This window comes from Lissotriton vulgaris, chromosome 7 (assembly GCF_964263255.1).
Source record: "Lissotriton vulgaris chromosome 7, aLisVul1.2, whole genome shotgun sequence".
Taxonomy (NCBI): Eukaryota; Metazoa; Chordata; class Amphibia; order Caudata; family Salamandridae; genus Lissotriton; species Lissotriton vulgaris.
The window spans coordinates 625,486,195-625,630,373 of record NC_141695.1 but is presented as its reverse complement, the minus strand read 5'-3'; positions in this window follow the sequence as shown (position 1 = coordinate 625,630,373).

Genomic DNA, 144,179 nt, shown 5'->3' with positions numbered 1-144,179 from the left:
GCTATGCTGGGGTCCTCAAACGTAATTACTATGCAGTCTCCCCGGATGGATTTTTTCTTATAGCCTACCCACGGGGTCCGGCAGACTGATGCTATTTTGCTTTTCCAGGGTGGCGGGACGGGGCGGTTTGTATTCAACCAATACTGAACTTTGTTCTTTAATGACCAGTTGGGTTCCGTCCCCTCGCCTGTAAGTTCGGGGACCCCCGTCATAACCACCACGTATGGAGAAGCCTCAGGTGGCAAATTAAAGGTAGGTGTTTGTTCAATTGTCCCTATCGGGGCACCTTTTGTTTTTGGTGGGTTTGTGTTTGTTTTGAGAGGAGTTTTAGGAACAGGTGTTTTTGTGGTTGGAGTATTTACTGTTGGTGTTGGTTGGGAACTGGCTTGCGGGGGAATAACCAGGGATTTGGGAGTTGGCTTTTGTGCAATGGGAGGGTTTGTTGGGAGTGTTACTGTGATTTGTTTTTTGGGCTGCGGGGGAGGTAAGATTGCAGGTTTCTTAAGTACTGGGAGAGTAGTAGATGGGTTTGCAGGTGGTTTGATATGGGGTTGTGAGGATATAGATTTGAGAGAGACAGTAATTTTTGTTAGCTGACTCTCTATGTTACTGAGTCTGGATTCTAACGGACAAATGTAGGAATTTAAGAGGGAGGCTATCTCTTTAATTAGCCTTGCTGATTCTCTTTATCTTCCTGTGTGTTGTGGGCTTGGGGGGTCTGGGATTAAAGATTCTTGAAGGTTGTGTGGTAAGTGATGTATTGTTACCACATTATTAGTTGGGGGAACAGAATGGTTGGGTAGCGCTGGCGAATTTGTGTCGCTTACCAGAATTGGGTGCTCGGTTGCTATGGAATTTGCAATGTGATCTGGGTTTTTCTTTGCATTCCATTTCTTTATGGCTCCCTCCCGCCTCCCTCTCATTTGCCTTGTTTCTTCAGGTGTAGGATCAGGAAAGATATCAGGGGTTTTTTCAAGGTCACTTTCTGTGAAGGTTACAGATAATTGGGATGCTAAAAGGTCAACATTATTTGGCAGGCTAAGTCTGTTTGTAGTCACCGCCGTTTGAGTTGGGGCTGGCTGTACTTCAGGAGTTTTTGCGGTTGCAAGTAATCCCATTGAGGATCGACGAGCAATTGCAAGTTCGGTAGAAACTCTACCCTCGATTAAACTTATACTCTGATCAATAAATGTATTTGCTTTGGCCAAGAAGTCATCCATTGGACCTAGTAATTTTTCTCCTATTCCGTTCTTTTTTGATTTTTTCTGCTTGGTGGATCTCGTGTTCATTTTGCAATGAATATCTACGTTGAGAGGATACTATATTACCTGTCCGGTTATGGAAGAGGTCAAGAAGATGATGAATACCTGTATTGGGTTGACCAGGGTGTAGTTCTTAGGGGGGTGGGCCGGACCGGACTCTCCCGTTCTCGAACGGCCTCAAACGGCCCGCTCTTTGCCCGGTCTTCGCCCCGGACTTCGACCCGCACGCGTCCCGCGATGCGCGGTCCAGGTAGCGCTTTTAAGGAGTGCTAGGTTGTAGGGGCGGGGCACTGTGAGGGGGCGCAGCTCTCACGGGAAGAGGACCAGCTGGAGATGGTGTATGCTGGTCCTCGCAGTCCCGGGGCCGGCGCCTCTCCCTCCTCTGCGGCCTCGCGGTGGTCAGCGTCTCCCAGCAGCGCTAGGACGGTATCCAAAAGCTACTCCTGTAGCAGGGACAGCAGGTACTGGGCTGGAGATTGTCTTTGGCAGAAAGTTAGCTCCACGAGTGGCACCCGCGAAGCGGGTGCCGCGAGAAGTTGTAGCTCTTCGCTGGGGGCGGGGCACTGTGAGGGGGCGCGGCTCTCACGGGAAGAGGACCAGCTGGAGATGGTGTATGCTGGTCCTCGCAGTCCCGGGGCCGGCGCCTCTCCCTCCTCTGCGGCCTCGCGGTGGTCAGCGTCTCCCAGCAGCGCTAGGACGGTATCCAAAAGCTACTCCTGTAGCAGGGACAGCAGGTACTGGGCTGGAGATTGTCTTTGGCAGAAAGTTAGCTCCACGAGTGGCACCCGCAAAGCGGGTGCCGCGAGAAGCTGTAGCTCTTCGCTGGGGGCGGGGCACTGTGAGGGGGCGCGGCTCTCATGGGAAGAGGACCAGCTGGAGATGGTGTATGCTGGTCCTCGCAGTCCCGGGGCCGGCGCCTCTCCCTCCTCTGCGGCCTCGCGGTGGTCAGCGTCTCCCAGCAGCGCTAGGACGGTATCCAAAAGCTACTCCTGTAGCAGGGACAGCAGGTACTGGGCTGGAGATTGTCTTTGGCAGAAAGTTAGCTCCACGAGTGGCACCCGCGAAGCGGGTGCCGCGAGAAGTTGTAGCTCTTCGCTGGGGGCGGGGCACTGTGAGGGGGCGCGGCTCTCACGGGAAGAGGACCAGCTGGAGATGGTGTATGCTGGTCCTCGCAGTCCCGGGGCCGGCGCCTCTCCCTCCTCTGCGGCCTCGCGGTGGTCAGCGTCTCCCAGCAGCGCTAGGACGGTATCCAAAAGCTACTCCTGTAGCAGGGACAGCAGGTACTGGGCTGGAGATTGTCTTTGGCAGAAAGTTAGCTCCACGAGTGGCCGCAGGTATGTTTACTGGGTCTGCTGACAACAATTCAACATAGCTTTTGCAAATTGGTTGCCATTGCATTATTACTGGTCAAGAGGCTAGTGGCCAAACACGGGGGGAACAGTGCTGACAGTGAAGGCGTTGTGTAAGGATCTTGTGTATTGCAAAGACCAGTTAGATATTTATGCTGAGGAGCTGCCGACTGCATCCAGACCAAAAAATATTTGGAGCCCTGTAACAATTTTTGGGTAACCCAGATGTATTCTAACAAGTTAAGGACTGTGTTTGAAGTTCTCATCTGTGGTGGGGGGGGGAGGGGTGGGATGGGGGGGTGTAGACCTGTGAATGTAGAAAAGTTTACCGGCCTCCTGGGGATAGCTGTGGGATGCACAATGTATTGATTTTATTGAAGGACATGAACAGATATACACTGCAAGTTGTTAATCAAGTTGTATTGTTGTGGGATGGGATTGCTTTGAATGTGCATGTATGAATTTAAGCTGCTGTGACAAAATGGATAAATAATATTACAACAAAAGAAAAAACACGTGGAACTCCCTCCCCCATGATCTGCGAGCAGCACCATCGGAGAAACTTTTCAGAAGTAAACTAAAAACCTGGAGGCATATTAGCAAGGGCCATATCGCCGCTTTAGCTGCACTTTTTGCCGCTAAAGCGGCAATATTTTTATCGCCCTATCAGCAAGCTGTCACTAACAGCAGTTAGTGACAGTTTTTAGGCGATAGCGACCGGTTTGGGTCCCGCTTTGCATGTCAGCGATATTTATCGGTAATGACATGCAAAGTGGGCGTACCCAAACTGTTAGCGACTGAAAGCAGTCGCTAACACAGCTATCGCCTATTAGCAAGGCAGGCATAGCAATAAAAAACATTGCGCTAAGCATGATTATCGCTATAATCTAACGCCTGCTAAAACATGACTTACCTGTTTATCCAATGGGAGGTGGATTGTCAGGTTAAGTCCCCATTGGCGTTAATGCGTGAATGTCGCTGGATTTCCAGCGATATTCACGCATTTCGCCGCTATCGCTGGATATTTTAGCACAATGGAGGAAAATGTTGCTAATAGCATGTTTTCTCCGCTAACATATTTAGCGATAGGCAGCGGTATAAAAAAATGCGCTAAGCGCATTTTGCGATAAATATCGTTATTCCTTGCAAATATGCCCCTCGGTTCTATTGCTCCTCTTGATGACAAAACTGATATCTTCTGGTTTGATTCATCTCGATCTCTTCCTTCTATCTGTCGTGATCTCTTCTTTCTGTCTGTCGGTCTGGACCAAGCACGGGGACATACGATCCGGTGTAACCAGGTGCTTTACAAATCGCAAAAAAGAACTTTTCAGTTCAAATCTGAATCGCCTTGGACTGCAGAGCCACAGCAACACAAAATAGCGCTCCTTTGCATCCAGGAGGCATCACATAGGTGGACTTTCCAAGGCACCCATCGATGGAGTTAGATGCTAATCGCTATCTACTAACTTTGGTAGAAAGGCTTTTGCATAAAAAAAATTATACCTCCTTAAGCCAGGTGAAATGTTGAAGAAAAGATTTATTTTCTCCAAACCTTTCCAACTTTGCACGTGTGCTGCAATGTACCTACCACACACATGCAAAGTGGTAAAGTGTTAGACTTGTTCAAAGCATAGCATTTTGTGCCGTAAAGGCACCCTTGCATTAAAAAGCCTATGTCTGTCATCGCACACACACCCTGGAACTATGGCACAAGGACGTGTGCGGATGCACAAGGCAGCCTCAAGTGTGCAAGCTCCAGAAGAGAGAGCAACAGCACTAATCCTAGTAGGTAAGTGCTTTCTCCTTTTCACACAAGTCAGCATAACAATTTGAATGACCGCTGTGCGTGAAAACTTAGTAAGTCTGGCTCTTCTTTTCGCTAGAACAGGCTCCCTTCACCTATAATCCCTGCCAGTGATGATGATGAGACTCCTACACCTTGTAAGTGACTTTTCGTGTGCATTCATTCACACACTTGAATGGGTCACTGTCTCTCTATAACATGCTTGTGTAAAGCGCTCCAACACTCTACATTGGGATGAGTAACGCTATAAAGTAAATAAATGTGAGAGAGGGGACAAGGACAGACGAGGGACAGGTTTGGAGAGTGTACAGAGAAAATCAGTGAAGAAAGAGGTGGGTAGGGGAACAAGGACTGTCGCACCACACTGGTAACTGCAGTCGTGTTACAAAGCAATGCCTTCCTTTGATGTCCAGAGCACTGCAGCACAAAACAAGAACATCTGGCCGAAACCATGCAATCATCTGACAGTCCTACTTCTCACACTGGATGAGACAGTTTACTAACCACCTTGAAACACTTGCTTTCATGACAGTGCATCTTAAAGAGGACTCTTCCTTTCCTCATTGATGTTGCTATTCTTGCCTGCTCGGTCATCCGACCACACCTGCCTGTAATTGGAAGACGGAAAGGAATCGAATACTGTTTATGTTGTGAATAGATTCCTCCCACAGTTTGCCATCATTGATAGCTAATTGGTTTGAATCAACAGTCAGTTAGTTCCTTAATTGACTAAGTCTTAAAAAAAAAACTAGGGTTATTCCATGGATCGAATAATCCTGAACGTATGTTTAAAGGCATTCCATTTGGATGAGCTGTCAATAATGTACGCCATAATAATTTGCATACACGGATGTAGTGTAAAGGAAACTGCAATTGACACGGTTTACTTTAAAGATTATTAAGGGAGAGACTCACCCAGGATTTAAAAAAAAAATGTGATATGGAAAGAAACCAGACATGGCCTGTTGATTCACACGGCCCAGTTAACATACTATACACATGTCTCTGGTGGAATGTATTCAGCCTTATGATTGTAGATAGCAGATGGCTTCAAACCTTTTTTTTACCAGATTCAAAATATTTGGTGTGAATGATCTACACTTAAAGACAAGAAACAGCAGTTCGAATATACAAATAAAGAACAGTAAGGTATGTTTCATCAACCAAGTTCTCGTGGTCCGCTGGACACCAGGAACCACAGAAATCCTACAGATCATCAAAATCTCTAGTCTCCAACGATTGAAGGGTGGCTCGGGTTCTCTTTTACCACATTAGTAGGGAGGGGTAGGTAAGGCCACCGTACACCCTCCATTATCAAAACAATGTACCACAACAAAGTATGGAAGCTCAAACAGGAAGAAGACAGACTATTTACCTATTTTGGAATATAAATCCTGCCCCAGTTTGGACGCACAGGAATACTGTCGGGAAAGCATGGGAAGACCAATCTTATGGACGAAGAAGCCTCACACACAGTTCGTAGCATGCTTCATCATTGGCAACCCCTCTCCCCCCCCCCCCCCCGCCACCCTCCCCCTCTCCCCAGGACAATGCCACCAGAGTGGACTCGATGGCCCGGTGGACACAAACGAAGAAGGGAACACTTAGATAAAGATCTACTGGACAGATGGCGGAATCCAAATAAACTAAAAATACCTTGAAGTTCCCGGTCTATCACCTCAAATGGTGGGGTACTCAGGTATGTCTAAAAACAAGAATGGGATGGCATTTTGAAAACAAAGGCTCAAACCATCTCCATCAGCCAACATGTTTCTACCCTGATGTTTAGCCTATATAGGTTTTGGGCATTCTTCATGGCTAAGGATCCCTAATGAAAGAGGCCTAATCACCAGATATAAAGTAAGTAAAAATCAGGAGACCAAGGTGACTCCTACCTGAGCATAGATATATTACACCCTAATTAAGAAAATACTGGCTCCCTGGTCTGGGAGGGAATGCATACCAGCAGTTGGGAGACGGTGCGTTTTTTGTGTAGGTTCCTTCACAACATGCCTTCTCGATGAAAGTGTGACTTTAGAAGACATTGTTACCTCCCAGATCAGGGATCTGATATTCCCTTAATTAGGGTGTTATATATCTACGCTCAGGTAGGATTTACCTGCGTTGTTCGTTTTCTCTTCACACCAGGGCTATGTGAGATATGCTAATGCAAACTGGTTAAATCAAAGGTGCTAAAAAATCTTGCACCACGAAAGGCCAGGAGTACTACTTTCCATTCACAAAATACTGGCTGCAATTTGCAACCAGCCTATTTGTGACCTTTAAATAATTTTTCAGTCCGACCTGTGCATAACGGTGAAGAAATTTCATATTTGAGTCAGTCACAATCCAACCTACCCTAATTAAGGTCCATATTTACAAACTCGTTTTTTGGAGGTTACAAACAGCCCAATTCACGGAATCTGACAGTTTCCGACTGAAAAAAGCATTTGTAAATAAACAAAAGCCACATTGTGATACAATAACTTGTTACTGAATCACAATGTGGATTTTCGATTTTGTATTTGGAAGGGACATGTTTAGTGCGTCCCTTCAAAATACCAAATTGCAGTGGTATGTATTAATGTTTTGCAACCAAATTACAGTTTCAAAAAAGTATTTTTTTACCAACTACTAAAAGGTAGTGGTAACCATTTTCAAATGCGAATGAGAATGTTTAACAAAATATTTCAATATTTCATTTCTTATTCTTGAAAAGCATCCCTCTTTCCTTTAAATAAATATGTTTTACTTCAAAGCAATCACAGATATGGTGGTCTATTGATCCCAGCAAGCCACCATCCCTGTGATATCTATGTTATGTTATGGTATGTTATGTAATGTTATGTTATGTTACATGATAGGGAATTTGTTGAGCGCACGTACACCAAGTTGAGCGCTGAGTTGGAAGCCACCCCAAAAGTAGAGTCTAGCAACAGGCCTGAGTGAAAAGCCATGTTTTCGGCATTTTTCTGTAGAACATGTAATCCATTGTATGCCTCATCTCAATTGGTAAGGAGTTCCAGAATTGGTCGCCTAGCATAGAAAACCGTGAGCCACCCGTTTTTTTGCACTTAAATCTTGGGATCGTCAGCAGGTTCGTTTGTGCTGATCTGACGTTCTGATTAGAGAGGTACAGATGGATCTTCATTAAGATAAATTTGGGGCCCATGTCATGAATTGCTTTGAAGATCATGCAGCCTGTCTTAAACATGGACCGCTGGGCCACGGGAAGCCAATGAACCTGCTTCATCAATGGCTTAGCATGGCAGTGTCTCGGTTGTTAGTAAACAACTCTGGCAGATTGATTCTGTATCAGCTGAAGCTTGTAGATTAGATTAGCGGGGAGGCCTAGTTAGATAGCATTGGCATAGTCTAACCTAGACAAAATCATAGCCATCATAATTACCATGGTTGCTCCCCTCGTAAAAAATCTTCTAATCTTTTTGAAGTTCCTCAGTTGATAAATGCAAGGTGACGTGACCATGTTAATCTGCAATGGCATAGATAGATTAGCGTCAATTTGAATGCCAAGGTTCTTTACAGAATTCTTAGGGATAGGTGGAGTTCCTAATGTATCCGGACAGTGTTGGAGTCCAGTGGTGTAGTCTGCTCTTGTAAATGACTATCTCTGTTTTATCAGAGTTCAATTTGAGATTGTTGTGATTCATCCAGTCTTTGATGAATAACATGGTGTTTTGAAAAAATGCCTAGAAGTCCTCCGTCTTGTCAATTGGAAAAATCAATTGCATATCATCGGCATAGTTGTAGATCTTAACCTTCCAATGTTGGAGGGATTGGATCAATGGGCAAATATTGAGGTTGAACAGTTTGGGGGACAGGGAAGAGCCCTATGGTACCCGCAGGTGGTAGTGACACTGGCTGAGTTATAGGGTGCTAGTCTGACTAGCTGTGTGAGATCCCACAGAAAGGATTTCATCCAATCTAAAGACTTTCCTCTCAAACATGCCACTGCCATTCCATCCGTTATTATCATATGATCCACAATATCAAATGCCGCCAACAGGTCGAGCAGGACCAGTGCCTGCATGCACCCCATGTCTGCCCCTTCCTTCAGGTCGTCCAACATGCTTAGGATGACTGAGTCAGTCAAATGAGACAGTTGAAACCCTGCTTGATGGGAGTCTAAAAATGTAGGGGCATACTACCAAGGGCTGGCGATATAATTATAGTAGCTTAAGCGTCCGTTTTCGGGCGATAAGCAGTGATAATTATATCGCAATATCATCAAGGACACGCTAGCGCGTGTTTCCTTGATGTAGAGCCTGTTTTTTCACAGACTCGCCTCGCATCGCTAATGAAATGTAAAGAATGCGTGGCTGTGAAAACAATACATGAAAATATTGCGAAGGCAGCTTCACGATATTAACAAGGAGGTGCAGCGATAAAAAAAATTGCGCTATCTCGGCCTTAACACTGGAATTTAACGCCTGTTAAAATCTAGACTAAGGCATACTAATAATGGTAGGTGGATTATGCTGATACAACCACAAGGTCGTATCAGCAATGTTATCGCTGTTTTCCATGGAACATCGCACGATGTGATGTTCCATGGTAAACACCGCTATCGCTGAAATATTATAGCCATAGCGCTATGCATTGTAAATATAACATTATTATGGCCATAATTTTCAACGATAACCGGCGAAAATATTTCTATAGCTATGTGGTGCCAGCGATAATTATCGCTGGCCCTTGTTAATATGCCCTGTAGTCTCTTCAATAAAGGCACATAGAAGTTTAGCAACATGTGCCTCAAGGATTTTTGCTAGATACGGGAGAAGCGAGATGGGTCTGTAGTTGCTCAAAAGTCGGGGATCTACACTGGCTTTCTTTTGAAGCAGGATTAGGACTGGGTCTTTGAAAGCCAGCAGAACCACACCTTGCTCAAGTGACAGGTAGAGCAGAGAAAGGGTAGTATCTGGGAAGCTGGTGAGAATATCTTTTTATACAGGGGGGCAAGGGTCTTTAGGTGAGCCAAACTTTACTTTATTAGTTAATTCTGTGAGACGATCTAAATGTATGTTCTGGAAGGTAGAGAGTATTACTGGATTGATGTGTTGCTGGTGTAATTTCCAGTCCTGTAAACTAGGGTTAATGAAGTCTTGTATTATCTTAATTTTGTTCACAAAAAAATCATTCAAGTCATTGCATAAAGCCTGAGAGGGGATGATGGCAGGTGATATATGGTCTGGGTCTATCATTTCTAATGGTTTGCAAAAAGTGACCTACCTCATTATTATACATGGGGTAGGTCAATTTGCAACCCACTAGGAATTACTAACTAAGAATTCTAAGGTTTTTACATTAGGAATGGATTTCCTAATTGCGATTCAGTAAGACTCCAGTAGTGGTCTGTGACCCTCAAAAGTGGAGGGTCATCGCGCCAGTGCCACGTACTGTGATACATCACAATGCCTTTAGGCTCACATTCCAAAGCTCTCAACCATGGCTCGTTAACAGATTTTAAAACGGGCCATGACTGGGTGCTCTGGAATTAAGGCTGAAGGAAAATGCGAGTTTCTCTCAGTGCCTGTCAGTGGGCAAAAAATGTAACAATATCAAGTAAAACAAACTTACCTACGCTTCCTTGGCAGTTAGCTCAAATCCTCCGGGAGCCTCAGACAGCCCTCTCCAAATCCCTGCACTGCGCACATGCTTCATATGAGCAGCACCATGATTGGCTATATCCGGTTGCCTTGGTGCTCCAGCCGGAACAGGGGGCCTATGCCTGCCCTCCACCCAGCTGTCTGAGACAGCTAGGTGGTGATGTTTACATTGTGCATGCCATCGCAACACAGTGGGACGAAGAGACATGTGCAGTGTAAACTGGTGAATTGAGCACAACTCCCCTGCTGCCTGTCAGCAGCAGCCCAGCCTCCAAACACTGCTAGGGCTGAAAAAATAAAATTGCAATTGATTTTATTACCATTTTATTTTTCACTTGTGCTGCACTTGCAGTAGGAGGGTGAAGCTCCCCTGCCCTAATGGGGGAGGCCTCCATTCACAGCAAAACTCCCAATTTGGAAAACACAATTTCTAATTTTGATACATCTGGGCCATAAATTCATGATGTATGTCACAAACTGTGACCCACTCCAATTGGAGGTCATCAAAGGGATGGTGACCTGCTGGGGTCAACAGACCACCATGTCTATGATTTCATGTCAATAAACAAAACTTTGTTTTCTACTGAAGTCCGGGACTGTGTTTCAAAAGAAAGGTTTCTTTAAAAAAAAAAGTTTATTTAACTTTCTTTTCTTTTAAAGAGAGGCAATACAGATAATAACTTATCTGTATTGCCTCTCTCAGAGGACCAGGGCCATGATTGCCCCCCTTGCACCCGACAGGAAATTAAGGCGGCACTCAGACGTCTGACGGTGGGGAAAGCACCGGGCCTGGATAGGATTCCTGGTGACCTCTATTTGAGTGAACAGAAGGTGTGGGTCCCTTATATTTGGGTATACTTCAATGCCATCCTCCAGGGTATGGAAATCCCCCCAAACTGGTTGGGTGTGGAAATCATACCTATCCATAAAAAGGCTTCCCCTCTTGTCTCGGCCAACTACCGCCCCATTAGTTTGATAGACGTCCTCCAGAAATTATTTGCCCGCATCTTACTAACAAGGTTGCAGAGTTGGATGGACAACCATCACATCCTAACCTCCCTTCAAGTGGGCTTTCGCGCAAAGGTCTCCACCATCAACCAACTGTTTAGATTACAGTTGGTCTATTAGAATACTGTCACCCTGGGGGCAGGGAGTCTATATTTGATTTTTGTGGACCTATGGTCCGCATTTGAACTGGTCCAGAGGGATAAGCTCTGGGCTGTACTCTTAGAGATGGGCGCCCTGCCCTATCTGTGCCATTTATTTAAACAAATGCACCAAGGCACTTAAGCAAGGGTGAGGTATGGAAGGAATGGGGAGTTGTCGGCTCCGTTCCTGGTGGAAAAGGGAGTAAGGCAGGGGTGCGTTCTGGCCTCCACGCTCTTCTCGCTATTCATCAACGGGTTGATAGAACATTTACAGGGAGCCAGAGACCTTGATTCTCCAAGCCTAGCAGGGCGTAAGATATCTGCCCTAATGTTCGCGGATGATACCCTTTTATTATCTAAATCGTCAATGAGCATCCAGCGGACATTAGAGGCATTTTGTTCCTTCTGCAGAGCAAGGAACGTGGAGATTAATCTTTCCAAAACCAAGTACATGGTTTTTAATACCAAAGTCCCGAACTGCCCCCACCCCCACCCCCATTTAGATGGAATAGTGCTGGACCGAGTGTCTACCTTTGACTATTTGGGGGTTACACTCAATGATAGAATGGACTGGGGATCCCACTTGGCAAAGGCCAACCTGAAGTTGGCCCAATCATCTGGCGGTATCTTAAAGGTGTTTAATGAATCCTCACTAAAATTGTTGGGCCCGCCTATGGAAATCTATAAAGCGCAGGCGAGAGGGGATGCGCTTTATGGTGCAGATCTTTGGGGCCATGCTGCCACTGCCCCGCTTTTACTCACTGAGAACAGTTTCATTAGGCGCCTCCTGAGACTTCCCTCAAGTACTCCTCTGACCCCTTTACGGTTGGATCTAGGTGTGGTACCGATACAGGCCATTGTGTCAAACCACCCCCTTCTGTACTGGAGACGTCTATGGTCCACCTCTGAGCTTATAAGCTATAGGAAAGACTTGGGGGATCTCCTGTCGAGAAGGGGTGTGGAGAAGATCCCCTGGCTAAACCACATTAAGCTCCTTTTTTCAGGCGCTGGGACTGGGGGACATGTGGTTTTCGCGGGAGGAGACCTGTGTTCTGACTAGGCATGGGCGGAAAATCCGTTCCGCTCGCGGATTTTGCGGATTTTCGGGAAATCCGCAATCCGCGAGATTTGCGAATTTCCTGCAAAATCCGCAAATCCGCGAGCAGCGGATTTTGCTCGCACTGCTCGCACTGTTCGCGTGAGTTCGCGCCCCGCGAATAAGTGCGAAATTGCAGAAATACGTTCTAAGCAAAACTGAAAGTAACTACTTACCAGGTTCAAAAGTTCAGGCACATCATTAGTAGCCATTTCCTGTAGTGCTTCCTGAGGGGCCCCTCCAGAGTTCAGTTGCCAGTTGAAACTATTATGTGACCCTGCTCTGAACCTCAGAATAGTTACACATATGCCACAAAGGTCATGAATTACAGCTAAGGGAGACAAGCAGGAGCCAGGCTGGAAGTTAAAATCCATTAATCAGCCCCTAATTCATTATTGTCAGTTGGGGCAGGGCAGGTGTTGTAACTAATTTTGCAACAATGAAAGCACTTAGCAAGTGCAAAAGATCACTAATCAGGGCGCACTAAGGAAGCAGGTGCCAGCTAAAAAAATATTCTGTGACACATTAATCAGCCCCAAATTAATTCAGGTCACTTGAGGCAGGGAAGGTGTGCTTGCTTTGCCACAATAATGTACACTGACTGGACAACCAGAGGGTGCTGTGATGAAACAGAGGGTGGCATGGGTGGGCCAGAGGGTGGCATGAGTAGTCAGAGAGTGGCAGTGGTGACAGAGAGTGGCAGTGATGAAGAAGAGTGTCCCAAACAGGTTGGACACGTAGAAACAACAAGTTCGCAAAACTTGCGACCCGACAGGTAAGTTCGCAAATTGCGAAATTGTAAAAACCCTCGCGAACTGGCAGAAACACGGGCGAACACAAAAAAAAAAAAAATCCGCAAATTCGCGGGAATTCGCGGATTTTGCGGATTGCGAGTTCGCAAATCCGCAAATTCGCGGATTGCCAATCCGCAAAATCCGCTCATGCTTAGTTCTGACATCCAAGAAATCGCTGAGCTTGACACTCAAGCAATACCGAACTGGTCTCATATTATCTAACTCCTCTTTGGGCAGGCTGACTAACACCTTTTTGGATGTTATTGCCCACCCTCACTTTGAGAAATTCCTGGATGATGTCCTTCCCGCTCTGGCCCAAAAACTCTATACCCAGTTTAGACATGGCGCATTACCACTTAGGGCTGTAACTCATAAGTGGTTCAAAGTCCCAGGAGTAGAGAGTTCTTGCCCAGGGTGTGAGGACAGTAGTGAGACAGATCTGCACGTTCTGCTCTTCTGCCCATCTTACTCTAAGGCAAGAGCCAAATGGATTATCTTACTTCGTAAATCTAGGGGTTTGAGGGACTATAGGGAGATATTTAGAATTCTTAAATACGATACCTCCCCTTTGACAGTGTTTGCAACGGCCAGATTTCCCCTGTCAATGTGGCACACAAAGTGTGCAAAATTGAAAATTGCAAGCCCATAATCTATTGATACTTTAGTATTCTAATTATCGTATCACGAGGTTCTCCACTAAATGCCTTGGGATTTTCCAAAGTGACTGTTATTCTAATTCATGCAGCTCTTTTGTATGTTTGCACTTTCTTAACCCTTTTAAAAAAAAATGTATCTGGATATTACGCTTTAGGACTCTCATGTTATATGTCTTAAATTATTTATGTATCATATTTGTAAAATTGTACATACGTCTTTTTATGGTTTTTAACTGATAATAAAAGCTTTTGACTGACTGACTGACTTTCTTTTAACATTTACAAAGGGGAATTAGTTCCAGCAGACCCCTTCCCTTATGCGAATGGATTATCACTACAACTTGTAGGTCAGTAAGTTTTCATTGGTTCACAACCATTATTTCAGTCCTAAACCAGAGACATATATGAATTAGGCTATTTGGAAGGGTGACTACAATACGTTCTTTCCAAATAGCACTTCCTTATCCATTTCTAAACCTAGTTTAGAAGTCGAATGAAGTTACTGACAGCTAAAACGGGTTTAGTAAGCTGAAAAAAGTATTTGTACCGTCACAAATTCAGAATCAGAGTATTTGCAACCATAACAATGCTTTGTACATCTAGCCTTAGCTTGTCAACAAGCTTATAAGCCCAGGAAATCCAATAGGCATCTGGTTAGGTGACCTCAGTTGGGATTATGATAGTTTATGCAAAAACGCATTGTAATTAAGAATTAAAACCAGTGGTAATAAACTTTGGGTCTTCTAAAAATCTTTGAGGACCAGCATCTTGCCACAACTGCTTTGCTGCAGTAAAGATTCTCCTCTCATACCCCATAACTGGGGATCTTCACTGCAAGACTATTTCCCAGTCTCAACGCTGTGTATGCAGACCAGTGAGAACTCGTTTGAGAATTGCCTCAGTCTGCAACCCACTCTCATGTTGTTTCATTTGTGTTAAATGTGGAGCGAAATTAACTCCATTTAATGAGCCATCCTTTGGACCGTAAGGTCTGGGAGGGGCTCACTGCCCTTCTTGTCTTTTTCCCAGCTACTAGAATTGTAACCATAACGACAAAACGCTATACATCCTGTGCATTTTACTGCCTGTTTCCAGGATTATTAAGTAAGTGACTTTTCTCATCTCAATCATAAAACACATGACAAACTGTCTTCATAATGAGTACCCAAAGTCCTCCTTGGTATGGCATCAGCATGCTTTTCTGGTCACAACATTCTTTTAGTAGCTCTGGCTCGCCTTTTGTGCCATCTTGCACCTGAGGCTTAGAACGTAGTCCACCATACCATGCATGGGTGACGTGGGCTCTCCTTCCTAACCCTTCTTCACTAAAGCATGCAGGCCATGGCACTGTTTCATGTGCTGAAGCTCAAATGTACTCAGGCTGACACCCTTTTATTGAACTTTCAGACACTAGAAAAGTAAGTAAGATGTCCTATTTCCTCCTCAATGGTTGCTCCAAGTCTTCTAGAACTTCCAAAATAATATATTTGTTAGTGGATGGAATGAAGTAACATACATATATCTTTCAGTAAGTTATCCCACATAGTCTTCATGCAGGTAGGCATGAAGTTCATGCCAAGTTCAGAAATACAGTTTGTGAAAATAGTGAGCCTTGGCCTCCACAAGAACAGCTGTACTCCTCAGTGGAACTGCTTCAGGGCATCTTGCCACCTTGTCCATGACCAGTAGGATGTACTTATGTCCAGAAGTAGCAGGGGGGTGTAGGTCACTCTACATTTGTCAGCTGGTTGCCTGCCTTTATATTTTCAGCAGCTATTTGATGCTGACATTGCTAATGCAGAAAATATTTGAAATGTGGTTTTATTGCACTTAGTTGTAATTCCCAATTCAGCTGGTAGCAGAAGTTACCAGCCTCATCTAGAATTATGCCCCACTTGTAATGAGGGTTTTGACCTTTTTTACACTGAGATGCCCAGATCAGGGACCTTTTGAATAATTTGAATCAATAAGTTCCTGCGAGTCAGGAGAATTAGTGGCCTATTCATGGTTCCTGATTCTGAATGCGAAAGCTCTCTGTTGGGTTGCCCATCTTCCTAAACCACTGTGCTTGTGCCAGGGCATTATGATGCAAGTCTGCCAGAGGATTACATTCTGACAGAGATTTGGCAAATTAATCTTTGACAGGACCTCCAACTTCAAGCATCTCCTAAAATCCTCGCAGGTTTCCCAGGTCTCTTACATGATTCAGGCTGTTTGGCTCTTGATTTTAAAAGATACATTAAAGAAAAGAGAACATAATACAGGCATTGTGAAATGTATAATACACACTGGTCAAATGTATGCACATTACGTAGTGCAACAAGGAGAAAGAGGTTTGTAGTAGGCTTTGTCATACAGCCTCATGCCACTACCTGAGCTAAAAGGTATGACTGGCGATGGCTGAAACAATTTAGAAGAGGCAAAGAATCTGCCCATGAGAGAAGCCTTACCTGCATAAAAGAAGTTTCATCTTTTTAGTAAGTGAATTTTGTTTTCATTGGTCTGATATTCCATATTTTGAGAATGTAATGCTATTTCTCACTTTTTGTGGAATCTTGGTGGCTTTCTACCCATGCGAACTAACACAAAACACCATGAATCGGAAAAGATTCACACAAGTGGAACAAGCATTGGCATAGCCAATAGGCCTCGCTTTTGGGACCTTATAAGTATTTAGTTATGCAGCACAATATCCTTGGTGCAACAATATCAACCGTTTCATGGCTAAACACTTATAAGGTCCCGAAGGTGAGACCAATTGGCTTTGCCAATGCTTGTTTTTGTGTGCAGATTTTGTAAAGTGTGAACTCGATCTGAAGGTATTGGAACGCTTTACATGAGCACCGGTTACGTTACACATTCAGGCACGGGGAGATTAAGTGATTTGCCCAGAATCACAGGATATGGACAAGACCCTGAGGCTCGAGCTCTGGTTTCCAGCACCAAAGTCAGCCGTCTAGCCGACGGACCACATTCTCTCCCTTAATCCTTTTAGAGCCTGACTCTGCCCTCCACCCCCTCCCCCACAGTTATAACCGAAACACGTCCTAACCTTTTCTAGTAGTGCTGTTTAGGGCAGGTGCACAGGCTTCCCTGAGCCCCACCCCTCCAGCCCCCTTGTGAAAGTGTGCAGTGAGTGAAATCTAGTGTGCAACAGTTTGGAAAGGGAAGCAGCCAGCAGGGGGGAGGGGTGTACCAATAGATGTCTGTATCCCGTGTATTGTATTGCTCCTGTCTAGGTGCTTTAGAAACTGATGATGGAGGAGTGACCCCCTAGGAGCTGACAGTCTGGTGTGTGTAGGCAGATGTTGGGTGCTTGGTTGTGGTGTTCGAGGGCTCAGTCTGTGCTCCCGTGTGGGGATGTTGTGCTCCCAGGTGTGCATCTGGAGGTCAGAAAAGTGAGTCATAGGGTTCCTATGGAGTGTTGTGGAACTTCTGGTGTTTTCAGAGGACTGAGGATTGGTTCTTATGAGTGATTCGGTTGTATGGCATTTTGTTTTGTTTTTAACATATGGACATAAATGGTTGTCATGTACCTCGATGTAACAAAATGGCAGGGTTGGTTGAAGGGACACTGTAGACCAAATTACCTCTATAACATCACATCACGTCACTTCAAGGAAGTGATATCTTAAGAAGTTGACCTAGACGAGAGCACGTAGTTGACATAATTAAATATGGGTAGGATCCCAATAAAACATGCATGATTACGATAACACAACTGAAAAAAGTCAAAAATAAGAGCACCCAAAACATATTCAGCACTCAAAGAAATGTTTTCAACTTGCAAAGCATTGGAATGACAAAACCCGTAAAATCAAACTAGGCTTCTGTTACTCCCTTACTCCTAAAGTGGTCTGAATGTAAATCTAAAACATGCTTACTGGAATTCTTCACCAACCCCCTTCCCTACCAGTTATTGGAAGCACTTGAATAATGAAATGCCACTCTTGAACCGGATCACTGACATAATATCGAGGGACATAATATCAACTATCAAAAATATCGTTGACAAAATATCGACAGAATATCGAGTTTGTATCTACAAACAGGTAAGTACAAAAATATTGAGTAGAAAATATCGTTTAATAAAATATAGTTTATAAAAATATCGACTTTATTAAAAACAATGTTAAATTAAATTAATATTAAAAATGTATTTCTAAAATATACTTAAAAATACTTAAATTAACTTACAATAATTAAATATTTAATGAAAGTTATAAAAAAAAAATCATATTTGTTAAAACATATATATATAGTAACATAATATAATTAAATAATATCTAATATTATTACCGTACAATAGCGGAAGTGTAAAAATTACTATTCCAACTCCAAAGAGTGCAATCGTAGGGAAAACCTTGGATAGCGTAGGGGTTAAAATTACTATTCCCACTCCAGTGGGTACAAGAGTAGGGAAAGTGTTGGATAGCGTAGGGGTAAAAATTACTATTCCCACTCCAGTGGTTGCAACAGTAGGGAAAGCGTTGGATAGCGTAGGGGTAAAAATTACTATTCCAACTCCATGGAGTGCAACAGTAGGGAAAGCGTTGGATGGCGTTGGGGTAAAAATTACTATTTCCACTCCCAATAGTGCAACAGTAGGGAAAGCGTTGGATAGCATAGGGGTTAAAATTACTATTCCCCCTCCAAAGAGTGCAACAGTAGGGAAAGCGTTGGATAGCGTAGGGGTAAAAATTACTATTCCCACTCCAGTGGGTGCAACAGTAGGGAAAGCGTTGGATAGCGTGGGGGTAAAAATTACTATTCCCACTCCAAAGAGTGCAACAGTAGGGAAAGCGTTGGATAGCGTTGGGGTTAAAATTACTATTTCCACTCCAGTGGGTGCAACAGTAGGGAAAGTGTTGGATAGCGTAGAGGTAAAATTTACTATTCCCACTTCAGTGGGTGCAACAGTAGGGAAAGCGTTGGATAGTGTAAGGGTCAAAATTACTATTCCCACTCCAAAGAGTGCAACAGTAGGGAAAGCGTTGGATAGCGTAGTGGTTAAAATTACTATTCCCACTCCAGTGGGTGCAACAGTAGGGAAAACGGAGGATAGCGTAGAGGTAAAATTTACTATTCCCACTCCAGTGGGTTCAACAGTAGGGAAAGCGCTGGATAGCGTAGAGGTAAAATTTACTATTCCCACTCCAAAGAGTGCAACAGTAGGGAAAGCGTTGGATAGCGTAGGGGTTAAAATTACTATTCCCACTCCAGTGGGTGCAACAGTAGGGAAAATGGAGGATAGCGTAGAGGTAAAATTTACTATTCCCACTCCAGTGTGTTCAACAGTAGAGAAAGCGTTGGATAGCGTAGAGGTAAAATTTACTATTCCCACTCCAGTGAGTGCAACAGTAGGGAAAGCGTTGGATAGCGTAGGGGTAAAAATTACTATTCCCACTCCAAAGAGTGCAACAGTAGGGAAAGCGTTGGATAGCGTAGAGGTAAAAATTACTATTCCCACTCCAAAGAGTGCAACAGTAGATCAAGCGTTGGATAGCGTAGGGGTCAAAATTACTATTCCCACTCCAAAGAGTGCAACAGTAGGGAAAGCATTGGATAGCGTAGGGGTCAAAATTACTATTCCCACTCCAAAGAGTGCAACAGTAGGGAAAGCATTGGATAGTGTAAGGATTAAAATTACTATACCCACTCCAGAGAACACAACATTAGGGAAAGTAAATACTTCATATATTATTTAAAAAAATATAAATTAATATCTATAAAAAATTATTTAAAAGTAATTACCAATTTAATATAATATAATAATTAATCTATTAGAATTACTCATTAACATTGATTATTACAATTAGTTACCTATTAATACAAATTAATTACAAATTAACAATTAATTATTTAATAATTAAAATTAATTAACAATTATTTCGAATTAAATACAATTAAATAAATGTAATTATTTAATTAATTATAAATAAATTACTTCCCACTCTATTCCCCTATAAACCCACAACCCACTACAAAATAAATTAGTAAAATTAACATAATTAGCAATTAATCAATTAAATTAAATTAATTGGCATTAGAATTTTATTAATTACCCATAAAAACTTAATTAACAATGAATTCTAGATAAATACCAATAGATAATATTACATATTTAATTAATTATAATTAAATTACTTCCCACCCAATTCCCCTATAAACCAACAACCCGCTACAGAAAATAAATTAGTAAAATTAACATAATTAGCAATTAATCAATTAATGAAAATTAATTACCAATTAAAATGTAATTAATTACCAAATATAAATTAATTAACAATTAATTAAAAATTAATGCCAATAAATACATTTACATATTTAATTAATTATAATTAAATTACTTCCCACCCGATTCCCCTATAAACCCACACCCACTACAGAAAATAAATTAGTAAAATTAACATAATTAGCAATTATTCAATTAATTAAAATTAATTACCTATTAAAATTTACTTAATTACTAATTATAAAGTAATTAACAATTAATTAAAAATTAATACCAATAAATAAATTTACCTATTTAATTAATTATAAATAAATTACATCCCACCCTATTCCCCTATAAACCCACAACCCGCTACAGAATTAAATTATGCAAAAATTATAAAAACAAAATTCATTAATTAAAATTAATTATAACATAAATACACACTTTTCACACATATAATAACATAAAAAACACTATAAAAAATTCGATGTTATTAAAAAATCGATAATTTTAATAACCTATATTATATAGTTCGATATTTTAACTTTCTATATTTTTAACATTCAATATTACATTACTTACCTTAAAAACTATATTTTTGATGTCTATATTCTGTCCATTCGATATTTTATCCATTCTATATTTAAAACTCGATATTATGTCCATTCGATATTTTGGACTCGATATTTTGACTGTTCACCTCTTGAACCATCTAGATGCGTAGGCGACTTCTTAACCCATACCTGATGTAGAATTTCCAAAACGTAGGCCAGTGTTCGCCGCGGTCGAGGTGCTTGGGAGGGAAATGGGGACTGAAGCCTAAAAAAAAAAAGATTTTGTTCCCCTACCTTTCCTTTCCAAAATTGTGTCCCAGGACTGCAGAAATAGCAAAGGCATTCAGATAAGGCTCTGCTTGCTTTCGTGGACGTTCGGGGATGGGCAGAAAAGGATCAGGACTCTGTCTCTTCCTAATTGCCCAGTGAAGACACGGACAATGTCCTCTTCTTTTCTGTGTTGCCAGCTGCCCCCCACTCTTCCTATTATTCCCTTTCTTTCTGTCTTGCTCCTCACTTACTGAAAACCGTGACTTGAAGAAAAGTTCACAACCTCTCTTTTCGTCTTTCATTTAGTTGCTTCCCGGTGAAATAGAACCAAAAAAGACAAGCGCGCACCTCGCGCTGACAAGGAGAGAAGGAGAAAGCAGGGCGAGGGAAAGAGTGGAGGGGGCCTGCGGGAGCGAGCAGGAACAATATGTCAAAGCTCGCTCCCGCAAGGGAATCGCCAAACGTGGATAAGTTGCCATTAAAGGCAATGCAATGTGTGCACATTTTTGGCAGCCAAACTGAATCGATGGCTAAAGGTATTTTTCCTAAGTAGTGCATGCACGCTGCGTAGGGGAGACCTAAAAAGCAGTTCACACTGTTCTACTTAACATCTCTTCTAAATGCTCTCATCTTCCTTCAAGTCCGATTGGATGGCGGGGGCGTGGCTTGAAGCTCTGCAAAATGGCCGCACGGTAGTGCAGCTTTGCAAGCCACCGATAATCATCCTTCAGCTATCCAGCGCCAGCTCGGCGTGATCAGAGATTGGAAGGTAGAATTGGGATCCTGAGCACGAGAGCTATCTGCCGATACCCAGGGAAGCCTGCGCGGGGTCAGATATCGGGCCTCTGACGTCTGTGTTGCCGCAGTATCGCACCCTGTAATGGCGGCCCGCCACCAACGGTCCCCCTGCTAAGCCACGAGTCACATCACTGCAGGACGGCGGACGAGGCGATTTATCACCTCCCGGAGGCCCACGTGAACAGATCTCCCCCCTGCTGGGCTACAACGACGCAACCGGCACAGACGGTGAGCTGGGGGCGGAGGCTGCGCTGGCTGACTGCTGGTGGCGGGAGGAGGGAACTACGACAGTGCCCGGCGCCTAGGGCGGAAAAAAGGCCGCGGGCGGAAAAGTGAGGTTGCTCGACCGCTTGGTCCTGCGTCCCCCCGCCTCTACTGCCCTGCTAAGGACTCTGGTGACTGCGGCTTTGGGCGCTGACCCCGCAGGCACAGGCGAGGTACTGCGGATGCCGCAGGGGGGAGCTTCACCACAGGCCTGCGGCGCACTGCTGGCATAGGCCTCCAGCGTCCTGGAACACCATCTGCGGGGCCTGCCTCTGCCGCCCAGGCCAGCTGAATACACCGCCGGCGGACTACCTCGTGAATTAAAGGGGCACTGCCATACACCCCCAGTTGCTGGAGGCATTTCTGTGACCGGAAAGCCAGGTGCCATTCTGCTCCGCCTGTAAGCCGGGAGACTCCAGCCCCCGCGTCGAGGGGGCTGGAGAAACTGTGAAACCTGGTGAGCCGCCCGGGGAGGGACCTGACACACGCCGGGACAGATAGCTATGGTGTTGAGTACACCGAGGCTGCGCAGCAAGGTAGTTCGCTCGCCAGGGACTTAACCCATCATCATGTCGCCACCCATCTCAACCCTGCCCACACGAAAGGCAGCATTTGCATGAGCCATACCTGGGGATCAGAGAAGCACCTTCACAGTCTTGCTCCCGAGGCACTGGGCGCGGGCTGCTGAGATGCCAACTGCGACCCGGGTGCTGAACTCGCGCTACTGGTCACTAAGCAGACACGGCGGGCTCTGACCGCTGGTAGGCACAACGCAGCACATTCACCCTCCGCAGCAATGCCGCACTGCCCTTTCAGCGGCCTACACGCCATTTCACTCGCACAGATGCGCCTAACTCTAGGTACACCTGCCAAAGTGTTGGGAACCCACGTGCGACCAGTGAACTGTCGCGGCAACAACGCAGAGGAACACGCACTGCGGCCGGCACTCATCCCTTAAGACTATGGGCAAGCCTGAGAAGAACCAGCCCCGGCTGACATTCGAGCTGCGTAAAGGATCCAAGCCTGGCAACACCTTGACCTCGGACTCAGAACAGGACGCGCCAGCACAATCCCCTACGGCGCTTGAGAAGTCGCTCGCAGCCATCCAGGCGAGTCTACTGGCCATAGACGGCAAGATTGAAGCACTAAATGGAAGGATGGATCAATTCTCCACTAAACTCGACAAACAAGCAACGCGAATCGGGGAGGCCGAACAAAGAATCTCTGATGCGGAGGATGGACTGCAGCAGGTGGCAGAGAAGACCACAGACATCACCAAATTGCTGGCAGTCATACAAGCCAAAAACGAGGACATTGAAGCGTGCTCGCGCCGAAATAACGTACGCATCTTAGGCCTGCCAGAATCGACAAATGTAGGGCGTCTGGAGGAATACGTCGAAGGGATGTTACAGGAAATCTGCGGAAAGGATGAGCTCTCTCCTCTGTTTGCCCTAGAAAGGGCGCACCGATCACTTGCAGCTCGCCCGCCGCCAGGAACACCTCCGAGACCAATCATCGCTCGCCTACTGAACTTTAGAGATAGGGACACAGTTCTCCGACTAACCAGGCTCAAAGGATCAATCACCTATCAGGGCAATGCACTATCCTTTTAACCGGACTTTACGGCGAGCGTGCAAGCAGCGCGCAAGGAATTTCAGGCTGTCAATAAGCTGCTGCAAAAGGAACAGGTCCCTTATGCGATGTTGTTCCCAGCGCGTCTGCGAGTTGGCACCATGGACAATGGAAAGGTCTTCAACAACCCTAAACACGCAATGGATTATGCGCGGACACTACTGCGCCAAAAGCAGAAATCTCCAGCCTCTCAGACATTGATGAGTGAACAGTAAGAGGGGCATGTTGAGGCCCATCAGAGGGCATGTGACACTGATGTCAAAGGCAGGCGGACGGGTGACAATGATTGAAATGTGATACACCTGACTCCTAAACTTCAGTGCTGCTCAGGGATATAAATGTCTCATATCCATGCCACTCTGATGCGTGGACTGGCGGGAAAAGTTGTACAATCGGTGGCACTCCTCCCTCTGTTCATCTGGGAGAGGTTGTAGCCGCCACGACAACCGATGGGTGATCCCCAATGGGAATCGAATTTATTACTGTTGGGGCCTTTGTGGGAGTTAATTGAGGGTCATGTCTTTAGCAAGTTGGGTGTGCTAAAGTGGGAGGGGGGGCAAGTTTCTGTTGCTCAAATGCCAAGGTCGCTCACTGTTCAGACTACTACACTGTACTGTACTCACCGGCGGGGACACCACCCTGCTGCAAAACCAAATGACGATACACAACCCAAGGGCACTACACATGACTGGGACTACCTATAACTGCATAACTTGGAATGTCTGGGGCTTAAAAACACCGCCAAAAATCAGGCAAGTGCTGGCGCAGCTCGATAGACACCAGGCACACATCGCACTACTGCAGGAAACGCACTTAACCGGGGCATCTGAGGACAGAATTGTCAAACGCTGGGCATCATACCGTCGAGCATCGTCATATTCCACTTACGCTAGAGGAGTCCTTAAACTGGTGAAAAAGGGGGTGGCCTTTACAGCGCTCCACACTAACACCGAATCCGAGGGCCAATGGGCGATGGTGATGGGGAAACTGGGCAATGTACTAGTAACGATAGTGAATATTTATGGTCCGGTAGTTGATGACACTTCGACATACCTAAACATGTTCAGAGCGCTGCATGAATGGCCGGACACGGACATAATACTTGGGGGTGACATTAACACATACCTTGATCCCCGGACCGACAAATCCAACCTACTAGCACTAGAATGATAAAGGTTGCTGACTGTGTGAAAGATGGCATGCTAGAGTTTGGATTGGCAGACGCATGGCGCCATAGAAATGCCGGAGTGTTGGCAGGGACACATATCACTCCCGCGACTAGGGGCTGGTCCCGACTGGATTATTGTTTGCTAAATTACGGGGCGCGTAGCTGGGTCACAGACGTGCGTAACCTTCCCAGAACGCTGTTGGACCATAATCCGGTGTTCCTATCACTACACATCCTGCATAACCCACGTAAACCATTTACCTGGCGATTCTGGGCGGAAGCACTCCTTGATCCTATAATCGCTGAAACCATTAAATCGGCCATAGCGCAATATTTCGAGTTAAATTTGGGGTCCGTGGACAGCCAGGAAACACTATGGGAGGCCTTTAATGTCACAATATGGGGCACTTGCATAAGCACATCCACGGGGATACTGAGGGGCATTAGGGGACAGCTCACTGCAGTAGAGAAGAAATTGCAAGAGCTGGAAACACAATATGATGCTGCACCCTCAACGGCCATCCTTGTTGACATACACAAGCACATAGACGAATACAACGCGCTTGCTGACACAGAGGTGAAGTATCTCTCCAAACGCCATGTAGCTCGGCGATACGGAGAGGGGGGACGGCCGGGCAGAATACTGGCGAGCCGACTACAGAGCAGGGCCTATCAACCTCCCATAGACCACATCGTGGACGCGAATGGGGAATCTCACTATACACCAGCTGCCATAGTGGAACAATTCCGTCAATTTTATGCCACGTTATACATGTCCACGGGCGGGATGGGCGAGTCAGCCATGGATGAATACCTACAAGACAACGCATGCGCATGGCTGTCGGATGGTCACCGCAAGTATCTGAGTCTTCTGATAGACACGGAGGACGTGATAGATGCCATCAAGACACTTCCGAACGGAAAAGCCTCTGGTCCCGACGGGCTGACTGCAGAGTTCTATAAGGCCCACACTGATATTCTGGCGCCCCACCTTTTAGGAATGTACTCTGAAGCGCACGAGGCTGGCCGATTACCCCCTTCACTGCGCCAAACGATGATCATTACCCTATTAAAGAAGGATAAACCCCGAGTGCTGTGAATCGTACCACACCCTATCCCGTATTAATTTAGATGCCAAAATCCTAGCTAAAATACTGGCCACCAAGTTACAACCCCTCATGCCACTGCTTGTACTGCCTGACCAGGCTGGGTTTATTCCTGACCGTTCTACCTCTTTAAATCTACATACTAACTTTGCCATGCTTCATGTCCTGAATTCCGACCTGCCCGCTGTTGCGGTCCTCTTGGATGCCGCAAAAGCATTCGAATCTATAGAGTGGAGGTACATGATGCACATACTGCGCAGAATGGGCTTCCCATCGGTATTCCTCCAATGGATTCAGATACTATATACTGAGCCGTCTGCAAGAGTCCGAGTTGGGGGAGACACGTCTGAACAAATCGAGGTGGGTAGAGGCACCCGTCAGGGATGCCCCCTCTCTTGGCTCATATTTGCCATAGTGCTAGAGCCGCTAGCTTGTAAAATCAGGCAGATTACATAGAGACGCGGACAACATGATCCTATACGTCAGAGAACCGCATAAACACCTGTCCCCAGTACTGCGCGAATACGTCAAATTTGGCTTATTCTCGGGCCTACATTTCAACTGGGATAAGTCTGTCATCATCCCTCTGATGGAGATGACTACCCCTCCACCAGTTGAATACCCATTGGTCTGGTCTGCAGACCCTGTCAAATATCTAGGGGTGTGGATACATAGGGACCGAAAGAAAAAGGACACTTGTAACAGTTCTAAACCATTGGTTAGAAGAGTAAATGAAACACCCTCAAAAACTCAATGTTTTTCGGAAAAGCAGTATATATGTTTTATCCGCCCCACATTGATGTTCTGGCAGTTATCATTAGATGTTCCAATACGTGCTCAGTGCCAGCCTCATCCAGAGGCACCTCTGGTTTAGAATGCAGTGTCCAGAGATTGAGGGTTACCCCCACAAAAAGTGAAAAACAAAACAAAAGTTTTTGGTGGAAAGGAAAATGTTAAAAAAGAGAAAGTCACCCTGATGCTTTAATGTCAGGTGAGGTTCTGCTGTCATAAAATGTAATGGAACTACAGGAAGATCGAGTTACTGGATCTTTTAGTATTATAATGGGCTTGTCGACATGTTTCAGCTCCTTTTGGCCCTATGGGGTCTGTGGAGCTTTCGTCAGGACTAACATACATAAATTCTTCTACTCACACGACTTGTGTAGTATACTTAAATGTTCGCTTTCTGGCACTCAGTTATGAGAACTTGCTCTCCACAATCTGTAATAAAAGAGAGAGAGACATACAACAGTACACAAATTAATTTGACTGTCTTATTGATTGGAGGGGGGACAAAAAAGGAGGAGCGTTAGTATCATCCTACTAGTGTCAGCGTTTATTTATCGCTGAAGAGTTGGTTTTGAAGGGATTTTTTGGGCAGTGGATTAAAATTCTCGAGCTAGATATGATCATGCGAGTTTCATCATGATCTTGAAATAAATGGTGGAATGGCAGTGTTATCGGTTGTATCTCATTCAGTCAGACTCCAAATTTTATGAAAAGATCACTGTAGACCCAACAGAGAGACTCCTAAACACCATAGCAATAATGGTTTATGAAGCAGAGACAAATATGTGGATTTCAAAAAAAGAAGCTGATTACTAACTAGCAAAAGAACCGAAGACCCCTTACTTTTACTCGCTTCCAAAAACCCACAAAAACAGGTCCCCCCCTCCAGGATGGCCAATAGTTTCCGGTATTGGATCGATTTTAGAACCTCTGTCTAAGTTTGCAGATTAGTACCTCAAGCCTCTGGTCCAGAAAACACTAACGTATCTGAAGGATACCCAGGATCTATTAATACAGATCTCAGAGAAAACCTTTGACCCTGACACTATGCTCCTTGCCGGTCTAGACGTGGAATCACTGTATACCAGCTTACCTCAAGATGAAACCATCCAGATGCTGAAGGACGTTCTATTCATGGAAGACTGGCAGCACAATACTCCTAGACACTTTGTCCTTGAATGCTGCAAATTAGCACTAAAAGAAAATTTCTTTGAATATAAAGGAGAGCTGTACCTACAAATCCATGGTACTTCCATGGGCAGTGCATTCGCGCCCTCGGTGGCGGGACTGTACGTAAGCCAATTCGAAAGTCAACATGTCCTAAATGAATCAAACCCTTTCTCTTCCAGTATCCTATACTGGAAGAGATACATTGACGATATCCTTTTAATTTGGGATATTGGACAGGACCTAATACTTTTCATAGACTGGCTTAATAGACTGGATCCCTGGCTAAAATGTACTTACACAGCTAATAATACACAACTAGATTTCCTGGACCTTACAATTTTCACAGAAAACAACACCTTGCAAACCAGAACTTACACCGAGTCAACGGCTAAAAATAGCCTATTATCTTATAAGAGCTACCATCCAAAGCCACTCAGAGACAATCTCCCATATAGCCAATTTTTACGGCTCAAAAGAAACTGCAGCAAAGATGAAGACTACAAGATGCAGGCCCAAGAACTTAGTGAGAAATTAAAAAACAGAGACTACACCAAGAAAACCATTTCTAAATGTAGAAAAAGAGCGAATAACCAGCCGAGAGACTGTCTCCTGCAAATCCATCAAAAAGAAGAAGTACCAAATGTAACCACCTGTGTAACAACTTTCTGCCCCTCCACCTATGAAGTACAGAAACTGGTAAATAAAAATTGGCACATATTGAATACCGGGAGATTTGATTGGCCCAAACCAAGATTTGCTAATAGAAGAACAAAAAATCTGAAGGACGTATTGGTACACACACGACCTACAAAAAAGAAATCACTATCCCAAACAAGAGATGTCTCAATGACACCCATAACAGGACACTATCCTTGTGGCACATGTGTGGCATGCAAAACAACCACAGCATCAAAAACATTGCAACTATCAGAGACCCTACTATGGACGCAAAGACAGCATACAAATTGCAATTCAACCCATGTTATCTACATGGTAAGCTGTCCATGTAAGAAGAAATACATAGGGATGACCTGTCGAAAAGTCAAAACAAGAATTGGGGAACATAGAAGCAACATTAGATTGAAAAAGAACACCACAAAATTATGTTCGCACTTCGTAGAATTGAACCACTCTTGTGACGATCTGCATTGGACTGTGATAGAAATGTTACCAGAAAAGTCACAGAATTCAGAGAGAATACTCTACGAAAAGGAACAGAGTTGGGTGAACCGTCTTAAAACCTACCAACAGGGTCTTAATGACAATGTACCATGGCACTAATTCCCCAAATAACAATATTTGCTAACTATATGTGCCTAATAGAGTCAAGAAAAGTCCCATATGACACCCAGTCTGAAAAGAGAATAACATTTCAACCTACATTGTAGCAAAACTAGTGAATTATAGGCTTTGCCCAGGTGATCTGAAATTGCAACCATCTTTCTCGCTGTTCGGAGTCACAATTCCGCATTCAAGTCGTAAAAACGACACATAAAGTTATCCCAAGCAAAAAATACCCTCCTTCCAAATACAGCGCATGGCCCTTTAAATATGAGACCGACACGCAGGCCTGACGTCTGGGGGCAGAGTCAGCACAAGCCACAGAAGCACACACCACGTGGGTAATGGCGGCTCTGCTTCAACTCCTGGCGAACGGGTAAGACGCAAAAGCGGCGTTTCTAACGATCTACCTCCTTGTCCCCAGCTCTGCGCTTAAAGAAGCGGCATCCCCCCAGATGGAGAATCCGACTCTTTACAGACAGGTAGGAACGACCATGAGAGTGTTCTTAATTGTGAACGACATCATTCGGCACTACCTCCGCTCCGCAAACCCCTTTTTCTAATGTAGGAGAATACTGTTCATTAAAGATACGTAGGTTCGATCAATTTCGGGAAACAACCTACGAAAACACAATAGCACCAGCAAGTTAGAGAACCAATCTATAGAAACGCAATGGCACCGACTAGTTAACGAGAAGACTGACTTGTACTGAAGATATCGTCATAGAGTACACTAGAAATTACTCAGCAACTATTCCCATGATAATAGGCATTCAACATATCAGCCGTTTAATGCCTTTTTCAGATGTAGGGTGAATGAGACACAACCAATAACACTGCCATTCCACCATTTATTTCAAGATAATGATGAAACTCGCACGATCATATCTAGCTCGAGAATTTTAATCCACTGCCCAAAAAATCCCTTCAAAACCAACTCTTCAGCGATAAATAAACGCTGACACTAGTAGGATGATACTAACGCTCCTCCTTTTTTGTCCCCCCCCCCAATCAATAAGACAGTCAAATGAATTTGTGTACTGTTGTATGTCTCTCTCTCTTTTATTACAGATTGTGGAGAGCAAGTTCTCATACCTGAGTGCCAGAAAGCGAACACTTAAGTATACTACACAAGTCGTGTGAGTAGAAGAATTTATGTATGTTAGTCCTGATGAAAGCTCCACAGACCCCGTAGGGCCAAAAGGAGCTGAAACATGTCGACAAGCCCATTATAATACTAAAAGATCCAGTAACTCGATCTTCCTGTAGTACCATTACATTTTATGACAGCAGTACCTCTCCTGACATTAAAGCATCAGGGTGACTTTCTCTTCTTTAACATTTTCCTTTCCACCAAAAACTTTTGTTTTGTTTTTCACTTTTTGTGGGGGTAACCCTCAATCTCTGGACACTGCATTCTAAACCAGAGGTGCCTCTGGATGAGGCTGGCACTGAGCACTGTATACAATGTTTAGCACGCATTTTTTACCACGCACTACCATTACAACGCAGGCATTACCACGCATACCATTACAACGCATTGCGCTGGGGGGCGCTCTAGGATAGGGAATAAGTTTAATTTTATATCCAACACCTTCCCTAGTGTCCACGGGGACTGGAGTTGGAATATAAAATTATACTTACCACTATCCAGCACCTCAAAGCGCAATGCGTTGTAACGGTATTCGTTGTAAATACCACGTTGTAAAGGTATGCGTGGTAATAGTATGCGTGCTAACGTCATACATCCACTGAGCACGTATTGGAACATCTAATGATAACTGCCAGAACATCAATGTGGGGCGGATAAAACATATATACCGCTTTTCCGAAAAACATTGAGTTTTTGAGGGTGTTTCATTTACTCTTCTAACCAATGGTTTAGAACTGTTACAAGTGTCCTTTTTCTTTTGATTAATTTCATACTCACCATGGGGAAATAAACGGACACAATTTGTTCCTCCTCCCTACCAGTTGATTAATTACGATACATAGGGACCCCCAGGTGGTCATAACAGAAAATTACGGTGCTGCATATCGGGCCTTAGTTGCACAAATAGACAGATGGCAGTACCTCCCCATGTCCTTGGTTGACCGCATCTCCATCATAAAAATGGTGGTACTGCCTAAATTTTTATACCTATTTTGCAATATACCAATACCGCTCACTCAGCACTTTTTTAAAACATTACGGTCTCAGCTGTTGAGGCTGGTCTGGGGCACTAAACAGGTGAGGGTAAGCTGGAAGACATTGACACTAACGTACGACAGAGGGGGATTTAACACGCCGGATTTTTATGTATATTACCTGTGCTGTCAGGCACACTATGCATACTATTGGTACAAGCCCCACTACTTCCTACCTCACGTAGAGGTTGAGGAGGGAGACGCGCACCCTATCCCCCTACGCGGTATCATCTCACACACCCACCGACATACCCCGAGAGCGGAGATCAACACCATCGATACCACAGTGGCAGCATGGCAGGCGATTGGCCGACGAAAGCAGAAGCTCCCATTATATGCGCCCGCTATGCCAATAGATGAACACGCAGCATTATCAGTTGCTAGCGATAAGGGGGCTGTTAAAGCGCTCAGGGAAGCGGGTATTACACTGATGAGTGATATATTCCCAGAGGGCACCTACATTACTGGAGACAACCTAGCCTACATACACAACCCTACACTATTGTTTCAGTTCACATGCTACAGACTGCGGAGCGCCATAAAAGACCATTACGCGAGTTTCCCAGAGGAACCCGAGACTCTCTCTGCACTACAACTGATACTTATCACGCCCACGAAACGCAAACTGGTCACTAAATTATACAGAGCAGTGCAGAAAGACACACCGCACAGCGCTATATCATGCCTGGCAAGATGGAATGCTGAAGTTGCCCCCCCCATCACAGAGGAGGAATGGCTGACGGTCTGCTCGATAACGGGATGCTTAACGTCCAACAGTAATTTACGCATAATACACCTCAAATTTCTGCATCAAACGTACCATACTCCTCTAGGGCTGTGGAGGATAGGGCTGAGGGCAACTGCTAACTGTAAGAGGTGTAGAATGGGGGATGCCGGTTTTATACACATACTAAACATACAAGGGTGGCTGGGCCCAATGGGAGAGAGGGTAGGCAGGGCGACAATACAGTGAAAAAAGGAATTTTTGCCTATGCCTCCAAATTTTGAGTTAAACACTGATTAGTTGAGGATAAACAACACTTTATTAGTTTACCCTGACAATGATTTATGTCTTTGAATCGTTACTCAGTTTACAAAAAATTGTCTTCATTCAACATTAACAGACATAAGATCGCCATCAACTTCATATCTGGCCATATACAGTTCAAAAAACAGTTTGTGCATATATACAATGCAAAAAAATCCAAAATGAACGTTTAAAGAAAAACTTTTAGTCATCAGTGCATGATCGTGACATGGACAAATAAGTCATGAACATAGTGAACAAAATCAACATTTCACAATAAAAAAGATCACAATCGTGGGGAGAGAGAGAGAAAAAGTTTTTTTCAAAAATCAACTCCCAACTCCTGAAACAGATTCAATCGTTATTGTTCAGGAAAATTGCCCATTTATGCATCAGTAACGTTGACCCTTAATGTCAGAAAAAAGTTCTGACGCGTTTCAAATCCTGTTACATTATTTGCAGGATTCTCATCAGGGCGGTGTGATTCTAGTCCATGGGAACTGTTTGTGAAAAGAAAAAGGGGGATTTTGTTTAGCAAACGGGGTCCTCTAGCCAATTGTGCTAAATAAAAAAGAGCGCATCTGAGTGCGGCATACCTTATATTGTTTTGCCCAAAGTTGCTCCTGTTTGAATGAAGGATCGTCTATGCCAAGGGGTTTGGACTGCAACAGAGCGAGGTTTAAATTAGTACTGCATTGGAGTTGGTTTTGCTCACCTAGAACGGAGTGCATGAATCGAAGATTACCTTCAGCGTTCTCAACCCTTCGGTTCACATCCACAATGCCTAAAAGATAACTTACCTTATGGTCAACTATTAAGGATAAGACGCAATTGTACAAACTTGGGTGATTTTGATTCACATGCAACTAGATTTTGTAATGAGATGGCTGAAAGGGGGTACCCCAAAAAACTATTAAAACATTCGAAAAACAGAGCTAAATTCACTCCAAGGGAAACACTACTTCAGGTAAAAGAAAAGAAGGATTTGGATAAACTGGTTTGTGTGACAACATTTGGCCAACACACAAACCAATTCAAAAATATTATTCGAAAGACTTGGCATTTATTGGAAACACTTGAGTACCCTCTTTCTAAACCCATTTTTGCAATGCGCAAAAATACAAGCATTGGACAGCAACTCATTAAAGCTGACAGTCACATTCCATTACCAAAAAGTGACCTTAGAGCTCAGTGGAATTTGAAACCTCTATGTGGGCCCCATAAATGTGGCAACTGTGTGTCATGTTCCACAACATTAGAAGGTGACACTTTTATCAATAATGGCATCAAGTGGAAACACGAGTCATTTACAAATTGTAAGGCCCGAAATATCGTCTGTGCGGTGGTTTGCCCGTGCAACAGAGTGTATATCGGCAAAACAAATCAGCCCATTAATGCTAGAATAACTCAACACCGTTCACGCATAAAGAGAAAAGTCATGTCCGCGCCAATGGTGGAACATTTTTCAAACAACAATCAGACCGAAAATGATTTCAAATGGACTACATTGGTTTGGATAGATCCCAAACGTTACCCTGATGTTGAGACCATGTTATTACGCAAGGAGGCATACCTCATTCTTAAATTTGACAGTGTCAATAAGGGCCTAAACACTCTTAGTGAAATCAACAGGGCATAAATCCGATTTTTTCGAGTCTAAACACCATTTCCCACAAAGCACTATAAATCACCCGAGGCTCTGATTGGTCGAGAGCTCATCACATGTTATGTGTACGAGAGAACCGGCACTGCCGCGAACACCCACAACCAGAGTGTGCCGGGCGCAGTAGGATTGACAAGCGGAGCTCTCCGCACAGATTCACGGTAAGACCCAGACTCATTGACACTGTGACTCGTTTTCGCGCTGTAAGTAAAGAACGAGTGTAGTGACATTCTACCTCCTCCTTGCCCCCTAGATCTGACAACAGAGAATTATCAATACCGGTGAGGATTTTCCCGCCCGAGCAGAACTATCCACAAGTAAGCTTTTTTCCTCCCACCCAGGCGCTCCTTTTCCAGTGCACGACCGAGCGAGCAGGATCAACCCCAATTCTCTTTAAATTCCCTTTTTTTCAGAGATGTACACAAGCCAACATTGAGATTTCTTTCCTGAAACCGGCACACTAGCCGAAGGGTTGAGAACGCTGAAGGTAATCTTCGATTCATGCACTCCGTTCTAGGTGAGCAAAACCAACTCCGATGTAGTACTAATTTAAACCTCGCTCTGTTGCAGTCCAAACCCCTTGGCATAGACGATCCTTCATTCAAACAGGAGCAACTTTGGGCAAAACAATATAAGGTATGCCGCACTCAGATGCGCTCTTTTTTATTTAGCACAATTGGCTAGAGGACCCCGTTTGCTAAACAAAATCCCCCTTTTTCTTTTCACAAACAGTTCCCATGGACTAGAATCACACCGCCCTGATGAGAATCCTGCAAATAATGTAACGGGATTTGAAACGCGTTGGCACTTTTTTCTGACATTAAGGGTCAACGTTACTGATGCATAAATGGGCAATTTTCCTGAACAATAACGATTGAATCTGTTTCAGGAGTTGGGAGTTGATTTTTGAAAAAAACTTTTTCTCTCTCTCTCCCCACGATTGTGATCTTTTTTATTGTGAAATGTTGATTTTGTTCACTATGTTCATGACTTATTTGTCCATGTCACGATCATGCACTGATGACTAAAAGTTTTTCTTTAAACGTTCATTTTGGATTTTTTTGCACTGTATATATTCACAAACTGTTTTTTGAACTGTATATGGCCAGATATGAAGTTGATGGCGATCTTATGTCTGTTAATGTTGAATGAAGACAATTTTTTGTAAACTGAGTAACGATTCAAAGACATAAATCATTGTCAGGTTTTATACACATTGGCCCACATGCATCAAGCATTTTTGTAGTCGCAAACGGTGCGATTACTTAAAATCGGCCGTTTGCGAATGCAAAAGTGCTTTTTGGGATGCATGAAGCAATTTTAGAATTCGTAACATTGTTGCGAGTTCTAAAATTGCCGGTGCTTTTAAGAAGTCGCAGATGTGCGATTTCTTAAAAGCAATGCATCATTACTTTCACAAGTGCAAAGTCGCAATTAGGGTGCCAAATTTACCGAGTGGTTGCACCACTCGGTAAATTTGGAAAAAGTGTTTAAAATGCTGCAAATGTTTTTTTTTCTACATTCATGTTTCACACACACATGTATTTAGGACATGTGTGTGTGAAACATGATGCGAAAAATACATTTCAGGGGTGCATGGGGGGGTCCTTTGGACCCCCCCCTGCACCCATGAAATTTTCCAAGTGCCACTCGCAATTTGCTGATGCCTTCCCATTGACTCCTATGGGCCTTTTGGCCCATAGGAATCAATAGGAATTGCGAAAATGCACTGAAGAATTCGGTATTCATTTGGGATTCGTTAAAAATTGCGATTTTTACCGAATCCCAAATGAATACCGAAAACAATGATGCATAGCATTTTGCACTTCTTAATTTGCGATTCCTTATTTTTCGCAAATTAGGAAGTGCAAAATGTCACAATGATGCATGTGGGCCATAGCATGGCAATGCCAGCTGGTCTTTCAATACTGGGAAAGGGTACTCGCTCTTCTTACAGAAATGACGGGAATGCCCTTGACTAACACTACAGCACTATGCTTGCTAGGCCACGGCCCAGAAATGCGGGGGGCTACTGGGAAATTTGTTCAAGTGGCGTTATTGTTGGCGAAGAGGCGCACCTTGTTCACATGGGACAGCAGACTGTGTCCAAAAGTGGACAAATGGCTCAAGGACATGGTATATTGTCGAGACCAGCTGGAGACCTACGCTGAAGAACTGCCACGGTCCTCACGACCCAGGGACATATGGGCTGCTCTAAGAGAATATCTACAGACTCAGACTGAGCTGGAATCGGACTGATGATGCCCAATACGTTAGAGCTCAATGAGCGATGGTCCTCTGACCACAGGTAGTGCGGCAGCAATGTAATATATGAGCGGGTGTTTCTCGTCAGGGGGGAATATTGGAAAATCCTGTTATTGGTTTTTTGCATATGAGTATACTCAAAAGACACGATGTGACATGATCTTTGGCATTGTTTGTATGATTTCTTTCCTTCTTTTAGGTTGAACGCTACAGAACATACTACTGTTGTATTGCAACAAAAGTGGATACCTGCATACTGTATAACTACTATATGCTCAATAAAACTTTGTTAAATTTAAAAAAAACTAAAAAGTCCGATTGGATGGCAGGCTGATCTTTCATGATCAGAGTTTCTACTGGACCCTAAACTTTAAAGTTATTCCCTAAAAAGCAATGCACCCTGAGGCCTTTCCTTTGTCAAATAAAGACTTAAGTTGCCTTTCCCTCTATATTCAGCCATACATTTGTCACCGGTTTCTTAAAACCTTCTCAATTTTGTAATCTTGCTGTGAATAATTACGCATGATAAGCACTGAGTCCCAGAACTGAGTCAAACATTGCTAGATTGTGTCTGAGGCACCTCTCATCTACTTCCGCCACCTCCAGTTGTGAACCCTTTCTGAAAGGATCCATTCTATAGGCTGTGTCCTTGTGGGAACTACTGTGGTTGCTCTTAAACGTTTAAGCCTACGGCATTTAACTTTTCTCAACCCAAAATGCTTTCCTAAAGATGTTTGACTAAAAGCTGATTGAACAACTCCTCAAAGGTCTGTAGCAGCCTTCCCTTCTATGCTCACTTAATCCCTTAGGAGTGCTATGTATACATATCTCCACTTCACATTGCGCATCTTCTTAGCACTTTTAGAGCCAGGGGAAGCCCAAATCTTCTAAACACAGCATCCTTCATGAATGTTTCTCCTTCACTCTTATTCAGTTCCATTATTTTCTTTTCCTGCTAGCAGCAGTCTGGTCCAAAGAGCAACCTTTCCGAGACACACCTAACATCTTAATCTCGTAGGCTAATTCGAAGCAATCCATTCATGTGATCATGGTACCATAGGGTGGAGCTGGCAATTACGTCCTTATGTATGGGATGTTCTGGGAATTACTTTTCTGAGGCGTGGCACTTGCCTCTGGTGCAGGTGCTGCATCAGCAGTTCTTCACTCAAGCTTCCCGTGCACCATAGCATCACCGGCAGCTTCTTCTCCTTTAGCACTCTATCTTTCTCTTTTTGTTGCATTTGTTTCTTATTGGCTTGCCTCTCACGTGGCAGCGTTTTTCTGCCTTATCCCAGGTTTCTCCCTATGAAACGCTCTCTCTTCCTACGCTTTCTGTAGCTCCATGTGTAACTACTCCAGCCTTCCAGGCGCTCCCGCAGCGCTCTCTGAGAGCACAGGGCCAAGAGCAGGATTTGGCATGTGGCTAGCTAGACAAAAAGGATATTCAGAAAAACTAATAGTTTGGGATTTGCGTTCTGTTTAGTGAGACAAACAGTAGAAACGAGAAATGTAGCACGCGGGTGTCTATCTATATCTGATGGGTCTGCACTCCCAGCAGCCATCTGTGGGGGTCTCAGGTTGGGCCTCTTTATATCAGCCTCTAACTCTGTATTAGTCAGTCTTGGGCCTGCCTGACTCTGCAGGCTGCTCTCAAGTCAGGCCTAGACCCCACTCAGCATCCTTAAGGCACTAGTCCCTGCCATCTGTGACTAAGCACTTAATGCTAACTGACTTCCATTTATTGTGTGGTATACAGGGGTTTCTGGGATCTATGGCCGTAATGCTTTACTGCAGTCCACCACTGCGAGACGAGCTCTCTCGGGCCTGTGTGACTCATGGGCGATTAAGTAATTCTGTGACAAATACTGCCCTTTTCCCTGGAAACACAGGTGCTACTGCAAGCTTAGTGAATTGCCCAATCCGTCCTTTGTACTTTCAGGAGCTGGAATAAACAAACAGAGAAAGGTTAAAAGGCTGGTGTAAGGTAGAGCTCCTAGTCCAACCTGCACAAATATCACTCACATGACGTATAATGTCCACATCATGGTATTCAAGTTACAAAAGTAATACAGCTTTATTTACAATTAAGGAAAGAAGTTTCGTAACTTCACGAAGTCTCATGGGACAATCATTTCCCTGATTAAGGCACTGTTGGCACTTTGGACCATAAAAGAATACAAGAAAATGTAAAATACTGGTAGGCAGGAATGGAATGTGGATTTGGCCAACGTGCAGTATCTAGTATCTCCCAAGGGAGCAAGGCCCTTGGAGCAGCTTTTTCTCAGTTTGTTGGATACAGACAGTTGTCTTGTTTGGAGGAAGGAAGGTGGTGGAATGGCTTCCCCCTCACCTCATGAGATGTCCTGCCGAGTCCTGGTACACTTGTGCATCCATGGGAGCGGAAAGCGGATCAGTAGTGGTTGCAGCACTCCTTGGATTTGGTACACAGTTGTCCACTGTGGTGCAGTGCGGTCACAGCAGAGTGCAGATGGCTCTCTGTAATCAGCGCAGTAGCCAGACCTCTGGCTCACACACATCTGATAAATATACTGTGGCTGGTGGCGGAAGGGCGCGGCATTAGGATGGATATGGTATTTTGTATGAACCTTAGATTCTGCCGAGCACAGGATAGCAAGACAGGCTTCAGCATACTACACTGTTCTGCAGTGAAGATTGGGGAGAGAAATAAGGAACAGATGGCTGAAGCTGCACTTGTGTCGTATTGTGCTGATTGTGTTCGCGGTTGCCTTCGTTTTTTGCTGTATGGAGAGGAAACCCATACTCAGTCACATTTTCAGGTTGGACTTGGCAACGGGTGCTCATCTCTGTTCTTGGTTGTCTCCATGGACTGAAGATTCTCGTGGTTGCAGTGTCACTCAAATGTGGAGCTCTGGGCTGTATTGAGTCAGGACCTCAACATGCCCATCATTCTCCCTCCTCTGCTCAGGCGGCAGCAGCAGTGGGTCTACTTTGGTAATCCCAGCATACAGTAACAACCCCACCGGGGAAGAAACCCAAAGCCGCAGCCTCTAGCCAGAACCTTTCCCCACACAGGAGCCTCAGCTCTTCCAAGTAAGGAGTCAGCTTTCACCGAGCACAGTGGCAATCTCCCTCCACCCAACTGACCACTACACTTCCAAGATGGACATAAAGGCTCTACAGAAGTCTGGCATGTCAAAGTGCAGTCTCCTCTCGGGGGGGTCACTGTTCAGTGATAGCCAGCTGTAGGGGAACTGCCACTATTAAACTCTACACAATCATATGCTGTTGCTGGGGTTTTGCTGGTTCCGCAGAACAGGCGCTGCGTGCCGGAGATGGTAAGGCAGTGCAAGGTGTAGAGTCTTGTCCATGCCTTTGGCCACAGTCTTTGTTAAAATATTGCCTCTTTCAGACCATAGGCAGACCTGCTCAAGCTGCCTTGGTCTAGGTTATCTCAGCACAAACAATCCATTGAGCTCAACTAAATGGATGAGAGTTCAAAGCAAATAGTTCAGTGGGACAGGCTTGGAAGAGAGGAGACAACAACACTGACGACCACATGTGAAGCACCAAAGAGTCCTAGGGACTAAAAGTCATCATAACACACTGTACAGGAGAGCTGATAGGCAGACTCCCTACTGTTGCACCCACCCTCGAAGCTACTAACCAACTACAGCCAACCATAGTCCTGGTAAGGCATATACCACGAGGACAGTGATTAACAAAGTCAAAAGGTGTACCACTCTGAGTGCTCCCTATCATCAGAGTCTACTCTTCCGTTGGTGAGCAACATACAAATCATGTTAGGGCTCTTGGCAGCAGACTCATGACAGGAGGTCCCTGCACAAGAAAGATACTGAAGAGCTTAAAATGTGAAAATGAGCGACAGGATGCCACACAGTCACAACATAAGGGACTATTGACCTTATATTTGGTACAAGGACATGGTGATGATGACAGTCAGAATCACACTTAAAACAATAAATAAAATCTGGTGACGTGAGGTGAGTGTCTGCCGACCACCTCGGCTATTGAGTATGGTCACTTGGTTAAAGTCACAGCCAGATGATATAACACATTCCCATGCATCCATAAGAGCATTCAACACCACACTAAGCAACTCTGTATCCTGCGGTCAGAGAGGTCCCCTGTTCACAGAGTTCCTGTATCACTGTGCCTCCCTGAAGGTGAAGCAATGGCCCCGTGGGATCCCCCAAAAGTTTCATCCATTATCATAATTCTTCCCTGTGGATCTAATTTGGGGCAGCCCAAGAATATTACATACCGTGCTGGTATGATTGGTATTCTGCCTACCCCTATTCTTTTTCTTACCACTCGCAGTCTGCCCATCTAGTCATCTTCCACCATCCGTGCATATCTGAACTCCCAGCCAATTTCCAAAACTTAGGGGCCGATTAGGATTGCGGTGAATTCGCATCCTCCGGGCCGGCGGAAGCCCCCGCTGGGTTGGAGGATGCAAATTCACCGCCTTGGTGAGGGAAAACACCAACCGCCACATTACGATGGCGTTGGGATCAGCGGCGGATGGCAAGTCCGTCCGCCGCTGATCCACGGAGGGTTTACGCAAATATGGTGGCGGTGTCTACAAGACACCGCCAGCCATATTACGATGCAGGCGGAAACATGCTTTTCCACGGCGTCTTTTCTGCAGTGGAAAAGCATGTGGTCTTTTGTTTTTGGGGGTCCGTTGCGAGGCCCCAGGGTGTTGGGGGGGTGGGGGGTGCACATGGGGAGTACCTATGGTACCCCCCTCCATTTGCATGCACAATGCGGCAGGCACCGCGCGGTGCCTGTCGCTTTGTGCATGCAAATGCACAGCATGCATATTTGACTTTGCGGCGGGGCTGCTTAAAAAAGCACCCACCGCAATGTTATATATACGGGATGTGACTGCCAGGGTGGCGGTCACATCCTTATTCCAATGGAGAAACCGCCGCTGCCCCTGCGGACGGTCCCTCCACCTCGGGGTTGGCGGATGGACGCAGGTCCGTCCGCTATCCTAATAGGCCTCATAGTTATTTGTCTGCAAGCAAGGATTAACACCAATTCCACAAACCTATCAGTGACCTTGTGACCAGCGCTGCGCTTGTTAAGACCTAGTAGACATAGCTACAGTGTGCACCCAAATGTCTATATGTGGCGCCCCAGATTACCTGCAAGACCGCATCCCAATAGTGAGTAAGTACAGAGGGTTCACTGACAGAATATCGATCTAAGAAATATGGAATTAAAAAACATCAATGAAAAAATAAAGAAAGTAAAAATATCGTCTTCTAATACTTAAACAGATAAGTAGAAAAATATTGAAACAAACATATTGATGTCAAAAATATATTGCAAAAAATATAGATTTTTTATATGAAGTAAAATAATAAATATTAAATATGTTAAATAATAAAATGAATATAAAAAAAAAGTAGATTAATATACATTTTAACAAATATAACAAATAAACATAATTAAAATACTTACACATACATAAAAATTAATATGTATATTTCCTTTAAAAAAATTAATAAACTATTAATTTTGATTTATTTTATAATTTTCAAAATATAGACAATTTTTTTATAAAAATATATATATATATATATATATATATATATATATATATATATATATATATATATATATATATATATCTCCAAAAGGTACTTTTACTCATCCGAATAAACGTGATCAAGCTGTAAAGCGAAACGCGTTGTTTTCCTGCCTTATTAAATTTCTGCGTGCACAGCAACCTCCAGAGTGTCGGTGACGTTTTATTCGGATGAGTAAAAGTACCTTTTGGATGTTTTGGGTGACCGGTAACCCTACGCCGACCCACCCGCGAACGTGACTGGTTCTGGACCAGAACTTTGGTGTTGTTCTATATATATATATATATATATATTCTCCACCAAAGCGATCCTCAGACTCTATGCGCTCAACTGTGGGTGCTCTGCAATGGGGCCGAATCAGGGCCCATTAGCAATTTTCTCTCCAAGGATGCGGCACTCAGCGTTTGTAAGATTTAAACAGCTTTACTTTATTTCTCCAGCTCGGACCAACGCGTTTCAGCCATCACAGGCTTTGTTCACGGTAAGTGAGCTTTTTTCTATGTCCACTATTTATGCCATTTGACAGTAAGGATGCATTATGGGACTAGTAGTCAGTTACATTTCAATTGAAAATTGCAACGTATAATCACAATATTTACAAATCTCAATATACACGCTCTGCTTTACGCGCACATCATGATTACAGTCTCATATTATCGTCATATGTAGACAGTATCTATAGTATCGGGTATAGTACCCATTATCAACATAGCATTGTTCTTTTTATGGCTATATACTCGTTCTCCATTGATAGACAGTGTCCTAACATTTGTCATTTCTCGCGCTGCTTTCAGCGTAGGTAACAGTTCATTTGGAGATTAAGGTTTATAACGATTATTGACGGAACAATGCTATGTTGATAATGGGTACTATACCCGATACTATAGATACTCATTAATTTATTATGAATAAATTACTTCCCCAACCTATTCACTTGTAAACCCACAACCGGCTAAGGAACTACTAAAAACAAAATAAAATTAAAGTGAAATTGGTAACTACTAAAAATGTAACACATATATTAAAAAACATGAACAAAATGATTCATCACATACATTTAAAATATATACTAAAATACACACTAATAAAAAATCGACCTTTTAAACAACTATATTTTTGCAAACGATATTAATGTCTTCGATGAAAAAAAAAAGCACATTTCTTACCTTAAAATCGATATTCTTGACCACGATATTCTTGCTGTCGATATTTCTGTGTCATGATATTTCGAAAACAATATGTGTGTTTCCAACTCAATATTTTGTCTCAATATACCAGTACAGAGCGGTTTCACACCATGCAGCAAACGTACACAGGGGATCACGCGGACGGCATCCTTAGAAACAGACGGCCATATTATCAAGAAAGGGCGATACATTATCGCCGCTTTTATTCCCATAGAAGCCCAGGTTCTGGTGTTAACCTGGGCTTCTATGGGAATTCACAAGGGCATATTATCAAGCCCATTATCGCCGCTTTAGCGGCAGAGGGAGGTATGCTGTGTTTTTGTAAAGGAATTCCCAGCATAGGGAGCCAAACACCTTTTAAATGTCCGCTAAGGAGTCCTGTAGAAAGTGTTCATGCCTATCTAAAACCTGGATTAGTTGGAGTATATTTGGCATGGTACTGCGAGTGGGTCCAAACCAGGTCTAGTCCAAATGTATCAGTGAACCCACATGAGGCAATATCCAGTTCACCAGGATCTTACTCAGGATGTTGTAATCTATGTTGAGAATAGAAAGGGGACAATAGGAATCCATCAGTCCCGGATCTTTGTCCTTCTTGGGTAAGGAAACTATCAATGCACCATGAAAGGAGGGCGGGAGCAGACTCCGCTCCAAAGCCCCATTATAAACGTCTGTTAACCTGGGAGCACGTCTGCCTCATGGGGGGCATAAAACTTGATGGGGAGCCCATCTGACCCATGAAACTTACCCAGGCCAGTCCATTTAACACCCCTAACCTCCAGGGTAGTAATAGCTGCACCTATTCGCTCCGCAATAGCGGGGGTTCAGGACTGTGGGTGATGCATTTATTGTATACTGCAAAATATCTGCCTCTGCAGTGAACCCCCCAGCGGGTATAGTTTGTGATCCTGCTGAGCAAATGCCTTATTGATCTCTACCTGCCAGAACATGTACTGGCTGGAAGGGTCCTGATTCTAAAGTATAGTGTGCCCACTGTTCTCTTACCAGCTGATCCATGCTTGCAAACATCCTGACTTATCTCTTTCCACATGTGCCCGCGTGATATAGACCCAATAATCATACTGCTTGAAGTGTTCCACCAGCGTGAATAGCTTCTTTCTTTCCTGCAGGAGCTGGACCCTACCCTCAGTTGTTACTCCCAGATCCTGGGGTAGAACATCAAGTACCCTCTCCTGCCATCAAATATCAGCATGAAGTTGGGTGCGCGCACCTGATTTATTGGAAATGCAGTTCCCCGTACCACTACTTTGAGCACCTTCCATTCAACTGCCAGTGAAGATACCATGCCAGCATTTTCCAACCAGTAGTTATGTATCACCTCCCCCAAAGATGCTTGGAATGCCAGATCCCCCAAGAGGGTGGGATCCAGGCACCAGGACAGGACACTAGTCCTGCCGGGTGACTATTGGTAAATGAAAAACAGAAAACAGTGGGTTATGATCTGAGTATGTCCTTGTTAAGTACTCTACATCCATCACTCAGTCTGCTAGCGCTTTGCAACACAAAATCGCATCCAGGCATACAGCTAATCCATGTAAACCAGAGTGATAGGAGTATGCTTGTGTCCCAGAATTGTGCATCTGCCAACAGCCTGGCAGGCCACAGTGCCCAATTCACTCCCAAAATGCCCCCAATAGTTTATGTGCAGAGGATGACGACAGCTGACCTGTCCAACTGGGGGTCCACTAAAAAATTAAAATCCCCACCTATAATCTTCAGGAAATGCAGTGTGGTAGTCAACAGGGGCTCAAGGCTGGTCAGAAAGGTTATTTGGCCTGTGTTTGTAGCATAAATATTTTGCAATGCAATATCTTTTGCATCCAGTTGGCTCATTACTAAGATAGTAATAGAAATGGTTCTCCAGGTAATACCCAAATCGGCATGCCCCATGCAAATGCAGAATAGGCAGTGTAATAAAGCTGTCTCATCTACCTGTTTCAGAGTGTCCTTCCCTCATTTTCCATCTAATGGTATCTAGCAAAAATGCTGTCTGTACCCCTCAATGTTTGAGGTATGCTAGAAGTTGTTTAAAGTTTTGACGGTGTGTTCTACCCCCTCATATTCCAGGTGAACACTCGTCCATTGCTGGCCACTGCTACAGTGAAATGCATTTGATTGCATGCCAGATCCTTCCCCGCCAGGTATACAACTGCAGTGTCACCCTCCAGTCACTCGTCACACCCGCATACACCGAGTCCAGACCCACAGCAATAACACAACAACCAAACAAAACTAACCAACTGAATACCGCGAACCACTTCCCTGAACTGTTGCATGAGCACATCCTGCCCAAACAGATTTTGGTAAAGACCAGAAACTAATGCACTAATATAAGGGCCAACAGGTTCTGTTACAGTATGTTCTGTGGGGTAAAGAGACCTGCTAGTCCAACAATGTCTACTCAAGTAGTAGACAAAACAGGAAAAGGGGGAGATTCATAAAAGAAGGCTGCCCCCCCCCCACACCAATCAACTCCTCCCAGCTCCATAATGAATAAATTATGGTATGAAAGGAGGAAAGAACAGCCCTATATACACAACACCACAGGTAAAGTCCAGTCTGCCATAGAAGAGTCATCCAGCTCTACTGGCAAGGGTCAGATGAGGTCATAAGCAGTATCCGGGGTGACTCCTGGCTGGGTGTTCTCCAGTCCCAGGAACACCAATGTACGTGAACTCAAAGAGGACACCCTGCATGATTGCAACTCAGGGAGTGACAATCCCTCCTTGGATCCCTGTGAGGCCGCCACCTCCACTGCTCTTGTCTGTTCTGCAGCTGCCAGCAGTTTGGTGAGTCGGGGGCCTTCACTAACATGATCTCTGCCGCCTTGGTCATGGCAGTCAAGGTTGCTCTGAGGGGGTTGGTTTTGTGGTCACCTTATCAAAGAGTTCCAGCCATGCCATCGCAGGATCTGAGAAGCAGCGGATCTCACCCTTTGCCATAACTCTCGGGCAGGCCAGGAACAGTAGAGCTTAAAACAGTCCCAGCTCTCGAAGCTTCCTATTCACCGCCCTGAAGGATGATCTCTAGGATTGTACCTGAATGGTGAAGTCCAAGTAGGGGGAGATTTTGGCATTTTCCACAGCAAAGGGTCGCAGCAGTGTGCCTGCTGTAGAAGAACATCTCTGTACCGGAAATGCAGCATCCAAGCTATCAATGGACGGGGTGGGCCTCCTGGCATAGGCTTTCAGGCAGGGACTTCATGGGCTCGTTCCAGTACGTAAAGCCAGGAGAGGCCCTCTGTTGCCACAATACCTGATTGCCAGTCCACCAGATAACTAATCATGGAGTCACCCTCTACTTTTTCTAATAGTCCAACAATTCTAATATTAGTGCACTCTCCTCCTGATCATCAATCCTGGCCTCCAGCTGATGAATGCATGCCTCTGAATCAGTGAGGCAAAGATCTATATTCGCCATCCCCAATAGTAGGGTGTTGATGGAAGACTCGAGGGTAGCCACCTGAGCCAACATCATCTTTGAATCCTCACATATAGGGCCCAGTTCCACTGATTCATCTCGGAAGCATCGATTGCCGCCATCAGCCTGTCAAACTTGTCATCTATTTAGGATGCCATGTTGCTCTCGATACCCTGCTTGATTCCATCTTGAGGGGGGCCCGCTGAAGTGTCGTCCTTTAATCTCTGAGAGCATCCCATGCTGCAGTAGTTGAGATGGAGGTAGGACACTACAGATAACAATTATCAAAGCTGAGCGTCCCACAGTGTTTCCATAGCATTCATGTCAAAGGGTAAGTCAGTAGGAATCAGTGCGGCCCCCGAAGGCAATTGAGAGGTTGTCGCCAGTATGTCTAGGGTGGTGCAACTCTCCCTGTTCTGTGTGTTCTCAGCACAAACTTAGGATCAACACCCCACTGTCTGCCTGCTGTTTAGGGTGCAGACGTCCTCTCAGTTCCGCCGGGTGGGATAGACTATGTGGGCACCTTCGAATCATGGTACCCTCCAATAACAAAGATAGCCAGGCAGTGCCCTCCATTGGTTGAACTGCTACTCCACAATGCCAGGAAAGCCCGCGAAAGTTCCACAATGGGGGCACCAATGACAAGTTCCAGTAAGGACTGCCATCCATGCCCAGTATTTTGTGCAAGCGGGGAAGTGCTGGTGGGCTGAGAGAATCCGGGGGACCCCTCTGTCGCAGTGGTGGAGAGAGGAAGCAGACTCCCAATGGTGTCCAAGCTGGCATGGGTAAGAGGGGCCCTCCTCTTACCAGTGCCAGCCTGGACTCCATTTTCTGTGTGGTCTGCGGTAGGAGTGCAACACGGAGTTAGCCACAAGTGTTGCAGCGGTTATCATGGAGCCACCATTTTGATGAGGCAGGCGGCTCTGATATCTTGCAGCTCCACACGGCCCCTGGTGGCAGTCCGGTCAGCTAATTAGGGTCACGGCATGCCCCAGGATCCACGGTGGTCGGAGCACCCATGGCGGTTGCCTCCAGTTGAGTCTAGGGGCAGAATGAGGCCAAGGAGTCACAAGGCAGTCAGATAGCTCTTCCCCTCTGCTACCTATTGTATGGAGGCAAGCTCTCCCCCCCCCAGACGAGCCAAACCAAATATGCAATTATTAAACACATATAGGAACTTTTTGTCTGACAAAGTCACAATTTAGGTGACTCTACATCTAGATTAATTTGAACAATATACATTTAGTCACACCTCCTTGCTCTAAGCACTTGTTGCACAAAACGTTGTACTGTTCCTATGGTGATCCACACTGGTGATCAACACACTATTCAAAATTATCTTGGTGCTATTTTCTTGTGCACCTGAAAATTTGTTGAAATGTGAAAGTTAAGGCAACCATATTCCTTCCACAATGTGGCGACTGCACTGGCTACTGCTACCAATAATCTACTTATTCTAAACAATGTGTACTAGTTACACAGCAAATAACTCAAAGAACTAAAGTATCTCACCAAAACACTGACAATCTGTAGTAGCAATCAAAGGAAACCTAAAAGTTGAGATGCCCTTCAAAGAAAGAACCAAAAGTTACACTCCATAAGAAAACATTTTTACACCGAAATTCCATTCAAATAATGAATTTAACAGTGAGTACTGACTTTTCAGCTGAGATGTGACTTTATGTCCTGTAAATTAATTTATATATTGGTAGTTAAGCCGACTGTAGTCAAGACAAAATCAAATATGACAGCTAAATGAAAAAGTGAATATATTTCCTAGGATGAGTTATAATTATTGTGCAATGAAAATGTGATTGTTATCGAATTATTTGAAAGAACCTTTGGCCTTATTTCACAATATCTGAATTTCATCTTCCTATTGTGAAATAATCTGATCCTGCAACTCTATCTATGTAATTACATGTTTCCATCCTTGCTTGCTAGCAGACCCTGTTCAGGAGAGCCAAAGGGCAGATGGGGGCTACAGGGCCCCAACAGTGGTGGTTGAGGTAGATTGCCTCTTGTGTCCTGGGGCGTGTTCTTTTGTGGCTCTGCAAACTATACCACGTACAACCCTTTCCACACAAGAATCTCAGGGTAGCTTGAGCAAGTATTCACAGGATTCTTCGGCAGCAAGTATGGATGTGAAAAGCTCAGAACTCAACAATCAGTCAACAGACACAACAACTTTAATGTCCAACCCAGCTATTGTCTTTTGGGAAAATAAATTACTCTTTAATTACACAGCAGTAATGAATACTACACAATTCAATCCAGCTTACAGGGCGGTACCCCGATCACAGTTTCCCTGTGGGAACTCCCGCTCCATGCTCTGACCCATCCAGGTGACCGTAGGTGGATCTATCCACCAGCAACACTATAATAGACACATGGATAAGGCTCAGTTGAAGATTTATGTTTCTCTACTAAACTCAAGAGAAAAAGGAGGACAAAATCCTGGAGTACACCTTTCTACAGTAAAAATGAAAAAAGAGTACTCGAGTAAAGTCAGAAAAAGTATCTCTGTACCTGAGTCAGTCATCTAATTTGTTATTTGTTTTCTAGGGACGAAAGCCCTTACCCACCTCTAGATAGCATGCTTCAACATAGAGCTCCTTCTCACACTGATCAAGGTTACATCAGTGTGGACTACAAGCCTCTTCAGAGGAAAGCTTTTGAGGTGCTGCTATCGCAGGAATGGATGATACCTAATCGGAGACAGCGTGGGTGTTGATATGATAAAAAAAGACGGGGAAACAAATGTAAAGTAATCTGCTAAAACTACCTCTTGAGTTTATTGTTGTGCTAAGTGCGGATCTGGTATTTGTTACCAATGTTGAGAGTGAGAGGTGATATAACTCACAAGGGACAAAGCTTCAAGTAGGTCATGATGCCCTTGCAAATCTCAACAATGGTAATAAATAACTTAATGTACTTTCTACATATATGGCTTATGAAATGGCATTTTTTTCATGTGTGTTTGATTTTATAAATTGTATTTAAACAAAACCAGAATGCAGGGAGTTACATTTGTGCAGTAAAGTAAAAGCACATTGAAAAGGCCTTGTGACTAAAAGGTGAGTAAAGTAATTGTAACTGTGGAAATAAACTGGATTGACCTTTGCACTGCAGTGATAAATGTATGAATGGTCATCTATTAGTACAGTTGCTCTAAATAAAATGCACTAGTGGGCTACATGTACAGAATATGTGCATAGTGTAATATGCTTTTTATTACCACTGTTGAGTGATGGGAGAAGTCATGACCCACAAGATGTGAAGGGTGGCGGTCACATCCTAATTGGCATGGAGGGACCACCGCTGCCCCTGCGGACGGTCCCTCTACCTCGGCGGTGGCAGATGGACACAGGTCCGTCCGCCATCCTAATGACCCCATTAGTCGCCAAAATAATGTAAAGTGATCCAAAGGAATCAATTAAGTAAAACAGGCTTTATTGTAAAAGCAAAGGTGTCTCCAAAAGAAACTCATCCAGTCTGCCAAACGACTCAGCTGACTGTTACCAACATTCTAACCTGCAGTCCCAGAGAACCCAGAGTTCCATGGAACACCGTATTGTGGTAAAACAGAGGGGGTTCCACAGGGGAAGGTACCAACTATAATAACACTTGAAGCTGAGGAATAAAAGTACAATAATACTAGCAGCCCGCCCCAGCGTTGCCTGGGGCAGAAAGGGGCTGGGGGCAGTACACCCGCTCTCGCCCGACCCCCTCCCACACCGACTCCCTCCCGCACCGACTCCCTCCCGCCCCGACTCACTCGCACCCCCCTCCCGCCCAGACTCACTCGCGCCCCCCTCCCGCCCAGACTCACTCGCGCCCCTCTCCCGCCCAGACTCACTCGCGCGCCCCTCCCGCCCAAACTCACTCGCGCCCCTACCTCCTCCAAAACTGCTGCCTCCACACCTTTCCTTGGGCCTCGCAAAGATCCCGCAACCTTCGGCAGCTCCGAGCCACGCTGCAGATGTCAGCGGCAGAGGAACTCTCCGTTCAGTGCGCTCAAGTGCGGACCCTCCGCTCCACCGCACTCGTCGCTCGGACTCTCCAGCCCGGCACTCGGCTCCCCCGTTGTCGCCATCTCGCACACAGCTTGCTGCAGAGCCGTAGACATAGAAGAGAGACACGGCTCTGAGAGACTGAAATCGAGGCATTACTGCACCGCCCTCCTCCTTGTCGTCATCACGCTCGTCGCGTCGTGGCCAGCGCTAGGTCCCGGCCGGCGCTACTTTCAGGGTTCTACTTTGTTTACAAACGTAATTTTTTAATTTACTTTTTTAAAAAAAATTATATAGCCTATGTCCATCTACACACCCTGACATTTTCATAGATGTATCGGGTGTGTAGATGGGCGCTGTGGTTCCCGAGTTTACCTGGCCAAAAGGTGCAAGTTCTCTCTTTATAATAGTAGTATAGATATATCTACAAAGTTAAATCACAACATCTGTCCAAATGATTAAGAAATGGTTCAGGCAATTTGTGCAGGCTCTGTTGGGGAGAAGTTGAAACAATATAACACATCGCCTGTATATGTCCTGCTCTCATCGAGGACAGAAAAGCATTACTGCGTAATCCTTTCAACAATATGCAGATCTGGATGTACAGACATGGCTGGATTGGCAGTAGAGGGCATCAGGCGTTTTCCCGGAGGGTGGGTGGTAGGTTTTCAAACGGTAGGTGCTGGTTTTGCAGCAGTGCTGCAATATCGCCCCCTGTAACAAAAGCGGCAGCAGAGGTGCTCAAACAGCCAGCAGCAGTGCTAAAACAGCAGCGCTGCTTCTGACCACGGCATGGGCATTGATCCCTTGCAAATTATATGCATCAAATTGTTAATACAAACAGTTTTTTTTAATCTTGCTTGCAGCCTCCCAAATTCCTTTTATAGATTTTTTATATAGAAAATTGAAATGATAATGTTCTTGTCCATTAAGGACAATATTGTTTATTATTTCTTTTCTTCCTTGTATTAAACTATTTTAAAAGGGCTATCAGACTCTTTTTTTCTACTTAATTCCAGAGACTAAGTATTTTACACTTACTCGCTGTATTTTGTGAATATTTTTTGCAAATGCAATGATTTTAATCCATTGTGCATGATTTGGATAAACTCATCATATAGACAGATGGATAGATAGATAGACAGGCAGATAGATAGACAGACAGACAGACAGACACAGATAGATAGATAGATAGATAGATAGATAGATAGATAGATAGATAGATAGATAGATAGATAGATAGATAGATAGATAGATAGATAGATAGATAGATAGAAGTGTCCAAAGTAAAGCATTTTTTGTTTTCCTGCATCATTTGACAAATCTTTAAGAAACTTAAAGAAAATGCTTTTATCCACATCAGCTCCTTGCTTGAAAAGGTGATTTGTCAAGCGATAGCAGAGCAAAAGTAGGAGTTCCAAAATGTTGTCCTACCATGTTAATTCCCATAGGAACCTTTTGGAAATGATATAGAAAGAATAGCTGAATGGAATTACACCCAGTTTGGAAGAACATTTGGAATTTACTCTTAAAGCGTGCTTTTCATGATTTTATGTATATCCATTCAGCTCTTTAAAAAAAGAAATTCTTTAAAGAGGTGCTCAGGTGAGGTTGAAAGGTTTATGGCCTCCTACATTACATCATTCATGACATGTTAAATGACATCATTTCCGAAATCACTAATGACATCTCAAATGAGAGATGACCAGCCCAGAACCTGCTCTCTACCCCTGCTGGCAGCCAACCCCCGCTGTGCATGGCTAATGGCAGTGTGCAGTAGGTAATTAGCTGCAGGCCTACTCCCAACCCTCAACGTGCAGCAAAACACCCGCTGTGCACTCTGTGCATGGCCTCTTTCTGGTGTTTTTAACACAATGAAAGATCTTATAACCATACCTAGCTTTAACGTCATGTTAAACCTTTGCTTTTTCCAGCAAATGTGTTATTTTTAATCATATTCAGCCATCTCCCCTGCTGCACCCACTCCACCCCATGGAGGGCCAATCCCCCACTGCACAAGGCTTATTACCATTTGCAGTGCTGGGGTTGGCAACAGGGCCTGCCCCTATGCCTTGAGTTGCCAAACCCCCACTGTGCATGGCCAAAACGTGGCCTCTGGCCAGGCCATGTGCCCAACACCCAATGGGTAGCCAACCGCCACAGCCTACAGCGTGCGCAGTGGGTGCTTGCCACAAGGTCTGTCATCAGCTAGAACCTGTGCCTAACCCCATCTTGTGGGCATCCTGCCCCCGTATGTTTAGTGCTGCTGTACTCTCGCTGTACCAGTGCTCAAGCTTCCACCCCATGTCACTGTTGAATCATTCAATGTTCTCCTGGTGAAGCCTACATGGGAGTGCAGTATCATGGGGTAGAAGCTTGAGCACTGGTACAGCTGGACCGCTGTGGGAAAGGACAACAAGGCCACACTGGCTCCTAGGGGAGTACAGTGGTCACAGCGGCATTTCTTTTGGGCCTTGGGGGCTTGTCAGAATATGCCTACCCTGACCTCTTATGCTATTTTCAAAATTGTTTTTCAGTACTCAGAAACCAAGTCCCTGAGTCTTGAAATGGCTTCCGCAACATTTTCTTGCAAGTTGCACAAGCCAATTGGATTGCACAGTATTGCTGGGACCGTTCCTGCAGTATAAAAAAAGCTAAAGGAAGAAATAGCTCACTCTACCAATCAGGGGGTCCCATTTTATTAACTGTCCGGATACACCTATTGTTTTAACTCCTTTATGACCAACCAGAGTTCCTCTTTAAATGCAGATTATTATTATAGCAGGGTTTGGAACATGACTGTGTCTTAAAAACCTACCATCAATGTGGAAAAAAACAAGGTATATAGGCTTGAAAGCTAAAGCTTCACTGAAAAAAATGTTCCAGGCCAAAGGCCGATACTGCTGATTACCTAGGAATCCACTGTTTTCAACAGAGCAACTGGAAAAGAAAGTCATCGAAATGTGTCAAAACACAGGAACTGTTCTGCTATGCGAAAACAATTTTGGAGGTGAATCCATGAAATCCATACTACAAGTTTATAACATGAAAGTGACAGCTGTTACTTTCTATAAAGCTGACCTATGGGGCCATAAACAAGTATTGTGCTTGCCAAAACAGAGATTCTTTTACAGTGGTCAAATCCTATGATTGGTCCCGGCACGTTAATGGACAGTGAAACTTGGTATTGTTGTAATCGAATCTAGGCCCTTAGTGTAATGTTCCCGATTCATGCCCTTATATAGGTATACTTTATCATATCCTTATATAGGCATAGAAATCACTACCCTATTTGGTCTAAACCATACAGCCCAAATACGGCATGGATACTTCCACTAGGTTCCGAGAATTAACACCAATTTCTTGGAAAAACCCGCCTTCAGCAGCTAGGAACTTCCCCCTGCTTGAATATTAAGTTCTCCAAGAACTCTTGGCGTTTTCCAAGAATTTAGCCTTTGAGTGACGATATTAAGTCCAAACATGCGTCAAACTCTGCACCTTCAAAGTATTATTATGCCCAGGTTTACTCAGTCAAACACACGGTGTGTTGGAGCAGATCGATTATCTACTTGCCTGACGCCCTGCAGCAGCAAGTGCTGAAAGAAGCCGACCCTCCAACTGACGCACTGAGAGAGACGCTGTCTTTTCTCTTGTCGAGAAATCCAGCTCCAGTGTTTCCGGCTTAGCCTTGCGGGTATCTGGGAAATTGAGTCCTAAGAGAGAGATACAAGATCTCCTTCATTCTAAAACCAAGGTACGGAGCTGATTAGACCTCTTAGAGAATTCTTGGAATAGATTCCTGGCAGAGAACTACTAAACTTAGGCTACTCCTCACTTACTTCCTCCCTAGTACTAGACTTAGGTTAGGTACACCGGGGTAGTCGTATTTTAGAAGCACCAGTTGAGTACTTTTAGTCATTATTTATTACTGTATGTATTTTATACATTTTATGCACTTTTATGGCTTAGAAACCATATCATGCTTTTACAGTACTACTGTATAATACTGTTTGTATTATATGCCTTGTACTTTATAACCAGTATTACGATTGTAGCAGTTCACTTTTTTAATGCTTGAGAAAGAAGACTGTTCAATAAATACTTTTATTGAAAACACCCGTCTCTCTAATTCTCTGCATCTCTGGTGGAAAAGAAGCATGCACGATTGACTGAGTAAAATAGCTATCTATTGTTTCCACAACTCTAGAGATTCGATTTCTTATTCAAGGTAAACAAAGTTGTCATGTTTATGCGGTTGTCAGAAACTATTCCCTTCTTGAGAATTCAAGAAAGTTTCTAGTGACCTCTGAGCTAGCTGGCACTCACTATTGAGTTTATGATATTCGGTAGAGACCTAGTAGACCTCAGTCCTACGTCTAATCTACAGTATATATTATTCCAATGCGCAGAGCCTATTGGGAATACAGGAACAACACTACATGGCGCCCAACGCTTGGTAAGGCGATAATTTAATTCTAGATATTAGAGTAACTCAGTTGTGCTTTTCACACAGACCCCTTTTTTCCGTAAAATACTCCAATATACGTCTGGAGTGGGTAAAAGGTTAATATCTGCCAGAACTGAGTAGGACTAAAATCCTATGTATTAGTATTTGGTTTATTCAAAGTTGAAGGATACAGTGTTCCAAAATATTATGCACCTAATCTTTGTTTCCTTGAAACTTGTTCTGCAAACTTTCATTAAACAATGTCGAATACCGGCGACAACAACAAACTGGTGGAGCTGCAGTAGATGCGAATCAACCGTGTTTTAATGTTACAGGGTTTAATGAAGAAGACGATGATGCTATAATCATCCTGGCAAATAAAAGGAAAACCATAACTATAAAACTCATAGAAAATGGGGTATCATCGAGAGGTGGTAAAGTTATGTTTGTTATAGAGGCACATGAATATCGGCAGACAGAGGTATTCTATTCATGGATTACTTTTCCACAAGCAAATCCAGTAACGCAGGAGTTCCACTACTACAAAGCAGTGGAACCACCAGCGTAAAACGTTCCTTACGAGGACGTTGAAATTCCACTAACTTACCAAGAGCATCAGCTCTGGTTTAAAGGCGCCCTACAACATCAAAATCACATTACCAGGCTCGGTCCACTAGGTAGACCAGGAGCTACATGGCCGGTACTAGCCAGCTATACACCACATCCTGACATTAACGGAATGACAGGTCCAGAACTGTTAGCTCAGCTGAAACAGTTGATTAACATACGTAGACAATTGGTTCAATATGTCATGCGGACCTTAACAGTCCAATCGGCTATAAGGATTCCACAGCACACCCCTCACCAGGGGAACACAAACAAAATTACACCACAGACTATACAGTCAGTGATTGGTAAATTACCCACAAAGAGGTAACAAATTCCGTTCTGGTTAGCTCAAAAAATCACTCAGATAGATGCAGTATTTCCTGATAGTACACCTCAGGAGAAAGAAACATAGAATTCTGACAATCTGTTTACCAATGGGGATACCACCACATGTGATACTTGGGGTACAGTCTTTGCTTCAATCTAAACAAAAACACATGGTGTACCGTCCATGGTGATAATAACAGACGTTCTGAGACAGATTCAAAATGAATACGGTCCAGAACCAGCCTTAAATCTAGGTATGAAATTACTGAAAGATTTCAAACAGGTCTCAGCTATACTATTAGCTAACATTAAAGGTGAAGCAGCATCCGTGGCAATCCGCCAAAAGTTAAAAGAAACAGATATAACAGATCAACCATATGAGCTTGCTAGAACTATTGAAAAATCTTATGAAGAATTAGGAAGAGATAGTTTGTGTGGGAAACCAGTAAAACCTGAATTAACAGAAAATCCTGAAAATGTATTTATTAAAAATAATCTTACTACACATAAAAAGAAATGGGAAAACATTAAACAGACTCTTCCTAGAGAGAAACGTTCTCAGTCCAGAGGAAGATCTCCCAAAGGGGAGGTAGGTCTCCCCAACGGGAGCCCTCTGAAAAAGGTATAACCTTAGGAATAGGGATCATTTGAAGAAACCTGACAGATATCAAGATAATGATAGAAGTCCCTCTCGATCTTTTCAGACTTCCTCGCAGAAATCGGAAAGAAGAGGATGGTCAGAACACAAGGAAGAACGCGTTAAGTCAAAAGACAAAGAACCCGTTCATCAAAGTAAAAAAGCTACATTTCCTAAAAAGAAGGTAGCAAGCATAAAAATCAGACATGCCAAGGATCTTGAGGACACAACTCAAGAATGCGGAGTGGGCTCAAACAATGCTAGACAGCGCAGCAGAAGTGACCATAGTTCGCTGGATCCTGAAGGATCATCTGGAGACAGTGGACTTGAATGAATGCATTCAGGTTGAAACTGCCGACACCAGGGTTAGTGTATCCCACAAGTTATATGAAGTAACACTCCGGATGGAGGGGGACATAACTAGAAAAATAAGAGCACTCTTTTGGGAGAATCTCTCTAAGGGCTATGACATCCTTCTAGCTGAACAGGACTGGCCACCTGAATTTGTCAGGGCGTGCCCACATGGCAAAGAGATAATTATGCCAGCCTTCTCAAATCATATTCCAATTCATAAAAAATATACTTATGCCAGAAAATGGGCAGTAGCTCAGGCTCCAGCATTATATAAAAATCATGTAGGATGGGTTGAGGATTCTCCTCACCATAAAATCCAGTTAAAAAATCAACCTGGCAGTACCCAGTTAAGCAAGAATCTAAAAAACAAGTCAGGGAGATTTTAAATCAACTTGAATACCAAGGGGTGATTGAAACATGCACCTCGTCAATGAACAATCCTTTGTTTCCTGTCTCCAAACCAGACAATTCATACCGTCTAGTATTGGATTACAGACACTTAAATTCTTGTTGCTAAACTTTTGCAGTACAAAATGCACATAGTGCAGCACTGATGAATAACATTGTGCGCAAAAAATATAAAACCACATTAGATATATCAAATGGGTTTTTCTGTCAAAACATTGCACCCGAAAGCAGGCACCTGACCGCTTTCTCAATTATTGGGACACAGCAACAATTTTGCCGCCTCCCCCAAGGATTCAAGAATAGTCCAGGATTATTTTCAGCCAGGGTAACAGAGTTACTAAAAACGTACGATGATGAGGCATTATCTTATGTCGATGACATCTATCTTACAGATGACGACTTGGACAGACACTTGGAAAGAGTGAACACCATAATACTTGGGTTCGCCTCTGAAGGGTATAAATTCAATTTTAAGAAATCACGAATTGCCCACCTCAATATCCTATTCCTAGGATACGAGTTATCAAGTGAAGGCAAGAGCCTGGCAGCAAACTTTCTAGAAAAATGTGCGCTGCTCCAAACTCCAAGAACTCAGAAAAACTTACAGTCAATTCTAGGTTTCCTGAATTTTGGAAGAACTTACGTTCTAAATTACGCAGAAAGGGTTAAACCTCTCTACGAACTAATCAAACCTGATTTCAAACCAACTAATTGGACTCAAGCACACACAGAAATTCTGCGTTGAGTCCAAACAGACCTTGTTAGCAAAAACACAGTTACAGACACGCGAAAACCTTCGCAACCTTGTGATCCGAATCATCCCAGGGAGATGGGGATTCACGTACCTGACCTTTAATGAGGGAGAAACTGTACCAATAGCATACAAATCGCACTTGTACACACAAGCTGAAATGAAGTTCACTTCTACTGAGAAAATTCTGACAGCGGTTCAAACTGCAGTAGCAAAAGAGAGAGCTCTAGCACACGGTAAACGCATTATGATCGTTACACCTGTACCTGCCTTAGAGTCAGTGACAAAAGCAAGCATAACAAATGCAAAAGCTTTACATCCAAGATGGATACAATGGGTTAACTATCTTGCTGCAACAGACATTGAATACAGATTTGACCCCAGCTTGAAAACACAAGAATTTCTCCTATGCGAGCAAGAATGTCCTCTGCCAACCGAAATTCTGCCTCTTGAACATTACAGATGTATAATATATACAGACGGATCAGCAAAGCCCGCAATTGGGGGTAAACAAGCCTATAGTGCTGCATGCACGATTGTTAAAGGTCGCTGGCGCGAAGGCAAATTCAGACCTATGGTCACTAAAACTCAATCACTCGGAGACTGTACAGCTCAGCGAGCTGAACTACAGGCTTTCAAGATGGCACTTGAAAATACTGATCGCGAATTCCCCACACTAATAGTGTGCGATTCATATTTCTGCGTTGAATCATGCAACGAAAATTTACAGAACTGGGTTAAAAACGGGTTCAAAAATTCAAAAGGTGGCACAATTAAGTATAAAACGCTTTGGGAACAAGTAGTTCTTTTACAGAAAGAACTACAAAAGACTCACGTGATACATACACTGAGTCATCAACGTGATGGCGTTCACGTTACAGGGAATTCATTGGCTGATGAAGCTGCAAAGGCAGCTGTACAAACGGCTTCCGTAGCTACAATTGCTCGCTCAAAAAGAGTAATAGATGGTGAAACGCTATTAGCAGTAAAAGCGTCAATGGATGGCAATCATGCAGCGTTACCTCTAAACTATCAACTCGCTTATACATACATAATTGAGGCAAACTCCGTTCCTTTTGCTCGAATCCCTGGAGTGGGGGACAGAGTAATTCCAAACAGGAAGCGGAGAGCTTACTTGGTTCAAGAAGCACATATGGGAAAGGGTCTGGCACATCAAGGGATCTTGAAATCTCTTATAGAGTTAAAAGAGATGTACTGGTGGCCAGGAATGAGCATCCAAGTTTATGAATTTGGAATAAACTGTGATACCTGTTACAGATATCATAGCTTTGACAACCACCAGACACCTGACTACAGTGTAGCCAGCCCAGTTCAGTTACCGCTGTTAGACAGCATTCGGCTATCTACGTCCCTACAGGCAGATGCGATCCCACAACTACTAGGATAAGATTTATTTGGTTATGGCCCCAGCGCTCAGCTGACGGCAGAACTGTTATAAAGGATTTGCGAGTCTTTATCGGCACATACGCAATCGGCACGCTACATTCTGACCAGGGTACTGCGTTTAGCTCTTGAGCTTACAAGGAGGCTATGGTTAGCTTGGGCTTTGCATTGCGGTATTCTAGTCCCTTCCATCCTGAGGGTAATACGGTAGTAGAAAGAAAAAACTGTGACATAAAGCAATCCATAACGTCTGAGGTATTAGGTTCGGGTGATGGGTGGGTCAAACATTTAATAAGTGTCCAATGTAGTCTTAACAATCTGCCAAGAAATTCTCTGGGGGGAATCACTCCTTATGAATTACTGTTTGCTACTAGAATGATAATCGAAGATCTCGATTGTTAAACTTCAGTGGTGGAACAAAAACCCTTTGATGTCAAAGATCGTTTGGCTGTTTTACAGGACTTAAATGAAACAAGAGGAAGTCTGAGTAACACAACACAAAAGCCAACAGCCACTGAAGAAAAACCACCTGTCCCAGCAAGACCTGTCTGGATTCCAAAGATTGAAGATCTAGTCAGGGAAAAGATAGCGGTAAAGAAGGAATTTGGGCCTTCTTACAGAAAAGCAGTACCTGTTTTAGCAATCCAAGGAACAAGATCAGTAGTACTACCGCCCCTTGCTGGTAAAAAGGAGAACCGAGTCGTGTCCATCGACCTGGTCAAACCACAATCATGTGGCCAATAATAAGTGGTAGGCCCAGTGGACTCCCAAGATGTAGCAGAAGTCCAAATCTTGCTAGTATCCAAGAGGTTCAGACTGAAAGACTTATCACGTTTGATAAACCTGCAGTAAGAAAAGAAGGACTATGCAACAAAGCCATGGAACTCATGCCTCTTGAGACCCAAATAACAGTTTGTCAAGAAACACCTGTCTACAATGATGTAGCCTCTGACTATACCAATATGACAAAGTAAGAAGCAACTTCAAAGATTAATAACAATCCTGATGCAATTCCAACAATTGACAGAACTGCCTCTGGCTATTTCATCAACTTTGATACTTTTTCTGAGGATCTCAGTGAAACCGAAGAAAGGCCAGCAAAGAAAACTCTCAAAGAAAAAACAACAGAACTCGTTCATCAACTGGAAGAAATATATCTTGTTTCACCATGGATTGAATTTTGGATTGGTTTAGGTGTATTTTTTCTCTTGCTATGGCTGATTTTAGTTTTAAGCTTAGGACAAATGATACATGGAAAATACTGTACAATGGACACAGCAAGTCAGAAAATCAACTTGGTCCTAAAACCTCACAAATCATCCCATCGTGAAAAAAGAGACCTGTCGTCAGTGAACATCACAGCCGTTCCTATACCTGGTGGTATAGCATGGGATAGAACTGATTATGACATCTATGGCCCGGTTTAGCTGCTGAAGATTCCACACCAATTCAAGGTTTCTTTAAGTGACTTTGTATCACCCAGCACATTTTCTGATGATTGGGACTTTGAGACTATTAATAATATGATGTCAGATTTAGAAATGTCTGCATAATTTACTGAACATAACTATTTAGAAGGGTCATCAGATTATGAACAAATGTATTGTTTTAATCACTATGGTCACCACTATTTGCACAAATCTGCACGTCCTAGGAATGTTTTTACATATAATCAATGGGAACATTGTCCCAGCCACCAAAAGGCAGCTCAAAAACATTCCATGAAACGTTTTCGTACTTCTCAGGGTTTAATGTTACAAATTCAGAAACTTTTTTATTTCAAAAATGTAAATAAGACAGGAATGAAAACAATGTTGACCAACGCTAAACAAATTTATTCTTCAAACTTTTATGCTCAGCTGTCTACATTAGGTTTTGACTTTTGGGAAGACAACATTGAGACAAAAACTGTCTGGGGCACGAAAGAATGGCAGGTACAAGGATTAGAGGCCTTGTTCAGAGTCTGCATTATACCATACGCGAGAAATGCGTATGCGCGGGCGGCCGTGCATGTGCATTAGTATCCAAGATGGCGGCGTGATTACGAGAGGGAGCCCCGGGGACGCAGCGTACAAGGTAAGCGTTTTTTATTCATTTTAAAAAGGTAATTTAAGTATTTAGGGAGGGTGGGAGGGAGGCAGGTGGCACGTAGTGGGGCTACGCGAAGTGCGTAGGTGGGCGTAGTTTCTCGCCCACTTCACGTAGCTTCGCGTAGCCCCACTATGCCTACTACGCACAGGGTTATGATTTTCCAATTTCAGTATTGTCTACAGCATATGCCAGCGGGCCTGTATGAAAGGTTGGGTAAAGAATACAATAAGTCAACATGGACTTTACCTTACACACACAAATGTTGGGACAAGAGGTATTCCTTAGTAGAAAAAATTGTAAAAACTCACTAAGTGGTACACTTTTGTGCAAAGGTATTTATTTACACGGAGCCTGCGATGGTTCTGCGAATAATCTCTCTTGCCACCTGCACGGTACTCCCTCCACCATGATAGAGCCCATTTTCAGGCAACTGTCCAATGGCAGTTACGTTATGTTGAATGATCACAGCTGCTGTGGCATGATGCTAGGAAAACTTTATCTCGTTAGTGTGTCGTCCATGGTCACTTGTTGTATGCAAGTATTGTATCCAACTCACAAGACAGACAGTGGGACGGCATTATGGCCTTCACTGAATATCTCTTCTATACGAATTGATACTTTAAGCAGAATAAAAGCCATTCTTTTGCAAAAGTCTGTGCCACTGACCTCGTCTAAAGAAACGTATGATCTGCAAGTTGTGAGGACATCTGCGGAGATACATGCATTATTATCAACAAACTGCCCAGTACATTTTGCAGAAATGTTAAGTCAAATCTTAAACATGTCTGAAACCAATGGCATTGCACATGTATTTAAGATGATTTTTTCGGGACTGTTAATACCATTTGAAACAGTCCTCGCATTTTTCCAAATTTCGTGCACTCTGTGTTCGGCGGCCTGCCTCTCATCTTGGGACTCGTAGCAGGAATTCTATTTTTATTCCTTCTGCTCTGATATGGCAAGTCCGGCAACCAATGATACCCAGACCAACATGGAAGGGGCCCTCCTTGCCATGAGGTATCGTGAGAGGATTTCACAGATTCTTAGCTTGGCTCGTTTAAGAGATCTGAACACAACCTGGTTTCTATCGTTCAGACCAATTGCATCTTACCTGTTCTACGATGCCTGCTTTGCAGAGAGGAATGCGTGTTGGGCATCTGTCTTACACTTCCATCAGTCCTGCCATCGGATGTCAACGCCTTGCTAGGTCCTGTAATGGCTCATGCATTGTGTTGTCCCCAACAGCTACCAATTAAACCCAGATCTTTAGACTGGGTGTGAGTGTTTGATTGATTCAGATGCTCCGTCCATTACCACCCCCTTTTGTACCGCTTTTGGCCGCCATAAGTGTGGCAGGGTATGCTCAGACGTGAGTCCCTTGCTCACTTTGCCACTGGATTCAAGCAAGCCAGGCTGAAGACGGCTGGAATGCCAGAAACCGGTCCTCGGAAGCTTGTTTCCGGTCCAGGGAAGGCATGGCTTGGCAGTTCGGGCTGGACTGTTCCCATGAGGCACAGGGTCAGACTGATTTGCATATAGCCATGTCTGAACTGGGGTGGCAGAGTGGGCTAAAGAACGGTGATGAGTTAAACCCAGATCTTTTGACTGGGTGTGAGTGTTTGATTGGTTCAGATGCTCCGTCCATTGCCACCCCCTTTTGTACCACCAATCCTTTTGACTGCATTTATTGAGGTCTCACCAGTAAGTCTAACTGAGGGTGAAATACGAGAATCAACAGGCACACAGGTACTATCTGATTTGAACACTGCTAATGCGGCACCTGGCGCTGACGGCAATGCTTCTCATCTGTGCACATTAGATCTGCTTGATCAAGTGGTTACTCTTTCACCTACTGTGGTAGACGATTTCTTTGCCAGCCTTGATGATCTGATGTTTTCTCCTGACATGAGAATACATTTTGATTCCTGCACACAGCGTTCCCTGGACTCTGAAATTCCGCCTTCAAATTTTCAAAACAAAGAATTCTAACTTTGAGACTCTATTTTCCACAACTATTTGAATTTTTCTCCCTAAAACATAGAACTTTTTTTGGCACAGACTAATCTGCTTAAAGTAGAACTATTCTTAGAGAACAAGAAATTATTTTCTGAGCACTGCCTAGAGACAATATTTGGTCTTGTCCTCATATAACAATTATAATAATAAGTTATGTCATGAAATGGTCTCGACCTTTCTTTCTGTATGTAAGAGCCATTTTCATAAATGTAAATTCATGATTCATTCGGTTTGCATATTTAGATACCATACTATATGCTTAGAATGCCAACACTTCCTTAAAATGCGTACTGTAGAAATGCTCAATATTTACTCATGTACAACCATTTCAAAGTGCAATTTTTGTATTTTTGGGGTGGGATTGTAAACACTAGCTTAAGATATGTTCAGTGCTTATTAGGTTAGCTTAATTGAACTTAGGATCGTGGAGTGGGTGTTGTAATCGAATCTAGGCCCCTAGTGTAATTTTCCCGATTCATGCCCTTATATAGGTATACTTTATCATATCCTTATAGGCATAGAAATCACTACCCTATTTGGTCGAAACCATACAGCCCAAATACCGCATGACTACTTCCACTAGGTTCCGAGAATTAACAACGATTTCTTGGAAAACCCCGCCTTCAGCAGCTAGGAACTTCCCCCTGCTTGAATATTAAGTTCTCCAAGAACTCCTACGATTTACAAAAAGGGGGTGGTGATGAACAGAGTGTCTGAGTTAAACAGACCACTCTTACCCAGTCCAAAGATCAGGGCTTGATCCATCACCGTTATTTATCTCACTGCCCCATCCCAGCTCAGAACCTGGCTATATGCAAATCAGTCTGTCCCTGGCCCAGTGCATCATGGGAACAGGGCAGACTAAACTACCAAGCCAATTCTTCACCAGAAAGGAGACAAGCTACCGGGGACCGGTTTCTGGCATTTCAGCCTTCTTCGGCCCGGCTTGCTTGAATCCTGATGGAGCAGTGAGAAAGGGACTCATGTCTGAGTATACCCTGCCACACCTATAGTGGCCAAAAACGATTTACAAAAAGGGGGTGGTGATGAACAGAGTGTCTGAGTTAAACAGACCACTCTTACCCAGTCCAAAGATCAGGGCTTGATCCATCACCGTTATTTATCTCACTGCCCCATCCCAGCTCAGAACCTGGCTATATGCAAATCAGTCTGTCCCTGGCCCAGTGCATCATGGGAACAGGGCAGACTAAACTACCAAGCCAATTCTTCACCAGAAAGGAGACAAGCTACCGGGGACCGGTTTCTGGCATTTCAGCCTTCTTCGGCCCGGCTTGCTTGAATCCTGATGGAGCAGTGAGAAAGGGACTCATGTCTGAGTATACCCTGCCACACCTATAGTGGCCAAAAACGATTTACAAAAAGGGGGTGGTGATGAACAGAGTGTCTGAGTTAAACAGACCACTCTTACCCAGTCCAAAGATCAGGGCTTGATCCATCACCGTTATTTATCTCACTGCCCCATCCCAGCTCAGAACCTGGCTATATGCAAATCAGTCTGTCCCTGGCCCAGTGCATCATGGGAACAGGGCAGACTAAACTACCAAGCCAATTCTTCACCAGAAAGGAGACAAGCTACCGGGGACCGGTTTCTGGCATTTCAGCCTTCTTCGGCCCGGCTTGCTTGAATCCTGATGGAGCAGTGAGAAAGGGACTCATGTCTGAGTATACCCTGCCACACCTATAGTGGCCAAAAACGATTTACAAAAAGGGGGTGGTGATGAACAGAGTGTCTGAGTTAAACAGACCACTCTTACCCAGTCCAAAGATCAGGGCTTGATCCATCACCGTTATTTATCTCACTGCCCCATCCCAGCTCAGAACCTGGCTATATGCAAATCAGTCTGTCCCTGGCCCAGTGCATCATGGGAACAGGGCAGACTAAACTACCAAGCCAATTCTTCACCAGAAAGGAGACAAGCTACCGGGGACCGGTTTCTGGCATTTCAGCCTTCTTCGGCCCGGCTTGCTTGAATCCTGATGGAGCAGTGAGAAAGGGACTCATGTCTGAGTATACCCTGCCACACCTATAGTGGCCAAAAACGATTTACAAAAAGGGGGTGGTGATGAACAGAGTGTCTGAGTTAAACAGACCACTCTTACCCAGTCCAAAGATCAGGGCTTGATCCATCACCGTTATTTATCTCACTGCCCCATCCCAGCTCAGAACCTGGCTATATGCAAATCAGTCTGTCCCTGGCCCAGTGCATCATGGGAACAGGGCAGACTAAACTACCAAGCCAATTCTTCACCAGAAAGGAGACAAGCTACCGGGGACCGTTTTCTGGCATTTCAGCCTTCTTCGGCCCGGCTTGCTTGAATCCTGATGGAGCAGTGAGAAAGGGACTCATGTCTGAGTATACCCTGCCACACCGATAGTGGCCAAAAACGATTTACAAAAAGGGGGTGGTGATGAACAGAGTGTCTGAGTTAAACAGACCACTCTTACCCAGTCCAAAGATCAGGGCTTGATCCATCACCGTTATTTATCTCACTGCCCCATCCCAGCTCAGAACCTGGCTATATGCAAATCAGTCTGTCCCTGGCCCAGTGCATCATGGGAACAGGGCAGACTAAACTACCAAGCCAATTCTTCACCAGAAAGGAGACAAGCTACCGGGGACCGGTTTCTGGCATTTCAGCCTTCTTCAGCCCGGCTTGCTTGAATCCTGATGGAGCAGTGAGAAAGGGACTCATGTCTGAGTATACCCTGCCACACCTATAGTGGCCAAAAACGATTTACAAAAAGGGGGTGGTGATGAACAGAGTGTCTGAGTTAAACAGACCACTCTTACCCAGTCCAAAGATCAGGGCTTGATCCATCACCGTTATTTATCTCACTGCCCCATCCCAGCTCAGAACCTGGCTATATGCAAATCAGTCTGTCCCTGGCCCAGTGCATCATGGGAACAGGGCAGACTAAACTACCAAGCCAATTCTTCACCAGAAAGGAGACAAGCTACCGGGGACCGGTTTCTGGCATTTCAGCCTTCTTCGGCCCGGCTTGCTTGAATCCTGATGGAGCAGTGAGAAAGGGACTCATGTCTGAGTATACCCTGCCACACCTATAGTGGCCAAAAACGATTTACAAAAAGGGGGTGGTGATGAACAGAGTGTCTGAGTTAAACAGACCACTCTTACCCAGTCCAAAGATCAGGGCTTGATCCATCACCGTTATTTATCTCACTGCCCCATCCCAGCTCAGAACCTGGCTATATGCAAATCAGTCTGTCCCTGGCCCAGTGCATCATGGGAACAGGGCAGACTAAACTACCAAGCCAATTCTTCACCAGAAAGGAGACAAGCTACCGGGGACCGGTTTCTGGCATTTCAGCCTTCTTCGGCCCGGCTTGCTTGAATCCTGATGGAGCAGTGAGAAAGGGACTCATGTCTGAGTATACCCTGCCACACCTGTAGTGGCCAAAAACGATTTACAAAAAGGGGGTGGTGATGAACAGAGTGTCTGAGTTAAACAGACCACTCTTACCCAGTCCAAAGATCAGGGCTTGATCCATCACCGTTATTTATCTCACTGCCCCATCCCAGCTCAGAACCTGGCTATATGCAAATCAGTCTGTCCCTGGCCCAGTGCATCATGGGAACAGGGCAGACTAAACTACCAAGCCAATTCTTCACCAGAAAGGAGACAAGCTACCGGGGACCGGTTTCTGGCATTTCAGCCTTCTTCGGCCCGGCTTGCTTGAATCCTGATGGAGCAGTGAGAAAGGGACTCATGTCTGAGTATACCCTGCCACACCTATAGTGGCCAAAAACGATTTACAAAAAGGGGGTGGTGATGAACAGAGTGTCTGAGTTAAACAGACCACTCTTACCCAGTCCAAAGATCAGGGCTTGATCCATCACCGTTATTTATCTCACTGCCCCATCCCAGCTCAGAACCTGGCTATATGCAAATCAGTCTGTCCCTGGCCCAGTGCATCATGGGAACAGGGCAGACTAAACTACCAAGCCAATTCTTCACCAGAAAGGAGACAAGCTACCGGGGACCGGTTTCTGGCATTTCAGCCTTCTTCGGCCCGGCTTGCTTGAATCCTGATGGAGCAGTGAGAAAGGGACTCATGTCTGAGTATACCCTGCCACACCTATAGTGGCCAAAAACGATTTACAAAAAGGGGGTGGTGATGAACAGAGTGTCTGAGTTAAACAGACCACTCTTACCCAGTCCAAAGATCAGGGCTTGATCCATCACCGTTATTTATCTCACTGCCCCATCCCAGCTCAGAACCTGGCTATATGCAAATCAGTCTGTCCCTGGCCCAGTGCATCATGGGAACAGGGCAGACTAAACTACCAAGCCAATTCTTCACCAGAAAGGAGACAAGCTACCGGGGACCGGTTTCTGGCATTTCAGCCTTCTTCGGCCCGGCTTGCTTGAATCCTGATGGAGCAGTGAGAAAGGGACTCATGTCTGAGTATACCCTGCCACACCTATAGTGGCCAAAAACGATTTACAAAAAGGGGGTGGTGATGAACAGAGTGTCTGAGTTAAACAGACCACTCTTACCCAGTCCAAAGATCAGGGCTTGATCCATCACCGTTATTTATCTCACTGCCCCATCCCAGCTCAGAACCTGGCTATATGCAAATCAGTCTGTCCCTGGCCCAGTGCATCATGGGAACAGGGCAGACTAAACTACCAAGCCAATTCTTCACCAGAAAGGAGACAAGCTACCGGGGACCGGTTTCTGGCATTTCAGCCTTCTTCGGCCCGGCTTGCTTGAATCCTGATGGAGCAGTGAGAAAGGGACTCATGTCTGAGTATACCCTGCCACACCTATAGTGGCCAAAAACGATTTACAAAAAGGGGGTGGTGATGAACAGAGTGTCTGAGTTAAACAGACCACTCTTACCCAGTCCAAAGATCAGGGCTTGATCCATCACCGTTATTTATCTCACTGCCCCATCCCAGCTCAGAACCTGGCTATATGCAAATCAGTCTGTCCCTGGCCCAGTGCATCATGGGAACAGGGCAGACTAAACTACCAAGCCAATTCTTCACCAGAAAGGAGACAAGCTACCGGGGACCGGTTTCTGGCATTTCAGCCTTCTTCGGCCCGGCTTGCTTGAATCCTGATGGAGCAGTGAGAAAGGGACTCATGTCTGAGTATACCCTGCCACACCTGGCGTTTTCCAAGAATGTAGCCTTTGAGTGACGATATTAAGTCCAAACATGCGTCAAACTCGGCACCTTCAAGGTATAAATATGCCCGGGTTTGCCCTGTCAAACACACAGTGGTTTGGAGCAGATCGACTATCTACTTGCCCGACGACCTGCAGCAGCAAGTGCCGAAGGAAGCCGACCCTCCAACTGATGCACTGAGAGAGACGCTGTCTTTTCTCTTGACGAGAAATCCAGCTCCAGTGTTTCCTGCTTACCCTTGCGGGTATCTGGGAAATCGAGTCCTGAGAGAGAGATACAAGACCTCCTTTATTCTAAAACCAAGGTACAGAGCTGATTAGACCTCTTAGAGAATTTGTGGAATAGATTCCTGGCCTAGAACTACTAAACTTAGTCTACTCCTCACTTACTTCCTCCCTAGTACTAGACTTAGGTTAGGTACACCGGGGTAGGCGTATTTTAGAAGCACCAGTTGAGTACTTTTAGTCATTATTTATTACTGTATGTATTTTATACATTTTATGCACTTTTGAGGCTTAGAAACCATATCATGCTTTTACAGTACTTCTTTATAATACTGTTTGTATTATATGCCTTGTACTTTATAACCAGTATTACGATTGTAGCAGTTCATTTTCAATGCTTGAGAAAGAAGACTGTTCAATACATACTTTTATTGAAAACGTCCATCCCTCTAATTCTCTGCATCTCTGGTGAAACGAAGCATGCACGATTGACTGATTAAAATAGCTATCTATTGTTTCCGCGACTCTAGAGATTTGATTTCTTATTCTTGGAAACAAAGTTGTCATGTTTATGCGGTTGTCAGAAACTAATCCCTTCCTATGAATTCGAGAAAGTTTCTAGTGACCACTGAGCTAGCTGGCACTCACTATTAAGTTTAATATATTCGGTAGAGACCTAGTAGACCTCAGTCCTACGTCTAAACTACAGTATATATTATTCCAATGCGCAGAGCCTATTGGGAATATAGGAACTACACTACAGTACATTTAGTGTTGATACACTAATATGGCTTAAGCCTGTCCTTTACTGGGCCAAAATATGGAGTAATCCTGCTACAGAAATGTACTTAGGCACTAATCTAAACATATTGATCCATAGGAACACAGTAAAAATTGAATGGTTGTATCACGTACATGATACACGAGTAAATGTAGGCTTGTCTGATTTTTTGAATAATCATGGCTCTATTAGCAAAGTAGTTACCGAAACAATGCCTGTGAGAACTAACTCAATATAATCCTCAAAGGGAAAACAGCCATATTATATCTGACATAAAATTATTTAGCCCACTTTGAAAGTTAAAGGGATCAATTGACACCTGAACCTAAGAGAAGTCTCTATATTAAAATCAGATTAGGGATTCTTCTGGTTCTAACCTTTGCAAAAACCATGGCCAACATCAGAAACCCTTTCAGACCATTGTAACTGCGAATTTGGCGGTGACAAGACATTATTGCACTTTTGTTCTAGAACAACTGGATCCACGAAGCAACTTTTGCAATCTATATTCTGGGCACATACTACAAGGCTATGTTAAAGGCCTTAAATTCTGTCTGAGGAGTGACAAACAATCTGTAAACCAATCTGTAGCAGTTTATATCCTATCTGCAGAAAAATTAACAAAATCATCTTATAACTCATCTATTGAATTCAACCAACATTTGTAGTTACTCTACTTTTAAATAGAAACCAGACTTATATTTGATATGGATTATTTGCTGAACCAAAATAAAATTGAATCGAATCGATTCCTGTAAGAATATACACTTTTAAACTAGATAGACCATCCAATTGTCATTAATACCGTATATACAGAGAATATTTTTTATATAAGGTTTGGACATGCCTTAGACATACCAGATAATTGGTTAAAGTTCACTGAGCACAACACACATGCTGAAATACACAGGGGTTGCACATTCAAAAAATTTGAAATCTAGAGAAAATCTGCAATCTAGATTTTTCCCATTAAGCAAAGAAATTAGAATGAATTTGTAAATGTATAGCACTGCTTATTTTCCTACTTAAGGGATTAGCTGCCTGGTGGCAAATGTGAAGGAACACGCCAAAAAAATGAATGATTTATTGAGATGAAAAAAGGGGCTTCAATGGAGGAGACATTACCCCAAAAAGTGTTGATACCAAACCACTATCTGATGTCTGGACAGCCTTCCTATGTGCTAACACATATTTTGGTTTGACTATCGCAAATGGGGACAATCATACTAACCAAGAAAAGGCCTTAGGTTAGGTTACAAATGTTTTAAAAGTGTTGGCCCACCCAGAACTCTTATGGTGGCACAAATAGGAAAGTTTGATTTTTAAATTGAATGGAAGTACCGAAAAAGATGGGGATAGTGGGTGGTCTGTTTAGATCATTGATACTCAAAGTGCAGTCCGAGGGCCACATATGACTCTCCTGAACTTTTTATGCAGACCCCTGGTCAACAGCAGCTCTGGGCTGCTGTTTACTCGTCACAGCACTAGTTTAATTTGTGTTAAAGAAAGGGAGTAACTAGGGAGCACTGCACTGCTCAACTTTAGCAACACCTTTATTTACAAAGAATTCTTGCAGCAAAAGTGAAAAAATATAATAGTCTCTTCAAAATTCGAAAAGTGTATTTGATTAACATGCAGAACCTTTTCACCTTATTACATCAGATTATATCAGTGAATTAGGAAGTATTATTTTAAAAGTGATTGTTTTCGAACATGAAATTAGAAACATTAATTCTTCCCTCCACCCTATCAATAACGCCAATGGTGAACTAAAGTGGCAAGTCAGTTGTTATGTGCACTCTTTGGGTGACCTGGGCTCATGTTATGAATGAACAATATTATAGTTTATTACATCAAACACGGGAGAAGGTTTTGTACGGCTCACATCCTTAAGTAACTTATTTCAAGGTCTTCTTATTTGTGATAATGAAGAAAAAGGAGAGAAAGTGAAATAAAACAATTGCCTAGGATCACATAATTTGATGAAGTGGGAAGCAAGATTAATTCCAGATTTTCTGGCATCACATTGTGCAACTCAGCCACTAGAAGTGTATGCTTTGCTTCCCATACACCCACCTTACCGCAATTCCCCCCGACCAGACCACGACCCCACTGGCATCAATGCGGCCCTCGGTCACATCACAGAGGCCACTGGGAAAATGTTTGTGAGTACCCATGGTTTAGATACTGACTGTGGTATTATTGATAATTGTTATTAAATTTGACATAATACTCCAGTGACATGATGACCAAAAATGCCAACTTCAGGGCATGGCTTTCTGATGATATTATTTTACGGAACAATGCAAGAGCTGGAGATATCTCTTTTTCTGTTGAACAAAATTTAATAATGATAATTATGAAACGAAACTATCTGCTCTGAACTTCTTTAAGTGCTGTGTCCTCAAATGATTCTCTCACCATCTATTTAATTTACATTTATAACCTCCTGCTATTTAATTACAGATGGGACAGAGGCTGGTTTGCCTATTGGGAAATCCAGTGTCTTCTCGAAAGACCAGTACACCCGTGAAACCAAAGGAGCAGTTCCAGCTCAGCTATGAAAGTTGTCCGTGTTGCCAGCCCAGTCGTAGGCACTCCCAGTAGTTTTCCTTTGGCCTCTAGGCAGTGCAGATACACCAACTTATTACCATTTAGAATGAAGAAACCAGGCAGGTGGCCCGTGAACCTCCAGTGCAGAATATATGCAAAATAATGAGAGCAAATACAATATAGAATATGCAGTACATACATATCATATTACAAAGAGAGATCTTATTTTGATAATGCTATTACCAAGAGAGCTTCTTCCAGTAAGAATTAGAATCTAAAAACGTACTTCATCATATTCCTGTTTGATAAGGTCGGGCTGCCAATCGTTCACAAGGCACAGTACCTGAAAGCCTTCCTGGCTTAACAGCCAGTGCCCGTAGAGGGAGAAACTCACTGGATGAATGCATGCGCACCTTTCTGTTCCAGGCAGTGGCGGCCAGTACAGACTGAGGGTGGTGAGGTGGGGAGGATGTAAAAGAATGAAAAATTCACTTACCTCTGCACCCCATCTCTCCTACGTTGGCTCTTCTCTGCTCCTCTTCCAGGAAGCACCAAGGCTTCCCTAAGCCAATCACAATGCTGTCACCATGACAGCAGCGTATATATTGGACTGAACCCTGTGGTTAGGTGCTTAGATGGGGACTGCAAGCCTGGGCATGTTCTTCAGCCAGGCTGTGCATTACAGCCTGGTGGCGAACATGCTAAGTGCGCATGACTGTTTTTCTGGTCCTAGACAGCCGGCCAAACTGTCATGCACACTTAAGTGTACATCTCACTCCTCTCTCTACTAGGTGTGATGAGAAGGCCTGCCTGGTCCCAAGACTGGCTTCGGCAAGGAAAAATTAAATGATAATAACAGCGAGTAATTTTCATTTTATATTTCCTTTTTTACAACACTGAAAAGCAGAGGGGTGACGCTTCTCTGCCATAGCGGAGGAGCCGCTGCTGGTCACAGGGAGCCCAAGCTGCCTTATTTGCATAGTTTTTCTAGAGGACTTCGAGAAGGTATCCTCATGATGTCTGACCCACCATGTGCTGAAATCTATGGGAATGCTTATAGTCTTTTTTGCGAATATAAAAATATGATAGAATTAGCGTAAGCACGATTCTGTACTTTATTAGAATGAAAAGCACACTATCATAATATATAAGAAGCATTTGCAATGCAATAGGTCTCGCATTTGCAAGAGTTAAAGCTATTGGCGTTGTAATGATTATGTCTTTTACCCATGTGTTTTTGTTTGGAGTTCAGTGGATGTATGTGGTGTGGAGTGGAAATATGTGGGTTGGATTTGATGATTACAACATAGGGGACCAAGAGGGCATTAAGGTCCAGCAGTACAAAAGGGGGTGGTGATGGACAGAGCATCTGAATCTTTTTTATCTTTTAATTTTTTTATTGCAGGAAAAAGAAAACATCATTAGATTACGTACAGATTTTAGAAACAAAAATATCCAAAAATAAATTTAACCATCAAATACATTCAGAGGATGATAATGTACATTGTTTGAAAAAAAAAAAAATAATAATAAAAATAGATCATTTTAATTGCTGCTGGTACATATAAGTCAAATAAATCAAATAAAAGTACCCCAAATCATTTGCCTTGCTTTCAATGCCTTAGTACCCCTTAACTTAGCCAACGATAGTTCCATCGTGTGTATTTCATTAATAAGATTCCACCACTCCATAATATTGGGTGGTTCCTCCGAGATCCAAGTCCGTGCAATAACCAGCCTGGCACAAGCAAAAGCAATAGAAATCAAGTCTTTATGTTTATGATTGGTATCTTGTATATCTAGCAGTACTAAATGTGCAGAAAATGTAGGAAATGTAATTTGTCTGCTGTTTAGGGCCGCGGTTAATCCTTTCCAGAATGTTGTAAGTTCCGGGCATTGATATAACATGTGTTCAATGCCAGCGGCTTCTAGATTGCATTTGGGACATTTAGTTCGCTCGTAAGAGCCCTTTCCCATGGTCCAGCTAGCAATTCTTTGTGGTGTATAATATATTTGAGTCACTGTTCTATATAATTGAAGCCTTAGACTTGATGATTGTACCACCAGATTTATCTGTCTAAGCGAGCCAGCAATCTGGCTTGGGTTGATGATCACACCTAATCGGTTAGTCCATTTGACCACCATGTTTTCACAGTCTCCTTGCTTGTGGCTACTTAAGTAGGTATAGCTTTTACTAATAAGTGATTTAGTATGTTTCGAGTGGAGGAATTTTAGAGTATCGGAATTTTCTATTTTTCCAATTTTCATTTTATTAACAAAGAAATCTTTCATCTGAATGTATTTAAAATACATAGTATCTCTAATTTTGTAAATTAATTTTAGTGCATTTAAGCTCCAAAATTAATTTACAAAATTAGAGATACTATGTATTTTAAATACATTCAGATGAAAGATTTCTTTGTTAATAAAATGAAAATTGGAAAAATAGAAAATTCAGATACTCTAAAATTCCTCCACTCGAAACATACTAAATCACTTATTAGTAAAAGCTATACCTACTTAAGTAGCCACAAGCAAGGAGACTGTGAAATTCCAGCCGTCTTCAGCCCGGCTTGCTTGAATCTAGTGGCAAAGTGAGCAAGGGACTCACGTCTAAGCACACCCTGCCACACTTATTATTTCCAAAAGCGGTACAAAAGGGGGTGGTGATGGACAGAGCATCTGAATCAATCAAACACTCACACCCAGTCAAAAGATCTGGGTTTAATCCATCACCGTTCTTTAGCCCACTCTGCCACCCCACTTCAGACATGGCTATATGCAAATCAGTCTGACCCTGTGCCTCATGGGAACAGTCCAGCCCGAACTGCCAAGCCATGTCTTCCCTGGACCGGAAACAAGCTTCCGAGGACCGGTTTCTGGCATTCCAGCCGTCTTCAGCCCAGTTTGCTTGAATCCAGTGGCAAAGTGAGCAAGGGACTCACGTCTGAGCATACCCTGCCACACTTATGGCGGCCAAAAGCGGTACAAAAGGGGGTGGTGATGGACAGAGCATCTGAATCAATCAAACACTCACACCCAGTCAAAAGATCTGGGTTTACACCCATCAATGTTCTGTAGCCCACTCTGCCACCCCAGTTCAGACATGGCTATATGCAAATCAGTCTGACCCTGTGCCTCACGGGAACAGTCCAGCCGAACTGCCAACCCATGTCTTCCCTGGACCGGAAACAAGCTTCAGAGGACCCGTTTCTGGCATTCCAGCCGTCTTCAGCCCGGCTTGCTTGAATCCAGTGGCAAAGTGAGCAAGGGACTCGTGTCTGAGCATACCCTGCCACACTTATGGTGGCCAAAAGCGGTACAAAGGGGGGGCGGTGATGGATAGAGCATCTGAATCAATCAAACACTCACACCCAGTCAAAAGATCTGGGTTTAATCCATCACCGTTCTTTAGCCAACTCTGCCACCCCAGTTCAGACATGGCTATATGCAAATCAGTCTGACTCTGTGGCTCATGGAAACAGTCCAGCCCGAACTGTCAAGCCATGTCTTCCCTGGATCGGAAACAAGCTTCCGAGGACCGGTTTCTGGCATTTCAGCCATCTTCAGCCCGGCTTGCTTGAATCCAGTGGCAAAGTGAGCAAGAGACTCACGTCTGAGCATACCCTGCCAGTTGGTGTATCTGCACTGCCTGGACATCGTGTGTATTTCATTAATAAGATTCCACCACTCCATAATATTGGGTGGTTCCTCCGAGATCCAAGTCCGTGCAATAACCAGCCTGGCACAAGCAAAAGCAATAGAAATCAAGTCTTTATGTTTATGATTGGTATCTTGTATATCTAGCAGTACTAAATGTGCAGAAAATGTAGGAAATGTAATTTGTCTGCTGTTTAGGGCTGTGGTTAATCCTTTCCAGAATGTTGTAAGTTCCGGGCATTGATATAACATGTGTTCAATGCCAGCGGCTTCTAGATTGCATTTGGGACATTTAGTTTGCTCGCAAGAGCCCTTTCCCATGGTCCAGCTAGCAATTCTTTGTGGTGTATAATATATTTGAGTCACTGTTCTATATAATTGAAGCCTTAGACTTGATTATTGTACCACCAGATTTATCTGTCTAAGCGAGCCAGCAATCTGGCTTGGGTTGATGTTCACACCTAATCGGTTAGTCCATTTGACCGCCATGTTTTCACAGTCTCCTTGCTTGTGGCTACTTAAGTAGGTATAGCTTTTACTAATAAGTGATTTAGTATGTTTCGAGTGGAGGAATTTTAGAGTATCGGAATTTTCTATTTTTCCAATTTTCATTTTATTAACAAAGAAATCTTTCATCTGAATGTATTTAAAATACATAGCATCTCTAATTTTGTAAATTAATTTTAGTGCATTTAAGCTCCAAAATTAATTTACATTGGAACAGTCCAGCCCGAACTGCCAAGCCATGTCTTCCCTGGACCGGAAACAAGCTTCCGAGGACCGATTTCTGGCATTCCAGCCGTCTTCAGCCCGGCTTGCTTGAATCCAGTGGCAAAGTGAGCAAGGGACTCAAGTCTGAGCATACCCTGCCACACTTATGGCGGCCAAAAGCGGTACAAAAGGGGGTGGTGATGGACAGAGCATCTGAATCAATCAAACACTCACACCCAGTCAAAAGATCTGGGTTTAATCCATCACCGTTCTTTAGCCCACTCTGCCACCCCAGTTCAGACATGGCTATATGCAAATCAGTCTGACCCTGTGCCTCATGGGAACAGTCCAGCCCGAACTGCCAAGGCATGTCTTCCCTGGACCGGAAACAAGCTTCCGAGGACCGGTTTCTGGCATTCCAGCTGTCTTCAGCCCGGCTTGCTTGAATCCAGTGGCAAAGTGAGCAAGGGACTCACGTCTGAGCATACCCTGCCACACTTATGGCGTCCAAAAGCGGTACAAAAGGGGGTGGTGATGGACAGAGCTTCTGAATCAATCAAACACTCACACTCAGTCAAAAGATCTGGGTTTAATCCATCACCGTTCTTTAGCCCACTCTGCCACCCCAGTTCAGACATGGCTATATGCAAATCAGTCTTACCCCGTGCCTCATTGGAACAGTCCAGCCCGAACTGCCAAGCCATGTCTTCCCTGGACCGGAAACAAGCTTCCGAGGACCGATTTCTGGCATTCCAGCCGTCTTCAGCCCGGCTTGCTTGAATCCAGTGGCAAAGTGAGCAAGGGACTCAAGTCTGAGCATACCCTGCCACACTTATGGCGGCCAAAAGCGGTACAAAAGGGGGTGATGATGGACAGAGCATCTGAATCAATCAAACACTCACACCCAGTCAAAAGATCTAGGTTTAATCCATCACCGTTCTTTAGCCCACTCTGCCACCCCAGTTCAGACATGGCTATATGAAAATCAGTCTGACCCTGTGCCTCATGGGAACAGTCCAGCCCGAACTGCCAAGCCATGTCTTCCCTGGACCGGAAACAAGCTTCCGAGGACCGGTTTCTGGCATTCCAGCTGTCTTCAGCCCGGCTTGCTTGAATCCAGTGGCAAAGTGAGCAAGGGACTCACGTCTGAGCATACCCTGCCACACTTATGGCGTCCAAAAGCGGTACAAAAGGGGGTGGTGATGGACAGAGCATCTGAATCAATCAAACACTCACACTCAGTCAAAAGATCTGGGTTTAATCCATCACCGTTCTTTAGCCCACTCTGCCACCCCAGTTCAGACATGGCTATATGCAAATCAGTCTGACCCTGTGCCTCATGGGAACAGTCCAGCCCGAACTGCCAAGCCATGTCTTCCCTGGACTGGAAACAAGCTTCCGAGGACCGGTTTCTGGCATTCCAGCCGTCTTCAGCCCGGCTCGCTTGAATCCAGTGGCAAAGTGAGCAAGGGACTCACGTCTGAGCATACCCTGCCACACTTATGGCGGCCAAAAGCGGTACAAAAGGTCCAGCAAACATGCTCCGAACTGATAATCGTAATCTGATTGGTATGCAGTTCCTGTGTGGAAAGGGGCAGATAGTATGTAAAAGAGTCCTAACAGGTTAGGTTGTTCTTGGAACCATTGGTGTGGTTCCTTTTTGGAATTAGAGCCTCACACATTCTAAAAGAGAGTCCTGCTTCATCATAGAAAGTGAGTAGTAGAGAGTAGTAGAGAGTGAGTAGTAGAGATTGAGTAGTAGAGATTGAGTAGTCAATAGAGTGAGAAGTAGAGAGTAGAGGGTAGAGTAGTAGAGGGTAGTAGAGACTGAGTAGTAGATAGTGAGTAGTAGAGAGAGTGAGTAGTAGAGAGTGAGTGGTAGAGAGTGAGTAGTAGAGAGTAGTAGACAGTGAGTAGTAGAGAGTGAGTAGTAGAGAGTAGAGAGTAGTAGAGAGTGGGTAGTGGAAATTAGCAGAAAATGAGTAGTAGAGAGTAGAGGGTAGAGGAGTAGAGAGTAGTAGAGGGCAGAGTAGTTGAGAGTGAGAAGTAGGGAGAGGAGAGTAGTAGAGAATGAGTAGTAGAGAGTAGTAGAGAGAGTGAGTAGTAGAGAGTGAGTGGTAGAGAGTAGTGGAGTGAGTAGTAGAGAGTGAGTAGTAGAGAGTAGAAAGTAGTAGAGAGTGAGTCATAGTGAGTAGTAGAGAGCAGTAGAGAGAGAGTAGTAGAGAGCAAGAGTAGTAGAGAGTAGTCGAGAGTGAGCAGTAGAGAGTAGTAGAGAGCGAATAGTAGAGAGTAGAGGGTAGAGTAGTAGAGAGTAGTAGAGAGTGAGTAGTAGAGAGTAGTATAGCGTGAGTAGTAGAGAGTAGTAGATAGAGAAGTAGAGAACAGAGGGTTGAGTAGTAAAGGGCAGAGTAGTAGAGGGCAGAGTAGTAGAGAGAGAGTAGTAGAGAGAGTGAGTAGCAGAGTAGAGAGTAGTAGAGAGTGAGTAGTAGAGAGTAGTGGAATGAGTAGTAGAGAGTAGAGAGTGGTAGAGGGTGAGTAGTAGAGAGTGAGTAGTAGAGAGTGAGTAGTAGAGAGTAGAGAGTAGTAGAGAGTGAGTAGTGGACATTAGTAGAGAGTGAGTAGTAGAGAGCAGAGGGTAGAGTAGTAGAGGGCAAAGTAGTTGAGAGTGAGTAGTAGAGAGAGGAGAGTAGTAGAGAATAAGTAGTAGAGAGTAGTAGAGAGAGTGAGTAGTAGGGAGTGAATAGTAGAGAGTAGTGGAGTGAGCAGTAGAGAGTGAGTCGTAGATACTAGAGAGTAGTAGAGAGTAGTAGAGAGTGAGTAGTAGAGAGTGAGTAGTAGGGAGTAGTAGAGAGTGAGTAGTAGAGAGTGAGTAGTAGAAAGTAGAGGGTTGAGTAGTAGAGGGTAGAGTAGTAGGGAGTAGTAGAGAGTGAGTAGTAGAGAGTAGAGGGTAGAGTAGTAGAGGGTAGAGTAGTAGAGAGTAGTAGAGAGAGAGTAGTACAGAGTAGTAGAGAGCATGAGTAGTAGAGTAGTAGAGAGTAGTCGAGAGTGAGTAGTAGAGAGTAGTAGAGAGTGAATAGTAGAGAGTAGAGGGTAGAGTAGTAGAGGGTAGAATAGTAGAGGGTAGAGTAGTAGAGAGTAGTAGAGAGTGAGTAGTAGAGAGTAGTAGAGCGTGAGTAGTAGAGAGCAGTAGAGTGAGTAGTAGAGAGCAGAGGGAAGAGTAGTAGAGGGCAGAGTAGAAGAGAGAGAGTAGTAGAAATTAGTAGAGAGAGTGAGTAGCAGAGTAGAGTAGTAGAGAGTGAGTAGTAGAGAGCAGTAGAGAGTGAGGAGAAGAAGAGAGTAGTAGAGAGTGAGTAGTAGAGAATAGTAGAAAGTGAGTAGTAGAGAGTGAGTAGTAGAGAGTAGCCGAGTGAGTAGTAGAGAGTAAGTAGTAGAGAGTAGAGACTAGTAGAGAGTGAGTAGTAGAGTGTGGGTAGTAGAGAGTATTAGAGAGTAGTAGAGAGAGTGAGCAGTAGAGTGAGTAGTAGAGAGTAGTAGAGAGTGAGTAGTAGAGAGTAGTAGAGTGAGTAGTAGAGAGTGAGTAGAGGGTGAGCAGTAGAGAGTGAATATTAGAGAGTGAGTAGTAGAGAGTAGTAGAGAGTGAGTAGAAGAGAGGAGTAGAGAGTGAGTAGTAGTGAGTAGTATAGAGTGAGAGGTAGAGAGTCGAGGGTAGAGTAGCGAGGGTAGTAGAGAGTGAGTAGTAGAGAGTCAGTAGTAGAGAGAGTGAGTAGTAGTAGAAAGTGAGTAGTAGAGAGTAGTAGACAGTGAGTAGTAAAGAGTAAATAGTGGAGAGTAGAGAGTAGTAGAGATTGAGTAATAGAGATTAGTAGAGAGTGAGTAGTAGAGAGTAGAGGGTAGAGGGTAGAGTAGTAGAGAGTAGTAGAGGGCAGAGTAGTTGAGAGTGAGTAGTAGAGAGTGTAGTAGAGAATGAGTAGTAGAGTGTAGTAGGGAGAGTAAGTAGTAGAGAGTGAGTAGTAGAGAGTAGTGGAGTGAGTAGTGGAGAGCGAGTAGTAGAGAGTGTGTAGTAGAGAGTAGAAGAGAGTGAGTAGTAGAGAGTAGAGGGTAGAGTAGTAGAGGGTAGAGTAGTAGAGAGTAGTAGAGAGAGAGTAGTAGAGAGCGTGAGTAGTAAAGTAGTAGAGAGTAGTCAATAGTGAGTAGTAGAGAGTAGTAGAGAGTGAATAGTAGAGAGTAGAGGGTAGAGTAGTAGAGGGTAGAGTAGTAGAGAGTAGTAGAGAGTAGTAGAGAGTGAGTAGTAGAGTAGTAGAGAGTGAGTAGTAAGAGTAGTAGAGAGAGTGAGTAGTAGAGAGTGAGTATTAGAGAGTAGTAGAGTGAGTAGTAGAGAGTGAGCAGAAGAGAATAGAGAGCATTAGAGAGTAGTAGAGAGTGAGTAGTAGAGAGAGTGGTTAGTAGAGAGTGAATAGTCGAGAATAGTAAAGAGTGAGTAGTAGAGAGTAGATGGTAGAGTATTAGAGAGTAGTAGAGACTAGTAGAGAGTGAGTAGTAGAAAGCAGTAGAGAGAGTGAGTAGTAGAGGGAGTGAGTAGTAGAAAGTAGTAGAGAAAATGAATTGTAGAGAGGTGTAGAGAGTACTAGAGAGAGTGAGTACTAGAGAGAGTGAGTAGTAGAGAGAGTGAGTAGTAGAGAGTGAATAGTAAAGAGTGAGTAGTAGAGAGTAATAGAGAGTAGTAGAGAGAGTGAGTAGTAGAGAGTAGTAGAGAGAGTGAGTAGTATAGTAGTAGAGAGTAATAGAGAGTGAGTAGTAGAGAGTAGTAGAGAGTGAGTAGAAGAGAGTAGTAGAGAGTGAGTAGTAGTAAGTAGTAGAGAGTGAGTAGAAGAGAGTGCGTAGTAGAGAGTAGCAGAGAGTGAATAGTAGAGTGAGTTGTAGAGAGGAGTAGAGAGTAGAGAGTAGTCGAGAGTGAGTAGTAGAGAGTGAGTAGTAGAGAGTAGTCGAGAGTGAGTAGGAGAGAGTAGGAGAGAGTGAGTAGTCGAGAATGAGTAGTAGAGAGTTGTAAAGAGTGAGTAGTAGTAGAAGTGAGTGGTAGAGAATAGGAGAGAGTGAGTAGGAGAGAGTGAGTAGTAGAGTAGTAGAGAGTGAGTAGTAGAGAGTGAGAAGTAGAGCGTGAGTAGTAGAGTAGTAGAGAGGGAGTAGTAGAGACAGCTTTGAATGCACATGTGTGACTTCATGAAAGATCCGAGTTCACTTGAGTGACAACACAAGAGTTTCTAATCTATTCTCATCTGAAAAGCTTTTACTTCATAGGAGTGGGACAAAACGATTTAAATTCACGTGTTTTCAAAAATCACCCCCCAATTCTCCCCCGTGACATCATCGGAAAAAAACCAGAGAGAGAACACAGCGCCTCAAATGAACAGATGCCGGGGAGGCGCTGCCTGTGCTGTCTTCTGCTGCGCCAGGGTGGAGATAGCGCCTAAAGGCTGCTCGGCGCACACATTGTACTTCCAGGAGGACAGGATGAAGTGTTCTTCATCCTTCTTTCTCTGCTGCGCTTCGCAGCTCCTTAGCAAGCCTCAGAAGGGGCTCACCCAGGGCCCCCACAACAAGAGCGGGGAACACAGCGCCTCGAATGAACAGATGCCGGGGAGGCGCTGCCTGTGCTATATTCTGCACCAAGGTGGAGATAGCGCCTAAAGGCTGCTCGGCGCACACATTGTACTTCCAGGAGGACAGGATGGCGTGTTCTTCAGGCTTGTTTCTCTGCGGCCCTTCGCAGCTCCTTAGCAAGCCTCAGAGGGGGCTCCCCCAGGGCCCCCACACAAGAGCGGCCAGAGTAACCACTTCTTAACATGGCAACAGGCAGGGCCGGCTCTAGGCTCATGGTGGCCCTGTGCAGGGAGCGTAGGTGGGGGCCCCGGAAGAGGGGGTCCGGACGGGGCGGAGCCAAGGCTAAATATGGTTATGATTTCTATGCCTATATACAGTGGCGTCACTAGGGTTGGTGTCACCCGGTGCGGGTAACTCATGGTGTCACCCCCTCACGACTTACCGCATGGACCAAGGATACCAGTAAAAACCCTGGGGCTTATTTTATTTACAAGCCCCTTGCGCCGCCGGTGCGCCACTTTTTCCCATATTAAAAGTGACGCACTGGTCGCGCAAGGGGCTTGTAAATAAGCCCCCCGTTCCACTCACTAGTCATAGCTGCCACCAGCTAGCTGCCTGTCTCCCTTAGACTGGTGAGAGGGCACTGTACCAATACCCCAGCGGGCTTCAAAAACAACAAGGAGCACGTCCAGTGAGATCCAAGATAGGAAGCCTTTCGTCCTTACAAAAAATCTGCTCTGCCTTCCCCCCCCCAAAAAAAGACCTAATCCAGTTGGCTCTGAAATGTTATGTGTTTTGGCGAAGGAACTATGCCAGCAGCGGTGTTCTAACAAGGCGCCATTTTCTTGTTGTTTTTAAGCAATCTATGGTTTGTGCACTCATATAATTCAGACACATTGTTACACTTGCCATAAGCCCTAGCTTTCCGCTCAAATCATTCTTTTAATTGTTGTTGGCCCTTGAAAAAAAGCCTTCCTGTTTGGAAAAAAAAGCAAAAATGATGGCACGCGCGCTGCTAGGAACAGTAGTGAAACATGAGGAGAAAATTACAAGTGAACAAATTACAAAAGCAAACGTTAAGTTACAATTGGCAAAAGTGACAATTGTGAACAAACAAAATACATGAGGTTGCACACGGTGCATTACAGGAGAAAAAAGTGACATGTGTGCAGGTTATACAAGTCCTTAAAAGATGTCTGAAGGCAGCCAGGTTTTGAATTTTCCAATCCCTGAATGTAAGAGCTTCACATCCACTGTCTGAATGCTAGATGAATTATCTACACGAGTAGTTAAACTCATAACAGTGTATAAAAGCAATTACTACTAATGCGTCTTTATTAAGGAACACTTTTGGGAAAAATTTGAATAATGAAATACTGAGCAAAAAGCACTGTTTCTAAACTTATACCTTGCAGTTACCATCCATGCAATTCCTTAAAGATGGTTCATAATTCATTAAGCAGGTACCGTATTTTCCGGCGTATAAGACGACCCGGCGTATAAGACGACCCCCTACTTTTCTTGATAAAATGTAGGTTTTGTGCTATACTCGCCGTATAAGACTACCCCCACTTCCTAACATCCTACAGTCCCCTTTCTATGTCCATGGACTGAGGAGATCATGTGGTACTGACGCTCCTCTCCTTCCGATGAGCGTAAGAATTATGGAAGGAGAGAGAGAGATCAGCACATGTGGAGGAGCGCCTCGTCTGCCTGGGGATGTGCAAGCGGTTGGAGGCGCGTGTGCAGCTGCAGTCTGCAGTCTAGGTAGGGCTCACGGCGCCATTTGTTTACTTTTGATACTTGCGCAGTGTTTGAGTTGCCTCTGGCTGGCGAGGGGCTGATATTGTGTTGCATAGTGCCACCATCGCCTACGTAACATTCGTTCTTGTGCTACCGTAGTTGACTGTAGTTGACTGCCATCAGTTCTGATCAAATTACTGTACCGTACTTCTGCTCTGCTCATTAGCAGCCTGCGGTACCGCAACTGTAATTTATTTTCAAGACCGCTTTCAGTGGGTTTACTTTTGATACGTACTTCCACAGTGCCTGGCGAGGGGCTGATATCGTGTTGTTGCACAGTGCCACCATCGCCTACGTTCTTCGTTCTTGTTCTTGAGTTCCCTAAGTGGCACCATTTTCAATTGAGAAGCGGTCTGACACCTTCGGGTGAAGTCCGCGCTATGTAAAACATACCGTCAATTTTGGTACCCGGCGTATAAGACGACCCCGACTTTCCAGAACATTTTAAGGGGTTAAAAAGTCGTCTTATACGCCGGAAAATACGGTATATTACAAGGTGGTAACCTGAGACCTATCTCACTAAAGTATGTCTGCAACCTCGCCTACTCCTTCCGTGAGTCCCAGTGGCGGTGCGTTCATTGGGGGCGCCGGGGCATTGCCCCACTAACCTTGTCCCATCTTCCAGAAAATACAGTCACCTAACATTCATCATTAATGAAAAATACATTAACTCGCGTCCGGAGTCACGGCTGCGGCTCACTGACGCGGCACGCCCGAGGCAATCGGACGCTAAGGGGGTAGGACTCGGGTGGGGCTCGTGTTTGACTGAGTGACAGCCTGCAGGTCAGGGTAGCATAGTGCAGCAGCAAATAGTGCACATGTTACGTTGTGGGCTGATCATTGTTACGACCAGCCCGAACATGCGCACTACTAGCCTTCCCTTAGGAGACCGAGGGTTGCTTCATGCAACAACCTCCGGTCTTCTATGGGCAGAGAGTATCCTGGCGCTGCTAATGCAGTGTCTGGATTGGCTGAGTCTCCAGACACCGCGCAGGACTGGGTTATTCATGTCACTGTTCCAAAACTTAGAGGCGCCAACGTGGGACCCTGGACCAGTCAGGCAGGTTTGTATTTTATTTTTAAACTCCCCCAACCCGTGCAACCTCCCCCCCCCCCACCTGTATTGCGAGCACAACTGAAGATAGGACTGGGGTGCATGGGAGGGCAGTGTGCGGATCGGAGTACCGGGATATATACTGGAGGATAGAACTGAGTTTCATGGGGGGGCGGGGCGTGTGTGGATGAGGATCTCAGTGCTGACACTGCACGATGGGCGGGAGGTGCACGTACGGTATCTTGGTCCCACTCTCCGCAATGAAATATAACGCAGAATAGGTCTGAGTGCTGTTTTTATGAATCTTCTCTTTCGTTCTTTGTGACTGCTGCTTGTAAACTGTATACCTCGATTTAAATAGATCTTTCTGTGAGGCTGTGAGAGGGATCGATATTTTATGAAAGTACATCTGAGAAGTGTTTGTCTCGGTGCTGATGGCTGCACTTGGAATAAAGTCTGCGTTTGGCGCTTTTGAGTCATGTTGTGCATGAGCTATGGGTTTCAGTGACGCTTGTAAAATGTACCAGAGGCGCTATGACGTATGGAGAAGTCGAGGTACACCTGGATATAGAGAGAAAGGGTGGGGGAGGGGGCATCGGCAGGAGGGAATCTCTACGTCGAGATGGTTCGGCTGGGGAAGGCAACCACGGGGGTGGAGGAGGCCGGAAGAGACTGGAACACTAGAACACAGTCTAGAATACAATGTCTACACAAGGGTGAAGTGCTGACTGTGTGTAAACATCATTGCATTGCCGTTTGTGTAGCACTTCCCTGCCCTCTGCTTGGCACAAAGCGCTGTCTTGGTTGTGAAATTATTACCTGTCTGCATGGATTATGTGTCTAGCGCTTCAGTGCCCTAACAAAGTCATACAGCGTTGTGATTGGCATCGGGCGCATGGTGAGTCCTGTGTGCATGCAGGCGTGTTCATGTGTGTGTGTGCAGGTGTGAAGGTATGTGAGAGACTCTGTACAGGTGTGTGTGCATATTTGTAAGTGTGTGTGTGACTGCAGCTATGAGTGTGTATTTACAGGTGTGTGCACAATTGTGTGTGTGTGTGCATGTGTGAATGAATGTGAAAAGCTGTGTGTGTTTACAGGTGTGTGTGTATTTACTAGCGTCCGTCTTCGTGAATGTATGTGAGATGCTGGGCGCGAACAGGTGTATTGTGCCAAGGTGCCAGGGCAGGGGGCCTTCCACTAAGTCCAAGATGCATTTCTGGCTCGAGTTCTCATCTCTAGATAAGTTTGAGTGTTCCTGCTGCCGTGTCCCCCCTGCCCTCGTGTTCCTGCTCCCGTGTCCCCCCTGCCCTCGTGTGCCTGATCCCGGGTGCTCCTGTCCCTGTATGCCCTTGCATGCCCCTGACCCCTTGTTCACTCCCCGCCCTACCCACCCCTGTTCATGCCCTGGCCTGGGTACGCAGCCGGTGTCTGTTGCAGGGGTGAATTTAGCAGTGGTCTCTGTGCCTATTCAGCTCTGGGCCTCTCAGGTAGGGAGAAGAGGTGACGGTGCCACCATTCAGTGAATGCCACTCGTTGGGGCCCCCTCCTCGGCTGGCAGTTCCTTGTCCTCTCAGGCTGACAGCTGGAGCAGAGGTATTGGCGGGGATTCCTCTGCTGTTTCCAGAACAGCTGCAGTTTATCCACGAAAGCAGAGAACACAGCCTGTGTCCCGAGCAGTGGAGTGTGAAAAGTAAAGCCAAGACGTACACAAATGTAGTTATATGTATTTAGAGGGGAGGCGCAGACATCTGAAGTTGAAGATCACCGACCTGCATTGGGGCCGCCAGTGATCCTTCCGATCAGATCCTCGTCGTGGCGGCCCCTGGGGTTTGGCGGCCCTGTGCAGGTGCACAGTTTGCACATGCCTTGGGCCGGCCCTGCAACAGGCCATGCATGTGTAAAACATAAATCTTCCGGCTGATCAATCACGTGAATCTTGGGCGGAATAATGTACATTGTTTATCGAGCTAATAAGGTAAATGTGGTGTATTAACATTGCAATTAAACCTTTACACAGTACCCAAAAAATCGGCAAAGTGAAACATAATATACCGGTTCTCGCTGGTGATTTATATTAAATGCACGTGGTTGCAATCACGTAACTAAAAAAGTAATACAATAGAGACACATATTTTGACCGGCTTTTCGTTAAAGCACTGAACCGGGGTTGCTACAATAATTCATTTCTCACCCTGAATTACAACTAAACTAAAAGGTTAACTGTACAGCAGCATCAGGACTGCGGGCATGAGGCCGTCACTGGGGAAGAAAGGCACGCAAGGGCTGCCTTTATTGGCGGCGGTAAAAAAAGAGTCCACAGTGTATTAAACCACCAGTAAAGGGTCCAATACCCGCGTGCACATCGTCTATCTCAGTTTGTCTCACAACGTGCACGCTGGAATCATATCGATTCCAAAAGGCCTCTCATGGCATTGCAGCCCATGCGTTGCTGTCGCCAGGCTGAGATCTAAAACAAGCATTTACAATGCAATGGTTTTGCCTTTGTTAAAGTTAGAGCTATTGGCATTGCTCTTGACATTATTTTTATTTATGTTTTTTTAACATAAATAAATGGCATTGTCATTTACAATGCTAATAGCTTAATCTCTCGCAAATGCCACACACAAACACCCACACAGAGCCACCCCCCCACACACACAGAGCCCCCCCACACACACACCCACACAGAGCCCCCCACACACACACCCACACAGAGCCCCCACACACACAGCCACACAGAGCCCCCCCACACACACAGCCAAACAGAGCCCCCCCACACACTGCGAGCCCCCCCCCACACACACTGCGAGCCCCCACACACGCTGCGAGCCCCCACACATTGCAGGCAACAGAGGCACGTAAACAGCTCTTAGACGTAAGGCATTCTGAATCATAATTTGAGTAGGCTGAGGTGGGGTTGCTTTTGGAGAATTGTATGCTAGGAATGTCATTCTATTGTAGAAGACCAAGGCAAAAAAAAGTAGAAATAATATTTCAACAACAATAGAAAATGTAAGGGATATATATTTGGAGTTTCAAGATCATAGTTCTGACCTATAGAGAGAATATTTCAACTAGGAAGTTAAGCTACTTTGTTTAAGGATATCCAATTCCCTAAATTAACACTTTAGAAAATACTGGAATAAGTAAAGGAAAATCTGCAGAGCCAGTTGGTTTTCCGGAAAAGATATACTAGTTATTAGAGGAATAATGAGTTACTGTAGTTCAAGAAGTTATAAACCAAAAATGGGAACATAAGGACGGGGACAACCATAAATGGTCAGAAGCTTCCGTCCCCTTAATAACAGCAACTCAGAAATCCCATGAACTATATGGCACGTAGACCAATCCGAACACAAGTCAAAGACCAAGATATTAGAACATGTGTTAAACATTTTTTTTACCTTGCACTGTTCTAGATAAATAAAAAGTGTGTTATTCCAAACAGATACCAAAGCCATGCCAGGATTGCTGCCACCAACGCCACTTTTACAGCTTGGTTACATCAGGTGGTCGATATCATCAAAGTCACCAAAGGTTACAACAGGGTCAAAAGGACTGACTTAAGGTAGCTGCAAAGAAGTTCTGTGAAATATGCAGACAGTATCAACAATAAGTCTGACTTACCTCCTCATTTCCAGACTTCGAAAGAAATAGTTCTTAAAATTGGTAATCTCTGAGGCCACTTCAACAAGCATGAGAAGTCAGGGCGTATGATCTGGGTTTAAGTTGCATCCTGATGAGACAGGACCCAGAGTTGTTATCGTCTTTATTCTCATCAGACCAAATGATATATGTTAACTATGGTAGAATAAATTGCCATCATCTGTACGGCCCAAATGAAAGGCAAAAGTATATTCAGCACGGTCCTAGCGGCAGGAAGGGATGGATCCAACAGGTACATCTAAAGATAGATGGGGATTTCAGGTTCCGAGAGATCCAGGGCTTGAAGCATGGGCTTCTTGAAGACAAGATATCAATCCGCAGCCTCCCAGCAGGATGAAAAGGAGCAGCCAGACATGACCAAAAGCAGCATCATCCCAGGGGCATGTTGAGAGAGAGAGTAGCTGAGATGCTGAAAAGTAGATAAAAGACAAAAGTCTTGCATTTGGGAAGCCATCTTGGTGTCAGTCCACCCTAATGTAAGAGAAATTTGGTGGCCATCTTCGGATCAGGCTAACACTTAGGCACTGACAAAGGCAATTAATGTGTTGCAGTAAAAATAATAAAGTGTGTCTTCATAACCTGCACATACCGGATAATGAAATGCATGTATGCCGATTAAGTGTACCTTGATGCGAATAGTTCTTCATGCACTGCAATGTAAAGATGGAAGATCCAAACAGCCAATAGTATGAGGTGATGGAGCTTTACTAATTTTGGGGCAGAGCCTAAACCATTCTATATATACAATAAAGTATTCTTAACAACAGGTGTTGTAGGCAACTAAAGCTGTCTTTAGTAAGCCTTAAAAACACATTTGAAGCGCGTGTCGTATACTAATGAGATATCTTTATAATGGTTACAAAGCACATGTTACCTTAAGGCTCCTATACTGGGACTTTGATACATTTGCATGGCAAAATGGAGTGCTAACTAAAGGATACAGAAATGCGTGGCACTCCAAATGGTATTCATTCGTTTCTAAAGTATTTAAGGGAAGTTCACATCGAGTTTATACAGCCCATAAAAGAACATACAAAGCTCCCAACACTTAGAAAGTCTACACAGCACCAACAAATAATGCATATACATCAAGGTGCCAATGCATAATTTCCAGAGTCCCTTGGCACTTAGGAGCCCAGGTAAAATTTAGAAACGTCCTATGAGGAACATGGTGCGTTTTAGCGAGTAGTGCTCAAAAGAGCTACATATAATGTGTGCTACTCCAATAGCGCTTAGAAGTACCTTCGTAGCGCCTAGAATCCCGCGAACTCACCTTTAAGAGCGCATAGTGCAAGTACTGGTAGGGCTCCCTCCGCTGGAAGTCCCGCAGCGTGTCCCGGCCGGGGTAGGGCACCTGGAAGGCGGGCAGGCCCTTCTTGCACTTCCTCAGGCAGACGGCGGTGTGCAGCAAGCGGCGGAAGAGCAGTAGCTCCCGATGCCAGCCCTCCAGGGGCTCTGTGGTCTCCCAGCGCAAGCCCCGGAAGCTGTACTTCTCGTACTGAGCCCGGGAGCAGGGGGGCGCCAGCAGGAGCAGGAGACCCCAGAGCATGGCATTGGCTAGGCAGGCTCTGCGGGAGAAATGGAGCCGGCTGTGGGGGTCCATGGCAGCTCGCGGTGGGGGCAGCGGCCTCATGAACCTAGGTGCCCTGTGCAGCCCCCAGGGGCTCGGACAGCAGCTGCCCCTAGGGCCCGCCCACTGCCCCCTGAAGCTGGCCCCTAACTCCAGACCCCCTGGTGCTCCTCTTACCCCCAGTCACTTCCTCTGCTCCTTCTGACCCCGGCGCCTGTTGCCCCGGCCCTGCTGCCTTCTGCCCCTTCTGTCACTTTTGATGCCCCAGACGCCCTGCTTGTTCTGCCCTGATGCGGAGCTTGCTGTCACTCATCATGCCCTGGGTGCCCCTGCCCCCCTCCTGCGTCTTCCTCGGTGCAGCTGTACTGCCCCTGCTGCCACTTCTCGTGCTGCTGCTGCTGCCCCCGATCCCCTGCTGCCGTCCTTCTGCTGCGCCCTGTCCTGCCCCCTGTCTTCCCTCTCTTGCCCCCTGTCTCGAGCACACGCTATACCCTGCATGTAGCACCCGGCTCAAAAATTCCGTTCATTGAAGAATTAAAACTGAACTTGGCAGCTCATACACGACACGACAGTCTCATGTTGAAGAAGACTGGACTCTGGTCACAGCGCCCCTCCAGAGCCCCGTCAGCGCCCTCGGCGGCGGCCCTGGAAGACCCGATCTGCTAATGCGTCGCTTCGGAGAGGGCGAGGCCTTTGTTGTGGCGCAGACGTCGGTACCCGAGGCCCCAGCGGATGCTTTATCGAGGCCTATTGTGAGCAAAGGGGATGAAAGGGGGTGCATTCGACAAAGTGGAATAAGTGCCCCTCTGTCAGAGTCACTGCGGCGCGCGCCGCTCGAGGGCTCCTGGCGACAAAGGACCGGAGAGTGACTTATGTCCACCCCTTCCGGCCCGGCGCGCACGCGGAGTGCGCAGATCTGCTGGTGGTAACATAGATCTTAATCTGCTGGAGATAATTAAGAGACCCTTTCAGGTTGCCCTCGGGGGACTTTTAAACAAGCTTAAACAAAGCTTCTCAAACAATGAGCAGTTTCTCTGCAGTGGGTAACAAGCATTTACAATGCAACGGAGGGGGGGCGGCAAGGCACGGAGAGCGGGAGGGGGGCGGGAACGGCCACACACTGACAGCGGAGGGGGAGGGAGGGGGGGGCGCGAACAGACACACACGGACACACTGACAGCGGAGGGGGGGTGTGGGGGAGCGGGAACAGACACACACGGCATAAAAAAAACAAAGCACTCACGCAAGCAGGAAGGCGGGTGCCGGCTCAATGCCTGACCAGATTCGGGGGCGTTCTCGGCTTTTGGCTGACGTAGCGTGACGTCGCCAAAAGCCAAAAATTCTCGGGAACGCCCCCGAATCTGGTCCGAGATTGACGGACGGAGCCCTCTCCCAATGGCTAGCCTCCATTTATGGAGCTAGTCAATGAGAGGAGAGGGCGTATTCCCGACCCCACACACACACATCAAAAGGTTTTTTGGCGCATGCGTAGTGAAGTACGCATCGCCAGTCAAAACCTAAACCAGATAAAGAATGAAAGAGGAAGGAAACTGTACTTGGCGGGAGCTCCTCTGCCTCCAACGGAAGTGAGCAGCAGATGGGACCAAAGTCCTTTTAATGAAGACACCAGGCCTTTCAGTCAGCGCCTGCGTGCTGCCTAAGCTAGACCTATATATAGGTCAAATAATTTTGTGCATAGTGCAGTGTAAGCAATCAGCAATAGCACTGAATAGTTGGAACCCTTGGGTCAGATGAATGGTGGGCACCAATAAAAAATACTGTGTAGAGAGATGAAAAGATTATCTGCATGATGGGTGGAGCAGAAGTCAGTAACACTTCAGTCTTGCCATAGGCCTACCTACTTTTCAAAGGCACTGGACTGTCTTGAAAATATCGCAATTTCCCAGGTGGCCGTCTATCTGCAAAGCCAGGAATAATGATTCCATCAACCTAAAAATGGTGTCTAGTACCAGTTATGTCTTTTTCTTGGCCTCAAGAGAGAGTTGTTGATCAACTTAGGGAAAATAAAGACACTGCCAATAGTCAAAGACTGGAGAAAAGCAAATTCAAAAGTCAAGACAGAAAATAAAGCAAACTAAGTAAGGTGAGGAAAATGTGCATGCTACTGGAGTTCAGCTGCCAGTTATCACAGGAGTGAACCGGCTTTTTCAACTCAGTGAACTCAAGTGGGCGGGACTCCCAAAATATTGTGATACTGAGGTGGATTCCAAAGTGGGCTTTCCCTGCATATTCTATATACTGCGTAAAGACAGCCAAAAAATTAATAGGCATGGTAAAACCGGTTATAAAATAGCACAGCCCAATTTAATTATGGGAGTCAAATTCTATTCTTAGTTCTTTTTATTGGCACACAAAAGTGAATTCAGTGTCAGTACCTGCTGTGTGTCAAGCAAAAACAAAGTACAAAGACACACCATCTGAAAGAAAAACATAGGCTGAATAGAAAATTACAGCCCACTCCCTATTGAAAGTTGTTGCATTAAACTTCTGTTGAGCCAAAACTTTATGTTAAGGAAGTGACTATTTGTCTGGCCGCCGCCCAAATAGTACATTGTTTGGAAGCTATTTAGCCGACCACCAGATGAATAGTGAATTGTCCCTGCTATTTACCAGCCCAACTGGCTAAATAGTAGAGATAGTTTACTATTTGGCAAGCCACCTTGCAGATAACAGAGCAACTTCACTATTTACCCAGCTGGTATGCTAAATACTAGACATTATGTCCTATTTTGTTGGCGGCCAGGCGAATAGCAAGAAAACGTCATTATTTACCAGCTGTGGTCTAAATGTAAATAGCAAACAGACATTACAAATTACCCAGCTTGTGGCTAAATAGTGGGCATTATCTATTATCCGCCTGATTCATCAACGGGCCGTTTTGCGAGCCCCTAATAGCGAATCATAGCGATTCGCTATTAGGGGCTCGCAAAACGGCATTCATGTAGGAATCGCATAATAAAATGCGATTCCTACTGATTCCTTATTTGCGATTAGCAAATTGCTAATCGCAAATAAGGAATAACTCGCCATTCATTCCTATGGGCCAAAAGGCCCATAGGAATGAATGGGGAGTATTCCTTATTTGCGATTAGCAATTAGCTAATCGCAAATAAGATTGCGATTTGAAGGGTGCCAGGGGTGTCCACAGGACACCCTGTAGCACCCCTCAAATGAAATCTGACACAGGTGTTGCACACACACATGTCCAAAGGACATGTGTGTGTGTAACATGCAACTCAGAAAAATGCATTTAAATGCATTTTTCTGAGTTTTCGCAATTTACCGCGAGGTTTGACCTCGCGGTAAATTGCGTCCAAAAATAGCGAATTCGCAATTTTATATTGGGTCATGAATATCATTTAAGGAATCTCAAATTGAGATTCCTTAAATGTGATCGCAACTTGAAAAATCGCAATTTTTTGCGATTTTTCAATTTGCGAGTACATGACCCAATGATGAATTTCTAATGCAATTTTTGCGGGCGCAAACGGCCGAATTCTGCGATTCGCACCGTTTGCGCCCGCAAAAATGCTTCATGAATCTGGCTGTATGTGTCCAGCTGGCACGCACATTGCCAAGAATCTTCAGTATGTACCTGGCCACCTGCAAAATGGCAAACAATTATGTACAATTTCCCCAGCAGCCATGCAAATAGCAAATTAACTTTACCACTCTGCTGACTAAATTGCAGAAATTATGTCCTGCTTGGCCAGCAGCCGTAAAAATAGCACTGAAATTTCATTTCTCAACCAGCTGCTGGGTAAAAAGCAGACACTATATACTACTTGAACCCTGATTAGGCAAATAGAGGAGAAACAATACTATTTCCCAAGCTGCTCTCTAATCAGCTGAAATGATTAATCATAGAACATACTTCAACAGACACTTGCCACTAGAAATGCAAAGAGTGAACACAATTAGCATTTATCTCCTTATGCAAGTTAGTGCTTAAACTCTCTAAAATGCAATTTGAATCCAAACAGCACGGTCCCAATAGCCATTAAAGCGAACATTTGACATTTTGCAAGTTACCTTGGCAGCCATGGTACAGAATGCCACTCAAATGTACCAAGGGATAAGACAAAGGGACTTGGAAACCCCATTATGGAGCTGTCACTTACACCACCAATGCTTCTGCTCTTTTACATGTATCTGATGAGGTTGCAAATAATCATTAGATCATTTTCGGGGATAGGTGAAGCGGTTTCCTTTTCTAGAGCTAGGAACTCACTTTTACTCACAAAGCCATGAATGCACCAGGGACAGATGTAGCATTACCAAAAGGCTCCCTGTTATGAACACCTATTTTCCACACTGAGTTTTCATCTAACAAATCTGTGCATTATGTAATTTGTAATTCTGGTTTAGGTCAATTAAACAAATAAGGCTAAAACACCTGAGCACAATGAATTGTAAAAGCAAAGTCTAGCACTGGAAGAGTTGTATTCCAGTGACATGATGACATCTGATAACATTAGCAATATTGGATCCACAGTGATCTTTTTAAATTAGAACCAGTTGCATATGACCCCTTCACTCAGTATCATAGAGTGGCTGAATTACAATCTGAAGGCAGAAGGAAATAAAACCATACATATAAAAGAACAAGCATTGGCATAGCCAATAGGTCTCGCCTTTGGGCGTTATAAGTGTTTTGACAGAGCTATGGGCTTTATTAACGTTTTTAAGTAAGTGGACGAGTGTCAGTCTTTAACTGACGCACCTAGGTAAAGTTGTACAGGTAGACAAAATGGCTATGCTGGAGTAACAAGCCACTCAATTAACTTTTCACCGGTTTCTTTATCGGAAAAATAAGTACTTTTTTCAAGCAATATCAAATCCATGTTCACCAGAAGCATTCTCCAGCAAAATGGGGGAACCTTCAGCAAATGAGTGCTTCCCCGTGGGGAAAAATGGCACCGTATACTTGCCTAGACCACAGGCCCTTGTTGTCTACCACAACTGACAGCCAATACTGTACACTTTGAAAAATTTCACAAAGTGTATTTACACACAAGAGACCTCTAGTAAAAACAGTAATTTATATTCCCACGACCACTTATTTTAAAATGCAAAATACCTCTATTTTGTTCTTGGGTGTCTTATATAGGAGGGAACAGCTCTGCGGCAGCATGTTGCTGTTACAGATCATCGCTGTTGGTACTACTAAGCTGCTCACCCCTGGAAATCGCAGCTCGCCGCTAGAATTGCTGTCAGGTTGCTGTCATGCAACCGGCACAGTACAGCCGAAATGCACCAATCCTGCTAACGTTGAAGCTGGTACAGTGGGCTCAAAAGCAGGCCCCCCCTCCCGAAGCCCACAACATATGACTGCCAGCAGAGGAGCAGTGGCATCAAGGAAGCATGACTTTGCTAACTTTGAAGGCAGTACAGGGGGCTTGAAAGGCAGGACTCCAGAAGTCAACAACACATGATGCCCAGCAAAGGTGGAGTGGCATCACAGAAGTGGACAGAGCAGTGCTGCTACCTCAGGAGCCACGAAGGATGGACATTATCGAATGTGTGGGCTGAAGTAAGGAAGTGGGCCATTGTGATAGGGAGGTGGACTGCTCCCTCTTCTTACATGGAAAGGCATAGCGCTCGGGAGAACAAAGCGACACAGTGGGAGCAGATGCAGTTGGCTCGAAGGCGGAAGCAGGAAGGCACGAGCAGGATGTTGAGCTGATGTGAGGAAGGAACCAGGGGCTAAGAAGAAGCACCGGAAGCCCACACGATACAGGGCAAAGGAAGAGGAGCTCATCCAGATGGCATAGGAGGAGACTCACCGGCCTGGGAAACAGCGTGAGGCATACGAGGACCTGCAGGCCCTAATTGTGACGGCATGAGAAGCGGCAAAGGAGCTTGAGCATGAGTTGTTCCCAGGTCAACTTTTAAGCGGTGCACAACTGATCTGAAACGAAGGGGACGGTAGAGTCAGCGAGAATAACAAGCATTAGCCGTGGGCAATAAAAAAAAAGCGAGTGGAGAGCATGCGCGTGCTCGACGGGAAAAAGTGCTGTGCACGTTGCGTGCGCTTGAGTGCGTTCTAGCAAGCTGGTAGCCGGCAAGGTACTGCTTTTTTAAGCAGCTACTAAATGTCTCGCAAGGACAGAGTATGCGCTGACTCTAGCGAGACCTAAAAATAATCTATGTACCTGGCCAAATGTTAGTCAATTTTTGTCAGATGTTTTTCTGGCAATGTATGGGGAGTAAATATTGTTTGGACAAATTGACTGCGCTGTTGGTAATTACATCATCATTTAAGCCCAATTAATGGATAAGAAACAAGCTTCAAGGAAAGTGGCTAAAGAATATATCATGGACCACTCCTGGGCTTAGGAATGATCCATGAAAACACTTTTTGCGACCATAATCCCATAGAGATTGAGCAAAGGTCCAGATGTAACTCCTGTCCTGATGTAACTCCTGACCCTGGCCTGACTGGTTTAACCACAAAGGACAGGGGTCTGAGGGTTAAGTGGTGTAAGCTCCCAATGGCCAAAATAAACAAGGATTTTGTTTCACAGAATATCGCTGTTATTATGCAGCCTTTGTTAGCCCTGGATATATCTACAGCCCTAACAGATGAAGTCTGTGCCCAGTTGAATGAATCTATTGCCATCCCGTAAGGGACATAGCGAGTAAACCATAGGGCACCAATCCGGGCTGGTTCAACAAGTCATTCCGGTCGGCGGGCAACTATTTTGGAGAAGTTTCATGGGATCAGTTAGTTTCAACTTGTGCCTCTAGAGCAGAGGTCTTCAATCTGTGGGGCGCGACCCCCAGGGGGGTCGTGGAGTCCTGGGAAGGGGGTCGCAGATTCTGCCAGAGTGCAGTTCCTGGCGTCGGGCTGATCGAGGGTGCTCAAGGCGGAGGCCGCCTAATTCACACCGAGGTGTGAAAAACATCAAAGCCTCGTTAACAAGTAAAGGTCTTTTAAAGACCTGTGATAGTACTCTGGTGTGCCTTTGTGTGTGTCCAAGCTGTTTCAGCCGGGCTGACCTACACGAGCTGGGGGGGGGAGGGGGGGAAGGGGGAGGGGGGAGGAGGCTGTAGCCCTTTGAGTTTAATGGACTTAGCTGTGGGTTTATTTTTACTTTTAACGTTTTATATAGCGCTAGTTTAACCCGTAGGTATCAGAGCGCTTTACAAATACACAGTAAACAGCAGAAGGACAGCAGAAGGACATTACAATCATATCATTGGTACAAGTCCCACGAGCCCTCCATACCTGGCGCCTGTGCAGGAGAAATGTGGCTTAGAGTCTGTTCTTCATGGTGAGATGTTTTCACAGCCGGCGCCCCCCCCCCCCCCCCCCCCCACAAGCAGGGAGGCACAGAGATGCCCTCCCATGAGAGAGGAAGACGAAGCAGAGAGATACTGAACCCCCCATGAGAGAGGCACAGACAAGGTGGGTGAATGAATGATGGGTGGATGGATGGATGAAAGGGTGGACGGATGAAGGATGTATGGATGGATGGATGAAAGGGTGGATGGCTGTATGGATGGACGGATGGAAGGATGAAAGGGTGGACGGATGTGTGAAAAGGTGGGTGGATGAATGATGAGTGGATGGATGTAAAGATGAAAGGGTGGATGGATGGATGAAGGATGGATGGATGTGTGAAAAGGTGGGTGGATGGAGGATGGATGGATGAAAGGGAGGATGGAAGGATGAAAGGGTAGATGGATGAGGGATAGATGTATGGATGGATAAAAGGTTGCATGGATGAATGATGGAGGGATTTGTGAAAAGGTGGGTGGATGAGTGATGGGTGAATGGATGGATGTAAGGGTGGATGGATGAAGGATGGATGGAAGGATGGAAGGATGAAAGTGTGGATGGATGGATGGATGGATGGATGAAGGATGGATGTATGGATGGATAAAAGGCTGCATGGATGAATGATGGATGCATGGATGGATGTGTGAAAAGGTGGGGGATAAATGATGGATGGATGGGTGGGTGGATGGATGGATGAAAGGGTGGGTGGATGAAGGATGGATGTATAGATGAAAGGGTGGATGGATATATGGATGGAATAATGAAAGGGTGGATGGATTAATGAAAGGTTGGATGGATGAAGGATGGATTTATGGATGGAAGGATGAAAGGGTGGATGGATGAAGGATGGATGGATGGATGGATGGATGGATAAAAGGGTGCATGGATGAATGATGGATGTGTGAAAAGGTGGGTGGAAGAATGATGGGTGGATGAATGGACGGTGGATAGGTAAAGGATGGGTGTATGGATGGAAGGATGAAAAGGTGGATGGATGATGGATGTATGGATGGATAAAAGGTTGCATGGATGAATGATGGATGGATGGATGTGTGAAAAGGTGGGGGAAGAATGATGGATGGGTGGACGGATGGATGAAAGGGTGGGTGGATGAAGGATGGATGTATGGATGAAAGGGTGGATGGATATATGGATGGAATAATGAAAGGGTGGATGGATGAAGGATGGATGTATGGATGAAAGGGTGGATGGATGAAGGATGGATATATGGATGGATGGATGGATAAAATGTTACATGGATGAATGATGGATGGATGTGTGAAAAGGTGGGTGGAAGAATGATGGCTGGATGGATGGACGGGTGGATAGGTAAAGGATGGATGTATGGATGGAAGGATGAAAGGGTGGATGGATGATGGATGTATGGATGGATAAAAGGTTGCATGGATGAATAATGGATTGATGTGTGAAAAGGTGGGTGTGTGGATGGACGGGTGGATAGGTAAAGGATGGATGTAGGGATGGAAGGATGAAAGGGTGGATGGATGAAGGATGGATGGATGTGTGGAAGTGTGGGTGGATGAATGATGGATGGATGGATGGATGTGATGAGGTCTAGCAGGCACATTTATGGTTGTCGATAGTTGTTTATGATGAGGAGTACTAGTTTCTAGAATCTTTTGTCGGAAGGGGGTCCTTACGCCTAAAAAGGTTTTACAAGGGGGTCTCGGCATCAAAAAGTTTGAAGACCTCTGCTCTAGAGACTCTAGGGGTTTTTGGGTGGTGGTTAATGGTAGGTAGCTCAATGTGGCTGTGCAAGATGATATAAGCTCCTCTATCCCTCCAGCCACTTGGGTTACACACTATCCGAAGGTCTATGTGTTGGATAAAGACCTTCTTTTTAATCAGGACGATGTGGATAATTTGTACCCTTTGGAGATCAGGTTTGAGTTTGAGAGTTTACATGGCTATCATGGGCACTCCGTCCAATAAAGCACCTGGGCCAGATGGAATCCCCATGGACCTTTACAAGAATGAACCTCATCTTTGGGGATCAATGTTGGTTAATATTCTCAACGCTGCAACACAACTTGGTCTTCCACCTATCTGGAAAACACCTACTATAGTCCCTGTATTTATGAAGTGGAATCGGTCTGACCCCACCTGCTACAGACCGATTTCCCTATTTTGTTCAGTGGTAAAGGTGGTAGGGTGTATGTTCTCCAGTGTGTGGAAGTTTGGGCTCTAAACTACGGAAAAGTGGCTGGTCAACAAGCGTTGACACAGACTTAGTTGCGCACAACTTAAGTATATGTTTATCGATCTGACAGTGTTTATTTCTTTCACAAATCCAATTTATTCATGTTGCTTCACAATGAATATCAACATCAACATTGTAGTGTTATTTTTCAATTAACATTTTTCATTGCATTTCTCAACAGTTCATGATTCAATATATAAACAAAAAGCAAACAATCAATACACAGTTGGTTAGGCTGGTATTCGCCCAATGCATTTCGGGACATTAACAAGGTCCCTTCGTCAGGGGCACCACTGTAAAAATAAACATAATATACAGGCACATCAGTCAAATTGTGTTGAAACGTTTCAATATATGAGAAAAATCGTAAATTATCATTACCATGCAAAAAACAAGAACAGAACCTTCACCATCATCACCCATGTAGTGTGTATATAGCAAAACAACGTCAAACATTTACTTACACCAAAAGGTATGAGAGCCGCTCTCTCAATGAGTTTCTAATTGACTAACGTCAGTCAATAACTAAAACCGTTTTCTGCAAACAAAATTTCAAAGAGTTCCTTAGCTCAACACATTCTTTAATTTCATCTTAATTCCCAATTGCGCAAGCCACATTGCTTCATACCTATTGTCTGTCTCCCGAAGTGTGAACTTTGATAGATTTCCACTCCAGACCTCGTGTCTATCTCCTTAACTCGGGATGATCTCAACCTATCAGGTATTAACAAATGGGCAATCACTATTTCGTAACCTTTGTCTACCGAAGAACAGCCAAAAAATTAATATATGCATACCTTGTTCCACGTCAAGAAGTTTTTATAGCATTACTGTTCCCGGCGTCCACTCAACTCACACTGGTCACCAAACCTGTAGATTTATTAAAAGAGCCGTCACTCTACTGCTCGCGATTTATCTAACTCCAAAGAGCAAACATTTTACTCGCCGCCTAAGCTCTCACCTTGTAGGAGTTTCAATATCACCAATCGCCAAACTTATCCTCTCTCCGCGCCTCGGTACAAACAGTCCTCCGGTTTACAAAAATCAAATCAGACGCTTCCGACTTAAGCAGTTCAACCAGCGTATCCTATTGGCTAAGCGCCCGTCGCATCTACCAATCCCACGAACTCATGCTAGTCCCTAACGAAAACAGAATATTTTTCAACCAGCATTTCGAAGAGGTTAAGCGCCCGTAGCATCTGCCAATCACTCTAACTCTTCTTGTTCCCTGCCGAAAACAACATTCTGTCACGGTTAGCAGCGGACAAGTAATCCAAGTGAAGAATACACAAGCCACTAACCTGAGGTGTCTAGCCAGCGGGGACCACGGCGAGATGATAGTCTTCCCTATACCCGATAGCACTGACCCTCCCCGTGTGACATACACACCGGAGACAAGTAGTCCTCCAGGTAAGGGGAAGGATAGTTGATCGGGGAAGGTTGTTGTGAAGACACCCCTCAAGGTCTGGTCTAAGACTTTGGATGACTTCAAGGCACAACAATTTCTGGAAACACAAGAACACTTGTTTAGCACTACAATTGGGCAAATACCATAGTTGTTACATATATACATATAACCAAGTATTCACTTACGGATAACTACCGCTTGTAACAGCCTGAAGTCTGGGAAAAGATGAAGACTCAAGTTCAAGCGGAAGGTGGGCTGTTAACTCACAGCTAGATCCACAGGAAGAAATAAGTTTACGTAATTATCCCCGAGTAGTTTGATTCACTACCGGGGGGAAGATGTGTTCAGTATCTGAATAGTACAACTATCCTCAGGGATGATCCGAAGGTAAAGTAGAAAACTACACTCTGATAGCACGGCCGTGCTAATTGTATGTATCTGAATTCTACTTACGAGAAAATGAACAAAGTATCTCGCCGTCCTCAGCGGGAAGGCAAGCGTCCGCGAACCCTCAGCTCTCGGCGTCCTCAGCGGGAAGGCAAGCGTCCGCGCACCCTCGGCTCTCGGCGTCCTCAGCGGGAAGGCAAGCGTCCGCGCACCCTCGGCTCTCGGCGTTCTCAGCGGGAAGGCAAGTTCCAAACACGATCGTAAAACCGGAAGGATTGACAAGCATCCGGTGATGGGACAAGAGTGTTTTTATACACTCCCAGAGGGCGTGGACCGTTTCGCCAGGTCCCAGGGCTTTCTGGGAGATGTAGTGCGGCAGCGGTATTTCCTTATACTAGCTCTCCAGCTATGGGTTATCGCTACACATTAGGTCAACAAACATATCTTTGTCCTACTTTTTATGTAAACATTGTCACCATGCTTTATTGAAACGAACAACAAGTGTGTGTAAAACCCAATTCAAACAATAAAGAACAAAATACCATGAGGATAATAAACTTAAAAGCTAAATAAATGATAATAACAACAGTGGAGGAAATTAAAGAAAAGTGATGAGTGAAACAAGTGTCAAAAACATACCTCGACATTTTTTTCATAAAATTGAAACATGTATAAACACAGCTAAATACAATATGAACTTCACTAGAATTTTATATCTAAAGATAGCTACTTAATTCAATACGGTCATTCAGACCCCCTGGGGTCAGAATCCCAAGCATTTTTAACCAAGATTTCCAGTATTCAAGCAGACCTTTCTGAGAGAATGCCAGAAGATGATTTAGGAAGATTCTTGAGTGATCCTAACATCAAATTGGAAGAATATGGAAAGGAGTTGCAAGAAACAAAATTGAGGAAATTCAAACGAGATACCATAGACTATAAGCTGAATGAAGCTTATACATGGGCAGAAGTATATGCACAAAGACGCTTTACTCGTTTCCAACTACCTCTTCTGAAGAAAGTTTGGCTACGGACAAGGATGTGGATCCATCTAGGGCATCCATAAAAACAACATCTGCATTGGAAAATATTCAAAGTCAAGATAAAGCACCTACTTCAGGAGCACAGGTATCTTTTTTGTTGGAAACTCCGGAAACAGATCGCCCTCCAGACCAGGACACAACAAAAAAACAAGGAGAGGAAAAAGAAAAAGAGAAGGAGAAAACCAAAAAAGGATTACGGAGTCAGGGGAAACCCTCATAATCAATATTTCAAAGTACTCATTATCAAAACAAGAAGAGATGATTCTAAACAAAGGTATCACGTTTGTTCCCACACACACTGGTTCTCAGTTTGAGGATGAGATAGCATTTTATAAATTCATGAGAAACTTAAGACTAAGGAATTTTTTCGACAATATTGTTCAAAAGGATGAAACTCCAGAAATTAGGAAAGAAATATTTCGACCAAAAAGCACTTTTGAGGCACCCACCTATCACAAAACATTGGATTTATTCGAGTCTCTCGTCAGCAAAGATCTAAAAAAACTTAATTACAAAAGGAACTATAAACAACCAAATAATTTGAACAGAAAAGAAAAAATCATACTCTTACAATTGGGCAGAAAAACAGAGTTAACCTTTCAGAAGGCCGACAAAGGTGGAGCTTTAGTGCTGATGGATTCAGATTTCTACAACAGGAAAGTTCAAGAACATGTAGACGACACAAACACTTACCTACTGTTGGAACAAGATCCCACATTTGAAATACAAAAGATACTCGAAGCACTAATAGACAAGGCTGTAGAAGTGGATTGGATCACAGAAAAGATGGCAACATTTTTGATGGTAAAAAATCAAAAAAGACCTAACATCTATATTTTACCAAAAGTTCATAAATCATTGGAAAATCTACCATTTCGGCCAATTGTGTCAGGCTGCAATTCGGTATTTGAGCCAGCAGGAAAAATAATAGATCATGTTCTGCAACCATTCATCCAAAATTGGCAAACCTACATACAGGACATGACTGATTTTTTACTCAAATTGGCAAAGATTAAATTAAAAACTGGAAATGAATACATCTTGTGTACCATAGATGTTGTATCTTTGTATACCTCGATTGGACATACTGATGGTTTGGAAGCTGAAGAATGGATGTTGTTACAACATCCAGAAATTGAGTTAAACCCAGTATTTTTATTAGAACTGACACAATTCTGCTTGCAAAACAGCTACTTCAAATGGGCAAACAAGTTCTACATGCAATTAAATGGAACTTCGATGGGCTTTACTGGAGCTCCGGTATATGCCAATACCTACATGGCAAAGTTTGAACAAGACCACATCTTCGCACATAAGGAATGAACTGACAATCTTGAATTTTTTTGTCGCTTCATAGACGATATTTTTCTAATTTGGTCTGGTTCAGATACACAATTGGAGAATAACATACTGAATCTGAATACCAGGAACCCGAGGATTCAAGTGACATTTACCACCAGCAGATCTGAAATTGCATATTTGGATGTGAAGGTAGAAATTGAAGGAGATCAAATAGTTAACGAACTTCATCGAAAACCCACAGATAAAAACAGCATGTTACACTTTTTAAGTTTTCATCCCCCAAATCTGTAAAGAAACTTACCTTACTCACAATTCTTAAGACTCAGGAGAATAGTGACCAAACCGGAGAAGTGTATTGATTACATAAAAGAATATAAGGAGAACTACAAAAGGAGAGGTTACCCAGTAACATTACTGGAAGAAGCACAGATCAAGGCACTTAAGGAGAATCGGGACACATTACTGACGAAGAAGCAACAGATTGAAAAAAAACGGAATGTATTTGTGTCAAAATACTCGACTAACTCCCAGAAAATCAAAAATATCATAAAGAAAAGATGGGAACTCTTGCAACAGGAGACAGACTTTCACAATATTTTCATCGACAAACCTTTGTTTGCCTATACTCGTTCGCAAAATATTAAAGAGTTACTGAGTAACACAGAAAAAAAGCAAAAAAACTTTAAGGGAATGCGCAGATGCACTAATTGTGTACACTGCAATAATGCGATTATAGGCAATGTAATCTCACATCCACAGTCGGGGAAATCAGTGAAATTAAAATATGATGGTGACTGTAACACAAATCAGGTCATTTATTCGATTAAGTGCCCCTGTGGGTTACTATATATAGGAAAGACTGAGCGTAAACTAAAAATCCGCATTTCTGAACATAAAAGTAGGATACGCAATAAGTCATTGACATCCCCCTTATCTATGCATTGGCAAGAAAAACAACACACAATAGCTCAGTTGAGATTCTAAATCATTGAGGTAGTACAATGTAGGGAAGGCACAGACTTGAACAAAAAATTGTTGCTGAGAGAGACATTTTGGATAAAAATGCTTGGGACTCTGACCCCAGGGGGTCTGAATGACCGTTTTGAATTAAGTAGCTATCTTTAGATATAAAATTCTAGTGAAGTTCATATTGTATTTAGCTGTGTTTATACATGTTTCAATTTTATGAAAAAAATGTCGAGGTATGTTTTTGACACTTGTTTCACTCATCACTTTTCTTTAATTTCCTCCACTGTTGTTATTATCATTTATTTAGCTTTTAAGTTTATTATCCTCATGGTATTTTGTTCTTTATTGTTTGAATTGGGTTTTACATACACTTGTTGTTCGTTTCAATAAAGCATGGTGACAATGTTTACATAAAAAGTAGGACAAAGATATGTTTGTTGACCGAATGTTGTTTTCGGCAGGGAACAAGAAGAGTTAGAGTGATTGGCAGATGCTACGGGTGCTTAACCTATAGGAAACGCTGGTTGAAAAATATTCTGTTTTCGTTAGGAACTAGCATGAGTTCGTGGGATTGGTAGATGCGACGGGCGCTTAGCCAATAGGATACGCTGGTTGAACTGCTTAAGTCGGAAGCGTCTGATTTGATTTTTGTAAACCGGAGGACTGTTTGTACCGAGGCGCGGAGAGAGGATAAGTTTGGCGATTGGTGATATTGAAACTCCTACAAGGTGAGAGCTTAAGCGCGCGAGTAAAATGTTTGCTCTTTGGAGTTAGATAAATCGCGAGCAGTAGAGTGACGGCTCTTTTAATAAATCTACAGGTTTGGTGACCAGTGTGAGTTGAGTGGACGCCGGGAACAGTAATGCTATAAAAACTTCTTGACGTGGAACAAGGTATGCATATATGAATTTTTTGGCTGTTCTTCGGTAGACAAAGGTTACGAAATAGTGATTGCCCATTTGTTAATACCTGATAGGTTGAGATCATCCCGAGTTAAGGAGATAGACACGAGGTCTGGAGTGGAAATCTTTCAAAGTTCACACTTCGGGAGACAGACAATAGGTATGAAGCAATGTGGCTTGCGCAATTGGGAATTAAGATGAAATTAAAGAATGTGTTGAGCTAAGGAACTCTTTGAAATTTTGTTTGCAGAAAACGGTTTTAGTTGTTGACTGACGTTAGTCAATTAGAAACTCATTGAGAGAGAGGCTCTCAAACCTTTTGGTGTAAGTAAATGTTTGACGTTGTTTTGCTATATACACACTACACGGGTGATGATGGTGAAGGTTCTGTTCTTGTTTTTTGCATAGTAATGATAATTTTCGATTTTTCTCATATATTGAAACGTTTCAACACAATTTGACTGACGTGCCTGTATATTATGTTTATTTTTAGAGTGGTGCCCCTGACAAAGAGACCTTGTTAATGTCCCGAAATGCATTGGGCGAATACCAGCCTAACCAACTGTGTATTGATTGTTTGCTTTTTGTTTATATATTGAATCATGAACTGTTGAGAAATGCAATGAAAAATGTTAATTGAAAAATAACACTACAATGTTGATGTTGATATTCATTGTGAAGCAACATGAATAAATTGGATTTGTGAAAGAAATAAACACTGTCAGATCGATAAACATATACTTAAGTTGTGCGCAACTAAGTCTGTGTCAACGCTTGTTGACCAGCCACTTTTCCTTAGTTTAGAAGACAGAGTATTGGGAATACTCTATTAGGTGCAGCACACAGATCAAAACAACCAGTAGCAATTTGTTTAACACAGAGAAAAAAGGTGTGCTCAGAACACATTTATTAGAAGTTTGGGCTCTGGCTAAAGACATCATTTGCTGCATCCAATATGGATTCAGGGAAGGGATGGGCACCATTGAACAATGCTTGAACCTCAACCTTATCATAAGGAAGTATGTCATCGCAAAACAGGGATCTCTTTTCCTTGCATTTATGGATCTTAGCAGCGCCTTCGATCAGGTAAACAGGTCCAAGCTCTGGAATATCCTTGGGGCGCTGGGGCTGCCTGACAACCTGGTTAATTTTCTCAGAGCCCTGCACACGGACTTAAATGCTTGTGTTAGTTACGGCACTGAGGAACAAACCACTAAACCTTTAGGCATACCTCGAGGGGTCAGGAAGGGATGCGTGCTGGCCCAACCACAGTTCTTATTATATATTAACAGCCTAGAGGCATGTGTGATGCAAATGGAGTTGATCTGCCAAGGGTAAAGACAAGTAGGGTCCCGTCCTTGTTAAATGCTGATGATGCCGTACTGATGGCCCGAACTACTAACGGGCAAAAAACTCCTGGTGGATCTGTTTGTGAAGTTCATGGAGGACCTGGACCTAGACACTAACATTTCCAAGACGCACTATATGGTTTGTGGGAGGAGGATAGCTAAGACGAGGCCCATTGTCATCAAAGGACAACACATTACTAGGGTTTCCACATTCCCCTATATGGGGATCTCTTTTGACTACCAGAATAACTGGCTCCTCTGTATGTCTAGCCGTTGTTCTAAATTTACCCAAGCCTGCTGTGCCCTATTTAGATTTTCAATGTCAGTAGGCAACAAGCCTGTGCTGCCCCTGGTACAAATTTTTAAAATTAACTGTCTTCCAGTCCTGTCTTATGAAGCTGCTATTTGGGGATGCCGTAAGTGTAAAGGAATCCAGCTGGAAGAGGACCGATTTTGTAGGAAGCTCTTGGGGGTGTGCCCAAATAGCTCCTCACTTGTCACTCACGAGAAATTGGGCTAAACTACATGGAGAACCGGGTTAAACTGGCTCCACTGTTATTATGGATCTCTGTTTGGGCTAATGAGAGCTTGTGGTTTAACAGGAGTGTGATTGAGGACTGCATGGATTGCACCTACGGGCTTAAGATACCGTAGATTAATTATATAAAATTGGTCGCCCACTCCCTGATCGCATGGACATCTTTGATAAGCCACATCTCATCAAAAAGGGTGATCACAGAGCTTTAATGGAAACATTTCTTAATAAAGCCATTGAGGTAAGGGAAGCTCAGGTGCTGACGAAAGACTTCACTAGATCATTCCTGTTGTTGAAAACTGTTAGTGGCCCTGAAAATTGTCTCACGACAGTTAAGCACCCCATGGATAAATCATTACTTACCAAATTTTGCTTGGGTACTATCTGTACGGTGATTTGCTTCCCGCGGGCCAGTTTGATCCTCACGCTCTTTAAATTTGTCCTTGTGATGACCGTTCCCCCAGACCCTAATGCATCTGGTCCTATTTTGCAAATACTATGAGTTCCTCTGTAGAAGATATGTATTACCACTTTTAAAAGCAAGGGGCATCGCCCAACATCGCCCGCCTTTTTATTTTTACAGGATTAGGTGGTGATGATGGCAGTCATTGGCAATTTAAAAGGTGCCCTATTTTGGAATAAAATACTGTGTGCTTAGTAATAATACCACGCATGCTAGGTCAGGCTCCTGATTTTAATGGATTTTAAGAGTCTATGTATATTTTAAATTGGATGAATCGAATCAGTAATTGCCTAAAAAAGGTTTTAAATGTTTTGTACTCTTTTATAATATGTACCATTGTGTTCCATTGTTTTTCTTTTTCTTTTTTTAACACCTGACTTTTATCTTTTATGATTATTGTGTATAATCGAAATAAAGAGTATTTACTACTTAAGAATATATCCTAAGTAATCTCATTTCCAAATATGTGATTCTCAAAAGGCAGTCTCTATACATTGTGGCAAGAAGGACCTTACAGGCCATTATAGGCCTGTTGACGCAGTTGATGTTTCAGACTTGTGAGTATTGATTATCCTCTCATTAAACACGTTATTGTATTTTAACAAATACGGTAAAGCTGATTTCATACAGCAGGTTTCAGACCACAGAGTCAACATGGGCCTTTACTGGACCACTCTGTCCACTTGATTCTCTCCTTTCTCCCCACCCCCGACTTCGAACAACCAGCACTGTTTCCACCAACCCAGTCCTGATGATGATCCAAAGTTAAGAGGATCGAAACGCCGTCAACCACGCAGAGTAAACAAAGGCGCAATGATACAATATGGTTCATCTAGAACAAATTAGACCACGACTTAATTGAAACCATATTGTTGCCTTTATTTACTGTATATATTCTCATACCAGTCACCTTGCGCCGTCCGTGCTCTGCACATTGTCACTTGTGTCGCCACTGTGTACCTCACTTACACCCTATAAGCACCAAGTACAATTTGGGTTATCTTTATTTATTTTATTATTATTATTTTACTTACAGTGCTGCTACAACTGTTAATTTGTTTGTGTTTTTTTCGGATAAACATGATGCCTTGTGCACATTCATAGCTATGTATGAGTCTCATTTTCCCTCTCTGATAATGTTTTCTACATGTCAATTGTATTTGCCTTGAAATTATACCCGTTGGGATATAATACGTTTACTATAGACCTTCAGAGATTGTCAGATTATTCAGCAAGAATTCAGTTCAGTTCAATATTTCATCCATAAGAACCCATAGGCTACTATTTACAAGAGCTGATGATAAGTAAGGCTGGCATAAACTCCGCTTTGCTGGTGGAGTTCATAGAGTTATTGTCACTTCGCCCTCCGCTTGGAGTAGAAAGTTTGACAAAACTCCACCTCCGTAGGATAGCTGAGTTTACTGGTGCCATGCAGGATACTCTCACCCGTCACAACAATACAGACACCGGAAGTGCTTCTGTTCAGGGTGAAGCAAACACATACGGCCACAGGTGGCGCAGATCAACTCGCTGTGTCTTAGCCAGTAGACCCACACACCGCTGCAGCTCTATGCAGAGAAGCTGCAACTGCTCTCAGGCATCAAATGCTATTGGCAGGCAACCAGAAGAAGAACCTGCACAACCAGCACTGCCTGCACCAGAAGCACCCCAGGGTCAGTCCATAAACAACTCCACAGTAAGTGCACATTTAAATTAACTAGCTATTTTCTGTCCCACCCACACCTGAAGGCAGCCCGCTTGCTGAACTGTGCGTAGCGTGGCAGAGCTTTTGTGTTACTCAGCTGAGTTCCGCGTAGCAGCACTCCGCGAACTTCACCCAGGGTTAATGATAAGTTCTGTCAATGTAAGTGCTTCAATAAGCTACTCTATCAGCACCACAGCCTTTCATCTGGCTCTCAAAACCTCAGTCATCTTCTTTTTGTCAGCATGCACAGCCTCACACCAGTTCTAAGACCACCTCCTACATTGTTACTTTTCAAAGCTATCTCTTACAACCCTCTGAAGCCTACATCTGATTCTCTGAACCTATTTTAAGCCATCCTTGGCTAACCCTCACAACCACTTAGCTAGTCCATTATCCCCCTTGCTGCATTTGGCACTCAGACCTTTCCCCAGCGCCCTGTCTGACTTCACAAGGCTCTCTTTCACTTTTCCCTGTCTCCTTCGACAATCCTTAGCAGATTCTAAAGAGTCTGTTTATTTATTTATTTATAAACACCTCTTTGCTAGACCTCAAAGACCACTGAACTTACTGGTTGCCCCTCGATAATCACAACACCCATTTCATGGCTCCCACAGTCCCGTTTAGCTTCTAGATTTTTTCTATTACCCCTGTAGCCCACCTGACACCCCAGACCACTTTTGTGCAATATCTGCTGTTCTTACTGCCCTTCAACCCCTTTATTTAGTCTTAAAATCCCACCATACATTCTTCTGACAGCCTAGAGTTTTCGTAGACTACCAGTCTTTTTACTCAGGGCCTCTTTGCTGTTCTTCCCAACACTTCCGCTGCATTTGCACCTCCGTCACCCTTCAACTTGACCTTAGAGCTTCACAGACCACTTGTCTGGTTGTGGAGCAACCACAGCTGGCTTTGGTTTTCTATGCTAATGCAGCTGGCTATAAGAGCCCTCTGTTACTCACAGTCCTATTCTGCAGGCCCTCTGATCCCATCTATATGCACCTTTCCTCTGCTCACCAGTGCCTTCTTCTGATCATGAGCTCCACTTTGCTGGTTTTGACAGCCCATTGACCTCCCCTTTATTAGCCAATGATCATTTTGCTGACTTCAGCCCTCAGAGCTTCTCAAACCTTATCTGCTGTCCTTCACAGTCCTCAGCCTTTTCACTCATCCACCTTTAGACCCTTCTGCCAAGTTTTCAGTCCCGCTCCTTCTGATTCAACCTTAGGCAACTGTACCAGCATCAGACACCAGTTGCTGTCACTCACAACACAAAGTTGCATGCTGTAAGTTTTTACAGGCCGGTCTTGGTTTTCCTCCTGGTCCTGTTCCAATCCCTCCTTTTCTAGGTTGGTCTGGTCCTCCCCCTGGCACTGCTTCCCTAGCTCTTGTCGCTCTTTTACTGGTTTCCTGCATTTGCTACAACTAGTTCTATTCCTTCCACACACTTCCTGATCCTGACCCTTGCTTATATTGGTCTTTTCTGATATACCTGGCCTTGGTGCCCTCTGTTTTGGTCCTACAGGTCCTCCTGACTCTTGTGCTGCTGGTTTCTGCTCTACCTGACTCTTCTTGTCCTCATCCTTATGAGTCTGGTTTGGGTTGTCATGATCCTCCAGGCCCTTGTCCCTATCCTGTTGTTCCACATTATACTGTGTCCTCATTCTTAGGTCCTTTTTGGCTTGGTCTTCTTGGTTCTGTTAAATTCGCTTTTGTTCCTCCTTGCTCTGGTTGTCCTGGTCTTCCTGTTTATCATCAACCTGCACATCCTACCCCAGGTCCTGGTACTAATACTCCTCGTGGTACTCCAGGTCGTAGTTTCTTTGGTTCTAGTTCTCCTGGTCTGCCTAACCCTGTTCTTGGTGCCACTTATAATGACCCTAATTCTTAACCTTATCCTCCTCACTCGTCCATAGTCTAAATAGCCTTAGTTTAATTGATCCTGATCTCCGTAGTCTTCCTGGCCCTCCTCCATCGGTCTTGATACTCCTGCACCTAGACCTTCATGTCCCACTGCTCCTTTTTATCCTGGTTCTGCACTAACTCATTCTGTTAGTCCTGATCTCCTCCATCCTAGTCCTCCTGTTCCTCCTCCTAACCATCCTGGCCGTTGCCACCTGCTTGGTCCTCCTAGCTCCTACAATCCTGGTACCCCTTGCTCTTGTCCTCCTTTTCCTCCTCACTCCGATCTTTCTCATTCTGGTAGGCCAGGTCTTGATTCTCATGGGGGTCTATGCATTGATCTTTCTAGTCCCCTTGGTTGTGGTCTCACTGGTCCTATTTGCCTTCTTTTGAGTTCTCCTTCTCGTACGAAAACACAAAGAAAACAGGTAAGTGCTACAAACGTAGTTTATTCTCAAAGTTGAAGGACCCACAGTTTGTACTGAGTTTGGGTTCTCCTAAGGTCCTCCTGGTCTTCTATGTTTATTCTGGTCTCCTGGTCCTACTAGTCATAGTACTCATTTTCCTGATCTTCCAAGTCCTCCCTGGAGCAGTCTTTTCATCCTGTTTCTTGTTCTCTAGATGTTACACCTATTTGTCATTATCCTCTTTGATCTACTCCTCCTGGACCAGGCCATTCTGTTCTTATCCTGCTAGCCATTCTGTTCCAAGCCCTATGGCCTGGTCTTCCTATCTGTGGTCATCCTGGTCCTGAGCCTCCTTTTCCTCTTTACCTTGGTCTTCCTGACCCTCATACACAAAGCACTGGTCCTCATTACCTTGATCTGTCAGGTCTCCTTTGTCCATGTCCCCCTGGCCCTCTGTGTGCTAGTCTTCTTAGAGCTTATTTCTCTGGTTATGGTTGCCTAGATCCCTGGTCTGGTCTTCCTGGGCCTCTAAGATCTGATCCTCACATCCTTAGTTGTCATAGTCCTTATCCTTTTTGTGATACTGTACACTCTGGACATAAACCTCTTGACCCTGGTCCTTATAGTTTGTGTTTGTTACAGCTCATTTCTCCTGAGCCTGGTTTTGTAAGTCATCCTAGTCCTAACCTCCATGGTTCTGGTCCTCCTGATATTTCTTGTTCTTATTCTGTCATGCTGGTTAAATAAACCTTGTCTTCTGGCCATGCTGGCTCGTCCTGGTTTCCCCAGTCTTGGCCCTGTTTCCTTCAGGGCTTTTAGCCCTGCTGACCTTGTCCTAGTTGTTTTCACCCTTTACCTTCTGGGACTGCTACTGCAGGCCTTGGTCCTGCTGGTCCTCTTGTCCCATCTGGTCTCCTCCATGATGGTCTCTTCCTAGACCCGCCTCTCTTAGTCATTGTCCTTGGGGTTTGGGTTGTTCTGGTCCTCCTGGCTCTGTTACTTGACCTTTTGGTCCTATGGGTGTTACACCCACTGGTTCTGGCCCTCTTGATCCTGTTTTCCTTTCCTTGTTAAAGTCCACCTGAGACTGGTTGTTTTGGTCCTGGTCCTCTTGCCCACTCTTGTCTAATTCCCTTGGGCTCCGTTTTGTGGCTGGACATTTGATACTCCTCACTCTGGTCTTAATATTCTGTTCCACTTGGTATTCTGACCCTGGAGCCTTAGGTCCTGAACTTCATGGCCCTCCTTGCCATGTTTAGGGTCGTTTAGATTCTGATCCTTTCAATTTACCTAGTCTTTCAAATACTTGTACCCCAGTCCCAGTTCCTGCCGATAAAAGCGGTGATAATGTATCGCCCTTTCTTGATAATATGACCCCAAGTCTCTTGTGATGGCAGAGATGGGGATTTCCATTGTCTTAGTAAACAAAATTTAGCAGTAGCTAATGCAGTGTGAACTAGATGACATTGCGGTTTGTAAAGGGTAGGGGAATCCTGTAAATCATGTATTAAAACTGCATGATTGTAAATGTAAGGGGACTGTGTTATGCAGAAATCGACCTATATATAACCAGTAAAGTTTCACCATGGGACACTTGCATATGATATGCACAATGTCACTACCAGAGGCATTACATCTCCAACAATTAGTATGCGGTAATAGGCTTGCTTTGTGTCATTTTACCAGAGACCAATGCCAGTCATGAATTATTTTAAATATTCAAAATTTTAAGTGAGCCTCTCGGGCACCTTTAACTAAGTTTTCCAGTAAGGTTGTCCATTGTTAATTTTTATAGGAAAGTCCTAGGCGTGATGGCCATCTGAAACGAAGGTCATGAGATAATGGATGAGAAAATAATTGTGTTGTGAGTGTTTTGTACAGACCGGAGATAACCCCTTTGCGCCTCCCCCAAGTATGAAGATATAAAGTTATTGGTGAAATTTGCAGTGTCCAGGGTTTCGAGCCTAAAGCCTTAAGAAGAGAGTTATATAGCTGTAAATAGTTATCCTTTTGTGATAGGGGAAGATTAAACTCCTCAACCATTTGTGGAAAGGATTTGAGGTCTCCATTATGAAGAATCTGATCTAAAGTCAGGATACCCACCGACTTCCATGTAGGCGAGAAGAGAGTTTTCCCTTTAATACGTATTCCAGAGTTATTCCATATTGGGGCCTTTACATGCTGACGTGGATTAAAGCCTAAAATACAGTATGACCTTTGACACATTTTACACATTGCAGATAACATAGGATTACGGGGATCAAGACGGCTGGTACCTGACCCATATAAGGCAGAAAGACCCGATTCAGAGAATAAGAGAAATCTTTCAGTATGTACCCATTGTGGATTGTTAGAGATATTGTGAAGTATGTATGTAAGTTGGGATAATTGTAATACAATTGAATAGTGTTCAATCGAGGGGAGACTCAGACCACCATTGGAATGATGGGCAATAAGTTTATTGATGGCTAAACGGGGTTTAATGGGGCCCCATATAAAGGATTTAATCTTAGAATCTATGAGACGTAGTGTGGATAACAGAATAAGGAGAGGAAGCATTCCTAGTGTGTAAAGAAAATGTGGAAGAGTGACCATTTTCACAGCTTTTACTCTACCCCACAAAGATAAACCCAAGATTTTCCATGTATCGAAATCACGTTGCAGTTGGGTAAGTAAAGGATGTATATTATCCGGACCCATGGTTTCTGTTCCCTTATTCACAAGAATACCTAAATATTTTAAACGAGAAGACTGCCAATGGAAGGGGTAAACTTAAAGAGAGAAAAATTCTCTATGATTTGAAGTAGTGACGGTAATGATCTTGATAAGTCAGTAATGGTAAGCAGAATGTTATTTGCATAGAGATAAAGTTTAGATTCTCCCAACGGAAGAGGAATACCAACAATCAAGGGTGATTGTCATATTGCAGCTGCCAAAGATTCAATAGCTAATAAGAACAAAAGAGGCGACAAGGGGCAATCCTGGCGAGTTCCTCTACTGATTGAGAATGGCTCAGAAACGAAACTTTCCCAGTTAACTGATGCAGTGGGTTGTTCATATAGCTATTGTACCTTATTTATAAACTGGTCGCCTAATCCAAATTGTTTTAAAATTTCAAATAGGTATGTCCATTCTACACGATCGAATGCCTTTTCGGCATCAAGCGATAATGCTATGGCATCTTCTTGAAGAAGTTTAGCATTGTGAAGGGTGTGAGTTAAAGAACGCAAATGATTTGGAGAGGAGAGTCCAGGTATAAATCCCACTTGGGTATGATGAATTATGGAGGGAATAACTTTACGAAGGTGAGAGGCAAGAATACTGGCTAGGATTTTTATGTCAGAATTGAGAAGTTATATAGGACGATATCTGCTACAGAGTAACGGATCTTTCCCCGGTTTAGGTAGGCCTGCAATTATAGCTTTATTAGGAAGACTTCCTAGGGAAGATGTTTGTTCAGCTTCTTGGAATGCAGCATGTAAACAATCCACTACATTGTCGCCTGACCGACAATACAATTCCGCAGGGAATCCATCCTCCCCTGGGGCTTTATGATATGGAAGTTTGGCTATAGCTTGTGATATTTCCTCTTTACTGATTTCTGTATTTAAAAGTGCTCTGTCCTCTGCAGAAAGGAGAGGTAAATCAATTTCTGCAAGAAAGGATGACAATTTATCTTGGTCTATTTGTGTACCTGGGGTATAAAGGGATTTATAGTAAGAAGCAAATTCATTAACTATATCCTGAGGGCGAGTCAGCATGTTACCTGTAAGTGATTTTAAGGCTGGGATAGCCATAGCAACTTCTCTTTGTCGCAATTGTGCTGCTAAGAGTCTACCCGCCTTTTCTCCCTGTTCATAATGTCTCCCTTTCATTTTTTGTAGAGCATTTTCTGCCTTGGAGGTGAAGAGACTGTTCAGTGCCATGCTGGCTTGTTCTAATGATTTACGATTTTGTAAATTGGGTTTTTTGGTATATAAACGTGTGAAGCACTCAATGTCTTGTTCTAATTCTTTCTGTTGAGTAGCATTTTTCCTATTGGCCTGAGCTGTATCCCGCATAAGTTGCCCCGGATGGTAGCTTTAGCAGAAGCCCACATAGTCCTACTAGGAGTCACAGAACCTTGATTTAAGGAACGATAATTGTGAAGATGATCCTGTAATTGTGTTTTACCCTTAGGCGTTTTGTGACGTTGAATATTCATCTTCCAAGGTTTGCGACCTGGTCTTGTCATCCCTGTTTGTAACTGTAATAAGACTGGAGAGTGATCCAATATTGATGCTTCAAAGATGTGGGATTCCTGAACTGGTTGGACTATACCTTGGGAGATTAAAAAGTAGTCCAACCGAGAGATAGCTCCATGAGCAGGGGACGTGAAGGTGTATTCAGTGTCATCTGGGTGTGAAAGACGCCAGTGATCAACAAGGCCGTTATTATCAATTATGTCATTCATGAGGGCCCTGTCTGCAGCATTATGTTTATCAAGAGGGCCTGTCCTGTCAAGAATCGGATCTCTCACCAAATTCCAATCACCCCCTATAAGGTATTGTGAAGCATCAATCTCTGATAACAAACAATTCAGATGTAGGAGAAAGGATTTTCTGGAACCTGTCGGGGCATAGACTGATCCCACACAGATATGAGTATCACCAATACACAGTTTAGCAAAGATATAATGGCCGTCTGGATCTACCCATGTTTTGGATACCATAACTGAAAGGGTTTTTTTAATGAGAATTACAACACAACATTTTCGAGTAGGACCTGAATCAGAGGAACTGTCACTATGGATACTGCTGTGGAGAAACTTTCCTACCAATCCCTTCACAATTTTTTTGATTCAAGTTCGTCAAGATGTGTCTCTTGAAGTAGAGCCACATCTACTTTTTGGGATTGGAGATATGAGAGAACTTTTTTCCTCTTAATATAATGCGTCAAACCATGAACATTCCATGATATTGCACACAAGGCTTGGGAAATAACCATATTTGCAGGAGTATTGGAAGTTTTGTTTAACTTTTGTAGACAGAATAAAATGAGTTATGGATGAAAGGTTTTCCAGTAACAAGTATAAAAATTGATTTAAGATCTGCTTGTCAATAAGAAAAGAGAATGTATTATGTAGAAAGAATAGGAGATATGTTCACGTTACAATAAACTGGTGTACAGAGTACTACAAGATCAAAAACTTTAACCGCGGGTCTGGGTTCACAAGAACACCGCTCCAGGCAGGGCCCCCACCAGGAGTACTAAGCAGAACAATTAATATATGTATATAATAATTATTAAAATATATACATTCAGACCTAAAGGTGTATAGACTAAAAAGATAAACTTCTTATGTTGAACATTGGCAACAATAATAAAGAAATAGAGAGAGAAACAGTGTAGATAATGTCCATCTGCTAAATATGAAGGTAGGATCTTTCTCTGAAATATAAATATGGGAGTCATGAACTAGAATAGTTATTAATTATAAAAACTAAATACGCTACTAAGAACCATACTCCATCTTAAAATTAGTAATAGGTACATAGAAAAGAAGATTATAAACAGATTTATCATTAGAGTAAAAATAAATATATCTATTGGAGATAGCACATAAAAGACCTATGAGGTACAATAATGAATAATATATATAAAATACGCTTTTATAAAAATTGGAAACAGCTTAAATAAGTTTCAAATCGAAGGCATACACAAATAAGTATTGGAAACCATTAACAAGAATGAGTAAATAAATACGGAAAGAGTGCGGAGAATCCTCATCTGGAATGTTGAGGATGCTTGTCTCCCTGTATAGCATAAAACTGAGAGGTTTAAGCTAAACCTTGTAATGAGCAAGAGAAGAGATACGTCGCCAAGGACTACTCTCCATCTGAAGCAGACTTTAAAGGGGAGCGAGATTTGTCTCTGTGATGATCTTGAGTAAAGTTAGATACTGTCTGCAAAACTGAGTTTTTATCTTCTTAGGTGCGGTTCAATCTCTCAAGCTCTCAACCACGTTGACAAGATTCACCTGTGATACGACGTCTACCATCTGGAAGGTGATGAGTTGATTGAGAACTTTGAGAAGTCTGAGGCCTAGGCGTATGTTGAATAGCCATATCTTGCACCATCATGTCATCCAAGAAGCGCTGGAGCTCGTCTGGATTGTAGAAGTCTCTTGATTCTCCATTCTTAGTAACACGAAAACGGGCTGGATCACACAAGCAGTATTTGATGTCCATTTTTTGCAGCAAAGGTCTCATGGATAAAAATGCTTTTCGTCGTTCATTAGTTTCTCAGGAAAAATCAGCAGCCATATGAATTTCATGACCCTCATAACTATAAGAACCCTGCGTACGTGCCGCAGTCAGTAGTTGTCGAACCTGGTCATGCCGCAAAAAGCAAGTAATGAGGGGTCTTTTGCGGGAATTTAGATCCTTACGCGGAGGGCCAAGACGATGTACACGTTGGATTTCAAGCATGGGTTCAAACCGTATACCAACCAATTTTGGAATAATTTCACACAAGAAGGCTCGAGTATTCTGACCTTCAATTTTCTCTGGAAAGCCAAAAAATGGATGTTTTCTCTCCTGCTAAAATCTTCCAAATCCACCAGTTTGCTACGGAGAAATAATAATTCTTGATCTCTGCTTTGTAATGTGTTGAATTTATTTTCAATAGCCGTCAAGCGTTGATCCAAGTCTTCTGTTTTAGTATGAAATTCCACAGTATCTGCTCTTATTGATTTGGTTTCCAATGAAAGGGAAGAAATGTTAAGGTTCATTTCTGTTAGGCAGCTACTAATGGCTGAAATTTCCTGAAAGAGACGGTCCATAGTGTCACCTGATATTAACATGGAAGTAATGAGAGGTTGAGCAGGTGGTGATAAGGCAGAGCTCTTTGCAGACATATTAGTTGATTGTTTTAATGCGCCAGTGAAATGTAACTGCTTAGTAGGCTTGTTTTCGTTCTTTTTATTAGGCATTGCCTCAGATACTTGAAGCAGTAAAGAAGAAGAATGAATCAAGCTTGCCAATAAGAATGACGTGAATTGAAGTTATATAACTTGTTTCGACATAACATGAAACATACAGATATTTGTTGGGTTTAGTTGTTTATTTATTTTTTTAAATAACCCAGTATATTGGCTCAGGCAGCTGATGTTGTGAGGTAACACAAACAAATTGAGAGGCAGCGATTATGCATTGATGAAGCAAGTTGTGCCAAAAGGTTTAACATTACAAGGAAATTCATTTTGCTCTTTTTTCCTATTCAAAAGCAGTTTACACAGAAATTTCAGCTGTCTGAATATATTGAAAGGAAGACGTAAGGCTTTAATTTACCCCAGAGACAAGTTGACAGGAATTAGAGGGAGTTTATCTCAAAAAACAGTCACAGAGAGAAATAGGTGACACATGAACCAGCAATTATTTGGAAATAAAATGTTGCAGTCCAGAGGTGCTGTGCGCAGACAGGAGTCCGAGGTGATTCCATGTGTGGTAAAAGTGTCATTTATCAAGAGCAGTGCGTGTGGAAACTCCCAGGTTTACTCTGAAAATAACTTCATTGCCAAGGACTTTCATGTATTAACTCCCACCAGCAGTTGTTGACTGAAATAATGGTAGCGCGCTGTGAGGGTGAGAGCAGGAAGAGCGCCTACCTCATGAATCTTCACACGTCAATGCCACAAGCTCTTCAGATAAGCAGGCGCGATGACAGCGTGAGGCCCAGGGCTTTGAAGGCTTCACAAGGCCCGACCTGCGCACTTTCTCTCAGACATTCCACAGCTTGTAAAAGGGGTCAGGAAGAGGTTGTTGTGCTACGGAAACATATCACAGGCATGGCTCCTACTTCAGCTTGCTCACAAACTCTTCAACAACAGTCTTGGAGATGCTGTAAATAATGCTGTCTCCATATGGGTGCCGGGCCGGGACCCTAATTCTCCACCTTATCCTCCTCACTCGTCCATAGTCTAAATAGCCTTAGTTTAATTGATCCTGATCTCCTTAGTCTTCCTGGCCCTCCTCCATCGGTCTTGATACTCCTGCATCTAGACCTTCATGTCCCACTGCTCCTTTTTATCCTAGTTCTGCACTAACTCATTCTGTTAGTCCTGATCTCCTCCATCCTAGTCCTCCTGTTCCTCCTCCTAACCATCCTGGCCGTTGCCACCTGCTTGGTCCTCCTAGCTCCTACAATCCTGGTACCCCTTGCTCTTGTCCTCCTTTTCCTCCTCACTCCTGTCATTCTGGTAGGCCAGGTCTTGATTCTCATGGGGGTCTATGCCATGATCTTTCTAGTCCCCTTGGTTGTGGTCTCACTGGTCCTATTTGCCTTCTTTTGAGTTCTCCTTCTCGTACGAAAACACAAAGAAAACAGGTAAGTGCTACAAACGTAGTTTATCCTCAAAGTTGAAGGACCCACAGTTTGTACTGAGTTTGGGTTCTCCTAAGGTCCTCCTTGTCTTCTATGTTTATTCTGGTCTCCTGGTCCTACAAGTCATAGTACTCCTTTTCCTGATCTTCCAAGTCCTCCCTGGAGCAGTCTTTTCCTCCTGTTTCTTGTTCTCTAGATTTTACACCTATTTGTCATTATCCTCTTTGATCTACTCCTCCTGGACCAGGCCATTCTGTTCTTATCCTCCTAGCCATTCTGTGCCAAGCCCTATGGCCTGGTCTTCCTATCTGTGGTCATCCTGCTCCTGAGCCTCCTTTTCCTCTTTACCTTGGTCTTCCTGACCCTCATACACAAAGCACTGGTCCTCATTACCCTGATCTGTCAGGTCTCCTTTGTCCATGTTCCCCTGGCCCTCTGTGTGCTAGTCTTCTTAGAGCTTATTTCTCTGATTGTGGTTGCCTAGATCCCTGGTCTGGTCTTACTGGGCCTCTAAGATCTGATCCTCCCATCCTTAGTTGTCATAGTCCTTATCCTTTTTGTGATACTGTACACTCTGGACATAAACCTCTTGATCCTGGTCCTTATAGTTTGTGTTTGTTACAGCTCGTTTCTCCTGAGCCTGGTTTTTTAAGTCATCCTAGTCCTAACCTCCATGGTTCTGGTCCTCCTGATATTCCTTGTTCTTATTCTGTCATGCTGGTTAAATACACCTTGTCTTCTGGCCATGCTGGCTCTTCCTGGTTTCCCCAGTCCTGGCCCTGTTTCCTTCAGGGCTTTTAGCCCTGCTGACCTTGTCCTAGTTGTCTTCACCCTTTACCTTCTGGGACTGCTACTGCAAGCCTTGGTCCTGCTGGTCCTCTTGTCCCATCTGGTCTCCTCTATGATGGTCTCTTCCTAGACACGACTCTCATAGTCATTGTCCTTGGGATTTGGGTTGTTCTGGTCCTCCTGGCTCTGTTCCTTGACCTTTTGGTCCTCTGGGTGCTACAACCACTGGTCTTGGCCCTCTTGATCCTGTTTTCCTTTCCTTGTTAAAGTCCACCTGAGACTGGTTGTGTTGGTCCTGGTCCTCTTGCCCACTCTTGTCTAATTCCCTTGGGCTCCGTTTTCTGGCTGGACATTTTATACTCCTCACTCTGATCTTGATATTCTGTTCCACTTGGTATTCTGACCCTGGAGCCTTAGGTCAGGAACTTCATGGCCCTCCTTGCCATGTTAAGGTTCGTTTAGATCCTGATACTTTGAATTTACCTAGTCTTTCTAATACTTGAACCCCAGTCCCAGTTCCTGCCGATAAAAGCGTTGATAATGTATCGCCCTTTCTTGATAATATGGCCCCAAGTCTCTTGTGATGGCGGAGATGAGGATTTCCATTGTCTTAGTAAACAAATTTTAGCAGTAGCTTATGCAGTGTGAACTAGACAACATTGCGGTTTGTAAAGGGAAGGGGAATCCTGTAAAATCATGCAGTAAAACTGCATGATTGTAAATGTAAGGGGACTGTGTTATGCAGAAATCGACCTATATATAATCAGTAAAGTTTCACCATGGGACACTTGCATATTATATGCACAATGTCACTACCAGAGGCATTACATCTCCAACAATTAATATGCGGTAATAGGCTTGCTTTGTGTCATTTTACCAGAGACCAATGCCAGTCATGAATTATTTTAAACTTTAACTAAGTTTTCCAGTAAGGTTGTCCAATGTTCATTTTCATAGGAAAGTCCTAGGCGTGATTGCCATCTGAAACGAAGGTCATGAGATAAATGATGAGAAAACAATTGTGTTGTGAATGTTTTGTACAGACCAGAGATAACCTCTTTGTGCCTCCCCCAAGTATGAAGATATAATGTTATTGGTGAAATTTGCAGTGTCCAGGGTATCAAGCCTAAAGCCTTAAGGAGAGAGTTATATAGCTGTAAATAGTTATCCTTTTGTGATAGGGGAAGATTAAACTCCTCAACAATTTGTGGAAAGGATTTAAGGTCTCCATTATGAAGAATCTGATCTAAAGTCAGGATACCCACCGACTTCCATGTGGGCCAGAAGAGAGTTTTCCCTTTAATACGCATTCCAGAGTTATTCCATATTGGGGCCTTTACATGCTGACGTGGATTAAAGCCTAAAATACAGCATGACCTTTGACAAATTTTACGCATTGCAGATAACATAGGATTACGGGGATCTAGACGGCTGGTACCTGACCCATATAAGGCAGAAAGAGAATAAGAGAAATCTTTCAGTATGTACCCATTGTGGCGTGTTAGAGATATTGTGAAGTATGTATGTAAGTTGGGATAATTGTAATATAATTGAATAGTGTTCAATCGAGGGAAGACTCAGACCACCATTTGAATGATGGGCAATAAGTTTATTGATGGCTAAACGGGGTTTAATGGGGTCCCATCTAAAGGATTTAATCTTAGAATCTAGGAGACGTAGTGTGGATAACGGAATAAGGAGAGGAAGCATTCCTAGTGTGTAAAGAAAATGTGGAAGAGTGACCATTTTCACAGCTTGTACTCTATCCCACAAAGATAAACCCAAGATTTTCCACGTATCGAAATCACGTTGCAGTTGGGTAAGTAAAGGATTTCTATTATCCAGACCCATGGTTTCTGTTCCCTTATTCACAAGAATACCTAAATATTTTAATCGAGAAGACTGCCAATGGAAGGGATAAACTTAGAGAAAAATTCTCTATGATTTGAAGTAGTGACGGTAATGATCTTGATAAGTCAGTAATGGTAAGCAGAATGTTATTTGCATTATGCATTAAGCATGGCCGAATTTTGCGAATTCGCAATCCGCAAATTTGCGGATTTGCGAATTCGCAATCTGCAAAATTCACGAATTCCCGCAAATTTGAAGATTTTTTTATTTTTGGGATTTCGCGGGTGTTTGCGGGGCACTTTGCGTGTTCGCGGGTGTTCGCGAGGAGCTTTGCGTTTTTACAGTTTTTTTTTTGCTGGTTAATCACTGCCACCCTCTCGTTTTTTATGCCCATCTGCCCTAAGTACCACTCGTTTCTGTGCCCTTCAGCCCTCTGCCCCACTCATTTTTCGTCTCCTTCTGCCCTCTGACCCACTTTTGTGCCCTTCTGCCCTTAGCCCCACTTAGAATGGCGCCGGCAAGCTGCCAGCACCATTCTAAAATAGCTGCAAATAGCTTCAACAGGAAGCACTAATAGATAAAGTAAAGCAGGTGCTTGAGTTGAAGGTCAAATTAAGTTACACAATCATTAATCACCCCAAGTTTGAGGTGATTAATGATTGTGTAACTGAATTTGAGCAGCACCTGCTTTACTTTATCTATTAGAGCTTCCTGTTGAAGCTGACTTTTGTAAGTGTTTTAGAATGGCTCTGGCAGCTTGCCGGCGCCATTCTAAAAGAGTTACAAAAGTCAGCTTGAACTTTTGACCCAATCAGTTCCGCTCGCGGATTTCGCGGGAAATTCGCGAATCTCGCGGATTGCGAATTTACCGAAAATCCGCAAAATCCGCGAGCGGAATGGATTTTCCGCCCAAGTTTAGATTCTCCCAACGGAAGACGAATACTAACAATCAAGGGTGATTGGCATATTTCAGCTGCCAAAGATTCAATAGCCAATAAGAACAAAAGAGGCGACAAGGGGCAATCCTGGCGAGTTCCTCTATGGATTGGGAATGGCTCAGAAACGAAACCTCCACAGTTAACTGATGCAGTGGGTTGTTCATATAGCAATTGTACTTTATTTATGAACTGGTCTCCTAATCCGAATTGTTTTAAAATTTCAAATAGGTATGTCCATTCTACACGATCGAATGCCTTTTCGGCATCAAGTGATAATGCTATGGCATTTTCTTGAAGAAGTTGAGCATTGTGAAGGGTGTGAGTTAAAGAACGCTAATGATTTGGAGAGGAGAGTCCAGGTATAAATCCCACTTGGGTATGATGAATTAAGGAGGGAATAACTTTACGAAGGTGAGAGGCAAGAATACTGGCTAGGATTTTTATGTCACAAATTGAGAAGTGATATAGGACGATAACTGCTACAGAGTAATGGATCTTTCCCCGGTTTAGGTAGGCCTGCAATTATAGATTTATTAGAAAGACTTCCTAGGGAAGATGTTTGTTCAGCTTCTTGGAATGCAGCATGTAAACAATCCACTACATTGTCGCATGACCAACGATAAAATTCCGCAGGGAATCCATCCTCCCCCGGGGCTTTATGATATGGAAGTTTGGCTATAGCTTGTGATATTTCCTCTTTACTGATTTCTGTATTTAAAAGTGCTCTGTCCTCTGCAGAAAGGAGAGGTAAATCAATTTCTGCAAGAAAGGATGACAATTTATCTTGGTCTATTTGGGTACCTGGGGTATAAAGGGATTTATAGTAAGAAGCAAATGCATTAACTATATCCTGAGGGTGAGTCAGCATGTTACCTGTAAGTGATTTTAAGGCTGGGATAGCCATAGCAACTTCTCTTTGTCGCAATTGTGCTGGTAAGAGTCTACCCGCCTTTTCTCCCTGTTCATAATGTCTCCCTTTCATTTTTTGTAGAGCATTTTCTGCCTTGGAGGCGAAGAGACTGTTCAGTGCCATGCTGGCTTTTTCTAATGATTTACGATTTTGTAAATTGGGTTTTTTGGTATATAAACGTGTGAAGTGCTCAATGTCTTGTTCTAATTCTTTCTGTCGAGTAGCATTTTTTTCTATTGGCCTGAGCTGTATCCCGCATAAGTTGCCCCAGATGGAAGCTTTAGCAGCAGCCCACATAGTCCTACTAGAAATGACAGAACCTTGATTTAAGGAACGATAATTGTGAAGATGATCCTGTAATTGTGTTTTACCCTTAGGCGTTTTGTGACGTTGAATATTCATCTTCCAAGGTTTGCGACCTGGTCTTGTCATCCCTGTTTGTAACTGTAATAAGACTGGAGAGTGATCAGATATTGATGCTTCCAAGATATGGGATTCCTGAACTGATTGGACTATACCTTGGGAGATTAAAAAGTAGTCCAACCGAGAGATAGTTCCCTGAGCGGGGGATGTGAAGGTGTATTCAGTGTCATCTGGGTGTGCAAGACGCCAGTGATCAACAATGCAGTTATTATCAATTATGTCATTCATGAGGGCCCTGTCTGCAGCATTATGTTTATCAAGAGGGCCTGTCCTGTCAAGAATCGGATCTCTTACCAAATTCCAATCACCCCCTATAAGGTATTGTGAAGCATCAATCTCTGATAACAAACAATTCAGATGTAGGAGAAAGGATTTTTTGGAACCTGTTGGGGCATAGACTGATCCCACACAGATATGAGTATCACCAATACGCAGTTTAGCAAAGATATAATGGCCGTCTGGATCTACCCATGTTTTGGATACCATAACTGGAAGGGTTTTTTGAATGAGAATTACAACACCACATTTATGAGTAGGACCTGAATCAGAGGAACTGTCACTATGGATACTGCTGTAGAAAACCTTTCCTACCCAATCCCTTCACAATTTTTTTGATTGAAGTTCGTCAAGATGTGTCTCTTGAAGAAGAGCCACATCTACTGTTTTGGATTGGAGATATGAGAGAACTTTTTTCCTCTTAATATAATGCTTCAAACCATGAACATTCCATGATATTGCACACAAGGCATGGGAAATAACCATATTTGCAGGAGTATTGGAAGTTTTGTTTAACTTTTGTAGACAGAATAAAATGAGTTATGGATGGAAGGTTTTCCAGTAACAAGTATAAAAATTGTTTTAAAATCTGCTTGTCGATAAGAAGAGAGAATGTATTATGTAGAAAGAATAGGAGATATGTTAAAGTTACAATAAACTGGTGTACAGAGTACTACAAGATCAAAAACTTTAACCGTGGGTCTGGGTTCACAAGAACACCGCTGCAGGCAGGGCCCCCACCAGGAGTACTAAGCAGAACAATTAATATATGTATATAATAATTATTAAAATATATACATTCAGACCTAAAGGTGTATAGACTAAAAAGATAAACTTCTTATGTTGAACATTGGCAACAATAATAAAGAAATAGAGAGAGAAACAGTGTAGATAATGTCCATCTGCTAAATATGAAGGTAGGATCTTTCTCTGAAATATGAATATGGGAGTCATGAACTAGAATAGTTATTAATTATAAAAAGTAAATACACTACTAAGAACCATACTCCATCTTAAAATTAGTAATAGGTACGTAGAAAAGAAGATTATAAACAGATTTATCATTAGAGTAAAAATAAATATATCTATTGGAGATAGCACATAAAAGTCCTATGAGGTACAATAATGAATAATATATATAAAATACGCTTTTATAAAAATTGGAAACAGCTTAAATAAGTTTCAAATCGAAGGCATACACAAAAAGGTATTGGAAACCATTAACAAGAATGAGTAAATAAATACGGAAAGAGTGCGGAGAATCCTCATCTGGAATGTTGAGGATGCTTGTCTCCCTGTATAGCATAAACCTGACAGGTTTAAGCTAAACCTTGTAATGAGCAAGAGAAGAGATACGTCGCCAAGGACTACTCTCCATCTGAAGCAGACTTTAAAGGGGAGCGAGATTTGTCTCTGTGATGATCTTGAGTAAAGTTAGATACTGTCTGCAAAACTGAGTTTTTATCTTCTTAGGTGCGGTTCAATCTCTCAAACTCTCAACCACGTTGACAAGATTCACCTGTGATACGACGTCTACCATCTGGAAGGTGATGAGTTGGTTGAGAACTTTGAGAAATCTGAGGCCTAGACGTATGTAGAATAGCCATATCTTGCAGCATCACGTCATCCAAGAAGCGCTGGAGCTCATCTGGATTGTAGAAGTCTCTTGATTCTCCATTCTTAGTAACACGAAAACGGGCTGGATCACACAAGCCGTATTTGATGTCCATTTTTTGCAGCAAAGGTCTCATGGATAAAAATGCTTTTCGTCGTTTATTAGTTTCTCTGGAAAAATCAGCAGCCATATGCATTTCATGACTATAAGAACCCTGCGTACGTGCCGCAGTCAGTAGTTGTCGAGCCTGGTCATGCCGCAAAAAGCAAGTAATGAGGGGTCTTGGGCAGGAATTTAGATCCTTACGCGGAGGGCCAAGACGATGTGCACGTTGGATTTCAAGCATGGGTTCAAACCGTATATCAACCAATTTTGGAATAATTTCACACAAGAAGGCTCGAGTATTCTGACCTTCAGTTTTCTCTGGAAAGCCAAAAAATGGATGTTATCTCTCCTGCTAAAATCTTCCAAATCCACCAGTTTTCTACGGAGAAATAATAATTCTTGATCTCTGCTTTGTAATGTGTCGAATTTATTTTCAATAGCCGTCAAGCGTTGATCCAAGTCTCCTGTTTTAGTATGAAATTCCACATTATCTGCTCTTATTGATTTGGTTTCCAATGAAAGGGAAGAAATGTTAAGGTTCATTTCTGTTAGGCGGCTACTAATGGCTGAAATTTCCTGAAAGAGACGGTCCATAGTGTCACCTGATATTAACTTGGAAGGAATGAGATGTTGAGCAGGTGGTGATAAGGCAGAGCTCTTTGCAGACATATTACTTGATTGTTTTAATGTGCCAGTGAAATGTAACTGCTTAGTAGGCTTGTTTTCGTTCTTGTTATTAGGCATTGCCACAGATACTTGAAGCAGTAAAGAAGAAGAATGAATCAAGCTTGCCAATAAGAATGACGTGAATTGAAGTTATATAACTTGTTTCGACATAACATGAAACATATAGATATTTGTTGGGTTTCGTTGTTTATTTTTTTTTAAATAACCCAGTATATTGGCTCAGGCAGCTGATGTTGTGAGGTAACACAAACAAATTGAGAGGCAGCGATTATGCATTGATAAAGCAAGTTGTGCCAAAAGGTTTAAAATTACAAGGAAATTCATTGTGCTCTTTTTTCCTATTTAAAGGGAGTTTACACAGAAATTCCAGCTGTCTGAATATTGTTGAAAGGAAGGCGTAAGGCTTTAATTTACCCCCAGAGACAAGTTGACAGGAATTAGAGGGAGTTTATCTCAAAAAACAGCCTCAGAGACAAATAGGTGACATATGAACCAGCAATTATTTGGAAATAAAATGTTGCAGTCCAGTGGTGCTGTGCGCAGACAGGAGTCCGAGAGGATTCAATGTGTGGTAAAAGTGTCATTTATCAAGAGCAATGCATGTGGAAACTCCCAGGTTTACTCTGAAAATAACTTCATTGCCAAGGACTTTCATGTATAAACTTCCACCAGCAGTTGTTGACTGAAATAATGGTAGCGCGCTGTGAGGGTGAGAGCAGTAAGAGCGCCTACCTCATGAATCTTCACACGTCAATGCCACAAGCTCGCGCAATGACAGCGCGAGGCCCAGGGCTTCGAAGGCTTCACAAGGCCCAACCTGCGCACTTTCTCTCAGACATTCCACAGTTTGTAAAAGGGGTCAGGAAGAGGTTGTTGGGCTACGAAAACATATCCCAGGCATGGCTCCTACTCTTCAACGACAGTCTTGGAGATGCTGTAAATAATGCTGTCTCCATATGGGTGCTGGGCCCAGAGTGGAGCTCTTAAATTAGGCGGCCATCTTCCTACGTTGCCAGACCAAGCGCCATCCCTTTCCTAGTTTTAATGTTCCAGGATCTACTTCATGCCAGCCTTCGTCCTGGTCTTCTTATCATCATTCCCAGATACTCTAGCCCTACTGATCTTGGTTCTGGTCCTCCTGTTTCACAACTTTCCAGTACTGACCGTTTTGATCCTCTATCACCCTATTTCGTTTCCTTCATCCTCCTGTTCTTGCTTCCATGGTTTACCTAGTCTCCCTGGTTTGCCAGTTTCCAATTCCTCTGTTTGTAGTCCCCCTATCCCATGTATTTGAGTTCTAGTACTCCTTTGTTTGTCGCCCTGAAATTGGTATACTGGTGCCACTGGTTTCCCCAGCCCTTCCAAGCTCTCTTGTCCTCCGGTCACATCCTAGTCCTCCTGGCACAAGGGTTTGACTATTCCACCTTGTTCATGACCCTCTGGCCCTGGTCCCATCTGTTCAGTTCCGCCCAAGTGGCCCTCCTTGGCCTAGTTTTTTATGTGCTTGCCCCTTGAGCCTTATCCTCCCAGTTCCTAGTTGATATGAGTCACACTGGTCAATATTGTCCCTGTCATTCTGGTGTTGGGTCACCCTGACTCTGATCTTGATGGACCTTCTAATCCTAGTCCGATTGGGCCTGCACTTCCTGGTCCTTTGTTTTCTTTCTGATTGTTCTGAGTTAGGTCCTTCTCGCACCGTTCCTTTCTGGTCGCGATCTTCCCTGCCCTGGTCCTTCTGCTCCTTGTCCCCTAGTTCTCCTTCAGCTATTCTCTGTGGTCACAGTCTGCATATGCCAGGTCTTGTTCTCCCTTGTTCTCCTAGCAGTGGTCGTAATGGGTTTATCCACATAGGTCTCTTACTTCTTGCCTTAGTCCTCCTTGTCCCCTGATCCTGATTGGTGCTCTCAGATGCCACTTGTCTTGCTGGTCCAGGGCCTCATGGCCCTCCTACTACTGTTTATTCTGTTCCTTCTGACCCTGGTCCTCTGGGTCCTGATCTCCCTGATCAGCATTCACCTGGCCTGCTTCACTCTAGTCCTGGTATATCCTATGCTGTATATCTTCAGCCTGTTCCTCCTTGTCTGTTTGTTCTTAGTCCCCCTCTGGCCTTGGTTACCCTGGTACTCATGAATTAACTCTTCCTGGTTATTCATTGAAGCATGGAGCAAATTCTAACTTCCCAGCTTGTCCTACCTGACTGACTGGCTGACTGACTGATGGTATTTCTAAAGTGCACTAATGCCGAGGCGTCTTGGCGCTGAGTAAGGTAACTAGACACGTACTAGCTAATCTATCATTGATTGAAAAGCCATGTCTTGATTTCCTTCCTAAATAGCCTCTGATTAGTGATCTGCCTAAGATATAGGGGGGCTGAGTTCCATAGCTTTGAGGCCAGATGGGAGAAGCCCTTGCCTCCCCATCGTGATCGTTTGATCATGGGAACATTGACCAGACATTGAGCAGCAGACCTTAAGGAGCGGGTTGGCTGGTACCAGGAGAATAAAGACTGAAGATCTAATGCCCCATCTTTAGACAATGATTTATGAACCAGGCATAATGCTTTAAAATCCAACCGCTGTTGTACTGGAAGCCAGTGTAGTTGCCTGATAGAACGAGAGGTAGGGTGGTGCTTGGGCAGGTTGAGAAGTACTCTCGCTGCTGCATTTTGTACTGATTGCAGCTTGGCCAAGTGAGCAGATAAAGGGCATTGCCATAATCAATTCTAGAGAAGATAGTGGCAATTATAACTGTTTTCTTAAGGAAGAAAGGGATAAACTGCAGTATCTTTATCAGCCCTTTTAACATAAAAAAGCATGCTGAGACTACTTGATTAATCTGTGGCCGCCAGGACATGTCTTTGTCGAACATTATGCCAAGATTCCTAACTTTATCCACTGGGAGCCTAGCTATTGATCCCGCCAGGTCCAGCTGTACCGTGGGAGCCGCTGACCAACCACACCTTCTTCCCCCTTTTACTCCTCTCTGCGGAAGCACACTGAGGCCCAATAGAGCTGGTGGGCTGGGAGAGTGTCAGGGACATTGAGAGCATTCACCATGCTGCTGGGGTGAGCAGGACGGGGGCCACCACCGTCCCATTGGACTGAGGATTCCCTGGGGGCATGGTCCTTTGGACGATCGGTGGTCTGCATTTCTGCAGGGCTGCCCCAGGCCATGGAGGTGAGAGGCAGTGACACTGTGTGTGAATTGCTGGGCAGGCCCTGACGGAGACTTAACAGCCAATTCCTGTATGACAGGGGTTAACCTACCAGTCGCGGCTGGCATGTCACTAGCAGGGACGGGGGGAGGGGTGTTAATTAATTAATAAAAAAAAAAATTGAAACCCACCTTTTTGCCGGCTGGGTCCTTTGCAGTCCTGGTCCTGCGTCTTATCTTCAGGAAGAAGCCACAGACAGCTTCCCTCCCCTCCCCTAAGCCAATCACAACACTCCAGTGGAGCATTGTGATAGGTGAGAACTATAGAGTGTGCATGACTGGTTTGGGTGGCCCCAGAGGGCCGACCAATCAGTCAAGGTCCTCAGCATTAGGCAAACCACTCCTACCCTGCCTTAGAGCAAAACCAACAAAATCCTTCTGCTGTCTCGCAGTGCGAGAAGCAGAAACATCAATTGGTAGTTTTACCATTTTATGTTTCTGCTTCTTGCACTGCGAGAAAGCAGTGAGGCTGTGTTCCTCTGCTCTAGTGGAGAAGCTGCCCCTGCCAATATCTCTAACTTGCACAAATGCGAGAACTATTGCATTGTTGCATTTGTCACCCCGAGTGACTCAGATGTGGACCCATGCTTGCCATGCAACTGGATTCAAGCTATCCTAGCTGATGAAGGGTGATGCCCCGAAACCAGTCCTAGATTGCTTGTTTCCAGTCCAGGGAGGACCAGGCCTGGCATTTCAGGCTGGACTGTTCCCATGGGGAGCAGGGTCAAGACTGATTTGCATATGGCTGGGTCTAAACTGGAATGGCATGGTGAGTAAAACAATGATGGATTTAGGCCCAGATCTCTGACTGGGGGTGACATTGTTCAGCATTCTGTCCATCCATTGTTCTTTTTGCATTTGTCACCCCCAAGTGTAATGGATCTGCCCAGACGTGTGTCCTGTGCTCGCCACACCACTGGATTCAAGCTATCAGGACTGCTGAGGGGTCATACTACAAAACCGGTCCTAAGATGCTTGTTTCTGGTCCAGGCAGGACCTGGCCTGGCAGCTCGCGCTAGACTGTTCCCATAGGGAGCAGGGCCAAGACTGAGTTACATATGGCTGGGTCCAAACTGGAAAAGTGTGCTGAGCCAAAAAAATATGGATTTAGGCCCCTATCTCTGACTGGTGGTATTTGACATTGTTCAGCATTCTGTCCATCAACTGCTCTTTCTGCATTTGCCATCCTGAGTGGGAAGGGAATGCCCAGATGTGGGCCCCGTTCTCTCCATGTCACTGGATTCACACTATCCTGGATGATGAGAGGTGATACCCCAAAACTGCTCCTAGGATGCTTGTTTACGGTCCATGGAAGACCTGGGCTGGCAATTTGGCTGGACTGTTCCCATGGGGAACAGGGCCAAGACTGATATGCAGATGCCTGAGTCCAAACTGGAATAGCGTAGTGAGCAAAAAAATGATGGCTTTAGGGCTAGATCTCTGACTGGAGAGCCGAACTGCCACCGCCTGTGGGGATGACGGCGGGGACCACCATCTTGCTGGAGGACCACCTTGGCACGGCAGGGGGAGGGGCCATTGGTCTCTCCCAGAACTTCAGGGGCAGGATATCCGCTTGCTTGGGTGCGGGGGAGGGGAGTCAACGCTTTCCTCAGGCTGGTAGCCACCCCACACATACACTATGCACTATGACGCTAAGGGCGCGAGTGTAAGGGCCCTCCTGTTATGGTTAAATGGAGTTCAGGGAGCGCACGTGGGTAAACGGGCACTGGTTGCGCATGCGCATCTCAGACGTGAGAGCGTAGCTGTAAAAGGATCTGACACCGGTTAGCGACCTTGCCGTAGGACCAAAATTATTAGAATGCTCACTTATTTTCAGGATGTTAGATTCGGTTAGGAACCACGCTGTACTAGCTACTTGTTAAGGTTAGCCCATCATATCATGTCAAAATGGATGTAAATCTAATGTTCTGAAGTTTGCATTTAATAATTGTGTAAATGTTTATTTTATTAAAATTTTTAATTTTGTTTCATATTTTAATAAATACGTCCAGGGGGTCTCTGACCCCCTGCCTTCCAAAGACTCATGTGGTGTTGACTTGTTAAATTGGTAACGTAGTCTGTGTGTTAAGGCGGGGGGTGGCCGGTAGTCCCAGACCATGTTGCATGGCACTGGACTGATACGATGGGCTGCCGCCCACTGTAACTTGCCCGCAGTTCTGAGCATGGTGCCTGCTAAGTTTTGGAGTGGAACCCACGATACAGCATGACGCCTGTGAGCCTGGTCAGGCCCCCAGTGATCTGGGGTGTGGCAGAGCCTGAACCTGACTGTTTCAGCTGATCCAAAATACCACAAGTTCACACACAACTCTGATTGACAATGTTCGCTTTACATCCGACATCTGAACTGCGCTGTTCCCGCTCACACTGCTGCAGCTCTCCTGCTGACCTGCTCGTCCCTCCTACAGCACCTTGGCGAGTGGTGAGGTCTACGGACTTTGTACTTGAATTTCACACCAAGCTGGAACAACTAGAGCAGTGCCCTGCTGGTGCCTGAACGCCATTACGTGTCGCAGTGCGAGAGAAGAACTATCTCACTTTGTTTCTAACAAATAAAGTAGCAAATAAGGCCCTGCTGCCGCTGATACGCTGATTGTCCGCTAATAACTGAGTCTACTGAGTGGGCACCTCGACGCCCAATGGGCCCTACATCAGAAGATGGTGAAAAGCGACACCAAGAAACCCAAAGTCTCATTTGATAACTGCAGACAAACAAGTGCTTCAGACCTGCCCCCTGAAGATGCACAGGTGGCTGTGCAGGACATGGGAGACTGCCTCCAGACTACAACATCCGCATGTATTTAGATCTGAAGCTTGACTGCCATCGACATCAAAACTGACCTGCTTGTGGACTGGTTTGATTGGCTCAAAGAAAAGATTGACAAGCACGACAGCTGCATCGATTAACTGGAATGTCGCAAGGCTGACATCGAAGCAAGGGAGAAGCTCCTGAGCATGGAAAAATTAAAGGAAGTCATTTAAAATAAAAATAAGGATTTGGATGCCTGACCCAGGTGCAATAATCTGCACATTATTGGAGTTGCGGTTTCAACAGATATGGGCAAAATGAAAGACTGCGTGGAGGGCATGGTACGCACGCCGTTTGGAGCTGACCTCTCTGCTTTGCCCACGGATCAGAGGGCCCACTGATCGCTCGGTCCCAGACCGCCACCAGGAACATCGCCTCCCCCAACATTTCTCGATTATCAAATTACCTCGATCGAGACAGGGCTTTTTGGCTCCCGAGGGAACAGCGACCACTCCACTACAAGGGATCGAGATTTTTATGTTACTGGACTGCACTGTGTCAGTGCCGAGTGCATATAGAGAGGTTTTACCGATCAAGCTCACCCTCCAACTCACTGATGCCAAGTACTAGCTCCTCTATCCTGCCTAGCTGGGATGAAACTCAAAGGGAAAACTCTCCCATTCACTGATCTGAAAAAGGCTGCCAAATGTGTCAAAAACATCCTGATTAGAGCTGGAGGATCACCTTGGAGAGGTATAGAACATGATGCTGCAGTTCTCAGTGAAACTAGCTAACTCCACCCTACGCTCGTAGTAATTATGACACTCTGAGACATTCAAGACCATTGCACTCTCTGCACTTACCTGCACACATGATCCATATGATGGAACAATGAGCCCTGTGACGACCAGGGTAGCCCTTTGTGGGGCTTAAATAGGCCAGATGGTGGATGCCTGCTGCAAACTTAACTCCTTTTACTTACCTTGCTGTGGCTGTTGCCCACTGCTTGCTGATAGCACAGGCAACATATTGATCTGGCCTATAATAATCGAGTGGGACCATGCTCGTTCCTACACTGTCTCCGGTCACTCCACTATATTCTGGTTGGGTAATGAGCCGGACCCCGAGCTCTCCCTCATAAGATGAGTCCCAGTGACATATTACAATGCTGTAGGGGATTTGTGGCTGGGAGGGATTGGGGTATTGGCTCATTCGGGGAACAAAAGAGGGTGGTGGGAGGTTTTGTTTACTCATGTTGTTGATTGCAACCACTTTGCTGCTACCTATTTTCACACTATCCTTTCCTAGTGTCACTCAGACAGGACTTTTTCTAGACACTGAGCACGGCAATATGGAGGAGATAGTTGCTTAACTGCCCTTGTCCCAACCACTCATGCAGGCAACTAAAGCTGTAACGTGTAACATCTGTGGACTAAATGACCGGCTTACGGAGTGTGCATACCTGCAAAGACACTCTATGTACATCTGTTTCCTGCAGGAGCTGCATCTCACAGAGGGAACACAAGCATGACTTCAGGCTGGATGGGTTTGGGAATGACATGTAGCCTATTACTCTGGCTATGTCATGGAGTTGCGATCCCTGTCAGAAAACGACTGCCATGATAATATGCAAGGTAGATTTGTTCTCCTTCACCATATCTTACATGACCACCCAGTCAAACTTCTTTCCATATACGGCCCCAGTACCTATGATTCCCAGTTTTCTGCCAATTGACTGAAACATAAGGGTCTGGTGAGACTCTGAGGAGAGGACTATAATGTGCTACTTAGGCCAGAGATGGACAGATTTACCATTTCCAGATGCCCAGCTCCATCTGATTATGGAAGACTTTGATCAAACAGATCTCTGGCACTTTTGTCACACAGGCGACAAGGGAGGCACATGCATAATGACAGCCCATGCATTGTGGTCTTGTGCAGACTACTGGCTGGCATCTCCCGACGTTCTACCCTGGACAGGGAGGGTTTCACCAGTCCCCCAGGTGCATGCACTTGAAGGCCTCCCGCCGGTGCCCTGTGGGATCAGGTTTTCCAGGAAGATATAGGTAGTGGAATATTTTGAAAATAATGACAACTCTGAGATATTGCAGTCTTCTCTGTGAGAGGCCTTCAAAGTTGTCATTAGAGAGGCGTGCATTGCAAAGCAGATGGCCATACTCCGTGCACTTCGCTGCAACCTTGCATGCCTAGAGGAGGAAATCAGGAAACATAAACTCCTGTTTTTAGATCTTGCCTACGGAGTGCGCATGCACTGCATAGGCAAAAGACCTTTAGCAATCGCTTCCGCTTTTCAGCCCAAAAAGTTCACGCATTCCATTGCCTTCAATGGTAACGCGTGCACGTGTGGCAATTCACTTGCGGGAGCGAGCCGCTCCATATGGTAGCAATTATCGCTCCCGCAAGGGAATCACATTTCCCCCTTCATCCCCCCTGCCACCTCGCGAGGCGCGCATGCTTGTGCTTGTTTTGTTTTGTGCAAGCTCTTTTAATTTTTGCCTGGCGTGTGATCGAGTAATCCCACATTTTAAAGCTATTAGAATCAAAGATTTAGAAAAGTAACTCCTTATAGCCCACTGACAAACTTGAGTTGTCAACAATATTCACAGCTCTGTTTACACCCGCGCACAACATCTAAATCATCAGTTTGTAACAGAAGGGCTGTCCAGGAGGGCGGATGTAAATATTACGATTCAGGAGACACATAGCTGCAACTACTTTTTATCCGTTATTCTCGAATCGTAGCTAGATTTTGAAGCAGTGATTGCATCTTTGCTTTTAATAGCCGCATAACTGTCTTTCAAGTGACTGGTAATGCATACTTGTAAATTAACTGCATCTCAAGCTCTCACAGTGACAACAACTCACAGCACAGTGAGCACAAGGAACCTCCTCACACCGACTACTGTCTGCTTGTAATCCCAAAGCACTTTAGTATAGCACATTCCAAGGCAACCTACACCGCTGACGTCAGATGTGCGTCATACAATACCTGTGACAACATCACGTTATTTATTTATTTTTATTTTTTTTAAATAATTTTTATTGCAGACAGACAGTAAAAAAAAAACAACATATAGCTGTACATACCGATGTGACTGCCCATCCTCCCAGCCATGTAATACACATCAACCATCATTACACAGCCTTAAAGCCCACATCCCGGAGGCTGGGCGGCGCATGGACCGGTAACATTCACCCCTGGCAACTGCACAGGGAATAGCAGGATCTTCATTCGGTCAAATAACTGGTATCTGCTTTTCGAGTATTTTCTCCCCCCCCCCCCAACTCCCAAACTATTGACAATCCACGCTGGAGGTCACCTTGTAGGTCCTAACTCACATAGATTCCAAACATCTCCCTCCATCTCCACCCTTCCGAGCACCTCACCTATATGTTGGGGTACCTCGGTCTCCCAGGCAGGCCAAGTTCAGCATATCGACTCTCCTTCTCCCGAGCCTGGCGCTCAGTCACATCACCCCCTCATATCAACACCTCTAACAGCTGCGTCTTGTCCTTAACCCTTATATCCCACCCCCCCATCTAACCGCAACTGGTGTAGGCCTCACTTAGATTAAAGATCTGATCCAATACTGAGATCATCTCCTCCTTATTCCATGTACAGTGTATTCCCCGGAAATGCAATGGAGAACCCCACCAACTCATTCGTCCTCAGGTTCTAAGCTGTTCTTAAATGTCTGTACTAAGTCTTCCCACGCTCTTGCCATCTCTAAGCACTTTTCATTAGCTGAACAAGTTGCCTGCCGGCGTCTAAGCACTCCTTCACTACTGGCCCATTTGCACATCTCATTCGCCCATCTCCTAACAGATGGGCCCTCCTTGGCCTTCCAGTGCCAGGTTATCTCCCTTTGCGCTATCATAAGTCCCAGGTCAATACATTTACTGGTTACCTTGGTCTTCCTCGTATGGGGGAACCAAAGCAGGAGGCAAGTCGCCATGTCGTACTCCACCTGCCTATCCGTAGCTTCATTTAACAGTTCCCCTATCTCCGCCCAGTAGCGCCCCAATTTGGGACAGTCCCACAACATATGCTCCAACTCTACCTCATCGTTATTATATACGGGGTGACCCAAAGAAAAGTCCTAGGACCTGGGTATTGAGCGTTACAGATAAGGTGGTCCTAGACGTTAACTCTACACACAATTATTGACACTATGTTGTACAACTTAAATCAATTCTTATTCCATATGCGAAATGAATCCTGCAATGAAGAATTTTGGAGACAAAAAAGGAGAAAACAATAGCCCAAAGACTAAGCATGGGCGAATTTTGCGGATCTCGCGTTCGCGAATTTTGCGGATTTGCGGATTCGCAATCCGCAAAATCCGCGAATTCCCGCGAATTTGCGGATTTTTTTTTTTTTTTGTGTTCGCCCGTGTTTCTGCCAGTTCGCGAGGGTTTTTACAATTTCGCAATTTGCGAACTTACCTGTCGGGTCGCAAGTTTTGCGAACTTGTTGTTTCTACATGTCCAGCCTGTTTGGGACACTCTTCTTCATCACTGCCACTCTCTGTCACCACTGCCACTCTCTGACTACTCATGCCACCCTCTGGCCCACCCATGCCACCCTCTGTTTCATCACCACACCCTCTGGTTGTCCAGTGTACATTATTTTCGGCAAAGCAAAGCACACCTTCCCTGCCTCAAGTGACCTGAATTAATTTGGGGCTGATTAATGTGTCACAGAATATTTTTTTAGCTGGCACCTGCTTCCTTAGTGCGCCCTGATTAGTGATCTTTTGCACTTGCTAAGTGCTTTCATTGTTGCAAAATTAGTTACAACACCTGCCCTGCCCCAACTGACAATAATGAATTAGGGGCTAATTAATGTGTCACTGAAAGAATTTAAAGTTCCAGCCTGGCACCTGCTTGTCTGCTCCTTTAGCTGTAAATCAGGACCTTTGTGGCATACAGTTAAGGTCAGAGCAGGGTCACACAATAGTTGCAAGCAGGCAACCGAATTCTGGAGGGCCCCCTCAGGAAGCACTACAAAGAATCGTTACAAATCATGAGGTTGACCTTTTGCACCTGCTCATTGCTTTTGCTTTTGCTGAAATCGTTTTTCGGTTTTTTTCGCGCTATTCGCGGGGCGCGGCGTCGTGCGAAACCGACCGCGGAAGCCGCCAATTCGTGCGAATGAGCATTTTATTTTTTTGCGGCTTGTTGTTTCGCGAGTTTTTTTGCAGTATTCGCGAGCCGCTTGCAGCGCAACACGCGAATTTACCCCAAGGTCGAGTACGGGCGCGGCCATTTTGTTTGCGTGACGTATTTCCGTTTCCGCCCGCTATGTATAATCTCGCGCAGTAAGCGCATTGCGAGTAGAGGTTCGCACGAGATCGCGCGGGAAATCTAGAGGTTCGCACGAGATCGCGAGGAAAATCTCGCGCGAACTTACTTTCGCGCTCGTGAACGGGCGCCGGCCATCTTGTTTTTCATTCATTTCCTGTGTCTGGGCATGGTGTTTAATCCTCTTGGTATCTTTGCCATCCTTTGCTTGTTTTCAGTTTTTTTTTTACGATTTTGCTTCTTATCTATCCCTCTCTTTTCCTAGCTGTATATTTTTGTCTTTTCTGCTATTTTTCTTTACTTTTACATTACTACTTTTTTAAACTCTTTTCTTTTCTTCTTCCCTATCCTATTCTTTCTTAATTTTCTACTTCTTCCTACCTTACCTGCCCAGACCATGGTCAAGCCAGGCGCCGTGAAGCTGCCCAGGCACTTGAGGGCCGCAGCGGCGGCGGGGAGTAGTGCTGGACCCAGTGGCAGGACAGCATGCGGGAGATTGAGGGGGGAGCAGGTGACGCGACGGGAGATATTCAGCCCGGAGGAAGTGGGCGCGCTGGTCTACTTCGTCCAGCGCCGCCTGCCCAGGACCATCGCGGGAGGCGGCAGGATCGCGGCCGGCGGCTACAACATGCGGGAGCGCCGGAAGCGGTGGGAGAAGGTGTGCTGGGCCATATCCCACCTCTACGGGGTCCAGCGCACCTACAGCCAGGTCACCCATCGCTGGACGGACCTCCTGGACCGCGAGCGCGACCTGCTGGACCAGCTCGGCTTGGAGATCCCCGGGCTTGGTGAGTAGTAGTAGCCATTTAATCACTCACTACTATGATGTTTTCTCCTGCTCTGTGTTGTTGTATTGCAAATATTTGTTTTTTATATGGAGCAAGCCAATAATGCCGCTGATGACGATTACATTGTAGTTAAATTATATTTCAAAATCTTCTGTGCATTTCAGGTGCACTGCTCTCCTTCTCAGTGGCGTTGCTACTATGCTTATTTGTTTTCTATTTCGTGGTCTCATTGGCCTGAGTAACTATTATGTATGAGTGTACTTTACAGAACTGCGTAATGCTAGACACTAGGGGGCAGATTACATTTACAAGCCCCTTGCGCCACGTTTACGTTGCCTTGCGTGACGCAACAGCGGCGTAAACGTGCCGCATCCCTGCGAGTCATTTACAGCATGACGCATCTAGGGAGATGCGTCACGTTATAAAGCCATGGGCCTGCACCACAATGGGTGCGTTCCTAGTACGCAGGGTGGGCGGTCCAGCGGCTGTGCGCCTCGCAAAATTGCCTGCGTGAAATGTACAAGATTTAACGCAGGCACTTCTGCGACGCTGCTACGTCAATTCAATTCCTTATGTCTGCTCGAAGCAGGCGAAAGGACTGACACAGCATGTTAAGTATTGGGTGGCCCTGAGCATTACTGGAGTTGCATTGCGTTGGCGACGTGACTCCAGCGATGCGCCGCTCTTACGTGACGAGATGCGTCACGCAAGTGCCTACCCTTGCGCCAGGGCGCGCCGCATTGTAAATGAGGCACATCTGCCGTGTCGCAAGGGTAGTTTTGCGTGACGCATTTGATGATGATCTGGCGCATCTCTGGAGATGCGCCAGAACGCGTAAGTAAGTATGCCCCTAAGGGGCAGAATTGCAATTACCATCGCATCCCCGCAAAGTAGCAGGGATGCGCCATTAATTGTGCGGCCCGCTACCACCACCAAACATGGTGCGCCGTATTTGCAATGCGGCGCACCATGGGCCCAAAACGTCACCGAAGCTTTACTGCTGGAGTTGCGTCGCAACGATGGCGCAGCTCCATCAATGCTCTGGGGTACCCTATCTCCCCAATGCTGGGTCAAGCCGTACGTCTGCTTCAAGCAGGTGCAGGGTTTGTGTGACGCATCATTGTCCTAAAGGTGACTGATTGATATTTTGTAGATTTCCCTCAGCCACTATTAGGATGTGTTCCAGCGCAGGAATGCCCTCCCTTGCGCCGGAACGCCCCCTGATGGCGCAGGGCTTTATAACGGGATGCATCTCCCAAATGCGTCACGTTGTTATAATATTATACGCCGCACCATGGCGCCCTTTTTTGTTTAGCTGCTGCGTCACAAAAGTCACGCAAGAACGGCGCAAAAGAGCCGCAAGGGCTTAAATCTGCCCCTTCCTTTGTAACCCTGACAATAAGAAAAATAGTGGCGGTGGATTGATAGTTTGACTATTTAAATGACTGGTAATGTAGCAGGCAACTGTTAGTGTTGTCACTGATCTGACTGAAATCACAATGGAGTTTGTCTGTCACTTTGCGTCTTGCCTGCGGACTGCGGACTGCCAGTCCTAGGTGAACGTTTCAGTACTTTGTTTAGTGAGTTACGTGACTTTCGAAGTCACAGGTCCGCAAATAAATGAAAAGTAACCATAATCAATATAATTTCGCGGAAATATTTTGTTATTGTTCTTTTGAAATGTTTGATTTGGTTGACATTGACAAGCAACAATCATCCATGTTTTCTGTTCTTTCTTTCATGTTGTACGTCAGCTCCCCCCAGGGGCGAGAGGAGGACACAGGAGCAGCAGGCGGCGGATGCTGTTCAACAGGGCCAGGATCGGGCAGGCGAGGGCTCCTCTGCTGGCCCCAGTAAGTTTTCATTTTAGACTAGTACCTATTTTTCCTAGCGTTCCTCATTTGACTTTTTTCAAAATTGTCTTTGCTCTTCTTGTAGACTGTATCTAAATTCTTATCCTGCCTCTACTATGACTCCCTGTGGTATTACTAGATTATTCTTATTAGTCTGTCTGTGTAGCTAACTAAGATTGCACCGTTGGCGAAACTCCCATGATTCTAGTCAGCAATAGCTCTATCAACTTAGTGCAGTCCTCTGGGATTGTCCATAATGTCTTTTGAAGTGTTCTATCTGGACTCATGCTTGCAAAAATTGCAAAACCTTTCGCTCAGTCACTCTAGTCTGGACCAAAAAACACAGATTGTATTTAAGTTTAAAAGCTTTATTAAAAGTAAACACATTTATTAAAATGAAGTCATAATAAAACTAAACGTTTAACTGATAATGGAAAAGTGGTTAGTGCTGACGATTAATTGAAGACATTTCTTGTGGTCGAGCCGAGCTCTCACCTGGTTTCAACTTGATCTTGTAGTTAGAAGTCCATCTTCTGTCTATGTGGAGAAAAATGGTGCGTGTTAAAAAAACAGCCTTCATCAGTTGTGCCAAAAAGTGCAGCAAGACAACCTTCCCTGGAAAAAGGGACATTTTTTTTAACTTTAACGTAGACAGTCACAAATTACATTGTTTTCACATGTCTTCATTCCTAGACCAAATACTAGTGACTAGTGAGTGCTTTATTCTAACATTGTTACATGTACTTTGTAGGTGGAACATCTGGTGGCGGGGCCAGTGTGGAGGTGGTGGTGCTGGACACGGAGGCGGAGGCCGATTGTTCAGGGGAGGAGGCGGCGGCGGCGGCTGTGAGAGTTGAGACGGTGGTGGTGGCGGCCAGAGGTAAGCTCTTATATATTCCTTACTTATTGAGATTGAAGACTAGCTGGGAAGGCAAGAATATGAGATGCATGGCTGGGTGAATGATGAAGCAATGATGGGTGGAAGGACAACAGCCTGGGTGGGTGACACAGAAACTGTATGTGTCCATATACCTGGATCATGCTACTATCTGACTCTTAGATAGCATATGTGTATCTAGAGCAGGGGTACTCCTAGTACGGCCCGCGGGCCGGTGGTGGCCCGGCAAGCCTTCCTTGGCGGTGCGCAGACCTTGCAGACAATCACTGCTCCCCCGGCCCCCACAGAGCAGAGGCTTTTTTGTATTTCACCTGTTAGCGCCCCTGCATCTCCACTCTGACAATCACTGCTCCCCCGGCCCCCACAGAGCAGAGTGGAGATGCAAGGCCACAAAGAGGTGAAATAGAACAAAGCCTCTGCTCTGTGGGGCCGGGCAAGCAGTGATTGTCAGGGTGGAGAAGCAGGGGCGCTAAAACAAACAAAGCCTCAATAATATGTTAATGGTCTTTTAAAGACCTGTTAAGTACTTTGGTGTTGTTGTCTGTGTGTGCGCGTTGAGGAAGCGGTCTCAACCCGGGCTGAAGGCTGACACAGATAGACACACACACAGTGAGATGACAGAGGGGGAGGGAGAGGGAGGGCAGGAGGGAGAGAGAGATGGAGGGAGGGCAGGAGGGAGAGCAGAAGGGAGAGAGATGTATGTAAATGCTGGGTCTGGTGGCTCAGTGGATGAGGGCATCTGCTGCAGGGACCTGTGTGCAACCTCATGGTCACAAGTTATCGTTTTGCTTTAGCCCCGCCCCCTCTGACTCCGCCCCCACCAGTGCGGCCCTCGGCCCCAAACTACACTGTAAATGTAGCCCCTGAGAGAAAGTTTGTGAGTACCCATGATCTAGAGAGAGTAGACGGTCAGTGGATGAACTAAGTGTAACTTTGAAGAGCATGTAACACTGCACCCGCACGTCCGTTCCAGTGTAGGAAAGGCAAGGAAAAGAACTTTTAATTTTGTCCAAATACTACCATAAATAGTAGCAGTAGTTTGTATTGCAAGCACTGCATAGATCCGGTTATTATGGTGGCCACTCCCTACCTCTCTTAATAAGTTTAGTAGTACTCAGTCATTCATGTGTGGATGTATCACTGGTCACTCAATAAAAAGCAAAGCACCTAAAGTCATCCCATATATAAGCAAAAACATCCCATGTGAAGTGATAGATAATCAGATTATTTATCTTCTTCAATTTTCCATTTCTAGTACTCATTT